Raw genomic sequence first — 133,741 nt, forward strand, 5'->3', positions numbered from 1 at the left:
TTGGTTTTGGTTTTTTTTTTTTTTTTTTGTTTTTTTTGTTTGTGTTTTTTTTTTTTTTTTGTTGTTTTTTTCATTATATAAAACCCCAAACCTAAGCTTCTTTATTCAGGCAGAGCTTGTAATGACATAAAGCTCAAGCAGCCCAATCCTTTTGTCTATACCCCCTGAAGTCGTAATCTGATAATTCAGAATTAATTCAATAGACAATAATGAAATTATTGAAGTAGATAGGACTGATTTGCTGTCTCCTCATTCCTGTCAGCCCAAATACCTTCCAACATCCTCTTCTTATTCATGACTTGCAAGACAATTGCTTTAGTGCAAGCCCTGTTCTGGTCTGCTCTCTATTTTACCATGATTCTGGTATTTGGTTTCTGCTACAATATGCCTCAGTGCTCCCTTCTCATCTCACTACCCTTCAGTGACCAAGCCTGCAAGCAAGGAGAAAGGAAATCTGCCAGCAGCCTACCTGCCTAATTCACTCTGTTTACTCCTCAGCAATTGTTTCTGTAGCCATATCTTGCACTTCCACCCAGTTCTCCAGGAAATCTAAGAGTAGAAATAAGGGCAAAATAACAAGAAAAATGATCCTGTTTCCTGCAGGAAGCAGAATTAAATTCTTCAAGATAAGTTCCTCAAAACAGATTTGCATTTTTCATGGACCATGGTTTACATGATGTTTCACAGATTCCATCTATAATAATGCAGCTTGGTTTTGTTTTGGCTTTGGTTGTGTTTTTGTTTTAAATTCTGCATTCTCAGAACATTCTTGTTCATTTTTCTGTGAGCAGGTGGCTGAAGGTGTGAGAGCTGCTCCAGGGAACTTCCATCCCTGCTCCAGCAGCCACTGATCCAGGCCACATGCAGCAGCCCTGCCCCTTCAGCAGATCCCCAAAAAACCCCACTGCTGCTACAGCCACTTTTTTAACAGATCCTTCCTTAGTCAGCATGAGATGGTTTAATCCCACTCTCCAGCCCTCTGGAAAGCCTTGGGCAGAGTCAGAGCAGGCAGAGTCCAATAGACAGCTCACAGGTTTCAAATCAATGCTTTTATTTCTAATTGTCTCCTCCAGGCTGACCAGTATCTATCTTTATGTAGGCATCTTCACACAGTTTCACTGCCCCTCCCTGCCCATGTTCCACATGTTACAGGGTGTTTTCTTCATAAATCATCTTTAGAACTCAGGTACTGCCCTGTTCTGCTGGGGAAAAGCCTGTGCTGGCCCAGTGGTTGTGTCTGCTGATGTCTTTTCCTAAAGCTACCAGCTGGTGATTCCCCCTGGATTTCTGGCAAGATACAAGCAATGAAAGTACCAGTGTGGAAATTCTGTGGTCATGTTAGTGTGGCACTGAGCCAGCACTAGAATTTCTCAGGCAGGACATAATGTGCTAATTCAGCTTGACAGCTTCCAGCCCCTCCAAGTGCCCATCTACTCCCAAACACACAGACACAGCCTTCAAAGCCTCTCTTTTTTTTGGCTCCTTTGGATATTTTTTTTTTGTCTGCCAAAGCTTGATGGCAGGTTTTATCTGGATTGCACCCAGTGCTGATGTCAATTGCTTATACAATATTCCAGCTGCTCTGTTGGGAAAACAAGCATGTAAAACTAATAAAGGCAACCAAAAACCATGATTATATCAGTCCTCAGAATCCTGCTAGTTGTCAGGAATAAAGGCTAAGTAAATATCAATTTTTAGATAGTCAAATACCATTTAACAACCCATTATTATGTAAATGAGTTATGAATTTTTTTATTCCCCTAAGACAAAGCGATCACTCTGTGGGCAAACAGATTAGTCTTTTCCAACTGTGCAATGATGAATCATAAAAGATATTTTTTATGCAATATACTGGAAAGAAAATAAGTATTTTAATCAGTAAAGGGATACAGTTGTTGGCATCCAGACCTCTGCTCAGCCAGCATCACCTCTTCAGTGAAGGAAAGATGACACTGACATCCACTGACTTCAAAGTGTTTTGCTTTGTCTGGACGTGAGGAGTTAAGAGCACCACTTGTGAAAGTAAAATTTAACTGTCAACTGGGAAATTAGATTATCTCTTCTGAGAGAAGCACCATCACAAGCACATGAAAGCATCTGCAAACTCATACACCTTTACTTCTGTTTGCTTTTGCAGACAAGAACTCATCCTTTTCTATTGCCTCTGGCACGAACACTGCCAGGGCTTAAAAAGCCAAACCACTGCCACACTTTTTACCCAACACAACAATTTCCTGGCCCAAACCCTTCATTTGTGTTTCCTTCTGGAAAGCAACTTGCAAAGCATGATTTCTGTTTGTTTTTTCTGTGAGGCTCTAGATTACACATGTTATTTTAAACCTTGAGGGTGTGTGTGTTCTGTTTTTTTAACCATGCAGATTTCCTTTTATCTCTGCCCGACCTCTGGCCCCTCTGTGAGGTTGTTGTGCAACCAGCAGCACCAGCTCCTGCTGCTGCCTCTCCCTGTATTCCCACTTATTTCATGGCTTCTGGCAATTGTAGCTGCTGGTGACCCAGGCTGGCATAGCAGAGACGGCAGCTGTGCCAAGTGTGGCAGCCAGCAGGTTTCAGTGATGCCAGGGGAATGGATTACAGGAAACATTTATTTGAATGGGAGATGCAGTTTCTACTTCAAGTATGAAAAATATCAGGATTTTCTGGGGCTGTTTGGCTCATGCTTTTTGCAAGCTGCTTGTAACAGAATAGTAAGGTACTCAAGCAAGGTTAAATTCTTTAAGGAATTAAAAAAGGGCCAAGGCAATGAGGATTTCACATCATGATGAATAGTTGTGATAATTTGGGATGGCTAACCATGTATACAGATGCACTGTGATGGGTCTGACCTTTTCTGCTGTAAGAAGACAAATCTTTTTTCTTGTGTCTTATTTTCTTTTTTTGTGTATGTGTGTGTCTGTGCACCAGTCTGAACAGACAGTGCCTGGGTTCTTCTGCTGCTGGTGCAGAATTGCAGCCACATGATTCATGAAAATCATCTCCTCAGAAGGTAAGATTGGTGATAATCAAGAGCAGTGCATTAACTTTCCAAGTAGGACATTTGTAGCATTTGGAGAAACCATCTTTTTTTAAATCTCTGATTCACATGTTAAAAATCTCAGCAAGAAAGATGGAATCAATCTTTGCCACCAACAAGCTTCAAAGCAGCAGATTTTACAGCACCCATGGGTGTTTGCAATGGTTCAGGTAGCACTCTGAGACCCTGATTCTGCAAATGTGAAAATAAGGGTGAAGGGTTCCTTTACTGCCTGGGAGGAGGTGAAGGAAAGGTGCCCTGGGATCATGGAGCAAAGCTGAGCACATGTCTAAGTGTTTGATATTTGGAGCCTAAGGAACATCACACTGGGAGTCAGAGTTTCTTTTCTTGGTATTCCCAGGCAGTGCAAGATGCGAGGAAAAAGAAAACAACATCAGACACTTCAGTGAGGGCCTTAAGGGGGTCATTTGTCAGGGACATGGTGCTCTACAAGGGACAGACTTACAGAGATAAATTTAAACATGCATGAGGTAACTTTAGCAGCTATTCAGTCTTGGATGAAGGAAATAGCACAGGGTTTTTTGCTCTGGTGAGGTGGTCATGATGAAGAAATACACCTGCAGCAGGAAGTGTGTATTTATATAAATAAATTGACCTTTGATATAGGGTTTCTGAAACACTGCAGGATCAGGAAACTGGGAGACAACTAAAGTAAATGCATTCTTTTTGCTTTAATGAAGTCCTGCTGAATGTTTCCCTCAGCTTTCAGATGACCTGTGACTGTTTGGCACCAGGAATACCTTCATGTGTGTCTGACAGTGCTGCACGGAAGCACCTGTGTCAGGACCCAGGACATCCCTCTGGCTGTCCTGAGCAGCCAAGACCCCTGCCAGGGGGCTCAGAGACCCTGGCACGGAGCCCAAGGCGCCTGTGGTTTTGATTATGACCCATGAAGCAAATTACCAACCTTAGATGATATGCAAGCCACGACAAATTAAGTAGAATGATAGTGAATTTATCACAAGGTGAAAAATAGATTTTGGGGTTTTTAGAATGGGGATTCAGGGGCCAAGATGGAGGGATCTGGGCGTGTGCAGCCTTTCTCCTTCTTCTTCTTGGCCTCCATCTTCTGCTGGGATGTTGGCACTTCTAGATTAGAGTAGAAGCTCACTGTCTAATATAGGTGATAGGTATTGGAAAGTAATTGTAAACATTGTACACATAGTTTTTAGTATAAAGACATAACACCGCCCTGGGGGCAGGCAGTGTGCCTGGAACTGTCCTGCTGAGCTGACCTCAGCTGGAATGGAGAAAGAATTTTATAGATAAGATACAATAAACAACCTTGAGACCGAGAACTGAAGAGCCCTGACTCCTTCTTCAAGCGCCGGGCTGGGAAAAGAGACTTTTTAACATTTCTCAGGGTCACTCTAAGCTAGAGACCCCGAGACATCTGTGCACACTGCCCAGGCTGGGGGCTGCCTGCCTGGGGATCCAGGGCTGGGCAGGGCAGTGCAGAGGGGTCCAGCCACCTCTCTGGAGCACCTGGAGTGGAAGAGGCTGCTGAGGTGACAGATGGGGACAGCAGGTACAAGGCAGCATCCTTCCCCTCTCTGGCAGGACAGGGGTGAGCTGGGGCCCTGCCAGAGGCCAGGGGCAGCAGCTCACAATTACAGAATGGTCAGGCTGGAAGGGACCACAGTGAGTCACAGGTCCAACCTGCCTGGTGGACAGGGCACAGGAATGTATCCAGATGGTTCTGGAGTATCTTCAGTAAGGAGATAGATATTCAGATATCCAGATATTCATCCACACCCTCTCTGGACAATCTGTCCCAGTGCTCAGTCACTGTTCAGGTGGAACTTCCTGGGTATCAGTTCCTGCCCATTCCTCTTGTCCTGTTGCTCAGCATCAACAGAGCCGAGATCCATCCTCTTGACACACTTCTTTAGATATTTATATACATTAATGAGGTCCCCTTAGAGTTATCTCCTTAGAGGCTGAACATCCCCAGCTCTCAGAGCCTTTCCTCATCACAGAGATGCTCCAGTCCCTTCATCTTCGGGGCTGAACATCCCCAGTCCCCACAGCCTTTCCTCATCACAGAGATGTTCCAGCCCCTTCATCTTCGAGTCTGAACATCCCCAGTCCCCACAGCCTTTCCTCATCACAGAGATGTTCCAGCCCCTTCATCTTCGAGTCTGAACATCCCCAGTCCCCACAGCCTTTCCTCATCACAGAGATGTTCCAGCCCCTTCATCTTCGAGTCTGAACATCCCCAGTTCCCACAGCCTTTCCTCAACACAGAGATGTTCCAGTCCCTTCATCTTCGTAGCCTCCGCTAGAGCCGCTACAGGAGCTCCACATCTCTCTTGTCTTTCAGAATCCAAACTGGACACAGCACCCCAGAGGCGCCTCACCCGATGCAATCAGAGGGGCAGGATCACCTCTCTGACCTGCGGGCACGGCTCTTCCCACAGCCAAGGCTTCGCTCCGCAGGCTCCTCCTCCGCGGCGGGAGGGGCCGCGGCCGCCGGGTCCCGGCGCGCAGCTCCGGCGGCGGGCGGCGATCCGCAGCCGCGCCCGGCCCGCTCGGCTCGGCAGGCTGGCAGCCAGAGGAGAAGGAAGAAGGGAGGAGGAGGCAGCGGCGGTGCCGGGAGCAGCAGCCCGGGGTAGGCTGTGCGGGCGGCCGCGCACCTGCCGAGCCCGCGGCGGGGGCGGGAGCGGGGCGGCTCCTGGGCCGCGGGGCCGCTCGGGAGCGGCGGCCGGGCCGGGCCGGGCCGGGCCGGGCTGAGCTGAGCTGAGGAGCGGCGGCTGCGGGCTCGGGCGTTCTGTCACTCCGCCGGCGCTCCGCCGCCTTTTGTCTCCTTTTCTCCCGTTTATTTTTCCGCGGAGCCCCCATCCTGCTGGACGGGGAGGCGCTGCTCGGTTTCGGGGGTGGCAGCGCAGGTCGGTGCCGCGGGGCTGCGGTGGGACCGGGACAGAGCCCAGCCCTGCCCTGCCCTGCCCGTGGTCCCGGGGGAAGGCGGTGCCTGTCCCTTCCCCGGCTCCGCTGCCCTTGACCTTTGGGATGGTTGGAGCCGCCCTGGTCTCTCTGCGGGTCCCGTGTGCTCACAGCGGCTGTGCTAAAGCACGGTGAACCCTTTCCCCCCACTCTGCATTAAATAGAAGGACCGCGGCTATTTGAGGCGCCGGAGTGATGGATTTGGCAGCTTCTGGCTCAGGTGCAGAGCTGCCGGGTATTAAGCACAATTTGCATTTGATCCGCGTGTGTGCGAAGGCGTTGTGAGCCCTTGAGGTCACCCCGGGGAGGGTTTGGTAAGCCGGTGTCTGCACATACATTGACAGAATTCATCTCAGCCCTGCCGGGCAGGACCTTCCCGCTGCCTGCCCAGCACAGCTGAGCCCGCCTGTGCCGTGTTCGTAGGGAGAAAAAGCCGCTCCCCGCTGACTGCTTGCCTGAAATAGGGAGGAAGGAATGCTTCAGCCACTGCAGCGAAGGAGCAATAGCAAGTTTGAAAGGTAAATATGGTTTCAGAGTAAATACGGCAATATATGGCTTTGTGCACTGAAGTACAGCAAGGAGGAAGTGGAGGGTTGGTTTCGCTGTCGGCAGAAATAGTTGGTGAAAATGAAAGAATGTAAAACAAGTTTGAGTGATTGAACGGGACATTGTCCTTGGGCTTCATCAGGAAAGCTGAAATATAAAAAATTGTATCGATGAACTACTGGTTGTGTGTTGTAGCCTATTAGTGTGATTTCTGAAGTATAGCTTGGTTTCTAAAATCTGCTTTAATCTCCAATAAAAGGTGAGATTTACAACCTGCTATCACAGGTTTTGTTGCCACAAATTTCTTTGCTTATGTGTGGTGTGATGCCTAGAACAGAGGCTGGGCAGTGTTAAAGGAGTAAAGCAGGGATTTATTAAAAGGCCTTCAGAGGATGCACCTTGGGCAGTACAAGAGCCTGGCCAAGGCTACACCCAAGATGGTCACAACTTTTCACACTTTTATAAGTTTTGGTCCATTTCCATATTGGGGTTAAATGTCCAATTACAGCTTCAGGTTATGAAGTCCCATCCTCCCAGATTGCTCTCCTCAATTTGCTGTTTACACTTTTTGGACCTGAAGCTGCAATGGTTCTTGGGCTGGGAAAGGATTTTTTTGTGTCAAAACACTTGCTAACACTTTATATGAAGTTCAGAGTTCTATACTAATGCAGTACAGAATCTGGAAAATAAAAATGTTAAAACCTAAGGCGTCATCTGGAGGATATTTTTTATGTTTATTAAAATGCACATGAATGTCAGAGGAACTTAGAGATATGTGGAGACAGAAACAAGTTATTGAGGTGTAAATGAGAAGTCAGGTGTTCCTGCCTGCAGTACATAAAATGAAATCAATCCCTGTCAAACAGAGTTAGGCTGCAGTTCTCTCTGTGCTGCTGATAGTCCAGTCATCTTTGCTGGGAATGGCTGGGATCCTTGTGATGGGATTTATCCTGAGGATACACTGCTGGGAGGTGGTGTGAGTACAGTCTGTGCAGCAGGTGCACAGCTGTGCAGCCTGGTGTGACCACTGAGCACTGAAACCTTCTGTAAGATGTGTGAAGTCTTTTCCTGCTTGCACTAGAGCTGTTAAATAGTAACCTGCCAAACAATTGCTTTGCTATAATGATGATTGCCCTGTCCTATTTTCAGAGGACTGTTTAAGGAAGTGGTTTGCCTGGGGTTGTTTTCTTTGCTGGCTTCGGGTTTTTTCCCCTGGTATTTCTGTCAGCTCACCTGGTGTGGTTGATGCAATCATTTTTGTGTTTGGAGAGGACTGTGAGAAAGGAGAAATGGCTTCTCAGGTTTTTTTCCCACTAGGTATTTCTGTCAGCTCACCTGGTGTGGTTGATGCAATCATTTTTGTGTTTGGAGAGGACTGTGAGAAAGGAGAAATGGGGTTTGGGATCACCCTGAAATGAATCTGTTACTGCTGGAGGAAAACTTCACTCCTGCTGTGAGCTGCTTGTGCCGACTTCTTTCTCTCCTTACCTATTTTCTCCCACTTGGAGCTATCTGTGTTTCATTTCAACCAAACACAGATTACTGATGAGAAATAGTTGTTTTGAAATTGGAAATTTTGAAATCTGACCTAACTAGCCAGCTGTGGCTGTAAGGGACAATCCCAGTTTTTAATCCTTGTCTTTATGCCCCTGCTGCCTTGGATTTATTGTGTGGGGCAGTTTTATGGCTATAGAATGAGTTAATATTCTCTATTGGATCAGCTGTATTTCAGAGCAGGATTTCTGATGGATCAGGCACCTGAACCACGGCTGTAGGACTACAAGCTCTGACACAAGGAGGGAGGCAGGGATCTTTGTCTGGAGTTTGGAGAGGGGAGGAAGGGATAGAGTTGCACTTTCTCTAACCTCAGCAACCTCAGAGAGCAGATAGGAAACTCGTGTTGGGCGGGAATGATTATGGGGTTTGATTAATTGCACAATCTGATTCAGGGCCAGGAAGAGGGTGGAACATGCCAAACGAGATTAGCAAGTCAATTCACTTTTAGGGTAGGAAGGTGGCAAAGCTGAACCAGGACACTGTAGAAAAAAATAGAGGTATGACAAGAATGTGTTAGCATCAAGGAGCAGAGCCTTGATCTTTTGGTGGGATACTCAGTTATGTAAAGAGGGGGTTGTGTTCCTCTATTCCTGGGGAGAAAGCTTGGGTGGGTGGTGAAGCTTTCAAGTTGCCAGCTTGGACCTGGCAGATCCTGTTTGTTGTCACTTACCTGACTGAAGACAAGCAGCTTTGATTTCTGTAGTAAGATGGCGCAGTGAAGATGAGAGGAGAGAGTCTCACACCTTCACCTGCCCTGTGGCAGCCCCTAAAATTCCCAGGTGAACACCAGCTGTGCGTTTGGCAGTTGTGCTTTCATGCTTTCACTCACCTCCCATTGTTTACCGGGAGAGCTCATCCTGAATCCCACCAGCTTCCCATCAGGAGCATGGCAGTGGCTTGTGCTGGCATTAAAGAGGGTTGTGGGGTCCTGGAGGGCTGCCATGGGGGTTGTGGGGTCCTGGAGGGCTGTCAGTGGGGATTGTGGGGTCCTGGAGGGCTGCCAGAAGGGTTATGGAGTCCTGGAGTGTCCCTGGATCCTGCTGGGTTTGTGTGCGTGAGTTGCGGTCACGCCTTTTGCCTACAGCTCCTTTGGCCACCTGACTCTGCAGCTGCCAGGTAACAGTGCAGCCAGTTCCTGATGCAGCACCTGGAATAAAATCTAAGTTTTATTGTCAAGGGGCTTCAGCCCATGTTGGAGCAAACAGGAGGAGCTTCGTGAGAGTTCAAACCAAACTGCTGCAGTCTTGCTGTTCTCTGTGTACTGAGGACACACGTGGTCCTGCCTTTTGCTGGTGTAGGGAGCTCAAGGGGTGAAAAAACTTGGTTTTTCCTTTTCCAAGGCTTTCTGATGATGTGGAGCTTTGTGCAGTGCTGATACTGGGTCAGAGAAATGGAAGAGAGGGAATGCTGCTCAAGCCTTGCTGGCAGCGTTGTTTAGCAGCACCCACTCTCAAGCTGGAGGAGTCTCTCATTCCAGGCTGGAAACACTGCAGCCGTTCTTGAGCAAATTGCAAGCTCATAAATGTTCCTGATGTGCTCAAACAGATCTTTGTGAGCTGAGGAGTTGCCTGTTCATAGTCATTCTGGGACAAAAGCTGAGTGTTCTGATACAAGCTGGCTTTGGATCAAGTTCTGAGTGCATCTTTCCTTTGTGTCTCCACTGCTTTGTACCATGCCAAGCTCTCAAATTATAAATTATAAAAATCAGAGAAGGCTGCAATTTATATAGGCTTAAAATTCTCCACTGCATTTTTAATGTGAAGTTTAGTGATGTGAATTACTTATCTCTGAAATGGATAATTGCTGATTCAAATGTTATGATTAGAAAATATCCCAATAACTCAACCAGACTGTTTACTTACCAGCTTCTCTTGTTTGAAGATCAGCAGTAAACAGAGTGAAGAATTTGCCACGTTGTGACTGAAGGTAGAAGGAAAAAAAAAACTGCAAGGAGATCAGCCCAGCAGCGGATATTCCACATTTGTGGGACCCACAGGCTTTGGGGGATCTTTGTCACACTTCCAGAAGAACAAATAACTCTGCCACACATCCATAATTGTGTCACCTGCAATCTGGTAGCAGCTGTGGTGTAGATGGCTCAGCTTCCTCCTGGGATCCGTTTCATCACTTCATTCTCACGGGATCAGTGGTAAGTGTGGAGTGGTGGTGCTGATCCTTGCTGTGCACAGTGTGAGCTTGTGTCTGCTGCCTTGCTCAGGATTTTTGCTTTCTCATTGTTTAATACATCCAGGAAGAACATAGAGTCAGTTGTATGATAGATAAATATTGCTGACCTATAAAAAGTGAGATATTTTGCTGGGAAACCCAGACAAACCCTTGCTGGTCAAGTGTGCTAGAGAATAAAGCCTTTCCTTTACTGTGCAAGGTATGTATTTGAAAGAATAAATTGCATTTTCAAGATCCTAGGTGAGAGGAGTGCTCAGGATTACCTTTTTTTCTCAGCCAGAAGTGTCTTTTCTCCCCATTAATTTGAAGTGTGATACAGACTTGTACAATTACAGTTTTAGTTCTTGCTGCTGCAATATTAAAAAAAAATTAAAAACCAGCAAAGCCCCCCAGCAAAACTAAACAAAAATCCTTCTTGCATTAGGAAAGCTAATCCTGGAAATTTTATGGCACCAGTTCATGTGGTTCCTGAGATAGAATACTGAGTCAATTGTGTGTGACTAACAAAAAAAAAAATTAAAAAAAGAAAGAAAAAGCTCTTTCCGTCTGAGCCATTTTATGACATTTTCACTAGTTGAGCAGCAGGAACTAAGTAATTGCAGTTTTATCCCTTGTGAGGATGTTTTCAGTCATGAGGGTGAATAACTCTGCTTGTGGGATGACTCTTTTTTCCTGTGAATATGCCAGAATTATAAAACAAGACCCTGGTTATGTAAAAGTTCATAAGGCAAAAAATTGTTGAAAAGGGTTAATTAAAAATCAGGGACTGTAGTAGGTAGTGTGATAATCAGATATTTGTATGTACATATGTACTTACATTTACAGAAGTTAATTTTAGGATCAAGGCTAGAAGGAGCCAGGAGACACATTTTGGGTATTTTAAAAAGCACAAATCCACAAAATGCTTTCCTTAAACAACTGAAACCATAGATAGGGAATAGAATAGATCAAATTATTATCTTTGTTTAATTCTTTCAGTGACAGTGAAATTAAGATGCCCTTTTAATTCAGCTGAACTGTAGAGAAAGACCCAAGGATCCCAGTGAGGCATAAGGGAGAACTCCTTCCCAATCCCAGAGCTGCTCAATTCTGTTCATGTGCTCCAGTGTCAGTCCCATTGTCCACCTCTGGAAATGACTGATTTCTATTAGAGGAAGGCGAAAGTAAATCCTAAAAGCAGTAAGAGCAGAAGGAATTCTCCAAACTGACAATTAAGAGAGCCATCACTTATGTCCTAGCAATACCACCAAACCCAAGGAGACACGGAGGTGTGAATCTGACTCTCTGTGTGTTGAGCTGATGTTTAATAATTTTGAGCTGATATTTGACAGCCCCCAGGGGAGGGTTGCACACCAGGCAGGTCAGCTGTGTGAGCTCAGGGCACTACCACATTGTCCTGCCTGTCCCCAAGTGCCACCAGGCTCCTCCCAAGGCCACATCAGAGCAGATGGGAAGCAGCATTACTGGGAGGGTGGTTCTTCAGGCTGCTGGAGAACTCAAAATAGTTATCTTCCACTGTTCCAGTATTATCAACAACTTGTGTAATGGTTTTGTGTGACTTGGTGCTCAAAGGAAATCTAAATAAAATAATTTTCAATTTTTTTTCTTTTCTCTTGTAGGTATAGAGCTTTCATTTTCTCTCTCACCTTCCTGCTGTATGCCAGCTTCCATCTCTCAAGGAAACCTATCAGTATAGTGAAGGTAAGGGAGGTGTTGTCCTTGTTCAAACATCCTCCTGCTCCTGTCAGACAAGGATGTTGTTGTCTTTTTCAGTATTTCCTGTTGTCAAAGGCAGGGTTAACCTTTCACTTGAAATGCCTTCAAGATGAAAAACTGATAAAGCTGGCACACAGTGATATTTGCTTGATAAACTTTAGTGAGACCACACCTAGAATATGGCATGTAAGTCTGGGTTTTGGGCTGGAAGCAGCTGTGCCTGCACTCAATTCATGTGAATGAATCCAATTAGAGATATTTGAGAGGTTTGCATTCTTATGGTTGGCAAAAGTTGCTCATAACTGATGAGTTGAACATTCCACTGGCATTTACAAGAGTGTTCCCAGTACTACTGAGCATCGTGGTCATCATTTTCTGTACCCTTGTGGCTGTTCCCAGTGAAGCTGATGACACAAATTCTCTAATTCTGGGTTTGTTATTTTAATCTTCAGTGTTTATAACTTGCCAGACACCAACCAAATCCCCCAGTACTGCATTGCATAAAACTGAGCAGTAACTTGATGTTACTGCAGAATTTCAGAGATTTTCACTGTCAGAAACACCAGCTTACTGTAGAATGTTTTTTCCTAACCATATAATTGTGGCTTCCCCCAGCAAAATACCAAGCAATTAATAAGGGCCAACAATTTTTCTGATTTTGGTAGATTCGACACAGGTACACATAAATCTAGAATTGTTAAATTTCTTGCTGTAGAAGAGTTATCAGTCCCCAATTTGCAAGTGAATTTTCCATTTTCAAATGTCCTTTCTGTTTCAGGGAGAGCTGCATAAGCATTGTGCAAGCCAAGTTGAACTTGACTCCTACAAGGAATATGCTGCCCAGATCCAGCCTGTCAAAAAGCCATTTAATGCCTCTCAGTGTGGATGGGAGCCATTTGGTAAGGTTTGGCTTTTTTGGTTTTGTGTCTTTCCTAATAATGACCTGATATTCATAATTAGATTATTAATTATTATATATTCATATTTAGCTATTTCTTCACATGTGAGGGATGTGCATGGAAGGGGTGTTTTGTTTTCCATGTTCTCACTGATTACTTCTAATAATGAGCTGATACTCATAATTAGATTATTAATTATTATATATTCATATTTAGCTATTTCTTGACACATGAGGGATGTGCATGGAAGGGGTGTTTTGTTTTCCATGTCCTCACTGATTTCTCCTCAGAAAGTGAAGTTGTGACTTACCTTAGGATTTTCTTCTACTTGAAGTCACTTAAACAAGTGATATTATTTTAATAGTTGTTTCAGTAGATCAGTTTTCAGTCAGAAAATGGGTTTTGTCTTTAGTATGTCTGCTTTGGAAAAAAGGATGAAGAATAAAATCAATCATTATTATTTTCTGCTTGTTTAATTCAAGCAATCTTTTAAGTGAAATTACTTGGTTCTTATCTAAATTGGAACTTTGCAGAGTCCTTATCTGCCTGAAGGAATACATTTCTCTCCATTTTAATGAAGAAAAAGGGGAGACTTCATTGCAGGAGAGACTTGACAACTTACTGGATAGTTTATGAACCTGGCCTTTCACTTGAATAGAAAAAAAATATTTGTCTACTGGATGATTAAATTTTAATTTAATCGTATTTGACTTTAAATGAGACTTTGAATCATTCCTTGACACTTTTATTGCTCTCAGAAACCTCAGTGAAATAGATTAGTCCATTCTGTCAATGTGCCAGTCCACCCCAGTCTGTGTAGCCATACATTCTAATTAGTCTTTAATTAGCAATTAAAAAAAAATGTCCTGCTCTCTTCAAAGATAATTAAAGATCTGATCTCTGGGGTTTCTGGGGACAAAATCCAGTGTATTAACTCCTGCTGCAGGGTCTGCTGGAAAAATTCAATCCCCCAGGTGGGATGCACTTAAATCTGGGCAGTGTTTCTTGTCGCTTAACCAAAGGGGGGATTGAGTTTGTTTGTCTGAAATATTGATTGACTTGTTCTAATGGAGGCTTCTCAGCCCAAATATCCTCCTTTTTCTATGGACCTTTTTGCCAAGCTGCCGCTTTGGATTGGCACTCCCAACTTGTTCTTTCAGGTGTTTTTCTGGCAAAGCTGGGAGTTTTGGCAGAAAAACGCTGGAGGAAGGAATTTGCTTTAATATCTGGGACTTTGTGCTCAAAGCCAATAGCGATTGTGGCAATTTATTGCAAATAAATGCACAAACTGTCTGGGTATGAGCTCAGGGCCCTTGAGAGTTGACTTGGTGTTTCCATCAGGGTGGAGCCCCTTTGCTCCCTCTGTGCTGTCTGCAGTTCCTATTTAGGTGTGATTATGGTTGTTTGCTCTACAGGGCAGAGCTCTGGGTTTTTTTTTTTAAGCAGAACTTCTCTGTGCTTTGTGAATAGCTGGAGAATGAAATACAAAAGGCTTTACACAATAAAAAAAACTTAATATTTTAAATATTTAAATAACTTAATATTTTAAAAAATATTAAGCTGATTGTTTAAAAGCCTTTATGATGATGGATTTCTTTTTTTAGACATTTTTACTGTTAGGACCTCATGCTTTTGCAACTCATCTTACCACTTTTAATCAAGTGTGTTAAATTAGATTTTGGATTTTCTTTTGCCTCAGGCCTTTTAAGAAAAGGGCACCTTGCTAATAACTGTTGTTTCTTGTCTTCCAAAATGCTGTTTAAATAAGGTAGAGTTTAGCATGGGTCTGCCAATATTTTCCTAATATTTTTGAGTCAGAAGAGTATTTTTTTGTTAAATAAAACATTGGCAATATGTTTGCTGAAGTCTGAATGTGCCTATTGGAAATTAAACATTGACATTTTTCTTGTTATATGTGAAAATGGTTGGGAAGTAATTTGTACACTTAAAGTGACAATTTGTTTTGAAAATTATTCTTAGATAAGAGCAACTACAAACAGCTACTGGGAGCTCTGGATTACTCATTTTTGTGTGCATATGCAGTTGGGATGTATTTAAGGTAAAAGCCCACTCTCTTTACTGTTTATTTATGAGGTTATTTGAGTTCTGTGATACTGTGCTTTCCTACTGCAGAGGTTCTGATGGAGAGTGAGGAATTGATTACTGGGAGGAAAAAACCAGCATGATTCTGAGCTCCAGTGGTATCAATCTCTGATACGTAGGAAGCTTTTTAGCTGCACCAATCTTGACTGAATATTTTCCAGATTGAAGTCTAGCCTGTCTTTTTTTCATCTAGAATGTAAATCAGTCAATCTCCAGTCAGTCTCCAAATTGCACTGATTGGGTTTAAATGATTGTCCTGGCTTTCTTTGGTCAAAGAATGGGAGCAAACACCTCCTAAAATAATACCAAACCCATCCTAAAGTGTGCAGTCTTAGCTGCTGTGTGGAGATGATTCTTTTTATTGACTAAACCCAGAACCTTCATGACTTGAATCATTAGCAAAGGAGACAAGTCTCACTTTCAATGGCTGGAGACACATAATTGGGAAATGACTCTGTAAGTAAATGACTCTGAATATGCTCCAGATGAGTATCTCCCTGAAAGATACTTGTGCAGATGTCAGAACTTAGCAATTAATGAACTTTTGTTGGGGCTTTTTTTCCCCTGTCAAGTGCTAAAAATCTCTCTTTTGCTGCTGTGAAGGCAAGCAGCAGTTACCAGCAGAGTTTCTCCTCGACCAGAATTTTAAACAACAAAAAATATCTTTCATTTGTGAAGGCTTTGGGGGTGTGATCTCATTTTTAATGATGGCTTTTCTCTTTATTTCCTCCCCAATTCCAAGTGGCCTCATCGGAGAGCGGCTGCCCATCCGCTACTACCTGACAGGAGGGATGCTGGCCAGTGGACTCTTCACTGCAATGTTTGGATTGGGTTATTTCTATAATGTGCATAATCTCTGGTTTTACATCGTGGCCCAGGTAGGCACAGTGTGAATTTAGGCACTCAGAGTTCCTCCCATGGTGCTGTTTAGGGTAATATTGAGGTTTTTCACTTGCACACAGTGATGGTTGGGTGGGAGGATGTAAGTGCTGGAATGTCTTGTTGATGACAGGCAGAAGTGATAGAGTGGGTACCCCCAGGCTTTATTTCTGAAAAATGGTGGGGTTTTTTTTTTTTTTTAGTTGAAAGTAAATTAATGTGTTTCACTCTGTGTCAAATCAGCAATCAGATCTTTGCAAGCTTAAATGTGTGTGAGTTTTGAAACAAGCATGTTTACTTCTGTCAGTCTGCCAAGACCTGAGTGACACATCCTGGCTTTCTCTGCAGGAAAATTCCATTTACACTGCTAATGATGAGCAGTCTCCCACACTGGTGTGGCTGGGAACAGGCAGCTTATGTAACCAGGTTCACTGTGGGAGATTTTTCAGAGCTCTGATCAGGTGTCACAAGAATTTTTACCTTTGGCCAAGATGGAATTTAGGTCAGGACCAGGCTAGGGTTGGCACTTGGGGCCATTTTGGACAGGTCTGCACCTTGCACTGCTGCTTTCTGTGTGGTTGCAGTAACACTCTCACCTCTGGCACATCTGCATGGCAGTGAGCAAGGTGGCATGGGGAGATACTAACCTGGCACAGCCCTTCTGTAACCTTGTCACCAATTAATCTGTGATTAATTAATAACCCCAGCCCTCTGGCATCAGGGGTTTTCCAGGACAGGAAATGCCTCCTTTAGGGTTGAGCTGACTGTCTCTGCCCTGTGGGATGTGCTCAGTGAGCCCTGTAACTCCAGGGGGGTCTCACACCACCAGCCCCATTGGTTTTTGTTGGGTAGAGTGAGCTTGGTGTTTGTTGCATGTTCAAATGCTTGTTGTGCACTGTGATATTTGTGTTATTGTAGACAGGGAGCTTTTTAGGAGTTGTGATGAGTTAATGTTCTGTGCAATGTGGAGACTAAAATAATTCTTACTTCACCCTGCCTATATTAAATTAAATTCCTCCTCTCAGTTTATTTACAGATGTCTGTTAAGCATTTTGAAGTTATCCAGTCTCCCCTAAAGTTGTCTTTTTTTCTGCTTTATTTGATTGCAAACATGCTTTGCCATATGCTCAAGTTGAAATAAGTGTTATGCTGCTGCTTGACTGTGGGGAATTCACTTCTCTTTGCAGCTCAGAGCAGTGTGATTTTTGGTAAATATGTGACTGAATTACAGTATTCAGTGATTTAAATCATAAACTAATTATAGAGATGGAGGTAGAGGGAAGAATCTCTGCAAAACTTTGTGTCTTGTTTCTTCTTGGAGAGGAAAGAAATGTTTTCAAAACTCCCCACTAAATTCCTAAATTCAATGTATTTATGTAGACTTAATTTTCCCAATGCAGAACTCGGCAGAAATTGTTTAGGAACCTGGTTTATGACAGGAAATGTTTATTTATTACTTTTTATATACTTTCAGATAGCCAATGGGCTGGTGCAAACCACTGGCTGGCCAAGTGTCGTTACATGTATTGGCAACTGGTTTGGAAAAGGAAGGTAAATGGAAATACAGATCAATACATTCTGCCTGTGATATTATAATATCTATTTAAATATCTTTCTTAGGCTTCTGTGGGTTTTTGGTTTTGTTTTTTTTTTTTTTTTTCATAAAACAAAGCAGTTAGAATTTTGAGAGGAGCTTCCTTTGTTGTGCTGCTTAATTTATTTATTGGTTTGGAACTGTCTCCTTCATGTCAAAACAGTGTTCTGTGGTAGCTCTTTTTCAGATGAATTATTTCAAAATTGTATGAGAATAATTCTTGTAGATATAAACAGTCTAAAACTACTCTTATAAAGGCTGTTATTATGCCATTTTAATGTGAAATTTCCTTTGTTTTCCTTTGTGTTGCAAAACAGTTGTCAGGGCATAACTGCAAAAAATACCTTTGTATAATGTCTTTTTTTTCTAACACACTTAAACTTGAAAATTTAATTTAGAAGACAAAATACATGTGGCAGCTGATTTAACCTTTCTTTTGTCACCTTCTTTAAATCATCTGCTTGGTTTGTTGGTTTTTTTTATATTAATCCTGCACAGTGATCACTCACGATGTTTATTTTGTCACGCCATACAGTAATTTTCCATAAATTTTGCAAGAGCTGCATGCCAAACCCACTGCCTTTGATAATGGTTGATGCATGTAGCATATAATAATGCTACTGTGGTACCATCCTTTGTATATGTAGAGCATTGTTGTCAATCAGTTCCAGAGAAGGATGTACTGAAATTCAGTATTTGATTTTTATATAAACCACAGGATAGTTAAAAAGATGTTAGTTAAAAAGATGTAGCCTCAAACTAATTTTCCATTAGGAAATGCACAGAATGGTAACTGTCATATAATATTGAACAAGACTGGGGAGTCTGTGCAAGATAAATACATTTATTCAGGCTTTGCTTTGTGCAAAAGCAACGTCCTTTATTTTTAGGATGTCACACAGTGTGCTGGTTAGTAGGGCTCTGGTTTAAATGTCAGTGACCTGGTCCTTGTTTTCATTCTGCTCTGATTCCATGAAGCATGAGCAGAACTCTTAAATTTTGTCTTCAGGCCATGGAAAAGATTCGTGTTTGTTCAAGTTAGGCTGCTCCAGGTAAAATCCTGCTGAGGGCAAGGCAGTTTTCCCATGACTTAAAAGGGGAAAAAAATCCCTGTTTTCATGACTTCAGTGGGATTTTTGTGCTTTGCCTTAGCTCAGATGGAGCTGATGTACAGCAGCTCTAATCTGGGATTTCCAGGCAGACAGGAACCTGATGTGTGCTTATCCAAACTGGTGCAGGTGTCACCTTCTACCAGAGCCCAGCAAGTCCAGAATGGGATCAGAAAGTACTGAATTTGCTCCCCATATCCTCTACAGTTTGTTTTCTTCTGCATGACAAGTCTGACATGTCCTGCAAGCATCAGGTTATCAGTGCAATGTGTTTGCAGGAGGATTTTTATTCCCAAAAGCATCAGACTTGGTGTCCACATGCTACACGACATCAGCCTGTTTGTTGTAATTAGAGAAACTGTCCAGAAATGTGCCTTAGTTGTGTTTTTAAATGCCAGGAAGTGCAGGATAAATTCTGCCATGCACAGAGTATTTACAACAGTTTTATGAATATTTAGGTGCCTTGAAATTGCCAGGTGGAGATTGTGGCATGAATAAATGATCAGTTGAAGAATCATAAGACATATTGCACTGACACCACAGCTGCACAGCCATTTTGATACACTTCTCAAGAGATTAATGCTTATAATTAATGCTTGTTTGTTTTGTTTGTTTGTTTTCTTTTTTTTAATGCAGGAGAGGTTTGATCATGGGAGTAGCATGTAGCATGAATAAATGATCAGTTAAAGAATCATAAGACATACTGCACTGAAGCCATTTTGATGCACTTTTCTCAAGAGATTAATGCTTATAATGAATGTTTCTGTGTTTTGTTTTTTTTTAATGCAGGAGAGGTCTGATCATGGGAGTCTGGAATTCCCACACTTCAGTGGGCAATATCTTGGGATCCTTGATTGCTGCTTACTGGGTGTCCTCGTGCTGGGGTCTCTCCTTTGTGGTGCCTGGGCTCATCGTGGCTCTCATGGGGGTTCTTTGTTTCCTGTTCCTCATTGAACGTGAGTGCTCCACTGGGACCCAGCTATGGGGGGCTCAGCTGTGCCCCTGCTTAGAGAGCTCCTTCCCAGGACACTTGGTAGGGAAGAAGACACTTGGTGTGTCTTTAAAGAGCTTATCCAGCAGAATCACTGAGGTTGGAAAAGCCCTCCAAGGTCATCCAGTCCAACTTTGATGCCCACCCTGACCCCAGCCCAGAGCACTGAGTGTCCAGGGCACCTCCAGGGATGGGGACTCCAAACCTGCCTGGGCAGCCTCTGCCAGTGTTTAACAACCCTTTCAGTGCAGAAATTCCTGCTGCTCTCCACCCTGAGCCTGCCCTGAGGCCGTTCCCTCTGCTCCTGTCCCTGTTCCCTGGGAACAGAACCCGACCCCCCCGGCTGTCCCCACCTGGCAGGGAATTACAGACAATAATAAATACAGCAATAAAACACCCCCTGAGCCCCCTTTTCTCCAGGTGAGCCCCCTCAGCTGCTCCTCATCTGGTTTGTGTGCCCCAGACCCCTCCCCAGCTCCCCTGACAGAGTCAGTGACACTTCAGAGTTCAGCCCCCTGTCCTGTCACCAGCCCCCTGTGTTGGTAAATGCCTTCAGTGTCCCTGGCTGAAGGTCCCACCTGGCTGCAGTGGATGTTCTGTGCTGCCGTTCAACCCCCCCCATCATCATCCTCTGTGCCATCAATTACAGGAGGCAGCTGAAGGAGCAGCTTTTGACACTTTAAATTAGAAATTAAAGAGGAATGCCCCATGTTGTCCCTGTGCAGGCTCAGAGATGTGAATGTTTGTTTTACTGTAACTGTCCTGTCTCAGGAGATAAATTTTGGCAGATATAACAAGAATTCTGTAACTAGCTGGATTAGCAGAGTAGCATTTCTTATCTCTGCTGTCAGTTTATTATCAGTAAGTTACACTATTTAAAAGTGTTTTAGGAGATCTCTTAGGCTTGTTTTCACTATTAGCTATGTGTGGTATTTTATTTCAGATCCTAAAGATGTCAGTTGCTCCTGCACACCATCTAGTGTAAGTAAATGCATTTTCTTTTTTGATTTCTGCCTCCTAATAGACACATTTAATAAGGTGGTTCTGTGAATCACATTGTGTGTGGGGCTCTTTGTGCCAGGCTGTTGTAACTGATGCTGTGCTTGAGGCAATGATTGGTCTTCTGTGCTTCACTGGTAAACCAGGAGCTTATTTTCTCTCAAAGTAAATGAATCAAGAGGTGAATTCATTTGTTTTGGAATAGTTGGTCTTACAGAAAACCAAGTAAAAACTGTCCATCTCTTCTTTTTTCTTGAGTTTTCTTGCTTTTCTTCAGTCTTCTGAGCATCTTTGTAGGGTGTTTTGGTTAAGTAATTAGTATTAAGGTAGGTAAATAAGTAATAAATATTATTTATTTATTAAGTATTTTAGAATGTTGTGTCAGAGGTGGAAAGATTTCCCTAGGCAGTCCCAAGTTACTGTGTGAGATGATTCCTTTTCTGCCTCATGAACCCAAGAAGAGGAAGCCAATCCAAATGGAATTGGAGAAAAGTAAAAAGCAAGGAAATGCAACAAAAAGAGCATTAGGAAAACCAGCTGTGTGTAACTTCTCATGACAGAAATGTCATTCCTGGCCCAGTTTTGTACAGGACTGTGCTCACAGGTTGATCTTGTTTCATATTCCCTGAGACTTTGCTCTGTGTTTGTCTCTACTGGAGCCAAAATCTGGAGCAGTTCTTGCTCCAGGCTCCCGGAAACCCTTGGGCAATCAGGTCTGCCACATTTCCAGGTATTTCTTTGGAATAGTAGAGGGGATTGGCAGAGCAGGCCATGAGGTTTCCCATGTCTGAGGGCAAATCAGGGCTGTTGGTGACAGTCCCAAGGGAAGCCCACATGGAAATTGTCTGTACATGTGGATTCATGTGAACCATGCATTTTCTTTGCCAGTCTCACAGGTAGATTGTATAGATTGTACATTTTTTAACCCTTATATTTTCAGATCAGTGTAGTTTTACATTTTGATTAGGAACTGAATGCTCTTGATTCGGAACTGAAGGCAACTTTTGTAGTCTGTGTTCTCTCTTCTTTTCCAGTTAATTTTTTTATCTTCATACGAAGCACTTCTGAATGCTTATATATAAAGGTTCTGAATGCTTTTGATGGTCTGTGGAACCCCTATTCTTATTTTATTCCTGTGAGACAAGGTGGGCTCACACTATGCTCTGTATTTTTCCTTTTTTTTCTTTTTCATTTCTTAGAAGTAACTTCTGTAAATTGTGAGAGTATTTGAAGTGACTCTCATTGCCTGCTGTTAAGAGTCCCATTTTCCTTAGATTTTATATAGTTCAGAGCATTGTTTTGCAGAATATCCAGTTAAGCTTTACGGAAATAAATATTTATTTGTTTCAAATACGCTTTAACTGGAAAGCATAACTAAAGAGCTCTGCACAGTATATTGCTCATATGTCTCAGTGAGCTGGTGTGGAAAATTCTGACATGGACTATCTACCTATCATGATACTTTAAAAAAAATTAGTATTTTAGGAGCAAATTTCCCCAGTTGCAGAAAAGGAGGAGCATTTGACTCAGTCTTCACTGGTACAGCAGCAGGGTCGCTGCCTCAGGCTCACTCTCACTGTGTGGGATGCATTTGACCTCCTGTTTCCCTGGAAACCTCTCTCTGCAGAGCAAAAGGCATCACTTCTCCCTTCCCTATTCCCATTTCACATCTGGAAATCTGGGAGGAGTTTATCACTTGCCTTGGACTCTTTTCAGATAAAGGTTTGCCTTGTCCTGGGGAGCTTTATGTCATTGGAATTGCCCAAATACTTCACTCCTGAGTGGTCTGCAAGGATTCTAAACCCTTGTGGAAGGGGCTCACAGCTTCTGTTCCCAACAGACAGGTGGCCTTAGAAATTATGAAATTTAATTAGGTAGGAGTTCAAGATGTCCAGATGTAGATGTGGTAATGACAGCTTCTGACTGTAAAGAAAAGTGAGTGCTAATTGAAGGGAGGTTGATGTAGTAAAATAGGAAAAAAATATTTAATCTCTTGTACAAGGGATATAATTTAGCAGGTGTAAAATACTTGCTTTTGGTTTGTTTGTTTGTTTATTTGTTCAGTCATTCTGTTCAACCTGAACAACCTCCTGTGCTTTTGCAAATAGTTAGAAATCTTTTTTTTTTTAGGTTTTAAACACACACACTTGCTTTTCTCCTAAGGCTGTGGCAGGTAATTTTGGCCAGGTGTCCTGGGTAGGTGCAGGCAGCTCTGCACTAAAAACTAAATCTCCTTATGGAAGAATGAGGCCAGTTAAATTTAAGCAGCACTAAAATAAATGCTCAGCACGAGGGAAGGGTTTATATTAAGATTGAGAGATCACAGTCCTCTCTGTGTGATGCCAGTCTTGGATGAATTTGATCTGATGTTTATTTGCAGCATGGTCCTGAGGCCAATATTTCCACAGAGTTTGTAGTGGTGAGTAATCTGATTTCATTGAGCTGTCCAAAACCACAGATGGAGAGTCAGGCACAGAGCCTTGAGCGTGTGGTTCTTTCCCTTTATTCTCTGGTTTCCTGGGCTCTGCTTCATTTGCCTGAATTCATCTTGGCTCTGATTTACCCATCTGAAATTTATTTCCAGATAAATACTTGAGGACAATAAAGTGCTTCTAAATGCTGGCATTGGAAGCTTAATCTTGACTTTCTGGAGGGCTGTACCTATGACAAATGCAAGTGAGAAGTCAGTGGGTGTTATTCAGAATTGCTGCACTTCCTTTATGAAAGTTAAAGAGGAGATTTAACTTTTTTTTCCCTCCTTTGGGAAATGTGATTTAGAACTGGTTTTATTGCTTCTCATCTTTTCTCCCTGTGCCTTTTTTTCCCCCCACAGTTACATCATGTTCATACAAACTTGTCTTTGTACTCTAAGAACTTCCTTTGTCTCCACTTTGCATTCCCAGAAAACTTCCCTCCCTTGAACTTCTGCTGCAAAGTGCTTGTGCATTTAAAAATTACCAGGCTGCAATTTTTATCTCCTGGAAAGGAGGAATAAGTTTAAGTATTAAATGTACAGCCTCTCAGTCTAGTCCTTTGCCCCAGAGATTTTCTCCTTACTGTAGTAAATCTTATTTTTTGACAGTCAAATGAAAAAGTCATTCATTTTTCCTCTGCTGAGCTGCTGATTAAAAATGTAGATGACTTGTCACTAGGTGATGGATTTTCTTCCCCGTGGATTCTTGTAAATCACATTTTTGACAAGAGCCAGATTTTCTGTAAGATAAAACTTAAAAATCTGTTTTATCAGACCCTGGGGGCTCAAGTATTGTTGGTTTATTTTGAGGAATGCATGTCCAAAACTGCTTATGCCTCAGCTCTGAACTGAGCTGCAGAACTACCACAGTTTATCCTCAGAAGTATTTTTTCTTCTTAGAAGGATTTGATTGATGAAGGGTAATTTGTGTAAAAAACACTGAAATACATACTTTTGATTTTTTTGGCAGGGGGGAAGAATTGCCCAGGAGATGGAGAGTTCTAAATATACACAATTATTCTCAAAAATCAGTGATTGATTTTGAGCTGGATTGTTCAGTGAGGATTTGCATTCCTTTTTGATTTGTGAGCTTGCGGAGAGGGGTTATTTGGGGCAGAGTTTGTAGGGTTTTTTATTGTTCCATCTTGATTTTTTTTTTCACTGTGGCATCCAGTGTGTGATTAGACACTTCAACATCTCATCCCTGAGGAATTCACAGTGCTTCTTTTGGACTTAGCAATAGGTTGTCCATACCTGACTGCAGACCTACTTTAGAGCTGTATATTTAATTCAGCAGACAAATCTGAATGTCCCTGGTAAATCTTTTTAGACTGAAGATCTCAAAATGGTGTTTTCCAGTGAATGCAGTGAATTCCAATGGTGTTTTCCAGTGAATTTTGGTGTGAACTGACACAGGAATGTACTTGTTAATAAGTGAGGATAAAAAGCAAGTCCATCTGGTGCCTAAAATGTAGATTTTTCTGTCATTTTTTTTCTCCTGGAACTTGCTGGAGGTGCCCAGACTCCTCATCAATACTCCTGTCCACAAAAACACAAGAATTTATGGGCTAAAAGAATTTAGTGTTTCTGGTTTTTTTACTGAATATAAGCTAAAGGGATGAACTTTTCTCTTAAGGGGATTAGGAAAGTGAAAAATCAAGGTTTTTATGAAACAAATCAACTTCTCTAGTTGCTGCTGGAATCATCTGCTCAAAGCAAAAACTGAGTTTGCAATGTTAGCAAGTACAGTAGAGGAAAAAGCAGCTAAAGATGTTGAGAGGGGCATGATTGTGCTCTGAATTCAGCTCCTTCTGTATAAAACCAGTGTGAAATAAGCCTTCAGATTAATTTGTGAGTGCATTTTATGTCCATTGCCATAGGTCTGTGTAAGCACTTGAAAATCTCAAAACACATCAAATTAAAGATGCTCCAGTTGGGTTATGTGTATGTTACAATGCAAAAAAACTTGGTCCAGAGAGATGATTGGCAATAATGTAATCCTTAAAAAAAAAAAAAAAAAAAGGCAGAAAAAAAAGAAAATATAGGTTGTTTTGTTTTGTTTTTGTTTTCTTTTTTTTTTTTTTTAGAGTTCCAAAACCTTCCTGAACGGTGCCTCTCGGTGCAGGATCCCGATGCCAACCTTAAATGCGAAGGAAAATGGCAAACCTCAGGTAAAATAGAAAATTTTGCTGTAAAATAGCACAGACGACTCCTTAAGGCTCACATAAAATATTTACTGTTTGTAAAGATTATTCCTCTTTTTATGGTGCTGAAATCTGCTTCCATCTTCACACACAAATGTAACTTCAGAGGAGGGAACTAAGCATTAGCTGCCATAAATAATGCAAACTGAGCTGTGTGAGATTGCAGTGCTTGCTCAATTGGTCTTTTTTGTTTTGTGATCTTGACACAATTCCATCAAAAATAATGCACTGCAAAATGCTTTAAAGGCAGCCCACTTGAAATATTTAAATTATGTATATTGTGTCCCATCCTTGCAGTCTCACTTCTCTCTCTTTTGCTTTCAAAAGCTGTCTGTACTTAACAAGATTATATGTGGAAATGGAAAGTTCTAAATATACACAATTATTCACAAAAATCTTGCTTAAAACTCATAACCATAAGGGCTGCTATTTCTCACTAGAAAATGAATTCTGGACTTGCCCATTTTGTGGGCAAAATAGCATTTTATCTTGTGATGGACATGAACTGAAAATTTCCGTTTGAAATTTTGTGTCTGTATTCAGTACACTTGGCACATTGTATCCTGAGAGGATAACTTTTTTTAAACTTCTTTCACACTTTTCCAGGAAAATAGAAACTTCCTGTTCTCTTTATCCTTTGCCCGTAGAATAGTAATGAGCATTCACAGGGTTGAATAATCGGTGCTGGTAAAAAAGTTTTGAAATTTTTGCTGAGGAAACACTTCAATACAGCTTAAAAACCCTCTGTACTGAGTTTATCATTTTAGTTTTGAGCTGCCCAGCAACAGTCTCCAGCTCAAAAACCATTTGTCAGTGCTATTTCCTAACCAGCTGGAAGGTAAGGGGAGATGTAAGAATATCAGCAGGTGTATTTAGACAGGATGGAATTTACAGAAGAAATTATTTTAAATGTATGGAAGAAAGGGTGGTGAGGCACTGGAATGAGTAGCCCAGAGAAGCTGTGACTGTCCCATCCTTGGAAGTGTCCAAAGCCAGGCTGGATGGGGCTTGGAGCAACCTGGGGTAGTGGAATGGGGTTGGAATTGGATGATCTTCAATTCCTTTCCATCCCCATCCAATCTGTGATTCTAAATTAGGATGACAGAGCTAAAAACCCACAGAAATCAGCAAATCAGTAGACAGAGATTTCCTTTTTAACTCTGCTACTGCCACCCTGTGAAGGGTCTGCCTAGCCAAGGGTGAGGAAATTGCACCCCTGTCCCACTGTCCCTTGGGAGCAGGACAGAGGGACAACACAGACAGTGAAGTGGGGGAGCTGCTGCCAATCCTGGGAATATCCCCCCCTTCTCTCTCCTCCCTGCCAGCTGGGGTATGTTTGTAATACAGAGTCTCAACAAGGTTTAAAAATAATAAAATCATTAAAACCCCTTCTTTGTTGCTCTTTGGGGCTTCCTGATTTTCTGCCAGTGACAGAAGAACAAGTCGTTCTGTCAGAGCCAAGCTGAACATCTTCCCCTTTTCACTGGGGTTATTTGGAGCTGATTTTCACAGGCAGCTTTTGAGCCTCTACAAACAGCAGATGTTTTGCATTCATGCCTTGGTCTCCAAGCACACTGGAATGGCAGCTTTTACTGGGTTTTCATTGACCTCTGCAATTACTGTAAAAAGGAAGCAAATACTCAGGATCTGCAGTGACTGAAAGCAGAATGTGGTTTTGGCTGCGTGACCTGAATAACTCTGTGCCTTCACTGCTGCTTGTGTTAGCTTGGCCTCTTAAAAATGACACAAAATTGGGGGATAATGAATCCTTCCCCAGAGATCAAGAGCGTGCCATATGCCTAATCATGCTCTAGACAAGCTGGCAAGGCTGTACAAGTCATCTCTGCCAAGCACAAACTGCTGGGTTTATTTATCCTTTAGCTCTGTGCAGCATAAAAACCCCCAAATCATTGACAAAAGTTTCCAGCATGAGTTTAAATAAGTTGTTTGGACTTTGGTCACCGCTGCTGCAATATTTACTCACTCTTCTAAAGCAGATTGAGAGCTGCTTGTCTGAGAAATGAGCAGCATTGCCTCAGACAGTCCTGGCTGGGTTTGCTGTGCTGATTGTGCAGGAGATACTCAGACACCATCTAGAATCCAGTGGGGAGCTTCACTGCTTAAACCCTTTTTTTCTCTCTTTTTTTCCTCTCTCTTATTTTAAAAAAATAGCTTATGATTTGAATTCGTTCTTTTAAAATAGTTCAAGTTTTGAAGTTGCTCCAGTAATTCAGAAGAGAAATATTTTTATGATGATGGAGTGACTCCTGGGCCATGACATAGGTCTGCAGGGCCATGTCACAGGTCCCTAGATGGTTTTTTTATGTCTTCTGGTTAATGCTTTATCACCTGAGCCCAGACACTGGACTCCTGTAAGCCCTACATCCCATCTAACAATCAAATTTAAAATTTGGATGCTGCATGGCAGCTTCTAAAACTGTGCTGAGTGTCTGGGCTCAGGTGTCCAGATGGTTCCCTGGTGCCCTCTCCTAAATGATGTTATTTAAAAACTGAATTTGTTTAGAATCACTGAATGTAAAATAGCAGAATTGAATTTTTCCAGCACTTATGGTTTTTTTCTGCCCCCATCAGCTTAGCAAATATTAATCCAAGTTTTCATCTTTGCAATAAGCACTGGAAATGGCACAGCCTGCTGTTATATCCTTTCTAGCCTGCAGTCAAATATATATTTGAGGCTTGATTCTTCACTGAGGCTTTGTTCAGATGCTGAAGAATTAGGAGAAGGAAGACAGTGTGTAGAATGCATAAACAGGAGAAGTGCACAGCTTGGTAAAGCCTCTCAGCAAGCAGGTGAAAGTGAGGATAGCTACATCCCATCCTCTTTCCAAGTTGGAAAAGAAGTTCTGAGGTTATTTATACCTGACTTTTGGTTTTTTTCTGTGTACAGCTGTAAGATGTAAATTTCCAGTTCTATTCTGAGAGTTCACTTCAGTCTGGTAGAGGATTAAAAATAGCATAAACCCTACTGGCTACATTGGGATGGCTTGTTCTTGTGCAGTGGTAACTTGCTCCACAAGTATTCTTGGCAGCCAGTGGAATTCTTGGAATGAAATCCTTCCTAGTACTAGAAAAGATCTCAGAATTCACAACTTGGGCAATGCTGGTGAACCCCAGGCTTTTATATTTTGGGGATTGCAATGCTCAAATGGAACAGGTTTGAAAAAAAAAAGTAATTCCTTAATATAAAGCACTCACTGTCTGTAACTCATGTGGAAAGATGGTCTGTACTTAGATCAGTCAGTAAGATGATGTTACAGAGCCTGGAAAACTGGCTTAGTATTTGTACAGAAAGAAGATAATACATGATTTTGTACAGAAATGTGTCCTTGTAGAAATTTCTTGTACACAGTGTTGTAGGACTCAGTAGCTTGTCAGCTTTAATTAGATCACATTTATGTAGTGGGGTGAGGGAAGATTGGGAACTGTTTTGTTCCATGGAATATGTTCTTAATATGTGGGGGTTTTGCATCTTGAAATTGTTCTTCAATAGAACAGAAACTTGATTCTATTATGGAGTGTTTGCACACAGATACCACCTGATATTCTGAATGTAGTCTCTGCTCGCTCTGTGTACTCTGGCTATCCACACCAAGGCCTTTTTAAAAGCTGCCACTTTTGTGACAAACTAGGTTCTTGTTTCTAAAAATTATTTTGGAGCTGTTTGATTTCTTGATACATACTTTGTTTTTTGTTCTCTTCTCTCTCTTACCTGTTGCTGGGGGATGTTGCAGGATGCAGAGATGCAGCATTTACTCAGTGACAGTGAGAACTGCAGCGTGGCCACTGGGGAAGGAAGGCATGGGACATCAGCCATCAGCTTCCTTGGGGCCCTGAGGATACCTGTGAGTGCCTGTGCTGCTCCTTTTCACAATCAAGTTTTGCCTCAGAATTCATGTTTCCATGAAGTTCTGGGTGGCACAGTGTGGTGGTGTTTGAGGGTCCCCAGGATAAGGGAAGAGATGAGAATCTTGAATCCATATTTCAGAAGGCTGATTTATTATTTTATGATATGTATTATATTAAAAGAAAATTATATACTAAAACTATACTAAAGAAAGAGAAAGGAGATATCAGAAAGCTAGAAAGGAACGAATAATAAAAACCTGTGACTGCTCACAGCCTTGACACAGCTGGCTGTCATTGGTCATTAATTAAAAAGAATTTCACATGCTGGGTAAACAATTCTCCAAATCACATTCCAAAGTAGCAAAACATGGAGAAGCTGAAGCTTCCCAGCTTCTCAGGAGAAAAGATCCTGGCAAAGGAATTTTTCAGAAAATATGTCAGTAATGGGACAGTAGTGGGTATTAACTTCATACCACAGTCTTGAAATGTAAGGGCTTTGGGCTTGATTCATTTGGAGGAAAGGAGGCTGAGAGGGAACCTCACTGCTCCCTGCAGCTTCCTGAGGAGGGGAGGTGGAGGGAGAGCTGCTGATCTCTCTCTGATGATGTTCAATGGGCATTTGGATAATGACTTTATCAGTGTGCTTCAACTTGTGCCAGCCCTGAAGGGGTCCAGCAGTGGGACAGGGTGGTTGCTGTAGGTCCCTTCTGACTAAAATTGTTTATTCTGTCCTAAAGTCTGGTCTAAAAGTTGACTGAACCTAATGACATGTAGCTGTTAAGGGTGGAATAGCAAACTGAGTCCATAAGTACTTCTGTGTGTCAGAACTTCCTTCTATGGCTCCCCTTTTTACATTCCTCAGCAATGTTTTAAAAAGCTTAAATCTTAAAATCTCTTGTCTGAGAAGTTTCAGGCAGCCCAAACATTTGGACTGCTGGTAAAGGAAAGGAAGTTTCCTCATGGTCAGAATCTGTCATTTTTGATTTTCCTCTTGAACTGAAGCCTGAATGCAGAGTTAAGGATTATTTGCAGATTGATTTGGTCCACGTGTAGAGTTAAAAAAGATCCTGCAGTCAACCACTGTATTCCTGCATCTTCTCATGTTCAGTCTGGTCCTCTACTGTTTTTCCTGTAGTAGAGTGGAGTTACTTCCACTGGGTGAAAAATTGCTGCTGCTGCCACCTGGGATCTCTGAAACCCTGTGGGATTTGTCCTGCCTGGTGTTGGGAAGGGTCCCAGCTGCATGTGGAGTGTGTGTGCTGTTCCTCAGGGTAACTGCAGCCCTCCGTACCAGGGATTTAAGAAATCTGCTTTCAAACAAGAAGTTATCAGATGATGAAGGGAATGAAGATGGGATAGTTTAGCAGCAGCTCTGTGCACTAAATGCACTTCTATGTGCTCAGCAGGAAAGAAGATGGAGCAAGTTAGAGCTTTTGCAGTCTGTGATGTGCTCTTACCACATTCTGATCTGAACTGTGTCACACTGGTTTACTGACTTTTTACAGAGCTGAACAATAAGGGAACAATCTTGAACCCATCTGAAGGAAGGAGATAAAGAGCCCATAAATGTGCCAGTTTCTCTGGAACACACTCCAAACCTGCTATAATGCTGTATAACAACTTTACTTAAGGGAAATAAGTGGTGCAGATGTTCCCAAGCAGTGTAAAATCCTTCCTGTTCATTTCTGTGTTCTCTGCTCAGGTTACTCAGTACCATTTTAGTGTTCTCTCTTCAGGCAGTTCAGTACAATTGAAAGGAAACATGTAAGTAAAATACCACAGTCTGCTCAGAGTGCAAGCTTTGTGCTCTCAGGGGAAAAATGCTTCTTTGGAATTCATGAGAGAAAAAGAGAAGCCTAAATGCATGCTAGAAACCATTTTTATAATGGTCTGTGAAAGCAAATAGCTCTAAGATACTAACTCCCTGTTTTCATTATTCTCTCAGGGAGTTGTGGAGTTCTCTCTTTGTCTCCTGTTTGCAAAGCTGGTGAGCTACACTTTCCTCTTCTGGCTTCCCCTCTACATCACAAATGTGGGTGAGTATTACAGGAAAGGGATGCTGAGTTATGGCTGGAGAGTCTCTGCAAATAGGAGCTTGGAATAAATAAGAAAATAAACATTACTGCTTCTGAAAGAGGCTTTCTCTGCTGCAGGAGCAGGGGAGTTGTAAGTCACCAAGCAGGTTTATGAATTCAGTGCTATGAGAGGGCATTTTCAAAACAAACAGAAGTGTCTATAATTCAGTAATTGCGGGCATAAATGCTGTCTCTTGCAAACAAATCAAAAAGTTTTACTTTCTAACAATATTTAAGACTGAAGTGTCCTATTAAAATATACACAAAATAATGTAAATGAGTTTCTTTATCTGTTCAGTAATGCAGTTTTGATTTTTTTATGCTTTTAGAGTGCAAGATGAACCAACTATTTAGCAAGGTCTGTTGTGAAAGAAGAAGGGGTAATGATTTTAGACTGAAAGAGGGTAGATTCAGACTAGATATAAAGAAGAAATCTTTTGAATGAGGGTGGTGAAATGGTACAACAGGCTGCCATAGAACCTGTGGATGCCCCATCCCTGGGACATTCCAGCTCAGGCTGGATGGCACTCTGAGCTCTGATCTCATTGAAGATGTCCCTGCTCATGGCAGAGGGGTTGGACTGGATGACCTTTGAAGATCCCTTTCAACCCAGACAATTCGGTAATTCTGTGATTATAAAAGTGGTAAAATGTCTCTTCCAGTGAGAATAATTGTGTTCAAAAGTCTGTGTTGCTGAATACCTACTTCTGTTCTTACTTCTTTTATACAACATCACCTTATTGTGGATTATCTGAATGAAGAATTCTGCTGTAAGATGCCTTTGTCCTGTCATTACAAGACTGCTGAGATTTCCATGTTTTATAGTCCAGAAATGAGACAAATGTTTTGCTTCTCTCACCAGAGCATCTTGATGCCAAAAGAGCTGGGGACCTTTCTACACTGTTTGATGTGGGTGGGATCTTTGGTAAGTTTTAATTTTATTTCACTCCTGATCACACCAGTTCAGGAAAGGCTCTGGTGTACCCAGCTTACATATTTTATAGTTCACATTCATTGTTTCTACTGTAGAAGAGTAGCAGTAAAGGTACTGAGCTGAGAGTTGAAAAGTGAAAATCTAGTAAAATACCTTCACAGCCAGTGCTGCTGCCCAGTACAGATCAGAATAGACAAATTATGGAATCTTTTATCTCCATCAGCTCTGGCCCATGAGTCTTGGTCATCACCCATCAAAATACTTCTTTTTGTCAGTCTAACTTAAGATTAGTGGTTAATGGCCACAGGTGTTTTGGTTTGTTTTTTTCCTTGATGTCTTATAGAACTGTATGTGATAAAAATGGGAGATCATAATAATAATAATGACTAGGCTCTTCCTGTATCATTTTCAAGGTGACCAGTGAATAAATTTTCATGCCAATGCAGACAGTTTAGTTTGTTTCCCTGGCTGCAGAGAACCAAGTTTTCTATTGCATGTGAGAAATTAAGAGACCAGTGAGTGGACACCAGAGCTTCAGCAGCAGGGCCATGTGACACCTGGTAAAAGGCTTTTTGCCTTGGATATTTGGAATAAATAATGAGGAGGAACAAGTGTCTGCTTCTGTTCTGTTCAGGTCAAAAGTGGTTGGGTTCATGAGGATGTTGCTGTGTGAATTGTGTAACTATGCAGCAAAAAACACTGCATTCTGTTTCATTAAATTAAACTGATGTCTTTTGTGCAAAACACACCCTGAATGTTTTCCTCACACCTGTGTGTTCTTTCAGGTGGCATCTTGGCAGGTCTGATTTCAGACAGGCTGGAGAAGAGAGCATCAACCTGTGGAATGATGTTGCTGCTTGCAGCACCCACAGTAAGAGCCTGCCCCCGTCCCACAGCTGTGACACCATTCCCTGGACAGTTGTGCAGGCACCATCTCCCAGCCTGGATCTAAAGAGTCCAGGCCAGATTAAAAACTGGCATGAAAAGTTGAGCAAGTATAGATACTGGGGTTACACAAGCTGACAAGCCTATTCACTAAACAAGTCTAATGTATTTTTTTTGTTACAGAATATATGGAAAGTTTCACTCTCTTGTAAAATTTGATGTTCAGTTGTTAGCTAGAATTTTAGGCTAAAAGGCTAAAATTTCTGAGCTGTAATTGTTGGAAAACCAGCAGATTGACATGAGAGAGACATTTTTATTTGATTTTTTTCATGCGTTGTATTCTGTGCTGTGTTGAGGCTGCAGTTGGAGAATTTAAAATTGAATGGTCCCATAACACAGCCCTTCCTTCTGAAAGGACATAGAGGAATGGGATCCTACCCCTTATCTCCCTTCTGTGTCCAATCAAACAGTCATTCTACTGTGGCCTAAAGGGGTTTAGTAAAACCCGGAACTGTCATGTAATACCAGCTAAGATATCTTGTAGTTAACATAGGGGACAAATGGGGAACCCAGGATTAGTTCATATGTTGGTATTCTGAGTGCTTATTTATTCTCTTTCCAGCTCTACATGTTCTCTGCAGTCAGTAAAATGGGCCTTGAGGCTACTGTGGGTGAGTATTTTTAAATTGTTCTGCTTAGCTTTCCATGAACTTTGCATTTATGAATTTATGACCTTTGATGCTCTTTCCTTTTTTCCCCTTTGTTTTCTATTTTATCTTTTCCTTGGAGGAGGAAGTATGGAATCAAATTCTTAAATTTGGTCTTGTAGGCTTTTTACAGGTTGAAGTAGGGAGATAGAAAATGAGTAAGAGGTGACAAGAGAACAGATCTAATTAATATCATTACTCTTCCTGGAGCTTGTTTTGTCAGCACAGGTTTTTTTATATCCCTTGTGCCAGATGTCAGAGATGTTTAAATATTGCCTGTAGTACTTTTGACAGCAGCATTAACTTCACTTGAATAGGCAGAATTCACCTGTGGCTTTGTGTGTGTTACCTCAAACCAGAAATGGGAACAGGAGTGAGGCAGTGCTGTCTCACCTGCCTGAAGGGCTCCTTCACTTTCAGGGTTCTCTGTTGCCCTACAAGGAGAGAAGGGATTTGTGGGTGTATCTTGTGAGCAACCCCTGCCCTCGTGGCCAGTTTGGTCAAATATTCCACTTTCTGTGACCTCCCAGGATCAGTAAAGACCCTGGAAAATGCTTTTGTCTCAGCCCCATCTTCTGGTATGTTTGAGAATTCACATCATGGAGTGAGCACTGAAAAGAGAGAGGAATGGATGTTGTTTTTTTTTTCCTTTCCCAGTTCTGTATTGGGTCAGGGGAGCCAGGGAAGGATTAAACCATTTGGGAGCCATGGGCTGTGATGTCTCCTGTTGTTATAGTGAACAGTTTCTCCTGCAACTCTGTGGCATTCACATTCTCTGAAAAATCCCTTTGCCCAGGATTTTTTTCCCTGGGAAGCTGAGAGGCCTCAGAGAAAAGGAAAACAATTCTTATCTCATTTGCTTCTCCTGTGTTGTGCTCATGTGGAATGTGTTTGGAGATTGTTTACCCACAGGTGATTGTTTCATTGCATTCTACTGTGAGTTGTATTCACTCTTTGGCCAATTAGGGCCAAGCTGTGTTGAGACTCTAGAAGGAGTCACCAGTTTTCATTATTATCTTTTTAGCATTGTGTAAGTATCCTTTCTGTACTCTTTAGTATAGTTTAGTACAGTATTCTTTAATACAATGTAGTATCATTAAAATAATAAATTAGGCTTCTGAGAGCATGGAGTCACATTCATCATTCCTGCCTTCATCGGGGCACCCCACAAATACAATACATCTCACATTTTCTTTTTTTTTTTTTTCAATTGGAACAGTGATGCTGCTTATCAGTGGTGCCCTGGTGAATGGCCCTTATGCCCTGATCACCACTGCTGTCTCTGCTGACTTGGTGAGTTTGGCTTTCCCTGTGACATTTGGCCTCCAGAGAGAGCCCTTTGACTTCTGCAGGGTCACCAGGGAAGGGGCTGCCTTGGCCCAAAGCAAAGGAGTAAGGAGCTGGGAAGAGGCAGTGCTGAACTCAGCCACTGAGAATTGTTTCAGAGTTTGTGTTTTAGTATGAGTGCCATGCTTGTGAGCAGCTTCTAAATTATTCTTGACCACTCACAAGACTGTGGGTGACAGCCCAGATTGAATCTGAAGGTAGAATGCAAAGCCAGGCCTCTGTACAGGTGCCTTGGCCCCTTTTATATTTTGCATTTTTAAATGATTTTGGGAGCTGTAGCTGTGTGAGACATGAGCTGGTGATTTAATTCCCATCAGAAAGTTATATCTGGCACAGACCTTAACACAAGTAAAGGTGTGTGAAAATAAAAAGTCCAGGTACTTAAGCTGCCAGCACTTCCAGCAGGATCGGGTCTGCCAAGTCACAAATGCCATGTGAAAACACCAACATTGCTCAGCAGGGAGACCTTGGAAGTTTGTTTTGTAATGTGTTGATCCTTTAGGGCAACACGCAAGAGGCAAAAGTCCTCTTATTGTCTTTAGTGCAGGGATATTTTAAATACAGGACAAGGAGAAGGGCAGAAGTTTCCAAGCATCTGCTGGAGCCCTGTCCTTGGCAAGACCGAGGTGACCCCAGGCAGTGCCCACTTCATCCTTGGCCTTGAGGCATCTCCCCAGCACAGAGCCCATGGGAGGGGTGGGAGATGGGTGCTGTTATCAGGGCTCAGCTCAGGGTGGGTCTGAGCCATCTCTGTCCCTCCAGGGTACCCACAAGAGCCTGAAGGGGAACGCGAGGGCCTTGTCCACGGTGACGGCCATCATCGACGGGACAGGATCTGTGGGTAAGCCAGGGCCTCCTGCCCCAGCTCTGACAGCTTACAACAAAGCATTTCCAAAAACTGGGCTCTTCAGGTCACATTGCCAGGACTCAGTTTTGGAAATGGGGAGTAGCACAAACTTCTCCTGAAACATCCAGTGGTCCCACAGCTGAGGGTGGGAGGAAGGGGGATGTCACCGACATATTTTCTGAAAAATACCTGTGCCAGGAATTTTCTCTTGAGAAGCTGAGATGCCTCAGAAATGAAATGTAAGCAATAATTATCTGATTGCTTGGAATGTGGTTTGGAGGTTGCTTACCAACAGGTGCATCTTTGGTTGGTTCCATGTGGATTGTTTTTACCTGATGACCAACCATGGTCCAGCTGTGTCAGACTCTGACACAATAAAATCAGTCACAAGATTTTATTATCATTCCTTGCTAGCCTTCTGATGTCTCCTTTCTCTTTCTTTAGTGTAGTTTTAGTAGATAATTTTCTTTTAATATAATATAATATCATAAAATAATAAATCAGCCTTCTGAAAAATGGAGTCAAGATTCTCATCTCTTCTGTTGTCCTGGGGACCCTCAAACACCACCACAGTGGGGGATCACTGTGATGCCTTAAGTTTTAGCTTTCATATTTTACAGATCCTGTACTGCATTAGTATAGAACTCTGAACTTCATATAAAGTGATAACAAGTCTTTTGAGACAAAAAAAAAATCCTTTTCCAACCCAAGAACCATTGCAGCTTCAGGTCCAAAAAGTGTAAACAATAGCAAATTGAGGAGAGCAATCTGGGAGGATGGGACTGCATAACCTGAAGCTATAATTGGACAATTAACCCCAATATGGAAATGGACCAAAACTTACAAAAGTGTGAAAACTCCTGTCCATCTTGGGTGTAGCCCTGGCCAGGCTCTTGTACTGCCCAAGGTGCATCCTTTGAAGGCCTTTTTAATAAATCCCTGCTTTATTCCTTTAACACTGCCCAGCCTCTGTTCCAGGCAGCCTCTCAAGGCATCAACTGGCACTGGGCACAGACAGCAAAAGGAGATGGCACTGGGCTGTCCTGCTATCAGGGATGTTTTATTTATGCCCTCCATGTAGGAGGGAAAACACAGTAAAATTCAGCTTAATTACAGGATGAGCATTTTTTGAGCCAAAGGCAGATGTTTATCACACATCTAACTCTTCCAGCTTCCCATCTGTACCAGTAATGTTTTGCACTTATGGGGACTTTTTAATACATCAGGTTAATACTGAGTTAACTAGGTGGAGAAATGGATGCTCTAATTCAGAATAACTACATTTCAGTACAGTGAATCTTAACATTGCACAGCTCTGAGAGTGTGTAATATAAAATGCCAAAATATGATGCCAATATTATATTTCAGGTGCAGCTCTGGGGCCTCTCCTGGCTGGCCTTATTTCCCCTTCTGGTTGGAACAATGTGTTTTACATGCTCATGGTGGCAGACGCATGTGCCTTGCTAGTAAGTCTAAAAATTTAGATGATGTGTATTTCCTCTGTGCTAAACTATCCCAAAATGCAAATTGTCCCTTTGCCATTTCAATATCCTGTGTTGTATTACACTTCCAGTGGTGTAGGAGATTTTCAGTCTAACAGCAAATTTGCTTGTTTTGAAATTCTCATCTAATTTTAATCAAAAGTGCAGATCAGTTCTGATGAACTTCAGTTCCTGAGCAAATAGCCAGCTGTTAATTGCTGGCTGAACAGCTTAGAGAGGCATAATTGCAAGTAAACCTTCACATTCAGACCTAGAAGTTGCCTCAGATTCCACTCACGGAAAAATCACTTCTGTTGTCTTTAGAGCCAGTTTCTCAAAGCCATAAAAAAACATTTCCTACACTGCTGTATCACCAAAATCACCCTGATAATGAAGCTGTTGAAAGTTAATACATCACATTTTCCAGATGGGCCCTGAGACAGCTGCACTAAATTAGGTGAAGAACTGGCAGTCCTGGCTTTTGACAGTAACCAGGAGCAGATATCTGGGGAAAGAAGAGAAGAGCACACAGATGCTGGCTTGGTCCAAAGCATTGAGCTCTGGGCTCCTGCAGAGGAGCTGAGAGCATCAGACCATTCCCTTCCTGACACTAGAAAATCAGGAAGACTTTGAGTTACAACTTGAGGCTTTTTTTTTTTCCTAAATTCAATTTAAACCCCTATTTTAAAACTAATTTTTTTTTCATGTTTAAGAGTAATTCTCTGGAAATTAAATAAATAAATTAGATGAGTTAATAGCTGAAGTGTGTTGCCACTGGTGGTCAGCAGCTTGTTTCAATATTTGGTATTTCATGCTGCAGAGTGAGGCTTGGAAGGTTGTCATATTTTTCCTAGATAAAGTTCACATTGTTTTTCTCTTACAGTTATTGATTAAAATGAAAAAATGCCACATTTCTTTGAGGAATCAATTAAAACACCTTTGCAAAGCTCTGGTTTTGAGGGATTTGGCTCTGCAGTTGCAATAAATCCTTTTTTGCATAGCTGTTCTGCTTTTCCTGGTTTTTGCAGTGCAGCATGAGGATCATTTGACCTGTGTTCAAATGTTATTTCTCCAAGGATACCTGGAGGGGGCTCTGTCCTCTTATGTGGCACTCAGTTCTGTCATTCTTGGCCACTTCTGTGCCTCTGAAAATATTTAACTTCTTAAGACATTCATACTTAACAGCAGTGAGCAAACTTAATTTACAATAGTGAGATTCTGAGGATGACATAACCTGAAATAGTGAGGAACCCTGAAAGCTCCAGTTCTGTCTTTAATGTACATGAGAACCATCAAATTGCATTTGTAAAATCACTTTCCTGCTATTATCTGAATAATCCTTTTAAAGTGCATTGAAATCCCTGATGCTGCACAGACAATTAAATGTGACTGTCTGTACCCACCGTGACTAATTGTGGGAATAAAGCTTTTCACACACAGTTGTTTTTGCAAATAGCAGCTAAAATTTCTTTCTGACCCGTTTTCTTGAAGCCTCGGGGTCCCTCTGCTGGTTTCTTTACAAATTTGCTGGTAAAGTAACCAGAAAACCATTGTGGTTTTTATGAAGAAATTGATCTCTCAGATGCAAAAAGGAAATTATTTTCCTCTTGCCTGCTTGTTGTGAAAGCTCCTTTTGCAAACATTACTGAGCATCTGTAAATTTATTTTTTTTAAATGAGTTCAGCATTGTAGGGTAATGTTTAAAATGAGAAACTCTCCAAATAACAATGAATAATTCTGCTTCTTGTTTATCTAAAGGATGATACTAAAGGAGATTTTGTGATTGCTTTTGCAGCTCTTACTCCGTCTTATCCAGAAGGAACTTCAGTGTCATGCAGATCACACCCTGTAAGTGTTTTTTATGGCTGCTGCTCTTTAATAACACCTTGAAAACACATTTCTAAGCCTTCCATATATAGCCATAAATGATCATTAAGGGTGGAAAAACTCTCCAAGATCAATTCCAGCCTTTGTCCCATAATATCTAAATGTAGACTGGACGCATTAAGGTTTGTGTAGATCAGTTTCTGTCTGGTTTAATTCTGCTTCAAAACTCAGTTTGATGTTTTCAAACCATGGACATTTTCATTTATAACATCTTCTTTCAAAAAATATCTTAAAACACACCTCTGTCACAGTCTCTTGTTTGTGGAGGTTTTTTTTCCCAAATATTTAATCCTCCACGGGTTTCATTGTGCAGGTGGGGAATTGCCTGCCCTGTGTTTCATAATAGTTTAAAATGTAACTTTTGGAAAAAGTTCTCCTTAAAGAAAAGGGTGATTGTGAATTTACAGTATTTTGAATTAAGAAAAAAAATCACTGAATCCATATACAAAATCTAAATTGAGCCCCTTGATTGCAGAATTTTGGAGAAGTAAAATGGAGAGAATAGAAAAATGCACAGCAGGGGCTGGATGCTGCATTCTGGTGCCTGTTCTGCCTCACACCTCAGCTTTTCCTGCCTGGTTGCTTTTCTTCCCCAGGTTCAAAGAGCACTGAGCTAGCAGAGCTGGGATGAGGAGGGTGCCAGTGGATGGAGCTGCTCCCTGAAAACCCAACCCCATGGGACACCTGATTCTGTATTTGAGGGGTCTCTGTGTGGTGAAGAGCCTTGCAGGTTTGCTGGGAGCAGTGTGAGACGTGGTAAATCCCTGGAGCTCTGATTTTTGCACATGAATAAGTACCTCAGGATGGCCACTGCTCATCAGAGAAGAGATGGGGACTTGGGGAAGGCTTCAGCAGCACGCCTCAACTGAGCCAAAGAGAAATACCAAGTGCCTTTTTTATTTCTTTTGATAGGATGTTTTTAATTGAAACTATGAACTGTGTAATTGCCAACAATCGAGGCAAAGCTAGAGGAGGAGGAAGTTGAAATTTTAGCAGTCTGTGAGGGTCAGTGTCCCAGGGTCAGTGAGCAATGTGTCTCTTATGTCATCTGTGTACACTGAGAGCATCACTTTATAGAGGGCAATATCAGCTGGTTATTAAGATGTGCTGCTGTTAGGGTTTGAAGCTGCTCACACAATAATCACCTGGCTGTGTTATTAGTGTTTAGCTCCACTTCTACTTCCCAAGGACAGCATCCAGCCTTTTGGTAGGTTATAAAAAAAGAATTTACCCTTCCTGTGTACTGCAGTTAGCAGTTTTCACAGATCCTCTGGATGGATGTTAGTCCTCCATTAGGATTAGGCAAAAAAAAATTTAAAAGGAAGAAAAAAAAAGAGTCCTAAGCAACAAAAAGCAGTTTATGAGTCAGAATTTCTAGTGGGGGCTCTAATGGTTTTTCAGGGCATTATAAAATGGTTTAAAATTGTGCATTTTAACTTCCCTGCCAGGCTGGGCTGACATGAGAGGGGTTTCTTTGGGGTGGCAGAGAGCTGTGAGCTGTGCTGTGTGAGCAGCACAGGACTGAGCAGATGGAGCTGCTCTGGTGCCCACTGGCACAGGGTCCCTGTTGGTTCCAGTGCTGGGTGTGCACGTGGAAATCATCATCAGATCTGGGCCTTAATACCCAGAAATCTCTCTCAAGTGGCTCTGGGTTTCAGATTTGGAGCCAAAATATCAGAGAAGAACAATTACCTGTGTGGGTGGTAGTTTGTAAGAGAACATTTGAGTACCTAGTGCTACCCAGAAAATAGATGGTGTGATGTCTGCAGAACATATCATTTCTTTGTACAGCTGTCTGCTTTGCAAACAGAATGTTTCTGTGATTTTATTTTGCCTTTTTTTAAGATGTACAAAGTGAAAAGAAATCTTTTTTTGTATGGGGTGTTTATACTTAGATCACAAATATTAGGTAATTTAAACTGTGTGTTACCCTTAATTGTATTTATTAAAGCTCCAGGCCTTTGTCTCACTCTATGCTCTTAAGTTTTGTGAGACAGTGCAAGAGTCTTTACACTTGATTAGCAAAACACTTTAAAAGCCCTGCAGAATATTCAGGAATGTCCCATCAGCTGCTGCTAACACTTAATTTCCAGGGCTGTTTTGTACCTGCTCAGTCTTTGAGTTGCTTCTGCTGGTTTCATCCAGCAGGTGCTTCATGCTTGACGTGGGCAGTGTCAGAATGGGCTCATTTTTATCTGTTTAGCTGAGCAGAGGTGCAGGGATGACCCCACAGGGACTTAGGGAAGGTGCCAGGTCCTTGCAGGGAGCTCTAGGAGGGTCCTGTCCCTGCACTTAATGGATGGGAGGTTGACCTCACACATTTTGAGTAAACCAGGGGAGATTCTCAACAACTGAGTTCAAAAATCTGTTCTGTGCTTGGGCTGTGGTTAAATGTGACAGAATTGTGCAGCAGTGTTACTTGGAAGGGTTTCCATCCTCCTGGAATGGGAAACTGCTCCTGGAATGTCCAACTGCTCCTCACTGAACCAGGCTGAACCTGGGGCACTGCTGAAACAGCCTCTGATGGGGCAAAAATAACATTGCAACCCCAAAACAGCTGTCCTGGCACAACTTCAGTGCCTGTGTGGGGAGGGAGAGATGGATGGAGGACCACTTCAGCTGGGGATTCCAGTCCCCTTCCCCAAAAATGTAGAGCTTTATAATAGTTTACTGGAACAGTTCAAGCTCTGCTGCACTCACATTTTGAGAAGCTGTCCCCTGTGGGCTGAAGTCTGATGTTAAAAAGCTTTTGGTTGTATTTCTGAAGATATTTAAGTGTGTTTTGGGTTTTACTTGTTGGGGCTGCTGCTGCTGTTATTTATTTATTTATTTGAATAGCTTTTGCACTGCAGTGACTCGGGTCTGGGGTAATGACAGATTACATTTCAGTTCCTCCAAACTACAAATTTGTTGGACAAAAATATTTGGTTTTCTATTTTAAAAAACTCTAAAGGTCCCCCAAGATAGTGAATAAACTGTGTGTTTTGTTAGTAACAGGTGTTTATATCTGGAAAGGGGCAAGACTGACAAAATTTTGTATGTCAAAATGTGAGTGACCAGTAGGTACAGCCAAATTTAAATGCAACTGCAGGGTTGATTTGTTGGTTTTTTTAATGCTGATTATTGTGAATTTTATCCATTCACCATTCTGTGTTGAATAAAAATAGATTCTATTCTAAACAGAGAAGTGTTGAGTACTTTATCTTTTACCATCTCCATGAAGAAATGCTCCATTTATTGGTTGGAAGGACAGACATCCCTGCTGGGACATTTGCTTGAGTCAAATTTGTGCTGAGTGTGGCTCCTATAGTGACTTTTAAGGTGACTTTTTTGTTGTCTGCTTTGCTTGCTCTTCAGTGTATATGGAATTGACGTGGAAAAGCTTCATCCTTTCTCTCTAGCATTGATCATCTCCAACTTTTATTGTCTTGATTCTGTTAAAATGTTTGTGGGGATTTTTGTGCCTCTGCCTGACATACAATGTCCAAACCACAGATGCACTGGGGAAAAAATTATTGGAAAGGAAACCAACTTCTGGTTACAGAATTTCTGATCAAAATGTGCCCGAGGTGCCTCCTAGGAATAGGCAAATAATAGCTGGGGTGCCTTATAAAAGGAGGGAGACTCAAATCCCAATTTCTGTTCTGCCTGATGGGGAGCAGGAGCCTCCCTTGTGAAAATCTTTGTGAAAGCCCTGGCTGTTGCTGGACAGGCTGAGGGGGTTTGTATGTAGAAGGGTTATAGGGTGAGAAGAAATTAAAGAAGAAAGGACAGAAGTGTTGTGTTCATAAATTGCTTTGTGACTCCTGTTGCCTCTAAGTTCTACAAACCCACTCTGTGCACCAAGACTTAATCCTGTGTGTTTTGCTAGTAAGGGAAATTCCAGAAGGGATTCTGCCATTCCTTTAAGGAGATTATTGCATGTGCTTCTGGCACAGCATCCTTAGAATGGGATGGGAATCCTCCACGTGTGCTGTGCCAAGGCTGTGCTGCCTCAGACTCTGGCTGAACTCGTGTTTGGGCTCAGCTCTTTGGTTGCTGCTGGAAGGTTTCTGCAGCAACTGATGCCTGGGGTTGTTTGTGCTGCTCAGGATTAGGCAGGTGTAAGAGGGTGTAAATGAAACCAGAGGGTGTTTAGAGCTGTTGGAGGCTGGTGGATTTCATACAGAATGAATTTGGGGTAGGCTGATCACAATTCCATCAAATGATGAGCCCCAGGATGGGGAATGGTGGCAATCTGTGCTCTGAACTACATTTATGGCCTGTGTATTATGTAAATGTTAGATTAGATTATGTCATGGTTTGTCCCAAGCTCTGACAGGATGTTCTGATTGCTGACCTGTGCCCTTTTCACCTTGGAGCAAGGCTGGTTGGGTTTTGTTTTGCTCTCTGCTGAGCCAGCCAGGGGATGTGGTGGTGTTCACAGGGGTCTTAGGATGAGGGAAGAGATGAGGATCTGACTCCATGTTTCAGAAGGCTGATTTATTATTTTATTATATATATGATATTAAAACTATACTAAAAGAATAGAAGAAAGGATTTCATCAGAAGGCTAGCTAAGAATAGAAAAGGAATGATAACAAAGGCTTGTGACTGACCAGACAGTCGAAGATGGCCAGACTGTGATTGGCCATTAATTAGAAACAACCACATGAGACCAATCACAGATGCACCTGTTGCATTCCACAGAAGCAGATAATCATTGTTTACATTTTGTTCCTGAGGCCTCTCAGCTTCTCAGGAGAAAAAATCCTAAGGAAAGGATTTTTCAGAAAATATCATGGCTACAAGGGGATAGTGGGGACGCGTCCTGCCTCGCTGTCACAGCCTGCAGGGGATGGTGGGGACATGGGACATGTCCTGCCCTGCTGTCCTGATGGTGGGGACATTTGCTGCCGGGCTGAGTTAAAAATGTGACAGCCACCCTTATGGCTAGGAGAGGGAAGGGAGGGTTTAGCTGCTGGTAGAATTCAGCCTCGTGTCCAGTGTCCTTAAATGCTGGGTTATGTCTCACTGCCCCGGAGTTTCATAAACTGGGGTGTTATAAAGTGTTACTTGTTTTCTCCTTTGTCTCCCTTCTTTTGGGTAGTTTCCAGTTTGGAATAAGGAGATAATTAGTTGATGCTTGGGGTGGTTTTTTTTTTTTTTGGTTTTTTTTACCTCTGTAATTCCTTTGTCTAGCAGTTCCCCTTTGGCTGCTTGTAAACTGGGAATACAAGAGCCAAACTTTCTCCAGCGTATTTCAGGATCCTGCTCAACCCCTGCATCAGAAGATTAGCTACAAAAATGTGTGCCAAGTCTCTTGATGTTGTACTTAGCATTGAGGATTTTAAGGATGTTTTCTTCCCCTCATGGTGATACTGGGGTAAGATTTCTCTCCCTCCTTCTCTCACAAAGCAGCTGACAAATACCCACATTTGCACAATCTTCCTTTTCGTCCAGTTGTTTGTTTCAGCAGAGGAGGACACTAAACCTACTTCACATGTGCTGCCATGTAGGAATGAACTTTGGAATGCTGTTACAAGGCTGGAGTTATTCTCAGTTTATCTGGTACCTAAACCCTGAGCAGGTGGTCTGAATTTCATGGGTTATTCAGAAACCAGCAGCTGCTTCCAGCCTTGGGGCCAGAACTGGAAGCAGCAGCCTGAGTTCATGTGTTACAACAAAGTGATCAATAATAATGTCTGAGTTCTCAGCTTTCCTCCCTGTGATGTGAAGGGTGGTTGGTGTGGGCAGCCCCTCACAGCTGAATGAAACAAGAAAAACCTTTGGAAGGGGTGAGTTCCCTCTGAATCTTCCACCAAACACGCTGCTGTTGTTTCTGCTGCAAGGACAGAGTATATTATACTCCACTCTGACTCACCCAATTTCACCACAGGCCACATGAGGCTTCAGCTTAGTAAGTACAGCAGGTTCTGAATTTTATTCTTAAATTGCTCAGATCATCTGGTTGGGAGCAGCTGAATGTTATGTCCTTCTGTGGCAGAATCTGCAGGTTTAGTTTTGTACTGAGAGGTAACAATGGGATTCAATTGAGCCATCGCTGTTAAAAGTCTTTATAAAATCTTCCTCCCCCTCTCCCTCTGGCTGCAGCTTTTCAGTTACATGAAAGGAAGACAATATGGTAAAAAAAGAACAAAAGAAGTAAAAAAATATCTCAAAATCATACTCTTTCTTCCAAATTTTGGTCACTTGCTTGGCACCAAGGGAGATCCACTATCACAGCTGGTTTGTGTGTTTGCCTGTAAATCTGTGCAGTTGCTGAAAGCAGAGAAAAATAGAAACCTTTGGGTTTCCTTGCTCTGATTTTCACAGTGGCAGCTCTCAAAATAGATGTCCCAGCCCAAAAAGGCAGAGCCAGGGTGACAAATCTGAAGTGCAGGCAGAGAAGCCCAAGGATGTTTGGTTTAGGACAGATACCTGTGTTACAGCTAAATTAGATGGATTAGATTAAAATCCCATACAAATCCCTATCAGGCATATCATGAAGCTCTAAACTTACCCCAGGTGTCAGCAAATAATCTTCTGAGGAGGGTGAAATCCAGCAAAGCACCTAGAAATTGAGCTGGAATGGATGAAATCCCATGAACATCTGAAGCAGAGCTAACACATGCATTTCTCAGAACAATATTCACTGTCATTTGAAACGAGACCTCCTGGTAGAAAGGTTGCAGATGATGTCATCCTTACAGTAACAGGGAAAACAAAGCTCCCCTGTTTGCCTGCTTTAAATCCTCTGATGAAATAATGCATCTGTCAGAGCAGCATCTAAATGTCATCCCTCTGTGTCACCAAAGGGGAAATGTTATTCCAAAATGCAGACTGGTTCCCATACACAGGGTTTTTTTCAGGCTTCCCAGACCCATAAAAGCAGGCAGAAGGTTTGATTAGCAGCCCTGGTACATTCACCTTATGCATCTCTGTAAACATCAGAGGCTGGCTTCTGCATTGTTTTTGCTGTCTCTGTTTTTCAAGCACAATTGGAATTGTCCACTTAAATGGATTCTGCTTGGAACAACAGCACAAAAACACCCCCATGATAAACTGCCTTGCTGGTCTTATTTTTGAGGGGGAATAAAATAAAAAAGATAAAAAGAAAAAAAAAATGATGTAGTGCTGTGTGCCTTCCATGCAGGTTTAGTATTCTGTGGCATGAGTCTGTTTTCAAGCAAGTTTGCCCAAGCAATTACTTTGTGAATTACAGTTTGATTCACCCAGAGTCAGATCCTGGGCTGTTTGTTGCAGCAGCTCCTGCTTGTGCTGGAGGCTGGGCTGGGCTGCCAAGGGCAGGATGCTCTCACAGAGTGATCCTGAGTGATGGGTTCAGGAGGATTTGATCGAGTTTAAACCTCCTCAGCTTTGGAGTGAGAGGCAGAGCTGGTTTCTGAGGCCAGCAGGCTCCCAAGGGATCACAGAGTGGGTGCCTGAGCAGAGGCAGCACTGGGGAGAAACTGGATCCCAAATACACGAGGAGAGTGTGGGGCTCCTCTTGGGTAGCGCTGGGATATCTTAATCTTGTTGGAGGTTTGTGTATCCTTGCAGAGGACTCAGTGGGAATTCCTAAAATCGACATTCAGCAATGCTAATGGTGATGTTTGTTGCAATGTGATGCTGTAACACGCTGGCAATATTTAATTCATGGAGCCACCAGCAGTCTCAGTGTGTGTGTGTGTGTTTGAGGGGGAAGGAAGCCTGTTCATGGTGCAGGTTATGCCTTGAAGCTTTGCAGAGACTCTCCCAGACACAGCTGTGCTCACAGAATATTGTATTTGCAGGGTCCCCTGACCAAGGCAGGAATGATGAATCTGACTCCATGTTTTCAGAAGGCTAATTTATTGTTTTATAATACTATATTATATTAAAGAATACTATATTAACTATACTAAAGAATACAGACAGGATACTTACTGAATGTTAAAAAGGTAATAATGAAAACTTGTGACTCTCTAGAGTCCTGACATGGCTTGGCACTGATTGACCAATGAGTGAAAATAATTCACACCAGAATCCAATGAAACAATCATCTATGGGTAAACAGTCTCCAAAAACATTCCATGTGAGCACAATACAGGAGAAGCAAATGAGATGAGAATTGTTTTCCTTTTTCTCTGAGGCTTCTCAGTTTCCCAGATGAAAAGTCCTGAGCAAAGGGATTTTCCCAGAAAATGTGAATGCAACAAGAGACCTGCACTGAGCCCAGGCACTCCACTGAGCAGCAGCTCCTGTTCTCCAAACTCAGCCCCAGCCTCAGCCACTCACCCTGGGAATGTGATGTGCTCAGGTGGGAGGAGGGGAGAGCAGTGTGGAGAAATAAAACAGACCAAAAGCACCATTTTAGTAAGAGAAACAAGTGAGGTGTTGCCTTTGGCTTTCTCCCCGGCGTGGCAGGCTCCAAGGGAAGCAGGGCTTGGGTTCCTCTGCAGGAATCCTGCTTGGCTGCTGAGTGATTCTGGGCTTTGCTGCTGCCCCTGGGCCCAGTTCCTGGGGCAGAGGGAGGCAGAGAGCTGGTGGTTCTGCTGGCAGAAGGGCTGGATGGCAAACTGAAGGGAGATTGCCCCCCTGGGATGTTGGGAAGGATGAAAGCTTGACAAGAAAGTCTCACAGATATGGATGCTGGGCAGAAAGATTTTTAAATGTAGAGTCTGATGAAGGAATAGAGATGGAAGCAAGTTTTGATATAGAGGAAAAGAATTCCTGAGCCAGTCTGTCTGGATAACCAAGAAGGCAAAGGGTGTGTTGGTTAGAAGGGGTTTTATGACTCAGAACAAAGGATAAACCCACCTCAAACAAGAAGATGTTTTTACCAAGCAGAAAGAGAGCACAGGCAAACAAGCCTGCTGATGTGGCAAGTAGGAAAAAGGTCTCATAATTTTCCACTGCAAGAAAACTGAAAAACATCTTCTAGCTTAAACTGTAATGTACTAACTTTTAGTGATTGGAGAACAGTAACATGAATATGGTAATTCCAGTAGTTATGATAGGCTATAGATAAAAGTTAAGGTATAGATTGGTTCTACTGTATTGAGATGCTCAGCAAAGAAAAGTGTAGAATGCATTGTAACCAAAACCAAAGGGTCTCCAGGGCTGCCTGCAGCTGGAGCTGACAGCTGTAGGCACAGCTCTGTCACCCACCACCCTGGACTGCTGGAACATCTTGGATGGAATAAACTGCATTTTGGAGAGCCCCCTGGAGTCCCACATCTCTCATTTTGGCTCTTACACTGGGATGAAGAGGGGCAGGGGATGAAGAGGGGCAGGGGAAGAGTGTGGAGCCCCTTGAGCCAGGCAGGGAGTGGGGAGCAGAGCACTGGCCAGAGGGGATTATGGAACAGCAGCAGGGGAAAACAAATGAGTAAAAGTGCAGGAAAAAGGTGTGGGGTTGGTGAAAAGAGCAGGCATAACTTTGTGCCCCATTTTGTGGAGGGCTCCTGGGTTTTCAGTTTATTTCTGTGTGATTATTTCTGTACGTCCTTGTTCTCAGTTCCTTGATCTCAGTTTCTTGTTCCTGATCTCAGTTTCTTGTCAGAAAACCTCCTTCCTGTCTATTGGAATCTTTTAGGCAGGGGCTAAGGTCCAAGCAGAGGAAAGCCTTCACATCCAGCGTCCAGCTTGTGTGGGAGCAGCTGAAGGTGAGAGGATATGGGATTTAGGGGGGAAAAAAAAGAATTTGTGTGAATCCAGTGAAATCCATTCCAAGACGAAGGAAAAGGAGAAAGAGGAGGATGAAGGAGTAAGAAGCAGTCATGGCTTCAGCTGTGTTGTGACTGGAGAGGGTCCAGTCTCTAACAAAGCCCCTCTGGAAGAAGCTTCTCACTAAAAGGTTTGCCTGGGGCAACCTCTAGGAAAAGGAGGGTGCAGGAGGGAAGGGGAGGCATGGGCTGAAACCCAGCACCGGGGTGAAAACCTGGGCTGTGTCCAATCAAATGGAGGCTGGAGAAAGCAGAGTGAAAAGTAATCCAAAAATAAAATAAAATTCAAGTTCTGTATGAGGCACTCCTTCCCCCCATAAGCCACTTCCCTTTCATTTTCTGCATTACTTCAGCACTGCCCTCTCTCCTGACCATACCATTAATCCATGATGTTTGCTGTTTCCTCAGGAAATTGGATTGTCTTATTGCATGAAAATCTCAGTTCAATTTTCCTCAGTAAGAGTTTCTGGCTCTCAAAGTTCCAGAGGGAATCTGATGTACCTGACATGGATGAACAGTCAGGTTCAGTGAAGAGGAGCCAACCAAAAAGAGGAGCCACAAATGTGTTATTTGAAGGTAGACAGTCATGATTTGTCATCCAATCTTTTGAGTTCCTTTGGTGGTGACCTGTGATTTTTGGAGGTGGTAGGAAAGCTCTGGAGGGTTGTGTGACTCCCAGGAAAAGGGACACTCAAGTACTCGTAATTTTGGGAATTAGTTAAAAATGTACCCATTTCATGTTGGCTTCAAATGTTCTGGCAGAGCAGATCAGACAGTTTCAGTGCTGCTGGAGGCTTTTGTCATCTTTTTCACATGGATTCTGTGACGGTTTTTTGGCCTCCCTCCCTAAGAGCTGAGAGACTCTTTCATCTCTTCTATTGAGAAAATGTTCTTCTGCCCCTTAATGGAAACAGCCCTGCACAAAGGAACAAAAATGAGAAAATATCTACATCACAGAAAAAAATCTCATCTATCTGAGAGATTATCTAGCTATTTATGAAGACTGGTACTTTGAAAATGTTAACATGAAAAGTCTAATTTTCAATGTACTGCAAAGAATTGTGCAAAGTTTGCTTGACCCTCCAGGAATTCCACATCACTGGCTCTGAAGTGATGCAGCTGAGGGACAATCTCCCACCCTAAAAAAGCAGCCCAGTCTTGGTTTGGAAAGACAGGAGTCTGCTAAGGAAGGGGGGATTCTCCCCTGAAATGGAGAATGTAAACCCTCCCCACCCCTCTGAATTGCTATGATTTTAAATTAAGGGGCTCTCAGGCAAAAATATGGGAGCAGGAAATAACAGTTCTTTAATAGGGAAAAGAAAAAACATAAAAGGATAAAATAAACAATGCAGTCCACTAGAACAACACTGACAGAGTCAGAACCCAACCTGACACCCTGTCGGCCAGGGTATTGGTGGCAGTCCCATTGGAAATGTGGCTGCAGCCCTCCTGCAGTGTCAGGGCTGGTTCTGTTGGAGCAAGGGGGTCCTGTAGAGAAGGATGTGTTCTTCCTCTGGAGATCCAGTGGAGGAAGAGGCAGCTGCTGTTCCTCTGGGGAATCCCGTGGAGAAAGCTGTGCTGGTGTCTCAAAAACCTCTGGATTATATCTGGGCAGCAGTGCTTGGCTCCTCCCTCTGGGCGGAGCATCTCACAATGGGATGTTACAGTTCTTATCAGCCATGCAGTGACATTCAATAGTCTGTTATCAGTAGAGGTCCCCTCCCGAGGGAGGTGTGAATGTGGTCACTCAGAGAGAGAGATAAGGCAAACTGCCCACTTGACAAAGGTAATCTGCCATACAGATGGTAATGGAAAACATCTTGCATGCAATCTTCAACACAGCCCCAAGCAGTGAAACCCTTTGCAGACATTGCTGCTGCTGTGCTGATGTTGTTGCAGGGGGTGATCAGCAGACCAGGAGGCTCCAGGGATGAGTCAGGAATGATCACCTCGTGCTTTGCCCATGCCAGGTCTGTGGCACTGTCACTGTGACCACCGTCACCCTGTCCCCAGCTCTGTGAACTGAGGGACAGATTGCACCAGGCTGGCAGCAGCATCAGCAGCCCTCAGCCTCTGGGTTAATCTTTACCTTGCCAAGATCTGGGAATGTCTGAGCTCTGCTTGTCAGGGACACGGAGGAGCTGATTTGCAGTGAGTCACTGCACAGCTCCGAGCTGCTCACATGGCAGCCTCCCAAAAGAGGCATCTGAGGGAACTTCACTTTCCTGCACCACAGAAAATGCCAGGCAGCTTCCTTCAAGTGGAGCCATCTATCCCTTCTGTCACAGACATCTTTTATGAAAAATCCTTTCCTTAGGATTTTTCCTCCTGAGAAGCTGAGAGGCCTCAGGAACAAAATGTAAACAATGGTTATCTGCTGCTGTGGAATGCAACAGGTGCATGTGTGATTGGCCCATGTTGGTTGTTTCTTATTAATGGCCAATCACAGTCAGCTGGCTCTGACAGAGAGTCCGAGCCACAAGCCTTTGTTATCATTCTTTCCTATTCTATTCTTAGGTAGCCTTCTGAGAAAATCCTTTCTTCTATTCTTTTAGTATAATTTTAATATAATATATATAATAAAATTATAAATCAGCCTTCTGAAACATGGAGTCAGATCCTCATCTCTTCCCTCAACCTGAGACCCCTGTGAACACCCCCCTCCCTTCCCTCCAGTCTGGGACCATGGGCTGCAGCCCCTGCTCAGACTTTGCTGCCAGGAGCATGAGCCAGCCTTGCCCAGTGGAGGGAATTGATTTTTCCACTTCTTGGCCACCATCCCTCTGAATGATCTACTGGGTGACTCCAGGCACACTTAATTTCATTTATTTTTTTTCTCATCAGCTCTTGAAAATTCCACTTGGGTCTCTTTAATTTCTTCCATAACCTTGTGAAAACACAGCTCTGGGAGCTGGGCTTTCCCAGCAGCTCTGCTCCAGGGATGCAGCAGGGTCATTCCAGCCAGCTCTGTGTGTGTTTGTGTGCTTTGCTCTGCAAACTCCACATCCTGCAGAGGTGTTGGGACAGGATTCTTGGCTCTCTCCTACCTGAAATGAAAGCCCAGGAACAAACAGCTGGATTGAGGCGATGGCAGTGGGACACAGAGGTAAGAAATGGAAAGCAGAGAGGGAAGGGAGGAAATCAAGCAGAGAGGCTGCAATGGAAAGGAGGGCAGCCCAGGCTCTCTGCAGGCACAGCATGGCACAGGGATGGAGATTCCCGGGCTCCTGTGGCTCCTGGAGGTGAAATTGGAATTTGAAATCCACTGGAAATTGGAATCAGGATGGAGGGTGGGCTGTGCCGTATTTCAATGCTTGTGGAGAGTGAGCTCCTTCCACAGCCAGCAGGGAAAGGCAGTGGGTCTGTCCCACTGGGAAACCTTCAGGAAACCAGCCTGGCACCTGCCAGGCACTGCAACTGCTGTAGAAAACAGATCACTGAAAAAAATGCTAACATAGAGGAGGAGAAAAAATGTTTATTCCCTCAATAGACAAAAGAGAAAAGCCAAGAAATGTCAGATGTTATGTTGGACAAGTGCTTTAAAAGTGCTTTATGGCTTGGGTCTGCTCTTCTCCTTGCCAGCTCTGCACACACAGATATTTGTGAGGTACCAGGGATGGCTGCTCTCACTTCCACAAGATTTGAGCCTATTAACTGGCTCTGAGTGTTGAGACACAGCAAGAATTCCTGGTAGGCACCAGAACTTTCCCTACAGCTGTAAAGAGCAAGAAGGCAGCGTTATCACCAGGGTGGCCAGGGCTGCTGGAGTGAGGAGCAGAGCTGGTTCCTGGGTGACTAATCCCACATCTCCCACCCACAGAGCTCTGCTGCTGCACCCCAGTGCCCCAGAGCAGCCACGTCAGATGTCACAGCTCCCCTCCAGCCCATGCTCCGGGGCTTTGCCATGGAAACCAGGCTGGAAGACAGCGAGGGTGGCTGCACTGCATGGGCTGGGCATGGGGCTGGGGTGAGCAACAGCACCCAGAAACGGGGCTGGAGCCAGGAGTGAGGTGCAGAGCTGTGCTGCTGGCTGGGGAGGGGCCAAACATCCCTTTCAGGGTGTTCAGGGCCTGTGTGGACAAATCTATAAAAGTTCTTGTAACAGTGTTCACAGGGGTCTTATGTTGAGGGAAGAGACGAGGATCTGACTCCATGTTTCAGAAGGCTTGATTTATTATTTTATGATATATATTACATTAAAACTATACTAAAAGAATAGAAGAAAAAGTTTCATCAGAAGGCTAGCTAAGCTAAGAATAGAACAGGAAAGAATGATAACGAAGGTTTGTGTCTCAGCTCTCCATCCAAGACAGCTGGACTGTGATTGGCCATTAATTAGAAACCACCAACATGAGACCAATCACAGATGCACCTGTTGCATTCCACAGCAGCAGATAATCAATGTTTACATTTTGTTCCTGAGGCCTCTCAGCTTCCCAGGAGGAAAAATCCTAAGGAAAGGATTTTTCATGAAAAGATGTCTGCGACGGGTTCTAATATTAATAGCCAGTCATTCTCTAATTAACATTCAATATGATCACTTCCAGGACTGGGCCTGTGGAAATCTGGCAGAGTGTAAAAGAAAAGTGCAAAGAAATGAGGTAAAATTTCCATGTGCAGCACATCATGATCTTTCTGTGGGTTTATGGAGAGGAGGGAGAGCTGGGCTGGAAAGGTCAGTGGGGCTCCCACTGCCACAGCCACCATTTGGCTGTTAAATCAGAAAGTTTTTTCCAATCAGAAAGTTAATTCCTGCATCAATCAGAAAGTTAATTCCTGCAGAAAGCCTGCATGACTTCAGGTCTGTGGGGAAGGAAAAAAAAAACACCTAGAAGTAAAAATGGCAAAACACCAAAGAGGCTGAAAAGAGGGAGAGAAGACTGAGTGAAGTAGGGAGAAGAGGAGCTGTGGGAGGGAAAGCAAAACCTCTCCAGCTCCAGGGGCATTCTGGCATTTTGGCAGGATGGAGAGGTAAAGGAACAGGTCAGGGCCCTGTGGGGACATGGAGACAGACAGACAGACACAAGGGACCTGCAGCAGGAGGGATTAATGGGCAAAGAAAGCACTTGAAGATATGGAACTGGTAAGGAAAAAAGTTGATTTCATGTTTTTAATTCTGTTCTCTATTCCCTGTTTTTAATTCTAGGCAAGCTTTTTTTCAAAGTACAAAATCTTTCACTGGAAGTTTTACATTTTCTGGCTCTTTCCCCCCATTTCAGTCCCTCTGAAGACCCTTGATGTGCAGCGCCCAGGTCTGGATGTGCACACAGTGGGTTGCAAGGGACACTGAATTTCTTGACTGCAGCAAGAGAACCAGGTTTGAGAGAGGCTGAGGGCTGTGTCAGTGACCTCAGGGCTGGGGAAAGACACAGATGGGAGGGGACAGGAATGGTGCCACCCCAGGACTCCATGGAGAGTGACTTGAGCATCCCCTTTCACCCTTAAAGCTTCTCCCTCTCCCTCTGAGCAGGGTTTGCAGCAGGGGGAGATCTCAGCCCGTGCAAAGGCAGCCTGGCTGAGCTGTGCCTCGACAGGGCAACGTGGGATCTGAGCATCCTCTGGTTACTCCTTGGGAACCCTAAAAATCTGCCTCTGCACCATCCCCATGGAGCTGACACCAGGGCTGGGAGACAGAATTGCCTTTGTCACCCCTTGGGAGCGTCCCTGGGGTAGGTGACACCTGGCAGGGACACTGCCACATCCCTGGGACTGACCCTGAGCTCTCCAAAAGGAACATTCCAGCCTTGGAGTATACAGAGTTGGCCTCAGTAAAAAACCCAGGGGAGGCAAAGCAGAGCTGTGAAACACCTGATGGGGTCAGGGGCACAGGAGCCTGGCACTGCCCTGAGTTGGCAAAACATTCCTCTGAGGCAAATGATGGAAAATCACTGCCTGGCACTGTACTGCTTGGGCAAAAGATTCCTGGGCAAAACATTAAGGCAAATGATGGAAAATCACTGCCTAGCACTGTACTGCTTGGATTTGGATTTGAAGGATTTGATGAGACAGGATAATGCTTCCCAATAATTTTTGCCCCACATTGCCCAGGGTATACTGAAATAAGGAGACTCTGGAAGGTTAAAGCAGCTGAAGGCAGTGATCTGCTGGAGCTGCACACTCTCTTTTATTAATATTATCTTTTGTCTTCTTTCAGGCTTGGTCTTAAACTGGGCCTTTGATTGCATCAGGCTTTTGTCATAATTTCTGAGTGCTCAGCTTTTGAAGATTCACTTCTCCATGAAGTTCTTGAAAAGAGCAATAGTCAGCAGTTGTACAGCAAAGCAGTTTTTCCAACAAGTATTAATGTAATTAGGGAGAGGGGGATGTGTGTGGAGCTTAAGAAACACAATTTTAAATACCCAGGGAGAGTGGATAGGACAAGGACAGTGCAGAGGCAGACTGGGGTCATCACCTGGATTTCAGAGCTTGTCTTTTTGACTGGAGAAACTGGTCACATTAAAAAAAATTTAAAAAAATTAAAAATAATAAAAAAGTAGATTCTCACCAGTGTGAGACTCTGGTCATTAGATATCTCAGTGATGTGTGATCAGATCCTGAAATGCCCCAGTGATGTCTGACCACTCCTGGAGTGGGTGATGACAGTGGGAGAGCTCAGAATCCTCCTCTACAATCCCAAATGTCCCATGTGCATCCCCCAGAGAGAGTGTCTTGTTGTCTCTTTCCAAGTGGCTGCGTTTTTGTCATCGTGGCCATCTTCCCCAGGAACCTGCTGGGTCAATCAGGTCACTGAGGCCTGAGCCACAGCGAAACAGGATTGAAGCAGTGCTTAGCAGAGCAGGGTGTGGAGTGGTGGGTCACAGAGGTCCTGACTGGTGTGCAGAGGCAGTGAGGTTGGTGTGGAAGGGCTGTTGAAGAGGGAGAAGCTGTAGCCATGGGGATCACCTGTGGGGCAATCTGAGGGATCAGCCTCTGGGAGAGTTTCCAGGATAGCCTGTGGGATGGATAGACTGCAATACAGCCCAGAGGACAGTCAGTGGGTAGTGGGCTATGGGACAGGCTGTGGCACAGCTGAGGGGACAGGAGCCCCCAGGACAACCCCCAGGACACCCCTGCAGTGCCCAGGGCTCCCTCCTGAGAGACTCCCACTGCCTGCTCCAGGCTGCCAGAGGAAGGATGTGAAGCAAATCTTGCACTTCCCAAAAAACCCCTCCCTGCTGCTGCCTCTGAGAGCTTTAGAAGCACCACTGGCTTCAGCCTGGAGGGTCAGCCTGGCTCTGACTGCCAGGCAGCTCTGGGACCCAGGCAGCCCTCCAGCCCCACAAATCCCCTTCGTGGAGCAGCAGAGCCCTGTCTGCCTTCCCTGGGGCAGCAAACCACAGCCCAGGACAAGCCAGAGCCAAGGAGAAGCCAGAGCCAAGGAGAAGCCAGAGCCAAGGCCTTTGGCCTCTGCTGGGGTCAGTTTTGTCTCTCTCTGGCTGCACAGAGGGCTCAGGGTGGGCAGGGTGAGCATCCCCGACCACGCTGCCCCAGCCCGAACAGCACAAAAAAGCCAGAAAATGCTTTTGCAGCCTCTCCATCAAAATCCCCAGAAAACCCGGAGCTCAGGCTGGCAGGACGGGCTGTGTGCTGCCTGTGCAGCCTCTCTGCTGCCTCCCAGCTCCGTGCCTGCCCTGGATGCCGGGCAGCGCAGCCCGGGCACGGCAGAGGGCACCGGGAGCACCGCCGGGGCTGCGCTCCCTCCTGCCCTCCTCGGGGGTGATGCCTCTGCCCGGAGACTCCACATCCCCCTAAATAACAAATCCCTTCGCCCCGGGGGTGGCGCGGATGGCGGTGGGCGAGAGGATGGGGTTTGTGGTTTCTTCGTGCTGCTGGAGCTTACAGGGGGGAAAAGCTTCTTCTGTGACTGTGGTGGTAACGGGAGGGATGTGGAGATGGAGCTGCTGAGTTTCGAGTGAGACAGTCCAAGCCCTGGCTGGCAGTGGGTATCTGAAAGGACACTTCCAGCACAGGGCACTTCCAGACGGGAGCATGTCACTGTGCAAACCGCTCAGGAGAGGCACTTGCTAATAATTACGGTCCTATTTCAGCGTAAAATCAAATTATATCTCTCAGCACCCCGATGAAGGGGGGTTTTTCCTCCTCCGCAGCCCCCCCGGGGGATAAATGCCGCTTGATCTCGTGCATAACAGGAGCCGGTGAGTCCCAGGGTCAGAGCCCGAATGCGGATGCCCAGCGAGTCTCAGCCTCAAAGCCACGAGGGGTTGTTGCTATGGGGATGCAGAGGGGGCTCGCAGGCAGCATCTGGAGCCTGTGCCTTTCCCCGTCCGAGGCAGCTGGATTCGGAGGGAAGCAAAACTAAAAGGAGGTGGCAGAGAGAGACAGAGGCACAGCAAAATGCATGCATGTTAGAGGAGGGACCTTCCCAGAATGAGAGTACAGTGGGATACAGAAGAGCGGGGACACCGAACTGTCAGGCAGCGGTGGCTCGGCCGGCTAGGACAGACCTGATTTTCTGCTCTGATTGACACTGGGAACAAGTCCGGTGAGAGCCCAGCCGCAGCAAGATGGGATCTGCTTCCTCCACTTACCGGCCTAAATGTATTTATTTGGACATTGACGGAAGAATTCAAAAGGTACTTTTGCTGTTTTTCCGGCTGCGCGGCCGATCCCGGACGGGCTCCGCATCCCTTTTCCAGGGGAAGGGGGGGGATCCTGCGTGCCTTCTGCTTTGTACACGGATGTTTATTTAAAGGGGAAGGGGAGGCTGGCACAGGGGAGGGCTGGGCGCTGCCAACACCGAATCGCTGCCAGCTCTCCCTGCCGGCGTGGGGATGCTCGGTTTCGCAGCCGCCTCGGTTTCCCCTCCCGGAGCAGCATCGCGCCGTGTTTACAAAGTTTATCCTGGGGCGAGGTTTCCCCCCCAAGCAGTGGGAGCAGGAATTGAGCTTGCCGAGCTCCTGCGGGCTGGTTCTGCCCGCGGGCACCTCGCTCGGCCCAGGCTCTGTGTGCGATGCCGGGGCTGCGGGACCCCTCTGCCGCCCCTGCCCAAGTCAATGCTCGGTAATGCCGATAATTCAAACTTTCCCCGCCGCTCGCCTGCCTTGTTTGGTTAAGCACGGTTCACAGCGCCGGGAGAAATGTGTCCTGGCTCTCTCTAAATGTGTCCTGGCTAAAAGGGAGAGCTCGCACGCTGTCGGGCTGACAGCCCGCTGCTTTTAAACAGAAACAATGCCGACGCCTTTCTGCAAGCCTTTTTTTTTTCTCCCCTTCTCTTTGTCAGCGGTTCTTTGGCCTCAAACCAAGTGCCTTTTCTTTAACAGAGAGCTCCAGAGCGAGGAAACTCTGATTTGCAAAACTCACATCACTCTCGCCTTCCTGATCTAAATTTTTGAATTGGTTCACCCAATGTCGCCTTTTGTTTTTAATTTTGTAAAGAAACAGCAACGATGCCGTGCCCCTTCCCTCCGCTGTGCCGTGTGAGTGAATGGAGAGCTGGTGCTCACAGTCCCATCCCACCGCACACCTCCGCACTGCCCTGGAAACCCACAGCCACGGCTCAAAGTCACATCCTCAGAACAACCTTGGAGAATCCAGATCTGTGCCGGGTTCCCCAGAGAAAGCTGCTCCCCTTGATCCATCTTAGACGTAGCTTAGTGGTGATGCTGGTCCCTGTGCTGCCGTGAGATTGTCCCTGCCGGCTCTGCTGAGCTGAGGGCTCTGATTCTCTTTTTCCAGCGTTTAATAAATTGGTTGTTTAACAAATTGTGGATCCCCCCGAAGCACGGATTGAATGGAGCCTCCTGGTACCTGTACGGTTCAGTACAAAAATTGTACTGAAATAATTTTTGTACTGATATTTTTATACTGAAATTTCGAAAGGGTGGTGAGTGTTTCCATAGATGTGGGTAATGCACAGTGTTTGTCATCTGTGCTGGTTTAAAAAAAAAAATAATAACAATACAGCATTTCTCCAACCAGCCTCCGGACTTTTAACACGAAAGGCACGGGAGAGGCACAGTCACATGAGCAAGCAAATGCAAACTCAGGCAGCATTAAAGGGGGTTTAATCTCGGTAAATGTTAACGGTTTCTTTTGTCAGATGTAAAATCCCGCCCGTGTAATGTTTGGGAGGATTCCTGAAGGAAAAATGCCGTGTGAATGGGGTTCACCCAGCGGTAAGCAGGGCATAGCTCAGATTCTCCTGCCTTCTCAGTAACATCATTAGAAAGAAGCAGAAGGGAGAGGGGGGCAAGAAAAGCAGCAGCCCTTAATCTTCCAAGGAATGCAGCAGTGGAGGCTTCTGAAGGGAACTCATTAAATCAATGCTAAGCTTCTTGTCGACCAATAACGAGGAACGAGCTTCATTGTAACAGCACTTGTTGAGTTTGAAAGGGCTCAGCTCCAGCCCCAACTGGCCCTGCTGGGCACCGTGCAGCAGAACTGAGCATCCTACCCTAGCCCTGCTTGTGGCTGCAGCTGCCCAGGGCCAATTTTTGTGTTTCCACGGCCTCATCCTGAATTTCCACCGGTGCTGTGTGCTGTTGGCTTTGGGAGGAGGAGTTGTTTCACCTCGGTGCTGGGGTAAAGGAAGGGACAAACCCGACTGCCACCCCTGGGACCCTGCACCCTGCAGGTGAGAGCTGCAAAGCGCTCTGCAGCAGGAGAGTGGAGCTAAACTAAATAGGTTTGTGTGCTGGCAGGTCCAGAGGGGCACAGCAGCGAGGGCAGAGGGACCTGGTGGTTATGAAAGAAGAGCTGGCTGCCTTTGAAATCCTTCCCAGGAGTTATTAAAATAAAGGAGGCACCATCAGCCCGCTGGAAAGCAGGACCGCGCCGGCGCCAGCACGTCCCAGAGGAAGGACTGAAGTCTATATCTGTCTGTCACAATGTCCTTCTGGACAAAATGTCCAGCCCAAAATGTCCAGCCCACAGCTGGATAACTGTGTGGAAATGGTGGATGAGCAGCTGGCTCACAGGTCAGGCATGAAGGGTTGGAGTGAAGGGGGTGGCATCAGTCCGGTCACTGGTGGGGTTCTGGAGGGCTCCTGTGCCTTTCAGCACCCTCACCAACAACCTGGACACAGGGCTCTAATGAATACTGAATAAGTGTGCTGATCACACTGAATTGGGAGGAGCTGTTGGCTCCCTCAAGGCCAGGGAGGCCCTGCAGAGAGACCTTGACAAATCTGAGGGCTGGGCCATCACCAGCTGGATGAAGTTTAACAAGGGAAAATGAAGGATTCTGCACCTGGGATGGGGTAACCCTGGCTCTGTGCATCGACTGGAGAGTGAGATGCTGAAGACCAGCACCCAGGAAAGGGATCTGGGAGTCCTGGTTGAGAGAAACTTGAATGTGAATCAGCAGTGCCCTGGCAGCCAGGAGGGACATCCAAGTCCTGGAGCCACCAGGCCCAGCATAGCCAGGCAAGGGAAGGGATTGTCCTGCTCTGCTCTGGGCTAGGGCAGCCTCACCTCGAGTGATGGGGGCACTCTTGGGCACCACAATATGAAAAAGTCATTGAACTATTAGAGAGTGTCCCAAGGAGGGCCATGAGGATGGTGAAGGCCTTGAGGGGAAGCTGCATGAGGAGCAGCTGAGGTCACTTTGTCTATTCAGACTGCAGAAGAGGGGACTGAGCTAAACTGACCTCCAGAGGCACAGCCAGGCACAGAATTGCCTTCACCAAAGCTGACCCCAGTGTTGGGCTCTCCTCCAGAGTTGGCTGAACACCTCTCCAAGCTGGGGCAGCTTTAGGAGGGACCTGAGATGGCCCAGCCCAGCAGATTCCACCTGTGAGACCCCAAGCTGGCAGAACTATGGTCATACAGGGCTGTGGGATGACAGCCACGCTCCAGATCCAGGGCTCTGCACAAACCAGCTTCAAAGAGGTCACTTGCTCTTGGAGCTGGGTGAAAAATGAAATTCCAGTGTAACCTTCTTCCTATCCAGCACCCATGTCAAGGGATGCACACCTGGGCGAAACAAGGGATGCTTGGTTTATTTATTTGTAAAGGATCTCTCAAGTCTCTAGCTGCTCAGAGTGACCCCAAGATGTGTTAGAAAGTCTCTTTTCCCAGCCTGGTGGTCGAAGAAGGAGTCAGAGCTCTTCAGTTCTCGGTCTCAAGGTTGTTTATTGTATCTTATCTATAAAATTCTTTCTCCTGTCCAGCCGAGGTCCACTCAGCACAACAGTCCGAGGCACTCTGCCTGCCCCTGGGGCAGTGTTACGTCTTTATACTAAAAACTACATGTACAATGTTTACAATTACTTCCCAATACCTATCACCTATGTTAGACAGTGAGCTTCTACTTTAAACCAATCTAAATGTGCCAACATCCCAGCAGAAGATGGAGGCCAAGAAGAACAAGGATAAAGGCTGGACACGCCCAGACTCCTCCATCTTGTCCCCTGAACCCCCACTCTAAAAACCCCAAAAATCTACTTTTCACCCCGTGATAAATTTACTATCATTCTATTTAACTGTTGTGGCTTGCAGGTCTTCATATAAGGCTGCTAATTTTCTCCATGGGTCACAATCAAAACCACAGGTGTGTTGGGCTCTGTGCCAGGGTCTCTGAGCCCCCTGGCAGCGGTCTTGGCTGCTCAGGACAGCCAGAGGGATGTTCCTGAATTCTGACAAGGATCTTCTCAGCCAGCAGTCCATCACCCACTTGCTTGGACACACAGCTCCCTCTGCACTTCTCAGGAGCCGCTGGGGCTGAGCACACAGGGGCTGGATCCCCTCTGTGAGCCAGCCCAGCCTTGCTGTGCTGCCAGGCCCAGGAGAGCACAGCAGGGCAAGGGGAAGAAGCCCTGGCTGTGTTCCATGTAGGATAAAGTGATCTCAACAAACCCCCATGGGCTGGGATTTCTCCTCGTTCCTGGAGGGCCACTAGATGGGGTCAAGCACCCAAACCCCCAATATCAGTGGAGAAGTGCCAAATTTAAGCCAGATATTTAAGCCAGATCTGGAGTCTTATTTTCCTTCATACTGTTATTAACCCTTTGGCTGCGTTTTGAAGAAAAATTCCTATTGAGTCTGTTTTGAATTAAAAAATCCACCAGGAAAAAAAAAAGTTCCCCAGCTCATGCCCAATCTTTTTTTCCATGGAGAAACTACTAGGAACATTTTCTTTTGACCTTTGAGATTTAAATGGTAGCAGAGCAGAACCGGCCAGTGGCCTTATTCCCAGCAGGATGGCTTCATGGCTCTCCTTTTTAAATGTCACAGGCTAGTGGCTTTGCTTGCAGAGTTTTAAGGAGTTCATCTGAGAAAAATGCTTCTTTCAAGAGGATTTCTGTTTCCAGTGTCTTAATCAACATCATATTTGTAGCAAGTATGGAAAATCAGAGAGCTACAGAGCCTAAAGTAACTGGAAAAAAAGAAGATGACTGTTGTCTTTGTCAAGGATTCTATGAAATCACTCAGTAGTATTTTCCTCAGAAAGCAAGTAAAGAATTTTGGAGTAGCTTTGCTGGTTTATTGAGTCATTCTGGATGTTAAGCAGAAAATTTGCCTCTTTTTTTTTTTTTTTTTCCCTCCCTCAAAGAAATGCATTGAGTTCAAGCTTTCTGGGTGTCTATTGACCTGACTTGTGTTGCAGGACACTGAGCCATCCACAGCCATTGTTCCCCTTGGCCTGAGGTCCCCAAAGACCAGGACAAGGCTCAGACTGAGCTTTGGGGCCGTGGTTGTTGCATGGAAGCATCAGCGCGCAGGAATCGCTTCTGTCACATGAGATTTTCCTTTCAATTACAGCAGCAGCATCTGTGGTATGAATGCCCAGATTCTAGCAAAGCCAACAGATTTTTCCAAGGCTCACCAGGCTATTTTTAACCTGCAAAACTGGATTCAGATGAAGAACAAAACACGGCAGAAAAAACAATGGCGTGATGATCTCTTCGAGGCGATGAAGAATTTTTGCATCCCCACCACTCTTTCAACACAGCAAGGCAAGCCCATGGAGTCCATGCTGTGTCTGTTTGCACTGAGGATTTAGGGGAGCACCCTTCCAGCTGCCAAACACCAAAGGGGTGCGCAGGATGGGTGTTGGTGGCAGTCAGGACATGAGCACCTCTGGGGGCTGCTCTGTGCCACATCCTGCCCGTGCACGGTGAGCCATAGGAATGTTTTTGTGGGGTCAAGGCCACTTTCTTAATGCTGGCAGAGCTCTGTGGGTGTGGGAGGGAAAAGGTGGAACAGCCTGAGGCTGGCCAGGTCTTGGCTAGCCTTGGCTTTCTCACTGCAGCTGGCCCTGGTGAACTCCAACTTTACTTGTTGTAAAGCAGCACAAAATGAGCAGCAGGTTCCTTGAACTCTGTCACGCTGCAGCACATAAACATTTTAAGGAGTAAAAATGGCTTCAACCCATGCTTTTAAAACCATAAAGATAGAAAGATAATGTCACACGTGGGCCTCTCTCTTCTCTACTCCCCCTTCTCCTTCCTCCCCAATGGGGGCTCCTCAGATCATTTAGGGGACCAAACCATGTTCCCAGCACAGCTCTGTAATTCCAGCACAGCTCCAAAACTCTTCCACACCTATCACCCAGCAAGGCTTGTTTACTGCTGTGAAGTCACACTCAGGATATTGTATTTATTGCAGTTTATGTTCACACTAGTCCAGACAAAGTGTAAGTTTAACACTCTCAGTCTAACACTTTTCTCATAGGTAACTCTGGTGTTACCTATGGGTTCAGAGCAGCCAAATATATCTTATTCTCCTCATAAGCAACTCTTCTGGCTCCTCACAAACACGACAAAATCATTCTGTTTCTAGAACTGATGCCTTAAGTTTTAACATCCATATTTTCCAGATTCTGTACTGAATTAGTACTGAACTCTGAACTTCATAGAAAGTGTCAGCAAGTTCTCCTCACAGTTCAGTCAGACAAAACAATCCTTTTCCAGCCCCAGAACCAAGGACACCATTGCAGCTTCAGCCCCAAAAAGTGAAAACAACAGGGAACTGAGGAGAGCAGTCTGGGAGGATGGGACTGCATAACCTGAAGCTGTAATTGGACATTTAACCCCAATACAGAAATGAACCAAAACTTATAAAAGTGTGAAAACTCGTGTACATCTTAGGTGTAGCCCTGGCCAGGTTCTTGTACTGCCCAAGGTGTATCTTTTGAAGGCATTTTAATAAATCCCTACTTTATTCCTTTCACTCTGTCCAGCCTCTGTTCCAGGCAGCCTCTCAAGGCATCAGAACCTTCCTCATGAACCTGCTTATATAGATTCCAGTCAGCCTTTTGCTGGTCTCTCCTCAAACCTGCTTTTCCTCACTCCATTAATTAACATTTTCCTTCTAACAGTCCTCTATCACCAAGCCCGTGCCAATGTCAGACTTTAATTGTGTGAGCAGCTTGGAAACAAGCACTTTCACTCACAGCTACTGAGAACATTTGGTGCTAAAGCATCCCTATTATCCAGTTTACAAAACATTTCAAGCCTCATGCCTTCATGTGCTGCAGGGTTAATTGCACTTAGTACTCCATTAGCAGCAAATGTGTGCCCTTCTTGTGTTAAGAAAAGCCAGAATATAGACATTTGTGCTGTTTGTTAAAGGTTGAAATAAATAATTTTAAGAAATGTTTTTATTTCTGCTGCAGAAGATAGGAGACTTTCAGCCTGGCCCCTCACAATCAGCCTTGCTGGTTCCTGCTTGTGTTCTGCCATTAATAATTAGTACTGACAGATGCAATATTCGCAATATGCCCCTCAGTACAGTCAGTAGGTTGCACAAGTCTCTCCTGAATGTAATCCCCCTTTTTCTATGAGCCCTCATGACTCTAAAAATCACTGAGATCCTTCTTTGCTCCCAGTGGAAGAGCCAACCTCTGCCATGCTGCCCCTCTCAGTGAGAACCTGCAGGGCTGTCCTGGGCTCACACACCTGTGGGTGCATCATGGACATCTTTCTTTCCTAAAAAGAGGAAAATCCCTTTTCCCACAGCTCTCTTTTGAGGGATGTTACAGGGGTGGGAATTGTGACTTAGCACATGGTCCTGGTACTTCAGCTCTGTCTGGCAGCTCTTGTTTCTCAATTTAGGGCAATGTATAGGGAAAGGAATGGGATTGACCCCAGTTAACCACAAGGGAGGGATGGCTGCTCCAGGAGAGCCCTGCAGGCTCCCCTGCAGTCACTGGGGGGTGGGTGGCATCTCCAGGGATGGTTCATCCCATCCCAGAGGGGGTTTTGGAGACATGTGGGCTGATTTGGAGACTGTCCTCCTTTTCTGCTGGCAGCAGAGGGCACCTGGCAGAGAGGCACTCGAGAGATGCTGAGCCTGGGGAGGGTTAAAATTACACCAGACAAACCCCACAGGGACATTTCGTGTTGAAATGAACATTCTAAGCCGTGTCCCTGCCCAAAACTGTGTGAATCAGCAGCATTACAGAGCCGTGGCCTTCGGGATAAAATATCTGCCACACTTCTCATCCCCTGTCGGAGTCAGTGTTTGAAGAGCTCGGGGGAGATTTCATTTTTGCTCAGACCCTCAGCCGAGGGCTCTCGTGTTCTCTCCCCCACACATGGCCATGCACACATGCTCTGGTTTTCTGCTCTTCTCTCAGAGCAGCTCCCACTGCATCAAACAGATGGCCAATCTGGCAGCCTATTTTTAATGCTCCTAACATTCGAAGCTCAGATAAATGAGTGGTTTTCTGAATATCAGCTGTTAATTAGTGCCAGAAATAAAAAAAGGAGACTGAGAGTTTGGGTATAGTTGGGCTGATGCTGTGTTTGTATCTGAGTTTAAAGAATGAGAAAGCTGGAATGTTTTTAAATATGGGATTTTAAGTAAAGCTTCTTTTGGATATTGGGGACTACAAGAGGACATTTATGGGTATTTTTTGAGGAAGATTTATTTGCTTACATGTTGAGAAATATGAATTCCTTCCAGTGATTCCTACAGAGGGATACCTGGATTGTTCTGGATTGTTTTTCATTTTATTATGGATGACAAACACTTCTGGAAAGACAGGGAAAATCACAATGAAAAATTTCACTTGAATCTTCTGCCTTAAAAGTTCAGAAATCCTCCTTGAAAGCTGCTCTTGCAGAAACAGCAGCAATTTTCACATTCCATGCAAGATACATAACTGAATTTTACTAGAATCCTTTCTGACACAGTATCCCCCATTCTCATTAGTGAAAGACTGCAATTTAGATGGTTTAAAGCCTGCAATTTCAACCCTGACTCTGAACATTGCTCACTGAGCTGAATGAAAGACATGACCAAGTGCTAAAGCATTGAAGACAGCAGGTTGAAACCAGAAGAAATGAAGTAGAACTGGAAACTGAGGGTACACTGGCTTCAAAAATATTTTTACATTATCTTTTTAGGAATTTTACTAGGGTAAAATAAAAATCAAACAGAAATTTAATTCTTGGAAGAATACCCAATTAAAGACAGCAGATCAGAACATGAGAACATGATAATGTTCTGGACAGAGTTTACTGTTTACAGAGAGGATTAGCTGTTCTGAGGATCAAATATAGAACAGAAATTGGATTTGTAAGCTGTGTTTTTACCTATCCTATCTGAAAGCAAAATATAATGTGATTATTTGTAAACTGGTAGGCTGCAGAGCCTGTGCACAACGGTCCTTTAGTAAAATCTCCATCAGAGTCCTTAATCTGAGCTCCTCTCCAAGTGGGGAAGCCAGCCCAGAGCACCAGGGCTCTTAATCCCTGCTCTTCTCAAGAGGGGTTGTTTAATCCTTGTCCTAGACCAGAGGTGGATACTGTGCATTAAGAGACAATGGCTCCTTATTTCAGAAGAAAATGTTTTTTAAAAAAGCAGAACTGTTTCCAGGAAAGAAACCAGTCCCACAGAATTGATGGCCAGGCCAGGAACCAGGCCTCCCATCAAACTGTGCTGTCCTACTTTGCAGTCCCTGCATGCCTCATCAAAATGTTATTTCCACTCCAAAAAGCCTCAGTCATTATTCATTCTGCTTTTCCCCCAGTTGCATCACGTTGCTTTCCAAGGCACACTGAATATTGCCCTCTTAAATGGAATGGCTGCTCCTTGATCTTGATGGAAACTCCTTGGCACAAACAAGTTAAACATTCAGGCTTTTCCTGCCTTTTTTTTATTTTTCTACACGTGGTAGAATCATAGAATTGGATTGGAAGGGACCCTTGAGGGTCTAGTTCAACCCCCTGCAATGAGCAGGGACATTTTCAAATTGATCAGGCTCCTCAGAGACCCATCCAACCTGGCCTTGAATGTTCCCAGGAATGGGATATCCGCCATTTCAGAGTTCTATCAGAGTTCTATCAAAGAGTTATCTCTTTGATAACAACAGCAAGGACAGAAATATGAAATCATGTTAACTCTCAGGGGGAAAAAAAAAACAAAACAAAACAAACCTGTTTGCAGATGCTGCATGACTTTCCAGGAATTCAGCCTTTTCCTCCTGGCACAAGCCCAAGGGAAATGCAGTTAACAGGGTTTACATGTGGCTGATTCTCTTCTTGGCAATTAGCCATCAATCTGCAAGCTGAAGCAGAGGCCTCTGCTTCCTTTCCCCACGTGGTTTGTCACTGCTCAGACCTGATTTCAGTTCTGCATTTGCTTTCAGCAGCTGAGTGTCTTGTGTGTTGACTTGCAGGAGACTTTCATGCTACCAGGCAATATCAGAGTGCCTATGTCCTCTTTTTCTCCATCCCTGGAGGTCCAACCCTGGATTTTCTGGGCTGACTTGCATGATTATGCACTCTTAAAATGTGTACTATGAGGAAACCTGGAATTTCATTACAGGGAACCCTACACATGCATGATCTTAGCCCACTCCCAGAGCTGGAGGAGCTGCTGTGCTCTCCCAACTCCGGCCTCTGTTAACCAAGATCTCAATCTTCTCCTGAGCAAGGGTATCTTCCAGCACCAGGAATTAATGCAGGGAATGAGGTCCTGTGAGACATCTCAGCAGTGGCTTGTCACCCACAGGGACCTGAGCAAGATGTGGGTCAGAGACAGCTGAGACAGGTCTGAAGGGAGATGAAATTTGGGGCTCAGACCCCCAGTGCCAGAAATGCATGATCATGGAGACTCAGGCTGAGCAGCAAAGGTCTGGGGACACCTGCCCAAGCAGGGACATCTCTGCAGGGTGTTCACAGGGGTCCCAGGATGAGGGAAGAGATGAGAATCTTGACTCCATGTTTCAGAAGGCTGATTTATTATTTTATGATATATTTTATATTAAAAGAAAATGATATATTAAAGCTATACTAAAAGAATAGAAGAAAGGATTTCATCAGAAGGCTTGAAAGGAATGATAATAAAATCTTGTGACTGACCAGAGAGTCTGAGACAGCTGGACTGGGATTGGCCATTAATTAAAAACAACCACATGAGACCAATCAAAGATGCATCCATTGCATTCCACACCAGCAGATAATTATTGTTTACATTTCATTTCTGAGGCCTCTCAGCTTCTCAGGAGAAAAAATCCTAGCAAAAGGATTTTTCATAAAATATGTCCGTGACACATCTGCACAGGGCTGGGTGAGACGTTCTGTCTGTCCCCCAGTGCCAGGGCTGCCTGTCCTCAGAGCTGCAGGTCACAGGACAGCCCACGTGCCACACACGGGTGCCACCAAAGTGTGGCCACCAGCCAAGTGTCCCCACATTGCCTTCCTGCTGCTGATGTGCCCCCAGGGGTAACGGACTGCAGGCACACAGGATTCCTGTTCTGTGCTGGAGCCATCAATAGCACCCAGGGCTGTCCTCCCATCCTCCAAACCACATTATTCCAGTGGTGTTCCATCAGCACAACTGGCATCTGGTGGGAGCACAGACCTGGGGACAGTAACAGGAGCAATTGCACATTCCTACAGAACATCTGAGGCTGGCTGCTGGGCTTCAGAGCACAAGGGAGATGCTCAGAACAGCTCAGCAGGCTGCAAAAGAAGGAAGTTTTAATAGCACGTGCTTTTTGATTAAAAAAAACCAACCAGCTGAGGACAAGCATCCTGAGATGAGTACGAAACTGCAGTGGGTGATTCACAAATCCAGTTTTAGCAAACCTAAGTAAAAACGCCAAGTATGGAAAACTGAAAAGCATGTATGGAGATGGCTCATGATCTAGTATCACAACCTTTGTTTCGCTTCCCACTCTTTCACTATTTCATGGAGTAAGAGGAAACATTAAAATTCATCCTCAGTGTGTTGAAAGCTCCTACTGCTTTCCATGAGTCAGGCCAACTTTCTTACTTTTAATGTTCCCTAATAATTTTTTTATCTTTTCCTCTCTTGTCTGTCCTGGTCAATAATAATTGATTTCCAGAATAAGAAACCTCAATACCTGAAATAGCACTCCTGGCACATCACAAGCCTTTGGCCTCTGTTCAGCCACAATTAACATCATCTGCCCAGTTACTGCCTGTACCAGTTGTACTACAATATTCTGCCAGTCAATTTCAGCAGCTATCACTCTGTCAGTGCTGGCTTCTGCTAGGAGCAGGATTTCAGCCCTCTCTGAACTCCATTGGCTATATTTTATTGCTTTGATTGCTTCTGTGCTTTAATAACCAAGGGTCAGTCTTGACTTTTGAGACAACACCCATTTCCCCAGCAGCAGTTACTCCCTGCCTCAGCAATCAGGTGCCTGAAGGTGTTGTGTGTGCAGGGAATGTCCCAAAGAAGGCAGGAATGATGAATCTGACTCCATGTTCTCAGAAGGCTATTATATTATTATTATATTATATTATATTATATTATATTATATTATATTATATTATATTATATTATATTATATTATATTATATTATATTATATTATATTATATTATATTATATTATATTATATTATATTATATTATATTATATTTACAGAAAGGATACTTACTGAATGCTAAAAAGGTAATAATGAAAACCCGTGACTCTCTCCAGAGTCCTGACACAGCTTGGCCCTGGTTGGCCAAAGAGTCAAAACAATTCACACCAGAATCCAATGAAACAATCACCTGTGGGTAAACAATCTCCAAACACATTCCACATGAGCAAAACAGAGGAGAAGCAAACGAGATAAGAATTGTTTTCCTTTTCTCTGAGCCTTCTCAGTTTCCCAGGAGAAAAATCCTGGGTGAAGGGATTTTTTCAGAGAATATGAATGCCACATGATGGTTTTGTGAAGATATTGCCTGGAGTAATTTCACCTGGGGCAGAGCACAGGGAAGGTGGGTGTGAGTGTGGGTCACACCCACCTCCAGAAGTGACCACCATCATCCTCCTCTGTGTCACAGAAGCCCTGATGCTTTGCTCAGCAGTGAGAAGGCTCCTCACCACCAGTGAAAACTGAGGGCTGGAGCTTTGCTGAAGTGTCTGTGCACCCCCAGGGCAAGCCAGGCCTTGCTGTGCTGTCCCGACTGTCCTGGTACTTCAGGCTGGTGTGCCCTGAGTTCTGAGCAGGCATTAGCAGCAGAGCACACCCTGAGGTCTCCCAAAACTTCCCCATTCCCAGTGGCAGAGCTCTGGTTGGCACTGTGTGACACCTTCAGGTGAGGGATTTCCCCTGCAGCCTGAAGGGCACCTTGGAGGAGCAGGGGAACAGTGTCACACCAGTGCTGTGACAATTTAAGAATTAAAACACTTCAAAGTCAAGGCTGACAGAGTGAAGCTGCAGGCTTAATTACCTCCTGGCACCTACACCTTTCAGAGGAGGCTTTAATTAGATGATGATTGTTGTTTTTCCAGTGTGGTCCTCACTGAACATACAGGGCCTGCTCAATCTAGCAGGCTGGCTGCAGCCCCCCTGTCTCTTTCCAGCTGTCATCCCAGGTGACAAATTCCTTATTCCCTGGGTCACCAGCCTCCAGGCTGCTCTGTAGACATGCACACCCCTCATGCCTGTGGTGGGTGGCAACAGAAGCTGTGCCTGAGGATATGGGGTGGTTGTGGGAGGTGGAAAATCACATTTCCAACACTCACAAGGAGAGGAGAACTTTGACCTTGATGTCCCTGTTCATCTGCAAAATGCAAATTTCTTGTTCCTCCTGAGTTTTCCATTAGGTCAATCTCCACAAGTGCCTTGGAGCTGCTGCACCCTGAGCCCAGAGGCTCTGGGGCTCTCTCCTGTGGGATGTGAGAGGAGAGGGCTGCAGTGCTGGGCAGGGAAGCTGCCCCTCTCCACACCCCTGCAAGCCCCTGCGAGCCCCTGCAGCCATCCCATCAACACCAGCAGCCTCTGGATAAACCATCCCCACTGGATAAACCATTCCCACTGGATAAACCACCCCCACTGGATAAACCATCTCCATTGGATAAACCATTCTCACTGGACAAACCATCCCCACTGGATAAACAATCCCCACTCAATAAACCATCCCCACTGGACAAATGACTCCCACTAGATAAACCATTCCCACCGGGTAAACCATTCCCACTGGACAAACCACCCCCACTAGATAAACCATTCCCACTGAACAAACCACCCCCACTAGATAAACCACCCCCACTGGATAAACCATTTCCATTGGATAAACCATTCTCACTGGATAAACCATTGCCACCGGATAAACCATCCCCACTGGATAAACCACCCCCAGTGGATAAACCACTCCCATTTCTTGTTGCTGTTCCTGGCTTTAAGGAGAGTCTGGCTGCAATGAGGCGTTTAATTTCTGCCTCCAGCAGTCACTCAGAGAAACTCAGAGTTGCACTGAGGAAAGGGGCACAACACTGGCAGAAGCATTCAAGCCCCATCCTCCATTCTCATGTCTGCAATTTCTTTTTATTCCGCCCACACTTGATTTTTTCACTGGCAGCAGAGATCCTTTTCAATGGCTGTTTTCCCCAATAAGTCCACTAGGAACAAGATTTTGATTTAGAGCACTGGAAGATTCAATAGTGCAGCATTCACCCAATAGAGGAGATGTGGATTTGGATTGGAAGAAACCTCAGGGACCTCAGTCACAAGGACAGACATCCTACAAACACACATTTATTGAAATGGGACACTCCTCATGCAGAGTGCTGCTGTTGAATTCCTGAGTGTTTTTCTTTCAGAGGCAGTGTGCTGTCTCTTAATCCAACAAGACATCAAATTAGGAGTCCTGGGTTCTGTTTCTGGCCTGCCACTCACCCATGATAAGATACAGGGCAAGTAATTTAACAAGCTTTAGATTGCAGAGTTTAAATATTGCACTGGGGCGTAGTGAGACTGATGGGAAGTGCTGTAATGGTATCATTAAAGTGTTTTCTGACTGCAGAAAAAGCTGTGAGGACCATGACCTGCAAGTCCTGATGGACACAGGAGTCTTGGGGGAAATTGTGGCTGGGATTGTGTCACTGAAGGCACAGGAATAGCAGGAATGGAAAAATGGGATCAGGGATGTGCTGCTCAGTCTTCTCTGCACTGGGGCTGCCTGGTGTGTGTGGAAGGCTGGGGGGTGAAGAGGTGTTTGGGTTGATGGGAAGGTAACAGTGGCAAATTTTGTAATTCCAGGTCTGGCTTCTGACCTAACAACAGGAACATCTGGCAGTCAGTAGGAATTTCGGCACAAGCTCTGCTAACTTTCAACCTATTATAAGCTGGTGTGGTCCAAAAAGCAGTGCCCTTTTATACCATCCCAGGATCTGCTCAAATCTGGGCAGTTTTCTTCCTAAATCCAGGCTCTTACACTCTTTAATTTGCAGTTGTTTTCATCCCACAGCAGCACTGCATTTTGAGGAGCCCCCTGCTCTCAGCTCACACAGGTTATTGCTCCACTTCTGAACAGCACTTAGGTCTCCAGAGCTTGCTTGCTTTATTGACAAAGACACAGGTATTACACAGGAGCAGAGAAATATTCCAGCTCACAAATCAAACCAGATAATTGAAATCACAGACTGTGCCTTAAAATTAGCCCAGTGCATGCCTGAACAGAATTCATATCTCTGTGGGAACTAACCATCCTTTCTCTTTTTCTTCATTTTTTTTTTCCATCTGCTGCTGTTTCCTCTGGAAGGTGATCTTCAGTAAATACTGCAATTCCAAAGATATTATGGACCTTTGCTGCATTGCAACAGGGCTGCCGAGGTGGGTCTGTCATTTGTGACATTCATTTCACTTTTGTTTCTTTCCTTTGGGAGCAATTTAAAGACAGGCCCCGAGTGATTTATTTAGCTGCTGTTCAGGCTTGTCTCTTGTTGCAGTCTGCTGGAAGAAGAAACTGGGGCAATCAAGAGCTGGAAAATGTGGAGGCAGGGAATTGAGCCACCTCAGTGTTGGCTGCACATGAGGAACAGAGCAGAATGGAGTAGAACAGAGGAGAAATAATCTAAAATAAAAGCAAGTGAAGAAGCCCAGCTCTGAGTACACACAGGTTGGGCACACCTACCACTTATATCTCAGTGCTACATTTTTGTCCATACTGAGTGAAATGCAGGCACTTGTTTACAACTTGTTTTTTAGGGGAAAAAAATGGGTTAATAAGAAGTATTGCCACCAGGTCATAAGCTTTCTCTTTAGGTGTTTTAAAATCTAATCCCAGGTATGGGATAGTCAAACACAAAGCACCCCAGCTGAACCATTTTATAGAGCATAAATATCTCCAAATCCATTGCCCAGGCCATGTATTTCCTAATTTATGTTGTCTCACAAAGTCCCTGTATCCCTCCTGCTGTGATTTTCTATTTGGCGAAAATCCAAATGGGATTTGTTCCCTTCAACCTCAAGAGCAGTGTGCAGCTGAAACCTCAGTCCTGAGAGGGGTCTGGGGTCATGGGAGGGTGTGTGGGAAAGTCTCGGATGTGGTGGATGGTGTAACATCCATCCATCCATCCATCCATCCATCCATCCATCCATCCATCCATCCATCCATCCATCCATCCATCCATCCATCCATCCATCCATCACCCATCCAGGGCAGCACTGACTCTGACCCTCATTCATGGAGAAAGTTTCCCAGACTTCAAGATAGACTGGAATCCACAAAAGTGTGAAATAGATGATAGAGAGCAGTGTAGGTGTATCACTGGGTGAGAAATTGAGGTTTTGGGGATTTTTAGTATGTTGTGGATAGAAGCAAGATGGAGGGCACAGGGTGTTGTCCTGGGTTTCTTCTTCATGCTTCTTCTTCCTTCTTCTCCATGGGTTTGGGTGGCATTTTGTAATTGGGCAGGAAAGTCCCCATTGCAGCTCTGTGGGATCAGTTATTGGGTTAAAAGGGAAAATAATCCAGGTGTCAGTTCTTCATTGGATAGTTTAGTCTTAAAAGTCCTTGTACCAAGAGATTGTTGGCCATTTTGTGCCTTCTCATGAAAAGCTGCCCAACTCACAGTAGTGAGACTGTTTTACTGATAAGAAATAATAAACACCTGAGTCTGAACATGAATTACTGTCTCAAGTGCCTTCAATCCAGACCCAGAGAAACCAACAACTAGTACCCCCACAATCATCCATCCATCCATCCATCCATCCATCCATCCATCCATCCATCCATCCATCCATCCATCCATCCATCCATCCATCCATCCATCCCCTCCAGGCAGTGGAGCAGGGGAGGGAAGCTCCTCAATCATCTCTAAATCCCTTAATCACCTCGGGAAGGGGGAATCTGCTGTCTCAATAAGGACCTGGACCAGCACAGGCTGGATGCAACAAGGTAAAGTCCTTATCTCTGGACACACAACTTTACAGTACAGGAAAAGTGCAGGAGAAAAATAAGCCAGTCTTCTAATCATGGTTTTATTGCATGACTCCAGCTCTGAGGATTGAAAGATAAAATTGAATTTGCATAAGCTGCTAGACAGAATTAATGCCCTTTACTGTTTGTTCTATTTCCTCCTATTTGACATTAGAGAGGTTAATAACTCTCATTTTCCTGTGATGTCAAAGACTTCCACTCCATCACCCAGGAAACTTTGTTCAGCAGTTTTAATCATTCACAGTCAGGGTGTTCACTGCATATTTGGCATTTTATTTTCATCAGAAGATTTTCAAAGGAAAATTGCATTTCAACCAGGATCCTGGAGCCAAAGTAAACCTCCAAGGTTTACATCTGAGCCTATGAGATCACCCTTAGCACAGTAATTAAAAAAGAGAAAGACCCCATATTCAGCAAGATATTTGTTTTGTTTGTTTTGGTAAATGAGTAACTAAATAACTTCAAGACATTCATAGCACCAAAAGTCATTTGTATGGCATGAGTCAATACAGAGCTGCTGAGTAAATCTATCACAAAATACAGCTTTTTAACAGAAATTATTATTCAGCGAGTCAAAAGAATAAATGAATTAGCAGGGAGCAAGGTCTGCTCTGAGATCAAAAATTATCACACTTCACATTTTACATGAGTGAAGCATCCAGCCTACCCTGCCCTGGGCTTTGACTCTTTCTGCTCTAAGGTAACAGAGGTGCCAGGCCAGGAGCAAAGAGAAAAGATGGATCTGGGGGAGGGAAGATGGCTCTGCATCCCATGCAGCAGCACAGAATTCCAGCTGGCATTTCCAGGTCACATAACCCTCTTTGGAACTTGCTTTTCAGGAACACCACCATCTCCCTTCTGACAGCAGACAACTGCATGGTGTCCATTGACCCCACGATGCCTGCAAACACAGAGAGGTGAGCCCTGCTGCCACCTGCTCCTCCAGGACAGGCTCAGCCCCAAGGCAAGGCAGGGGCTGCCTGCAGAAGGTTTTTGTGTGCAGTGGGAGGTGGGCAGAGGGAGGGAGATGGCAGAAGAAGTGTGTGCTGGTTTGGAAGATTTTTACTTGTAGCACGAGTGCTGATGTGGAAGATTTTTACTTGTTAAAGCAGGAGTAATTAGAGAAAAAAATACTGTTTTTAGATGTTTAGTGTAGAACATGTGTTCCCATCCCTCTCTGTTTGCTGTCACAGTTCTGTTGTCCCCCCACTCCTGATTGCTCTGCTAGGGCAGAACCAGCAGATTACTGGAAAAGCAAACTCAAAGCCTGTGATGAGTAATGAGTTCAGGTGTCTTCATTGATGGCTTTGGCCCATATTCCATGATGCCTTTCCAGTGCCTTTATTGACAGTGTGTGGTGCAGCCCCAGCAGCTGGGAGGGAGCTCCTGCACAGGACAGTGCCCAAACACAGGGCAAAAAGAGGTTGTGGCTGCCCCATCCCTGGGAGTGTCCAAGGCCAGGCTGGACAGGGCTCTGAGCAGCCTGGGATGCTGGAAGGTGTCCCTGGCCATGGCAAGGGGCTGGGACTGGATGATTTTTAAAGTCCCTTCCAACCCAAGCCATTCTATGGTTCTATGATTCTGTTTCTACATCAGAGAATCCAATCATTCTGTTTCTAAATTCTCTGTAAATCAGAGGGTTGTGTGTTCAGAAAAAGTGCCCATTGCTTACTCAAATTCACAGGTTTTCAGAGAGCTTGGGATATCTTCAGATACTTCTTTGTGCTTCTCAGGGAGCACAGATGTGCAATACAAACTGCATTTTGAGTGTTGCTAACATTAACCCTCTGTGGCTCTTCCAGGTCTCCATACAAAGTGATACCAGTTATGACTGAGCAGCTCTCAGGTAAAATGACCCTTTTGAGCTGAATCTACTAAAGCTGAATTAAGAAAAGCTGAATTTGCAAACATTTGCATGTGGAAATTATGGGGCCATGAGGCAAAAACCCTGAAGATGTCAGTGTCATGGCTGTAGCTGCAGCAGAATAAGAAGTGTTTGATCACAGTGTTCTGCAGGAAAGCTTGAAAAATGTGCCTGAATTTCAATGAATTTGAGGATCAGGTGAGTGGCTGAGTCCAGGGAGCTTTCCCTGTGCCTTGCTCTGGTCTGACTCAGCACTCCTGATGCCCTGGGGAAAGACTTGCATGGAGCAGTGGGGATTTTTCAGGCAAGAAAAATGAAAGCCTGTCCTGCAGCGTTTTGTTAAACCTGCCCATTCCTCTGCTGGAAAGCTGAGCACAACATTTGAGCCTCGTGTTATTACCAAATGGCTGAGGAGAGAACATAATTTCTGCTGTGGGCATGGTAGCTGTAAGTGTGATAAATATTTAAATTCACCTGACAAGATTAAAGAGAGCCTGGGTGAAAGAAAACATCTGGAGCACATTCCCCAGCCCCAGGCAGGGCTGGAGTGCCTCTCCTCCCACTTCTCTTTGCTGTCAGTACCATGCTCTCAGACACTGGAGCAGAACTTTGGCTTGGGGCAATCCCTGTGAGCGTCTGGCTCGTGGTTCCTCTCATCTGTGCAGCTGCAGAGTCTCCTGCCACACACATCAGGACACTCTGGAGCCACAGGGAGAGGCTGGCAGGGCTGCAGCAGGAGAGGGGACATCAGCTGGGGACACTCCTTGGAGCAGCCAAGTGGGAAGATAGGAGAGACAAAGGGCAGGAGGTTGTGATTGTCCTGGAAACACAGAACAGCAGTGAGACAGAAAATCTGGGGCTGGAAAAAGTGGTGTGCAGGAGCAGGTGAGTTTGTTGGGACAGGAGAGATGATGTTTTGGTGGTCCTACCTCATCTTCTGGCTTAGGGACCTGAATTATGGATGGAAACAGAGTGTCTGACAGCCCTGTGTGTCCCAGACATCTATTTGTGAGAAATCTTTTCTTTAGGATTTTTCCTTCTGAGAAGCTGTGGCCTCAGAAACAGAGGTAAACAATGGTTATCTGCTGCTGTGGAATGCAACAGGTGTGTCTGTGATTGGCCCAGCTTGGATGTTTATAATTAATGGCCAATCCAGGACTGAGCTCTCTCAGACAGAGAGCAGCTTTTGTTATAATTCTTTCTTTTCTATTCTTAGCTTAGCTAGCTTCTGGAAATCTTTCCTTCCTTTTCTTTTTAGTATAGTTATAGTATATGTATATATCATAAAATAATAAATCAAGCCTTCTGATCATGGAGTCAACGTTCTCATCTCTTCCCCAACTCAAGAACCCTTGTGACCACCATCACACCCTGTGCCTTCTAGAAGGGGAGGCACAGGGAACAGAGGCTGTTCCCTGAGGCATCTGCCTTGGCAGAAACATCTGGAAAGGAGGATGTGGGGAGGACACAGAGGCAACAGCAGGGAGATTGTGCAGGGAGCAAAGGTGAACAGAGAGCACAGAGGGTAGGGAACAGGGAAGAACCACAGTGAGATTTGTGAGAAGCCATAAACAAATCCCATGTCAGTGATTGCCAGGAGGAGGGAGGCACAGCCAGGGGACACGTGTGACTGCAAAGGGGAAGGAGCTGTCTGCCAAAGAGTTTCCTTGTTGTGACAAACCCTGCAGCAGCAGCAGCATCACTCTCCTGGCCTGGGAGCACACAGTTTGCATTATCACAGGAGAAAAGGTGGGGTGGAGCACGTGGCTCTGTGTCCCAGCTGCGGTGACTAACCAACTGCCCCATGGCAGAGAAATGGGGCCAGCATGGCTCCAGCAGGGAATGCCACTGAGTTACACCAGCTGGGAAGTTGATTGAGGGGATTTCTAGAAAATACACTCCTTTTTGGATGTATTTTTGTTATTCCCCTAACATGAAGCTAGCAGTATATTTTTACAGGACCGTGGATGACTTTTCACACTCTCCCAAGGCCCTCATTTTTCATCCCCAGCTGACAGCACATGGCTCTGCTTTGTGCAGAGCACAGCTCACTGTGTCAGCAAGATCTCTCTTCACTCCCTGCATTTCATAAAACAAGGATTTCCAAAGATCTGAGCTGAAAAGGGCAAGAAAAATTCTGGCCATAGATTGTCAAAACATAAGACAGAGTCTGCTGTGGAAAGAGGAAGAAAGTTGAGCTGAGTGTGATGGAGCTAATGTTCCTTGGTATCTTTTTCCCTTTCACATGGCTTGTCATTAATCTTAAGCATTCCTGACATTTTGCTGACAGTAGGAAGAATAAACAGAGTGGGAAATTGTTCCTTTTCATTAAAAGAAAAGAAAAAAAAAAACACAAAACAACCAACCCAGCTCTGTTCTGTTCTTCACTTCTCACACAACTCTGCTTGCATCATTCTGCTTCCCAAAGCAGCTCATCCAAATAGGTGCCAAAAAGGGGGTCACCCCAATTTTCCCAGTGCTGGGAGGTAATGCACCTCTCCCAGCAGTGTCCCAGGCAGCTGCAGGAGAATGACACAGGGAACAGAGGGTATAAAAGGTGGGACTGGGAAATTCAATCCTTAGGGAGGGAAAAACATAAGCAGTGGCTGCTCTCCAGCAGAGGAGATATCCACTGGAGTCCTGCTAAGAAACAGTTCTCCATTTCCTGGCCATAGTCATGGGAGAGGGTTGGAAATTAAAACATTTTTATTCCAGAGAGTGTGGGATGCAGCAGCCATGGACGTGTCAGGGGTCAGCTGTCTGCAAGTGGTGGGATTAGGGTGAGGGTCAGGATCAGGGTCAGGGTCAGGGTCAGGGTCAGCATCAGGATCAGGGTCAGGATCAGGATCAGAGTCAGGATCAGGGTTAGGGTTAGGGTTGAGGTTAGGATCAGGGTTAGGGTTAGAGGAAGCCTGAGCTGGCTGGCTCTGAGCCTGTGAAGCTGCTGGATCACACCCTGTCCCTCCTCCTATGGCCTTGGAGCAGAAGATTCATGGCTATCCAAGCAGAGCATCAAAACCCCTGTGGCAAACCCTTTTCTCTGTGGTATTTTAATTTCCAAGCCCGTTAAATGAGCATCCTCTGCCTCCCCCCAGCAGAAGGGCTCTGGTCTGTGTCCTCCTGGTGGAACTGGCTCACAACTCACAAACTGATGGCTGTGTTGTTGCTCTAATTAGTAGGGTTCAGGCACTTCTAGATTTGACAGGGGTGACAATTAAATGAACAAACCCTATTAGCAGCACCCTCTTGAGGGATAACGTTGAAATCTGTTTAATCTCTGATAGTGCAGAGAAAGGAGCTGTTGTGGAGTCAAAAGTGGTCCTGACAGGACAGGAAAACAATCTCAGGGACTTTCCTATTGCTCCAAAGTTAGGGCAGCAAAGCCCAGCAGTGGCTGCACTGGGATGATTTTCCCCCTGGATGATTCAATACCTGAGACCTTGTGTGGTTTGGTATTGGTAAAACGACAGAAACTTGTCACTGTGTCTAAATCTTCTCGTTCTGGCATCTCTCTCTTCTCCTTTTGGAGTCTTGTTCATGCTCTCAGCTCGGGCAAGAGTGAGGAGGCAGAGACTGGGAGAGAAAAATCCTCCTCCCACTGCTTCTCCCTGCATTGGGATGTGGCCAAGTCCTTTGGGATCGCTCACCTGATGGGGAATTTGCATGCAACAGCCCGAATTAACCTGAGCTGTGAATTACATGGATCTGGGGCTCCATCTGACAGATTCATGGATGTGGGCTTGGGCTTGAAATTCACCCTTTCCTGAGGCTTTTGTCCACCTGGCTGCTCATGGGTGTTTTTTAATTACCCTGCCTGATCCAAGCAAACCACAGAAAGTGAAATGCAGACAGAATCCTGAGCCAGAGGATTTGTGAGAAACAGGGCAGGAATTCACCAGCCTGATGCTGGCAAGGAAAGGGAGATGCCCGTGCCCTCCCAGCCTTGCTTGGCCAAAGCAGAACAACCAGGGGGAATCCAAGTCATCCCTCCAGCCCCAGGGACTCCCTGCCCACAGCCTGCTGAGGCTGGCAGGGTGGCAGGGGCTGGCAGGGTGGCAGGGGCTGGCAGGGTGGCAGGGGCTGGCAGGGTGGCAAAGGGGGCCGCGAGAGTGGGAGGATGGAGGCGGCTCCCTGGCCGTAATCCCAGAGGGTGGGAGGGTGCAGGAAGAGGCTCTGTGAGCGGGCAGAGGGTGCCTGCCAGTGGGTAATAACCCATCTGTGCCAGGGCAGCTCACCTGAGCTGCTCAGCGTGCCCCTGGCGCCGGGCTGGCAGGGAATTTGGGCTCTCCCTGCCAGCCTCCCACCCGGCCGTGGTGGGGGCACAGGAAAAAACGCTGCTGCCAAATCCCCCCACACCTGCTTCCCTCCCAGAACCTGCTGGGGACGAGGCAGAACAGCTCCTCTCTCCACGGTGTCCTGGCCAAGCTCCCTGCTGAGCTTGGCAGAGGCCATAGGGCAAAGAGCAGGAGTGGCACAGAGCCCTGGGCAGCCTGGGGAAGCCTGAGCTGGGCTGGCCCTGCCCAGCATTAACCATTGCATCATCCTCTGGGGGGTTCTGCTTGTCTTTTGTCAGCTGCAAAACACCCAGGGTGTTGTGCAAAAACCTGACCTGCTGAACACCTGCATCTGTAAATATTGCTCGTTTGAAGCGAGGGGAGAAGGAAGGGGAATTTTTTTGGGGATGCTGCAACAGCACCCTCAGCAAAGCACCCAGAGCTGCTGCCAGTGCTGCTTGCAGCAGGATTTCCTTTTCAGAGAGCGAATTGCAGCAAAACAAAGGAAGCAATCCGAGGGAAAAGGTGTCTGTGTGAACCTGGGGCTTCAGCCCTGCCCAGAGGTATAAAAAAATGAGGCAGAGGGTAATGAAGGGAGCAAAACCACACCTAGCCCTCCTGTTTTACAAAGGAGGCGACAAACAAGACTAAATTATGTCAGAGCAATGTTGTCATTTTCTTCAGAACCCGGGGTTACCAGAGGTCTTCCCCTCGGAAAGGAGCAGGACAAAGAAATGGATCTTTGTCTCTTTAAGATGAGGCGAGCTGCCACTCTTAGTCATATATCTTTACTGCACCCTAGGGTTATAAAAACATACATCTTCATTTTGAAAGTCTTTTATTACATCCATAAACATCAGATTGCAGCTGACTGTTCCCTGGATGGGAATTTCTTAGTCCTCTGAGTGAGTTTTGACAGGGGGAGGGAGTGAAAGTAAGATTGTTGGGGTTTGGTTTGGTTTTTTTTTTTTTTTGCTGGAACAGTGTTTATAGGGAACTTGTCAGTCTCTGGCACGCTCCAGCCACTGTCAGAGGGCTGAGCAGCATCGAAGGGAGAGGACAGGGGTTTCTCTGCTTTCCCTGCTTGTTTTCCCTGTTGCTGGACTCTGTGCCATCCCAGGTGCTGCCCACGGTAAGTTTTCCCCCTCTCTTAAATAGGACGCGGCGTTTGCTTTGTTTCAGCGCTTGGGTTTTGTGAGAAAAAATAGAAAATGGGTCTCTGTGGGAAGAGGCAATTTCTGTTTTCTCTGCTAGCCACTCTGCTGGGAGCTGGGGGGGAAAAAAAGAGAAAAAAAAAAAAAAGAGAGAGAATTAGATCTGAGACTTTCAGAGCACAGAATGCTTGCTCCAGTTTTGAGGCACAGGGGGTAACAGGCAAATTGCTTTGACCGGTGGTGTGAATGCTCTTGACAAGTATCACTGCTGTCTCTAATACCCAAGGAATTGCAAATCCTCTCAACAGGTACAAGAAAGAGCTATTATTTAGAAATAAATGGTAAATGCTGGGCTGTATTTCTATCTGATGCGTTTTGCCTGGGTGATTGCACTTGTGAGGTGGTGTGTTCCCTCGGGGAACGACAAGAAGTATCTGCAGAAATGCCATGGGGTGTTCCTGCGTGGGGTATAAAGAGGTGTTCTGAGATCTGCAGTGTGTTTCTGAGTGCACTCAGTGCTTCCTTTCTGAACATACCCTCAGTGCAGGAATCACTGCAGCACTTTGGGGCAGCTGGCATTAGCTGCTGGGGGAAAGAGGGAACAGTCCCAAAACAGCATCTCAGAGCTCAGCAAAGGTGATTTGGGCTTCTCCTTTCTGTGTGACCATGCTAAAAGATGGGAAAACATTGCTGTCATACTTCTTCCTTCCTAAAGTGTGCTGTCCCTTGAAATCTAGGGTCCTGCTTTGAGGGACTGTTTGCTTTTCCTTGTGCTGGGAATTGCAGTCCTGTGATTATCTTGGGAAGAGGCTGGGGCTCCATCAGGCTGACTTTCCTGAGGCAGCAGAAGATCCTGAGAGCCCACGAGGGCTCCCAGTGTGGAGGAATTCAGGGAACAATGGGATCTTGACAGGATCCCTGTGGCAGCTCCGTCCAGGCTGTGTTCTCAAGGGAAAAGGGGCTGGGAAAGTTGTACCCTGCTGTGTCCATCCCACAAACCAGGAAGGGCAGAGCTCATTCTGCAGGGACAGCACTTTGTCATCTCGTGTTTGCCTGGAGTTTATGCAAGGCAGCACAATCCTCAGGCATTTACACCAGGAAAAAAATTGGTCTCCAAGACTGAAAGGCAAGCTGGGTTTTATTTAGTGTTCGTGGGCTGGGGGATTGTTCATGGGCTGTGGGGTTGTTCATGAGCTGTGGGGTTGTTCATGGGCTGTGGGGTTGTTCATGCTCTGTGGGGCTGTTCATGGGCTGTGGGGTTGTTCATGGGCTGTGGGGTTGTTCATGAGCTGTGGGGCTGTTCATGGGCTGAGGGGTTGTTCATGGGCTGTGGGTTGTTCATGGGCTGTGGGGTTGTTCATGGGCTGTGGGTTGTTCATGAGCTGTGGGGTTGTTCATGCTGTGGGGTGTTCTGGCTGTGGGGTTTCTGTTCTGTGTGGTTTGTGTGGGTGTTCATGGGCTGTGGGTTGTTCATGCTCTGTGGGGTTGTCCATGAGCTGTGGGGTTGTTCATGGGCTGTGGGGTTGTTCATGCTCTGTGGGGTTGTCCATGAGCTGTGGGGTTGTTCATGGGCTGTGATGTTGTCCATGAGCTGTGAGGCTGTTCAGGAGCTGTGGGATTGTTCATGGGCTGTGGGGTTGTTCATGGGCTGTGGGGTTGTTCATGGGCTGTGATGTTGTCCATGAGCTGTGGGGCTGTTCATGCTCTGTGGGGTTGTTCATGAGCTGTGGGGTTGTCCATGAGCTGTGGGGCTGTTCATGGGCTGTGGGGTTGTCCATGAGCTGTGATGTTGTCCATGAGCTGTGGGGCTGTTCATGCTCTGTGGGGTTGTTCATGCTCTGTGGGGTTGTTCATGAGCTGTGGGGTTGTTCATGGGCTGTGATGTTGTCCATGAGCTGTGGGGCTGTTCATGCTCTGTGGGGTTGTTCATGGGCTGTGGGGTTGTTCATGGGCTGTGGGGTTGTTCATGAGCTGAGGGGTTGTTCATGGGCTGTGGGGTTGTTCATGGGCTGTGGGGTTGTTCATAGGCTGTGGGGTTGTTCATGGGCTGTGATGTTGTCCATGAGCTGTGGGGTTGTTCATGGGCTGTGCTGGTCGTGCAGAGACACCAGCTGTGAGCAGGAAATTTCAAAAGCCAGGTGGGATTCTTGGTGTCCCACCCAAGGTCTGTGAAGGGGTGTCTTCTCCAGAAAGTGATGCCTTAAAACAAGCCACCTCTCAGAGACCCAGCCTCCCAAAAATAAAACTTCTGGGAAACCCTGGCTGTAATCTGCGGGGAGAGGAAAGCAGATGAGACAAGGAGTCATTCCCAAACCTTGTCACTCTTCAAAAGACCTAAACAATATTTTGGCCTCCCCATCAGAACTGGAAACCTGGGGACACCACTTTGCAGAAGGGCTGAGGGTGCCTGTGTCTTCTTTCCTTTCTTGTTTTTTTTTCTATCATGTCTTCCTACTATTTTTTTCAGAGAAAGAAGAATTGTTCCAGAATTTATTGGGACAGATTGCTGAGCAGTTCTCGAGGTAAGAAACTGAACATCATTATTAATTTAAAATGCTATTTCTTTTATCAGCCTGAAGTGAAATTTTCACAGGAGGCAGAGGGGCATTTAAGACATCTTTCAAATCCCACTCTGCCTGCCAAATTTAGGTCTGGGACACATTATTTCCTGCTGACAGCAATACAGTAGCTCAAACCAAAAGCAATTTCAGTGATTATCTTTGATCTAAAAAGGAGATCAAGTAGTAAATGCTCCTTCCCTCTTAGGAAGCAAAAGAAACGCTGCTTCATTGAGCAATCAAATAATCAGATTTGTTTCATTTTCCCCTTTATCACCCAAAAATGTCTCTCCTCAGAGAGGATTTCTCAACATCTGTGTAGCTGCTTATTTAATCCCAGCTGGTTTCAATAAGACAGATCAGTCCCACCACAGCCCAGAAAGCAGCAGCGTAACTCGGCAGGACAGGAGGAGGTTTCAGAGGGTGCAGACACCAAGACGCTGCTCTTGGACAATTATGAATTACCAATTGAACAATTACCAATTTAACTTTGCTTCCCTGGGGGGGGGTACAGTAGCAAGTCATTGCTGAGAGAGGGGGAGATTCCCAGGGCCATAAAAAAAATTTCCTGTTAATTTTTCTGAAAATTAAACCCAGGTGTATTTTCTGCCCCAGTGTTAGCATTTCCATGGAAATTTTGCTTTTCCTTATGACAAACGTGGGCTGGGCAGATCAGTCACAGGGACACAAATATGGATATTTCTAGCAGAAGTTCTTAGCACCTAGGGTAGGTAGAGCATTAAATGTATGACATTAATACATGAGGGTTTTCTTTCCAGGGTTTTTAAAATCAATGAACTGAAAACGGAAGTAGCTAATCACTTGGCAATGCTGGAGAAAAAGGTTGAATGTGAGTGTCCCTTTATTCCTATCACAGTGGGAACTGGTGCCTTGTGACCTCTGACCTGTCCTGCTCCTCCACTTTCTCTAATCCCTTGTAATTTGGCCAACTTTGAGCTCCAAAGGCCACAGGTCAGCACTGTGGGGACCAGGGTGGGCTGGCTGGTGCTGCCAGCACCCAGAGCTCCTCCTGTCCTCCCTCTGCGGGGCTGCTGAGGCCTCCACTGAGCTTTGGGGCTGGGGCCACGTCCTGCTGTTCCCATGCCCCTGCGGCACAGGGTCTCCACACCCCCCTGCCCATGTCCCCCTCCCATGGCCCAGGGGTCTGTCACCTCCTGCACCCAGCCCTGACCTCCCCATCCCTCTGCATTCCCTGATCCCCTGACTCTGGGGAACCTGGTGCCACCCTCGCTGGGGCTGTTTGGTCTGTAATTCCAGGGGGTAACAGCTTCCTTCTGCTCTCAGTCCCATCCCCCAGAGAATTCACAGAATGAATTCAGAGAACCACTGGGTTGGAAGAGACCTTCAAGACCATGGAGTCCAGCCCAGCCCCAACAGCTCAACTGAACCCTGGCCCCCAGTGCCACATCCAGGCTTTGTTAAACACACCCAGGGATGGGGACTCCACCACCTCCCCAGGCAGCCATTCCAGAACTTTCTCACCCTTGCTGGAAAAACCTTTTCCCTGCTATCCAACCTGTATTTCCCTTGGTGCAGCTGGAGGCTGTGAGCTCTGGTTGTGTCAGTGCTGCTGGAGAAAGAGCCCAGCCCCAGGTGAGCACAGGCACCTTTCAGGAGCTGTGCAGAGTGATGGGGGCAGCCCTGAGTCTCCTTTTCTCCAGGCTGAGCAGCCCCAGCTCCCTCAATCATTCCTTGCACTGTAACACAACCATATTGTTACAGTGCAACAGCCAAATTCAGTTCACCAGGTCAATGAGCTCCTTTTCTGGTTTTTTTTGGTTTTTTTGTTTCCCCCTGTGCAGTTTCTGAGTTGTTTCAGTACATTAGGCAGGGAAGGGATATGAATAAGGTGCTGCCATCCAATTTTGACTTCAAACCCTCTGTCCTTGAGGATGCTCAGGGGCATGGGAGAGCCTTTCCCAGCACTACAGCTGCAGAAAGAACTTTCCTATTAGAGCTGTCTGGGAAAAAAAAGAGTTTCTGGTTCCTGAAACTTCCCCTGACCAGAAGCTACCTTGACCCTGCAGCTGCTCAGGGAGACTGATCCCTCTGTCAGCAGAGGGAGGAAGAAATGCCCTTTGTGAGGAGCAGCTGCAGGGAAACCTCTCACTGTGGCTGCCCCAGCCTCAGGCTCCTGGGGCTGAGGGATGTCCATGGAGGGGCAACCTGCAGCTTTCCTACCCCCAGAGAGGAACCCAGCTATGAATTCCTCCCTGTCTGTTTTGCTGCTGCTTCTCCCAAGGCTCTGCTGGTTTATTCTTTGACCCTCCCACCAAAAAAAAAAAAAAAAAAAAAAAAATGAGCTCAGTCACTCTGCATTTTCAGTGAAACTTCTGCCCAGCTCCATTCCTCAGGGCTAAATGCCATGGATTAGAGCAAATGAGGTAAGCTGTGGGTCTTTGCATCCCCTTGGCAGCCCAAGAAAGGAACAATCCCAGCCAGGGGCTGCTTTGGGGATCCCTGGCACAACCCTGCCTCTCAACACTGGCACAGGAGGGAGATAACCAAGGCATTCATGCCATTCCTGGCAGGAAAGAACTGAGCTCCTGCCCACTGCAGCACTTTATTTAGTGCTGGTTTAGGGAAGGCAGCATGCCCAGAGCTGCTGGGCCATGCAGGTGGACTGAATTCCCCAAAGGAGGGCTCTCTCCCTGGGTGGGTCCCACTGCTGATGGAACCAGCAGCTGATGGAGCAATCCTTGGGAAAGAGCTGCCTGGGCTGCCCCTCTGCTCCAAATCACACTTCCAGAGTTTGCAACAGAGCCCATTCTGCAGCATTCTGAAATAATTCCCTGGGCTGTCATGTTTAAGAAGCAAAACCGTGGGAGAGAGGGAGTGTCCAACCTCCCTGCCTGAGCTGGGCTCCCAGAGGTTGCTCTGAGCCGTGTTTCACTGCTGGATTCAGCCCAAGGATTTCTTTAGACAGCACAGGGTCTTTTCAGAAGGTATTTCTCCCTGCAGAATAATGTAATGGGCCCTCAATCACTGCACATGACATGGCCATTTATCATTTGCAAGCCAAATGTGGAAAGAATTGTGCTTTTTATTTTGCCTTTTCTCCTGCCTCCTTCAGAGATCCCTTTTCCACCACTTCCACGTGTTCTCTCCAGGATTTCTTCCCCAGAGGGGACATGTGTGTGTGGGGTGGGGATAAGTGCTCATGACAGCACCACATCTGCACCTCACATGAAATGTTCTCAGCTTCCATCCCATTCCTGCCTGGAGACCTCACCAGAGATGTGTTTTCAAGGAGCCAAATCTTTTGGCTGATTTTTAAATCCCAGCTAAAGCTTGTTAGCTCCCCTTGGAAAATGAGCCCATGCAGAGCAAGCGCTGGGAATGCTTTGTCCCATGGCTTGACTTACTCTGCACAGCAGCCCACACAAGAACAAGGAAGCTGGCAAAAAACCCTTTGCAATTTGTAAGCACTTCACATCTACCTTAAGAAAATAATTATGTAAATTCTCTGCTCCCCCAGAGAGATTTGGGATGAAAACCAAAGAGATGCAACACGAAAAAATGCTCAGGGCTGCCCATTTTGCACCAGAGCTCCTCTTCTCCCTGCAGTTGCCTGCCCCACTTCCCCGTCTCTGATAATTCTGCTTGGCTCCCACTGCTTCAAATAGGCACTGGCCACCAATTAGACACCTTGGCAAATGGAATTTCTCCCAGGGGAATGCACCAGTGGAGTACAGAGCTGCACAAGGCCTCCAGGTCAGCTACAGCTGTTGAACAAAGCACCCAAAAAGGTGCAGGCAGGTATCCAGAACTAAGATATCCAATGAGCAGGCCAGCAGCTTGCCTGCATCACCACGCTGTGATCACCCAAAGGAATTGTCTGTAACAATGACAGATGAAAAAATATAAATGCCTAAATGGGATTTTTAAGAGAGCATCCCTGTAAACAAAAATAAACTAACCCCCTTTCCCTTTCCTCTCCTAATTTGTGGCTTAGTTCAGACACATCTCTTTCCCTTTTCCCAGTTCCAGCTGCAATCTTTGTTGTTCCTCTCATAAAGGTAAACAAAACTGAGGTCTCTGCTTATCTCCAGAGCTGTGCCCTTCAAGGCAGGGTTTTATCACTTGCTCTCCAGATAAGTGTGATCCAGACTGTGATTTTCTAAGAAAGTTGCTGAATACTGATTTTGCTCCGTGCAAGCAAGGAGTTCAGTAAACAAATGAGCTGTGAAATGATTGCATGTGAATGACATGCAGTAATAAATGGGGCTGTGTCCTTGATCACACTGACAGTGCAACGAGGGGGAAAGAAAAGGGAGAATTATTCTCACACTCTCACTGTGTTGGGCTCTCTCAGCTATGGGGAATAAAGTGCCCTGCTGCATAAAAAGGCCATCAAACTTTTTGCCTCGTGGCTCTCACAATTACATGCAGAAGGGAAATATAGGATTTTCTGTGCTGCATGTAGAAATAACCTTTGATTACAGAATTGATTGGCAAAAAGAAGTGACAGGATTTCAATAGTTAAAAAAAAAATAAAAGAAAAAAATCTATCAGATTTCTTTCTTTTTTTTTAGCTGAATTTTCACCATTTTTCTCTCCCTCCTGCACTCTCACTTTGGTTTTTCTGTATCCAGCAATGCCTCTCAGAGCTCCTTAATGCTCTGCATGAACTTCCGAATTAAAACCTTTTATCTTAATGGGAATTCTAATCCTAATGGGACGTGTTTGCATAGCCCTGCTTATCATCCCATCAGGGGAGTGGGGCTTTTTCCTGCTCAGGATTTCCTCTGATTCCTGCTCTGCAGCCCAGGAGTGAAGGCACCAGAGGAGCTGCCTGCTGCTGTGCAGAAGCTGAGATGTTTTAGCCATCGAGTGAATTAAAGCTCTGTGGATGTTATCTGCATTGGCAGCAGAGAATCCCTGTGGGTTTCCAAGATCTCCTCTTGCTTTGGCAGCACCTCTCACCTGTGGGAGCTGGATAACCCCACTGGCAGAGCTCCCTGAAGTTGTGCACCATTGTGAAACCAGACCCTGCGACTTCTGGCCATGGTGACAGCCCTGTTGTTTCCCTTTGTTGACAGTGGAAGGCCTGAAGGTGGTGGAGATTGAGAAATGCAAGCGTGACATCAAAAAGATGAGGGAGGAAATGGCAGCAAGGAGCAGCAGGTAAGTTCTGCTCGGCGCCCAACCACAGGAGTGTCTGGTTTCAAACCCTCATGCAACATTTCCACAGAATTATCTCCTGGGTTTAGAAGTAAAAGAGCAAGGAGACCAATAACCATCAATGACAGAGGCTTTATTTTACCATTTGAAGATTTATAGCCATTCACCAGTTAAATTAGCTTGGGCCATGGGAATAGAGAAAAAGGTCCTGGGAGTTATTTGTCACCATACAGAATGGGAATTCTTCATCCAGATTTACTGGGAGAGAGAGAGAGAATGGGAAAAGAACTTCTGCACATTGCAGCCTTTGGTTGGGAACCAGTCAGCACTCGAATCAGCTCCAATATATTCTGGGAGATTACCAAATAAGTATGTAGCAGCTCCTCTAATTATGATCTCAGGCTATTGTAAATCACCCGTTTCAAATTCAACGAGAAATTGGGAATTTGCATTCTAATGCAAGGGCTCATTGTGATGGTGGAGCTGGGTTTTGCTGTAATTGAAACAGCAGCAGAAAAAATAGCATTTGCTACGGTGCGTGGTCTCAGCTGGAAAACACCCCCTGTGTCACTGAAGTGCCCCACTAGGACAAACAAATCACTCTGAGATTGGGAATAGTCCTGAGAAGGATGCTGGAGAGGAATATACCCTGCTGCTCAAAATATGGGTGAAGGGGATTTTTCTGGAGAGGAATATACCCTGCTGCTCAAAATGGGGGTAAAGGGGATTTTTCTGGAGAGGAATATACCCTGCTGCTCAAAATGTGGGTGAAGGGGATTTTTCTGGAGAGGAATATACCCTGCTGCTCAAAATGTGGGTGAAGGGGATTTTTCTCAGCAAATGTAACTTTGCTGTCTTGACAGCCTCAGGGTCAAATTGTCTGACCCTTAATCAAAACTGTTTCCTGCTGAGGGCAGTGGGAAATGTGCTAAAAGATTCAGGCTTTATAATCACTCATTTTTATAAATGTTGCCATGCAGATATGTCAGGAGGCAAAATGATAATTCATTGCCATGAAGACCAAGGCCAAATTCAGCTGTCATATTAGCATAAAAGCAGAGTAACATTATTAACCTCAGATTTGTGTGCCTCAGATTTATCCCAGCCGCGTGGAATGCAGTCTGCCCTGTGACTTGCATCATTTCTTTTTGGGGTGTGTGGAGAAATCTCATTAGAAAAATCCAAGCCCGGGCTGGCAGCCAATGCAGGAGCATGTGTGCTGGTTTGTGCTGGGTGTGATGTGAGAAACGTGTGTGCCCATGTGTCTGTGCCTCAGCTGTGGCAGGGAGCTGGCAGAGCTGAACTGCGATGCACAGTGATGATGATGGGCAGTGAGGCACAGGTGGACAGGGAGTTAGGTCCAGAAAAAGAAGTTGTGGCAAGTCCATGTTCACTCAGTCACCACCACAGCACATCAGGGAGTACGAGGCTGTCCCAGCAGCCATGACTAATTCCCATCCCAGATCCTGTCACCTTCCAATCTATATTCTGTGGTCTAAACAAGCTGTTAACAAGAAAAGCTGGAATGGGGGGTGTTCCATCTGCTCAGTGCAGCCAGCTCCAGCTGGGGTGTCACCCTCACTGAGGGCTGGTGGTGAGACGTGACAGGCTCCAAAAGGAGGGACCAGCACGGGGTGTGAGGCTGGGGAGCTGTGCTAAAGATGGGAGTGGGCTCAGCTGGGCACACACACCCACCCTGGCTTGCTCTGGGCTCACACCCACAGCTGCTCTCTCTGGAGAAGGAGCAGGGCTCAGTCTGCTCAGCATCGCCTTGGTGCTGTGTCCACGCAGCTCCGTCACAGCTCCTCCTGGTTACCCTGAGCTGCCTTTCCATCCTCCCAGCTGCTCAAAGGCTCCTCCTGCTCATGCAGAATTCCTCACCCTGTGGCTGTGGGAGCCAAAGCAGCAGCTGGATGTGGGTACAAGTCTGAGGAGATATGCTGCTCCTTGGTGGCTCCCATCAGGAGCTGCTGAGGAATGAGCTGAGGTTCCTTATTCCCAAGGCACCAGAGCCCCCAGGTCACCAGCCTGTGGTGAGCCCAGCCCAGGGATGCTCCACCCCAGGGTGGCTGAGCAAACCCTCTCCTGCTGGCACGGGATGTGTGTGGGAGCAGAGGCATCCCAGGGAAGTGGAAATGTTATTTGCTCTCGTTTGGACCTGTCACCCCTTGTGCAGTGTCATTTGCTAGATAATGCATTGTGGTTGCAATTAGGGATCCCATCTAAATTTAATTGATGTGCATAAATATTTGTGAGTGCCTGTATTCCTTCAATAAGATCTCAGTGTACGCAGCTGTATGGGTGTTTACCTTTTCTTATATTTGATGTTACATTACCAAATGAGAGAGTAAGGCTGGGCAGCCAGGTTTGTAAAAGCACAGTGAATTGTGCAGCTCTCTGCTCAGAAGACCAAAGCAGCTCCATTTGCATCCTCCTCAAATTGCTTTTTTTTTGCTTGTCTGCTTTTTGCACTCACCACTGGCAGATGCTAATAGCATTATGGTGTCATTTAAAATCATGATCATTTGCAGATCCAGGTTTGCATTTGTGAAGGTCTGATGCATCCTGGCTCTGGTGTGCTCCCCAGTGTGCTGGGATGAAGGCTTCAATATCCTACTACAGCTGGGAATGAGAGATAGCTGGCTGACCCTCAGCTAACCCTGGCAGTCAGCTCCAATTAGGGCAAGGAATGCCCCAATCTCACTATTTTTATCCTACTAATACCCCACACGGCGGAGTTTTGAGGAAAGGGCTTTAGAAACAATTAAGACAGCTTTTCATCAAGTGAGAATCTCCTTAAACAGGGCAGGAAAAGGCACCTGGTTGATGTCAGCTGACCACCATGAGCTGTGAAATGACATAACTTTCACAGGATTCTGACACTGCCACCAGGAATGACAGCAGACATCAATGTTAAGAGGAGAAAAGAGACCTGGACTAATTCCCAACAGAGGAGAGAATCACTCAAAAGAGATACAATGCAAAATGTAATAATCAAAAATGCACAAGCCGAGTTAATGGAATGCTTTGCTCGGCTTCTTTGGGGAGGTTTATTTCTGCTTCCTTTGGCAGGGAGCTTGAAAACTGAGAGAGGATAATCCAAATGTTAGGACTCCAGGGATAAATCCCTGGAAGTGCTGAAGGCCAGACTGGATGGGGCCCTGAGCAGCCTGACTCAGTGAGCAGCATCCACAGCAGCGTGGGTGGAGCTGGATGATTTTTAAGGTCCCTTCCAACCCAAACCATTCCACGACTCTATAAATGCAAAATGCAGGAAGATCAGCCTCACACAAGAGTTAATAAAGTCCATGTGGACAACTAGCTGGGAAAAGCCCTGCAAGGCCACCAAGTCCAAGCTGTGCCTGATCCCCACCTTGTTCCCAGAGCTCTGAGTGCCACATCCAGTCCTTCCTTGGACACCTCCAGGGATGGGGACTCCAAACCTACCTGGAAACCCCTTCCAATGACTGCTCACCTTTTCAATGAAGGAATTCTCCCTGATGTGCAGCCTGTCCCTCTCCTGGCACAGTTTGAGGCCATTTGGGAGAAGAGCCCAACCCTCCCCTGGCTGCAGCCTCCTCAGGGAATTGCAGAGTGATGAGGTCCCCTCCTGGGCCTCTGCTCAGATGGGAAAGCGTCAGCTTGGCCTTTCTATATGCAGAGGAAAGAAGAGTAGATAACTGGCAGTGTTAATAACCAGGCAAGTGTTAATTACGTGCAATTGCTGGCAGTGGCTCCCTTTCTCCAGGAGCAGGGTGCCAGGCAGAGGTGTCTGCCAAGTCCGTGCCTCTCTGCTGTTGTCCCACATGAGGGGCGGCAACCAGGGAGGTCACAGCATCAAAGTGGAAGTTCTCATGGGCTGCAGCAAGGCTCAGTGGGTGCCCTCAGCAGTGAAGCAGCGCAGGTGTGCCCATAGCCAGTGTGGTCCCTGGCAGCCCTGGAGGAGGATGCCTGCCATGGACAGAAAGCTGCTCACTGGAAGTTTAAGGAGGAGTGGTTGGGTGTTGTCTTGGTTTGGAAAGACAGGAGTCTGCTAAGGAAGGCAGGAGCCTCCCAGAAATGGAAAATGTAAACCCCCTCCCTCAGAATTGCTATAAAATTTAAATTAAGGGGCTCTCAGGCAACAAATTTGGGAGCAGGAATAACAGTTCTTTACTAGGGAAGAAAATAAAAGGATAAAATAAACAATGCAGTAAACTAGAGCAAGACTGACAGAGTCAGAACCCAACCTGACACCCTGTGGGTCAGGGTGCTGGCAGCAGTCCCATTGGAACTGTGGCTGAGCCCTCCTGCAGTGTCAGGGGTGGCTCTGCTGGAGCAGGGATCCTGCAGAAAGGTGCAGTCTCTTCCTCTGAAGATCCAGTGGAAGAGGCAGCTGCTGTTCCTCTGGGGAATCCAGTGGAGACGCTGGGTATTATTTCCAGAATCTCCAGATTATATCCAGGCAGGAATGCTTGGCTCCTCCCTCTGGGCTCACATCTCCCAGTGGGATGCTGTAGTTCTTATCAGCCATGCAGTGACATTCAATGGCTGTTATCAGCAGATGTCTCCCCAGAGGGAGGAGTGGGTGTGGAAAAGAGAAGGAAAACTGCCCACTGAACAGAAAACTGCCATCCAGATGGCAAATAAAATACTTGCTTTGCAATCTGGAACAGGTATCCATGGATACATGCCTGAACTCAGATGCTTCTCTCTTGAATGCAAATAGACCAAGAAAGGGCAACAGGGGCATTGCACAAGGGGCGAAAATCCTGAGGAGGATCACACTTCCAAAGCATTTTGAGCAGCACTGCATTAGAAAGGGCGAGGCTGTGGAGCAGGGTGGTTCTCTGAGGGGTGGCCACTGGGAGACCAGAGCACTTCTGGCACTTTTTGAGGCACTGTGCCAGTGTTCCCTCAATGTTAAGAGATGAATATTTCATTTCAGGACTAACTGTCCCTGCAAGTACAGCTTTTTGGATGAAAACAAGAGGCCAGCTCCCCGGAGGGATGTACCATCCTACCCAAAGGTACCACACAATCCTTGCTTTTCCCATATTCCTGCTGCAGGGCTGCCATCCTGACAAGTGCTGCTTTACAATGTGTGACTCCTTAGCCATTAATTCCCTGTTATTCTAAATCCAGGGTCTGATCCAAAATGCCAATGGAAAAAGCCATCAGTTGCCCATGGTGACTTAAAGTTTAATTCTCGGTAGTCTTTAATACTTGAAAGCTCATTAGTGTTTGAAATGTTAATGAACATTGTGCATTCATCAACATTTAACACTCTTTTGTCTAGTTATATTTGTTTATTCTCCACACTCATAGCAACAATCAAAAACACCCTGTAATGCTGTGTTCTGATTGAAAGTAGTGCTGCTGCCTGTTTTCTCCTAATAGATTTTTTTTTAATTTAAAAAGTAATTTATGGGGATGCTTCACCTAGGGAAACAAAGAGAAAATGCGACATTGGATTCTCTCCAAAATGATTCATTGTCCCTGTGAAAATGAGTTAGTGTATTTGCTAGAGAAAACAGTAATGCTGGAAGAAAAATGTCTCCTGGGCAAGCACAACTACAAATCCACAGTGATGAATGAGGCTGAAACCATGAAGAGCACAGGGTCTTGAATCCCAGAACCTGCAGTCTTTGCCCACAAGAATTACTAAAAGCTGCTTGGTTATGTCTGCCCAGTGCCCAGCTCAGATCTTGACAAAACACCAGCTCACACAATTTGCAAATGATGGTTTAACCATGAGCATCTCCTCACACACACCAAAGCTGGCTCAGCCACCCTGAACCCTCACAGTCCTGTGTGATGCAGATCTACCACATGGACGTGGCTCTGTGCACATTTGTCCTCAGAGCCCAGCAGAGCAATAAATTCTGCTCTTTGTTCTGCTCTGCCTCACTAAAGTGACCTCCACTGAAGCACAGACTCTGGCACTTCTATTTCTTTTAGTTAACTTTTGCCCAGGAGGCTTGTGCTCCTGACACTAACACATGATTTCACAGAACACATCAGTTCTAAGCCAGTTTTTTTCCCTTGATAAGTATATATGTCAGATTGAACTTTGATCGACTGCTGCATTAGGATCTTGAATTAAGAATAAAGAGTTGCACTGAACCACTGCAGAGTAAACTTTTGTATTTCTGCATTATTCCTAGACCAAAACTCATGGGAGTTTGGGGTTTTGGAGATTTGCAAAATTTGTCATCAGTTGTCAGGTGCTGGATTTGTCCAATGTCAGCGAGGCCGAAGGACGATGTCATTGCAACTCCAAATCTGTACGGCTAATTTGCAGTTTTCTTGCAGAAAGTCAAGCTAAACGTGCATTGTGTGTGCAAATGCAAAACTCCTTGCCTTTTGAAGAAGAAAAATTATTCTTCTGTGTTGTTCCTCCTTGGATTAAGTGTCAATTTGATGGCTCAGAAATTGTCACTCACCTGCTCGGGAGAGTAAACCCAGACTAGGGATAGCCATGGTAAATGGGCCAATCGAAGCCACAAGGGTTTTGAATCCCAAAACCACTGATAAATAGGATCCTGAAAAGATGAATCTGTAGAGTCCTGATATCCCCATGTCTTTTAACCCTGCACATTCCTTTTCTTTTCATTTTCTATACAACCATAACCGGTGAATGAGCTTGATTTTGTTTAAGGCTTTGAGCGTAATGATAAAAAATCACTTGAATCTTGCAGGCTGACAACCAATTTGAAACTGTGGGCACTCTTGAAAAAACACTCGAAATGAGAGCATAAATCATCTGAAAATAAACATATCATCCCCACCAGCTAATTTAGCACTGTAAGCAGGGACACTTCACACCACCCTCCCTAACTGGCAGCTTCGAGTGCTGCTGATGCTCTGCAGGCAGCAGAACCAGTGCAGGGATGGGTCTGTGCCCTGTGCCTTTGATTTTCTGTGCTGGATTTAGCCATGACCCTCTCCTTAACACCTCCACTCTCCCTTTGCTCCCAAGTTCTGCTCCACAAGGATCTGCCCCAATGAGCAGCTGCCAGCTGGCAGGAAGGGTGAGGAAGGTTGGGTGGCCAGAGGGAGAGATCATTTGCTCTCTCCTTGGGAAATGTGGCTAAATCCCTCATGAATGGACCCCTGGGAGCCCCAGGATGTGCCAGCAGCATTCCCATGGCAGGAACACCCTTGTTTACCCTCCTGCCTTTCTCTCTGCAGTACATGCTGTCCCAGGAGACCATCGAGGCTCTGCGGAAACCGACTTTTGACGTGTGGCTGTGGGAGCCCAACGAGGTGAGGATGCCAGATTGGCTGGGTTGGCACTTTCTGAGAGCCAAAAAGGCCAGAAGAGCTCTTTGAGACAGTCTGCAGGGTTTCCCCCCCTTTCCTGCCCCTTATTCTCTATATTTTTCTCATTTCCATACCACACCAGAAATGCAGTGCTTCTTCCTCGCAGATGCCAGGTAGATGATGCTGCTTATCATAGCCTGGCTCCTCTTTATTTGCTCTTTAATCTCTTCCAAGTAAAGTCCCTCAACTGGTGCGCTGTCATTACTGCCACATGAGTTCTCCCATGCCATTTTATCGGAACAAATCAATCCCCAGTGAAGTGTGTGCTTAAGCACATCATCAATAACTCCACTCAGATCAATAAAGCAGCAGGCAGAGGTGCAGGCATTGATTCACAGCCCTTCAGCTGAGGGTTTTTTCTGCAGCTTGTTCTGAAGAGGTTGCAAGGCTGCATTCAAAGCCAATTAGTATCTCCTTATTGCTTTATTTTCTTCTAACTTCTATTAGTGTTATTCATGGTTCATCACTTGTACTGCAGAAGGTTCTGGAAGGTTCTATGTGTAAACCTCCAAAAGCATGAAGGAGAAGGATGTTAAGAGTGGACAGCTTATGTAAAACCAGATAGATATAATATAATGTATAAAAACAGCTTATAGTATAATGTAAAACCAGATATATATAATATAATGTAAAACCAGATAGATATAATGTATAAAACCAGCTTATAGTATAATGTAAAACCAGATATATATAATATAATATAATGTATAAAAACAGCTTATAATATAATGTAAAACCAGATTTAGCAAGTAGTAAATCTCACTCAATAAAAACGTAATGGAGGCCAGGACTAAATGAGGGGTTTAGTGATGGTTTTTTAAATCAGGGAAAAGCTTGGGTAGATCTGGCAGCACCCCCAGCAGCAATCACCCAAATTACTTAATTTTCTTCCCTTTTTAACTGCTATTAGTGTTATTCATGGTTCACCACCTGTACTGCAGAAGGTTCTGGAAGGTTCTATGTGTAAACTTCCAGAAGCCTGAAGGAGAAGGATGTTAAGAGTGAACAGCTTATAATATAATGTAAAACCAGATATATACAATATAATGTATAAAACCAGCTTATAATATAATGTATAAAACCAGTTTATAATATAATGTACAAAACTAGTTTATAATATAATGTAAAACCAGATGTAGCAAGTACTAGCAAATCTCATTCAATAAAATCATAATGGAGGACAGGACTAAACCAGGGGTTTAGTGTTGGTTTTTTAAACCAGGGGAAAGCTTGGGTAGATCTGACAAAATCCCCAGCAGCAATCACCCAAATTACTTAATTTTCTTCCTTTTTTTAACTACTAATTTTCTTCTTTTTTTTAATCTGCTATTAGTGTTATTCATGGTTCATCACTTGTACTGCAGAAGCGTTTGCAGCAAGCCTGGCTCCTCCTCCTCAAATGCCCTCTCCCTTTTCAAGCCTTACAAGGGTCCCATTTTCAGCCTTTTGCTGCTGACCAAGAAAGCTGAACATGAAAACTGAGATTCCCTTGTGTTCAGGGGCAGGGGTTTTGGGACTGAGAGTCTCCTCCTCACTCACCCAAAGCTCTCTTGGCAACAGCTGCATTTCTAATTCAGCACTTCTGGATAAAGTTTCTTGTCTTGGAAAAGTCTTTTATTGCAAAACATATATTCTACCAGGACAAGGGGATTTTCAGCAAAATGCTGTCCATGTGATCTGAGCTCATGGCATTGTCCCTCAGGTCTTGCAGGAAAGTCTCTCCCTGCTTGGATTACTCAAAATCAGCCCAGTTGTTACTCCATGACTTATATTTATATTTCCCTGGATAAATATAAAGTTTCATTAGATTAAATTATTTTTTCTGGTGAGCTTCTAAGAGCCTAAATAACATAAAACTGACTAGAAATGCCTTCAGGACTGCATTTGTGATATTGTACCCCTCATGTTGAAACCCCTGGATTGCTTTACAGTCTAAAAACTGCATTTTCTCACACAATGGCCACATTCCATCACCTGCAGATTGAGCCTTCAGAAATGGGGATGCATTTACACATAAACTCCTGAACTCCAGGAAACTTGTTCATTTCTGACTGGTGGAAGCTGTTAGATTGAGATTATCAAGATATTTTGTTTTCAATTCTTCCAGATTATCAATCTCTTTTGTTTCAATTCTTTGACATTATCAGTATCTTTTGTTTTCAATTCTTTCAGATTATCAATATCTAGAGATTATCAGTATCTTTTGTTTTCAATTCTTTGAGATTATAAATATCCTTTGTTTTCAATTCTTTGAGATTATCAATATCTTTTTCTTTCAATTCTTAGAGGTTATCAATATCTTTTTCTTTCAATTCTTTGAGATTATCAATATCTTTTGTTTTCAATTCTTTGAGATTATCAATATATTTTGGTTTTAATTCTTTGAGATTATCGATTTTTTTGTTTTCAATTCTTTGAGATTATCAACATCTTCTGTTTTCAATTTTTTGAGATTTGAGATGTTGTCTCAAAAGAGCTGCCTGTGCCTGCATTTCAGCTGTAGGAATTCATAGTTGCAGTCTCCAAGAGGGGATAATCACAAAACTGCTGCAATTTCGTGGGGTTATAATGGGAAATCTTTTAAACAGGAAATATGAGGTAAGATAGTGGAGTTAGGAGCTCACAAGAAGTCATAAAGAATGAAGGTATTGACAAATGTGTGAAATAAATGTTTCTTCAGGGATCTCTTGTTTTCTGCTGTCATTTACTATTCTGCTGGAGCCTGATCCATTTCTGTGCAGCCAGGGAGAAGCTCCCACTGGTTTCACTGAGCAATAGTTCACGTCCCAGCTGACCTGGGAAAATGGCAATGCTTTATTTGTGAGCAGAAATTGCTGTGATACACACAAATCACCGTCACTGAAGAGGGCTGGTGTGATATTCAAAGCCCTGCACAAAACCTGTGAAGTCAACAGCAGCGTGTCTGCTTCAAAAAGCTTTCAGCCCTCTCTGCCTCCCCTCTTGCACTTTAATCATGCAGTCTTTGAACATCTTTCTTTCATCTAAAGAGGGCCCTGCAATTATTTGATGCTTGCAAGGGGGAAATTCACTTCACAGGGTGTCCTCCAGGGGTATTTACAGAGCCAACCATAACCTGCCTGTTCCTGGCTGCAGATGCTGAGCTGCTTGGAGCACATGTACCACGACCTTGGGCTGGTAAAAGACTTCAACATCAATCCTATCACCTTGAAGAGGTGGCTGGTGAGTATTTCAAGTTACTGGTGTTTGCAGTTTTTCACGTTCAAGAATCAATAAACAAGGCATTTAGTCGTGGAATTAACATGACTGGCATGAGTAATCCCAATGAAAGCAGTCAGTCTATAAAAATTCTTAAAATTTAAGCACTTCAGAAAATGTTTGCATGCTTGTGGTCACAAATGACTTTATTTTAACTGTTTTGCATGCATTTGCTGAGGTTGCCATTACTGAAAGCAGTTCATTTCTGCTGAATGCTCTTGATACCTACTGTAAATGGAGGCAAGACAAGTGCCTTCAGATATAGCTAGAAAGTGCAATAATCATTCAAAGTGCTAAATCACAGGGAGCAGAGGAAAGAGCAAGTCAGGAAGGAAAAGGAATTGCTGAGAAGGTAACTTTCTGTGCTTCAGTCTTTGATGTGAGAATGTTGCAGAGATGCAAAATGTGAGAAAGATGAGATCATACCAAAAGTGAGATGGCTGAGGCAGAAACACTGGAATATTTAAAAAGCAATGAGTTTTCAGGTCCAAGGGAGAGCAAAAGAAAGTGTTTGCTAAAAAGCTGACAAATATATTGGCTTTCTTAGAAAAAACCCCATCATGTTCCTAGAGAACTCTAAACCAGTAAATATTTTAACAATTATTTAAAAAGCATCCAGGGATAGCCTGAGGAATTATAACTCGTAAAAAGTTACCTCTGTGTCTCACAAATGCATTGAGACAATAATTAAAAACATCATGGTGTCAATTCATCATGAAGATGTTTTATAAAATAAAGACTTACACCTCATTAATCTCTTCTAATTCCCTGAGGGCACTGTTTCAGATGGATGTAGACTCCTAAAAAATTCACAAAATTAAGAGGTGGCTGGAAGGACAAAGAAAAGACTGGGTCCATCACATGTTACAGCACAGCAGGAGGCACAAGGGGCTGTCACTGCTGGGTGTCCTGCTGCAGGAGGGACACAACGAGGCACAAGCAGAGCCTGGAATAATGGATAAAATGTCACCACACAAGGCAGGAGGCTCACCTGAAATTTATTCCCAGCACTGGTGAAGCCTTTCTAGAAAAATAATATTGATTGCATTAAAGGAGACACCAAAAATTATCAAAATCTAGTAAATCTCTCCTCTGAAGAAGGCAAATGAAAAGCTGGGTGGTGTTGACCCTATAAAGCAGCAGAAGACAAGGGGTGGGATGAATCCCAACACAAACAAGGGTAACACAGAGTAGTAGATAAACCAGAAGATCTCCTCCTCCTCCTGTTTCACAGCCCAAAAACATGGGAAGCAAGGTGATATGTCAACACACACCAACAGCCCGCCCACACTCTGCTGCAGGCAGCTTCCCCAAGCTGTGTCTCCAAGCAATTTGTCACCACTAACATCTAAGGCAGCCCCACTCTGAGCAACAAAAGGGGAGTTTGTTGTGTATTTTCTACAATGGTAAGGCAGGCTGAGGTCTCCCATCATCTTGAAGAAAGAAAAATGATTTTTAAAAGCCTCAAGGGCTCTGCTCCAAAGTGGCCCAGTGTGGGCATCACTTTGTGCTGCCACATTTCTCTTCACAGAAAAAAGCAAAGCACGACTTCCCAAAAAATTTCTATAATTCATATTCTCTAAACCTCAAAAAAACCCCAAACAAACAATTCTTACCTCATTTGCTGCACCTGTGTTTGTTCACAAGTAAAATACATTATAAAAAATTATTTACCTAAAAAAACTAATAAGTGTATTTTATTTAATAAATGTATTTATTCTAGTGTATTTTAATTCGCTAACCAATTATACATACATATGTATGTATATATAATTGGTTTTTGAATGACATATACATATATATATATCAAAATTGTCAACAAAAAATCACAAAATACTATACAATAAAATACAATGAAAAACTTAACAAATTCAATATATTACATAATATTACATAATATTACGTAATATTATGTAATATTATGTTATATTCTATTCTATATATTATATTATATTATATTATATTATATTATATTATATTATATTATATTATATTATATTATATTATATTATATTATATTATATTATATTATATTATATTATATTATATTATATTATATTATATTATATTTATTATATTATATTTAATTAACCTTCTAATAAAATCCTCCTCATTATTCCTCCCAAACATCAAACAAAAAATATCACAAATAACTTTGAGCTCAAGTGGGAGAGAAAAAGCCACCTCATGCTTATCCCACATGCACTGGCTACAGAAGTCTTCCAGAAAGAGGAGGAAAAAGTGATTAATGCAACCCAGTCACTCCATCCCTCCTGAGTCAGGAGTTCCCCTGGGATGCTCTGGGCTCCAGAGCTGGATGTGCACATTGCACCCATGGAGTTTTGTGCAGTGCCATGTGTAGGCTGTGAGATCCCACCTGACAGCCATATCAGGCCATTCCTAAGCCACTTTATAAAAATGAAATGTGTTTCTAAAATCCTTGCTGCAGAATGATCTGTGCAGCTTCTGCACTGAAGCCCACAAATACTGAATAAGCACTGAAATATCACACTTCTCTTGACCTCATCCAGAGCTTTGAGGTCTCCTGGAAGTCAGGTGATGGGTTGAAGCATTTGATCCTGATGGGGTGTGAGGACTCCTGAGGTAAATTCCTGATTTAGCTGGAATTCTGTCCATGTCCTTAATTCAGGCTCAGTTACTGAGGCATGAGGGCTCTCCAGGCTTTGGAGGAGGATTCAGCAATGCTGCTGACTCTTGGCTGCTCTGTGAGGGGCAGGAAACCAGAGCAGCACTGGAATAATGACCATGGCACGTGTCAGCTGTGCCAGCCTCCCTCTGCCAGCCTGGCTGGCCCCAGCCAGGACACAGGGACACAGACAGGCTTTATCCTGCTGTGGAACGAGGGCAACCAAGCCAGCATCTGTAGAAAGTTAAACCACACAACAATGGCTCCTGTGAGCCCATGACAGCTCAGTCTCTGCCAGGCTGACAGGCAGAGAAAACCCACCCAGGTGTGCTCCAGCCTGCTGTGCATTCACATCCTCCCTGTGCCAAGCAACACGTCCCAAAGTGCCACCTCTGAGCGCTGGGAAATGATGTGACAGCCCCATTTCAGCCCTCAAGGGATCAGAGCTGCAGTTTGGATTCAGCAGGAGAGAGGACCAAGGGTGGGCTCTGAGCCCTTGACAGTCCCCCTTTAGCCACTGCAATGTTTGAAATAATACAAATTCAGGATGAGAGGACAGAGATGCAGCTGTGCTGGGATGTTTGCCCATTGCTGGCTGGCATGAGAGGGGATTTTCTGTGAGCTTTACCTGCTGGGGAATTCTTGGAACACACAAATGTGAAAAACACCTTCACTCTCCTGTGCAAATTTTAAAAGTTTAATAAAGGGCAATAGGAGACAAGGACCATAGAGGAAAGGTTGTTATGAGTGCATCTTGGCACTCAGCTAAGAGCACACTGTTATCTTCAGGGAAACCCCTTAAATACCTTTTAATTACATCAGCCCTTTGCATATTCATAGACCCTCATGCATAGTAAATTTTTTCCCCAAACTAGTTTACATGTTCCAAGAATTGTTTAGCACATCTCCTCCTTGGGATCCACCTTTTTTGAGCATGCACATTCCTTGGGTGTGGTTTTTGTCCTTTTTTACACCTCCAGTTTTGGGCCTTGGTCCACACTGTCTTCAGACAGTGAGTGCTGATAATTGGAATATCTGTACAGGTGTCCTCATCCTGTGTGCATTGGGTTTCATCCCATCCAAGCAGGAATTTTAACACAAGCATACTTACATCACTATTTCACTATTTCATCACTATTTCATACTTACATCAGCTATTTCACTACGTCTAAGCTTAATTAACAACAGAAATACAAACTGTATCTTTAAAACTAAGTTATAACACCACACATATAGAATCCAATTTCATATTTGCAAAAAGCCAATATAATAATATGTATTATAACACAAATCACACCCAGGAAGGCAGAAAGTGTCAGAGGCCCTGTGCTGTCACTCTGTCTTAGCAGAGAATAATCCTGGCCCCATAGTATAGGAATGTGCCCCTTCTTGATGGAGTGACAAAATATCCTTTGTCTCTTCAAAAAGGAAAAGAGCCCAGAAGTTTCTTTCCTCAATTAGGTAAAAAGACACCTCACAGGACTTGGGGGACTTCACCTCAAACTTAAGGATAGCTAATTGGACAAGAGCCAAAAATTCTGGCCTGAGCAATTTACTAGAAAAAGAAGAGAGCAAAGAAACTAATGGCTTTTGTGAGGTGTTTTACCAGGAGCAAGAGCTTCTTTCACCTGGCTCGGTTTTTCTCTGTTGAGTTTTGTTATTGTGCCTTTTATTAAGACTTTTCTGTTTCCAACACTACCACAGCAGGCATCCTGCTGATTTCATGCCATCTGAGGTAGCTGAGGTCTGTCGGGTGTGATACAGATCTCCAAGAGCTCATGAGACCTAGCTTGAGGAGACTCCTATTTCACAATAGGACTCCTTTAAGGATTTCCAGTGCTTGGCAAAGAGCTCTGCCACCTCTGACAGCTCCATTCCCTCTCTCTGCAGCTGTGCATCCACGACAATTACAGGAACAACCCCTTCCACAATTTCCGGCACTGCTTCTGCGTCACCCAGATGATGTACAGCATGATCTCGCTCTGCAGCCTCCAGGTACTGCCCCTCCATAGCTTTATGAGGTGTTAGAAAGTCTCTTTTCCCAGCCCTGAGATTGAAGAAGAAGGCAGAATTCCTTGGCTCTGGTTCTCAAGGTTGTTTATTTTTAGTTATCTATCACATTATTTCTCCGACCCGCTGAGGTCTGTCCAGCAGGTTCATGGCACACTGACTGCCCTTGGGGTGGTGTTATCTTTTTCTAAATTACAAACTACGTGTACATTATTTACAATAATTTTCCCATACCTATCACCTATGTTAGACAGTCTGTCTCTACTCTAAACCAATCCAAAAGTGCCACCATCACAGCAGAAGACAGAGGACAAGAAGGAGAAGGAGAAAGAACACACCCAGATTCCTCCATCTTGCCTCTTGAACCCCCATTCTAAAACCCCCAAAAATCCATTTTTCACCCTGTGACGAACTAACTATTATTCTACTTAGACTTTCACGGCTTGCAGATCCTCATGTAAGGTTGGTAATTTTTTCCATGGGTCATAATCAAAGTCACAGGTGTCTTGGGCACTGTGCCAAGGTCTCTGAGCCCCCTGGCAGGGGTTTGAGCCATCCAGGACAGCCAGAGGGATGTCCTGAATTCTGACATCTTTTTATACTAAAAACTACGTGTATTTTATTTACAATAATTTTCCAATACCTATCACCTATGTTAGACAGCCTGTCTCTACTCTAAACCAATCCAAAAGTGTCACCATCCCAAAAGAAGATGGAGGACAAGAAAGACAGGACACGCCCAGATTCCTCCATCTTGCCTTTGAACCCCCATTCTCAAAACCAAAAAATTCTACTTTTTCACCCTGTGATAAATTCACTATCACTCTATTCAAACTCTTGTGGTTTGTAACTCCTCACACAAAGCTGTTTCCACGGGTTAAAATCAAAGGCACAGGTGTCTTTGACTCCATGCCAAGGTCTCTGAGCCCCCTGCCAGGGTCTCGAGTCCTCCAGGGCAGCCAGAGGAATGTCCTGGATTTTGACACATGGCACCCACTCCATTCCCATCCTGAAACCTGAGCCACTTCTCCTGCAGAATGGGCCACCAGCCTGCTGGCAAGTGGTGGCCTTTGGGGAGGCTGCCCTTGCTCAGTCCCCAGGTGTGGGAAATGGATTTGTAGGGAATTCTCCAATCCTGACAGGAGGCTCGCACAGTGTGCATCGCTGTGCAAACCCTGAGACAAGGAATGCTGACTTAGAAATGCCGTGGAATAGGACAGACATGGTGGAGAGAGAAATGGAGCTAGAAACAAGTTGGAAAGGATGGCCTTACAAAGGATGGCCTCTGGATACCTCAGGGAAATAGAACTATGAAAGGTCCATTGTATTAAGACCCACAAAGAGTGATTTTAAATGATTGACTTTAAGGAATTTACAGTATTAATTATGGTATTAATTGCAGTATTATTTAAAGTATAGCATGGCAAAAACTGATAGGCCAAGAAACACTTACAGTGTATTACAATTAAGAAATAGCTGACTTCTGATTGTGCTGGTGTGAATTATAACATCTGTATTGTCTCACCCTTCATATGAAACTGAAAATAGAATAGAAGTTTTTTAAATGCCTCTCAGTTACCACATGTCTAGATCAGAAAAAAACTGAATCTGACACCCAGGCACACAAGGAGAGGTGTTGCATTTCCATTCCTGGCCCCCAGCACCTGCACAGCTTTCTGAGGCTGCTGGGGAGGTAACTTCACCTCCTGGATGTCCACAGTTTGTACTCTGATGGAGTGAAACATTTAGGAATGACAGACAAACCCTTACTGAGTTATGGTCTGTGGGTGTGTTCTTTGTTTGGGGCACAAAATGTTCCCACAAGAGGTTTTCTCCAAATGTGTGCTTGTCCTGTAGCCTGGCATGTATTGTATGCAGGACACACATTTCACCTTTATTTTGTCCAAAACAGCAGGCATCAATTAATTTCACTGTCTGGATAATCTGCACTCATGTATTCATTTCATTTCTTTACAAAACTGCTTTTTTCACTTAAAAAAAACCTCCTTTTTTCTCTATAGTTACACATATCAGTTACTGGCCTAATTCTGTTTTCTTGCCATTAGCAGTATGAAGAAAAATTTGCTTTAATGTAAGTCCATGCTGTTCAAAAGCTGTGGGAACACAACATTTAATTTTTCTTGCTCTTTTCCTAACTTTATTTAATGCAGAACGCAGTGGCAGCAGAGCCATCTTCCAGCCCTCCCTTTACCTAATCAGGGTGCTCAAATGACTTCTAAGAGACTGTACTGATGTCTCAGAGCTTTTATATCATCTCTGCAGTAATAGCAAGCTTCAAGGAAATTGCCTCCTCTGAGCTGCTGTTATTTCATGCAACAAAGGCAAATCTGAGTCATTTTTACTGGAAGGGAAGGCAGATTTCTCTCTCTTGACTGAAGTAAAGTAATCTAAGGAAAAATGCTTCATTTTGGTCAGATTTGCATTTCTCTAAAAAGTAAATATGTCTGGTTTCCTTATTTCTTTTGATTTACAGGGATAGGGGAAGTAGAAATCACAATACTACATTCATGTTTTGTATTTTACAGGAGAAATTTTCCCAAATTGACATTTTGATTCTCATGACTGCAGCAGTGTGCCATGACTTGGACCATCCGGGCTACAACAACACGTGAGTCTGTTCTCTTGCTTTCTCTTCCCTTAAAATCTCTTGGGAAGGTAACAATTGGAAAGTTGGCCATTTTTGCTAGATCAGGTTTTCCTTCTCACAGCTTGACCTTTTTCCTAAGGCCCTGCTGGTCACTCTCGTGGGCCAAAGCAGAACTCAGGTCTGGGTTGGGGTTTGCCAGCTGTCCTTGGCTCTGTAAGGAAAATGGGGTTTTTTTCAGATTTCTATTCAAACACTCTCCCTCCTAACTCCTGAGAAAACAAAGTGAAATACTTCACAGCTGGTAACAGAGCTATAAATTATTATAATGGAATAATTACACTAAAATTCAAAGGGGGATTTAGCTTACACTTTATTTCATAATTATAAATCATGAAGTGTACTTTACTCTGTTTATTTTCATGTGAGGAAATTATTGCTGTTGACCCACAGACACTTCTGTGTGCATGTGAAAGAGAGAGAATCTGATTTATTTGTAACCACTCATTAAATAAGGGCAGAACCCAGTTCTGATTGGGTTCAGTGAGAATCTCTGCATCTGCCATTAGTAGGGGTTGAATGAAACAGTTCCATTCTGGTTTTGTTCTACATAAAAAAACCAACCAAACAAACAAAAAAAAACTATTTAGATGGTTTTTTTAGAGGTGGGAAAACATCAAAACAGTTTTTTATTGTTCAAAACCAAAAAAACCAAAACCAGTTCCTTCTGGTTTTGTTCTACGTCATTTGAAACCAGAAACTTGGCAAAATATTAAACTAGAAATTTAGACGAGACATTTTAAATTAGAATTGTGGTGAAATTTAAAGAAGGAATAAAAAGCTTTTGGGTTTTTGGTGTTTTTTTTTGTATTGGTGTTTTAGTATTTTATATATTATATATTATATTTTGATATTTTATAATATCTTTTATATATTATAATCTTTATTGTTATACACCCACTGAGGGGAATCAACGCCTGAGATGATATTAAATATCTATTTTCTGTGAAAATCTGACTTAATACCATCAACCCAAAAAAACCCAAAGCTGCAGCTCATTGAATAAGCATAGGAAAGAATGCAAGCAGGTGGTTTGGAGCAGCTGGGGGGTGTCTGGGGAGCTTTTTGCTCAGGGTGTCCCTGCCCTCAGGTACCAGATCAACGCGCGGACGGAGCTGGCCGTGCGCTACAACGACATCTCCCCGCTGGAGAACCACCACTGCGCCGTGGCCTTCCAGATCATCTCCCAGCCCGAGTTCAACATCTTCTCCAACGTGGACCAGGACCAGTTCAAGCAGATAAGACAGGTAGGAGTGCTGGACACGCCGTTCCTGAGGTGATAAACACGCACAGAGTTCCCTGCTCCATGATGGGAGGGATTCGTCCTCCCTGGAGGGCAGGGCTGAAAAAGCCCCTCAGACTCGGGAGGATCTTGTTGAGGTGTTGTGAGAGTCCTCAGGATGAGGTGAGCGATGAGAATCTCTCCAAGTTCTTAGAATGTTGATATATTATATTATATTATATTATATTATATTACATTACATTACATTACATTATATCATATTAATGTTGTATTATTATAGTAAATAAATACTTTTTATAATATTATATATTTATTATTTATTTATATTATCTATATATTATTTATTTATATTTATTTATAGAATACTATTTATTTATATTATGTATTATATAATTTCTTATATAATTATACTATTTATTATATACTTATACTATTTTTATATTATTTTATATTATATTTATATATTTATATTATATTTATATTATATAATAATTTATTAATATTATGCATCATATAATATATAATATAATTATAGTAATTTTATATAATTTTATATTGTATTTATATATTTATTTTATATAATTATTTATTTATATTTATTTATATAGTTATATTATATTATATTATATTATATTATATTATATTATATTATATTATATTATATTATATTATATTATATTATATTATATTATATTATATTATATTATATTATATGAAAATGATATACTAAAACTATACCAAAGAAAGAGAAAGGAGACATCAGAAGGCTAGAAAAGAATTAATAATAAAAACTCGTGACAGAGAGTCCGACACAGCTGGCTGTGATTGGCCATTAATTAAAAACAATTCACATGCTGGGTAAACAATTCTCCAAATCACATTCCAGAGGAACAAAACACGGAGAAGCTGAGGCTTCTTATCTTGTCAAGAGAAGAAATCCTGGTGAAGGGATTTTTCAGAAAACATCACAGTGACAGATCTGAGAGGGATTCTTGGAAAACTTCCACAGCAGCACTCCCTGGAATGCGTTGCTGAGGAATAATGAGTGCGTCCTGATGATTAAAGCCTATGACATTTTGGGGGTAGATGTTTAGATTGTTGGAGGAGCCAATTAGCTCTGACTGGAGAAGGATTAAGCTCTCAGGGCAGAAGTTTGTGCTTTACGGGAACACTGTATTAATTTTAAGAGGGGCTTCAAAAGGGGAAAAGATTTGCAGCAGCAGAGCATTTGCACTCTTGGAAGAGGCCCTGGTACACTGGGAATCATCACAGTTATGTCTGAGGCACTGAACAATGTTACAATTCCCATCAGGGCTCTAAGGGCCAAAATTCAGTCTTAATTTCCACATTACACCTTCCTCACATACCGAGTGAAGAAGCAGTATAAGGGCTGGTTGGAGTTCCTGATTTTGCCAATGTGTGGGAAACTGGCATGGGCCCAAAATGGACTGTTCTGTATGAAAACCCACAACTTTAAATTAACCACGTTTTCCCTTCATAAACTCTGCACAGAAGGAGGATACAGAGCTCCCTGTCCTCATCCAAGTGTTTCAAATCCCTTAATCCAAAGAGGATGGGCACAGCTGGCATCCACATCAGGATTTTTGTCTCAGGGCTCTAAGAGTCAGCAGCAAAACCCACAGTGCCTTCCAAGGAGAGGAAAGTGGATCTTGGCAGCCAGAGTGTGGCTTTCAACATCCTGTTGTATGGTTTGCTTTTCTACAATTAGTCAATGAGAAAGGAAAAACCTCAGTGTCTCTGGAATATCACAGAAAACCATGATCCTCATGTACCACGAACTCTTTATAACCCTCTTCCCATTTCCTTGGCAGCTCCAAGTCAGAAACTTCCCCTTCCAGCATGAGCAATTCAGTGCATTTGAGGCATTTTGTGTGCAAGACAGACCCTGCTTTGGCTTTAGCAGACCTTGTGAGGAATGTCAAGTTAATATGTGAACATGTTTTCTTTGCTAGGGGATAATTACGTTAATCCTGGCTACAGACATGGCGAGACATGCAGAAATACTGGACTCTTTCAAGGAAAAAATGGAAAACTTTGATTACACAAATGAAGAACATATGACCTGTGTAAGGAGGTTTTGTGGATTGTTATTTTTCTGTGCATGGAGTGAAAGCTTGTAGATTAACTTTTGTCTGTTGAAAAACTGAGATTCAATATATATTATCAAAAACTAATCCATCCTAGACCAAAAAATAATTACAATTTGGAAGTGCTCTTTATTAAATAGATTTTTCCAGCTTTAGAAATCCTGGAATCCCATCAGGAAAATTAAAAAAATTTACTCTATTAGGCCACAAATTCTTACCATTCTTTACTGTGGGGCAAAAAAATTCCATAAGAGTAAAACCACTGGTCTCCTCTATTCCCCAGTGCAGCTGTGTTTGATTTCCAGGGAAATCTTTTCCCAGCTGCCTCTGAGTGTTCCACAAAAACCTTAATGGTCACTTGTGACTGAATCTCTTCCTGCAGCAGATAAATGCACATCCCACTGTGACACATCCCAGAGAGGGGATAAATGATTTATACAGAGCAGCTGAGAGAGGGATAAAGGATCCAGACCATTTAAGATCTCTGGTTAAATCCTGAAATTGTCCTTTCTGGTTGAAAGCATTGCAAGGACAGGGGTTGTGGAAAAGGGGGAAAGGGCTGGCTTTAGGAGTGCAGCATTGAATTGAAGTGTCATCCTCTTTCAGCTGAAGATGGTGCTGATAAAATGCTGTGACATCTCCAACGAAGTCCGCCCGATGGAGGTGGCAGAGCCCTGGGTAGATTGCTTGCTGGAGGAGTATTTTATGCAGGTAAGAGAGAGGGAGAGATGCAATTGCACAATTTCACAATTTTCTGCTATTTCCAAATCCCACGGGTGCTTCACTGTTTGACAGCCCAGTCTGGTTCTAGCTCTGAACTACCTGGTTTAGTGGAAGTTTCCCTGCCCATGGCAGGGGGTTGGAACTGGATGATCTTTGAGGTCCTTTCCAACCCAAACCATTCTGTGATTCTATGGAAAGCTTCTATCACAGAAAGTCAGAGAAAAATGCCAGCAAAAGAACCTGCTCAGTAAGCAAGTGGATGCAACTGATTTTCTCTTTTAATCATTAGTAAAGAATGAGATACAATTTCTGTTTGAATACCTGAAAATAATCACTCTCTGGAGAACAACGAGGAAATCACAGAACTATTCCATCTCTCTCAGAGCAGCAAGAGCCATTACCAGCTTTCTGAATGCTCTGAAATATTTTACCTCACAAGTCCAGTGGGCTTGCAAAGGGAGCCAGCCGCCCTGCAAGCCTGGAGGTGAACACTTTGATGCTGGTGCTGAGCAGAAATAACTGAACAGAATTCTCTTTATTCAGATGCTTCTCTCCACAAAGAAGAGACATTGCCCTGAGGGCAGCACATCCTTGTTCTGTGCTACCTCCAGACACCTCTGTGATCTGCATCTGAGGGCTGCTCATCTGCTTGCTGCATCGCTCTCCTCGCAGCCTGCTAGACAGGATTAATATTTGTTATCCCTGGCTTTGTCATCTCTGGGTTGTTTCTCTGGGTTTGTTCCAGAGCGACCGAGAAAAATCCGAGGGGCTCCCGGTGGCGCCGTTCATGGACCGCGACAAAGTGACCAAACCCACGGCACAGATCGGCTTCCTCAAGTTCGTCCTCATCCCCATGTTCGAGACAGTGACCAAGGTAAAGTCACCCAGGGCCAGAAACCAGGCAGGGGGAGAGCAGAGCTGCAGTGTTTGCCCCACCAGGGGTTTGGTTACCCAGGGAAATGGGGATGTACCTTCCACGCCCCATTTTCAGCATGTACGGTTAAACGATGCAGCAGCAAGTTGAGGAATGCAAAAGGAAATGCTGATACAAGTCTTTCTCTTGTTCCCACCTAGCTGTTCCCAGAAGTGGAGGAGGTGATGCTCCAGCCTCTGTGGGAATCCAGGGACCACTATGAGGGGTTAAAACAGATAGATGATGCTATGAAAGAGGTAAACTCCAATTATCTCCTTGATACTGCAAACATTATAATTGAATAAGCCAAACATTATAATTAAGCAGCAGCCTAATTCTGAAAAAGTGGGAATGCTCATGGCATAATCATTATCCTGATAAACACATGCATTACACCTGCCTGGAGAGAGGTGTGTGCCACAAGCAGTAAAAACAAGTCCTTGCAGAGTCCACCAGGAACCACACAAGTATGGGCACGGGACAGGAGCTGCTTGCAAGGCACAGACTCCAGGGATAACCCCTGAAGGGTGCACAGCTCTCCCTGGAGGGATCTGCCCTCCCTTGAGAAGGAATTTGCCTGGGTTAAGCTGCAGCAAAATGCTCTGGGGCTGGGCAGTTCAAGTTTTGCAGCACCAGTGCATGAGTTTGTTTTCTGGGAAGGAACTTCCAGTCACCTGTGCGTCATCAAGGATGCTCTTGGCATTTTATGAGGAATCACTGTGTCGTGCAAAGCACCCAGGAGGATTAAACACGAGTGAAGCCCTTTAATTGCCCACTGGGGACTTTAATGTACAGAGCATCTCTCATTTTGTAAGGCTCAGGGGAGGTGGGAATTCCAGGTAACCACATCTGCTGCCTCTCAGCAGGTCTGCATTGCCTCGGGAGCCTGGCAGGGTGGAGAGCAGTGCCCAGGGCAGCACTCAGAGTGCTGGTCCAGCTCCCTGTGGTTCTGCACATCTCTTCCAGTGCCTCTTTTCCCTGCCAAGATCCACTACAAAATGTGCCCTAATGGCATCACAGAGTAGGGAGCTTCTGACATGAAAAAATTCACCATGTAGGCAGGCTACTATCAGCCACTCCATCATTAAAATAAGGTGGGAAGTGCCCTGGAGCAGCAGTTGTGCTGATACTGTTTGATATGTGGGTAATGAAGGTCCCTCCACTTGATCATCCATGAGTGGAACTGAGGCTTTGCTGTAGCTCCCATCTCCTCCCAAGTGCTTTGGAGAAAAAGCCCCTCAGCACTTCAAGTACTGAGGCTGGTTGATCAAAGAGCACAGGCTCTGAGGGCACTAAATTTTAAAGGAGAACAAAGCCTTTTGGGCATTTTTTCCTTTTAGACAGGAGCATTTGTCAAACAAGGGCAAAAGGACTCAAATACGACTACCAGACTTTCTGAGTTTTATTCACCTTTCAAGTTGAGCTGAGATTTTACTCCTGGTTTACAGAAGCTGCCAAAACAGCATTTTTATACAAACTGATGGAGCTTTAATTGCAGTGTATTGGCACAAGAGGCCTTAAAAAATAGGAGCTGCTTGAATTCAGAAATATTCTAAAACAAGAGGACCTAATTAATAATCTGAGAGCCTGGTACAATAGCCAATGAGAAAGACTGAGCTCTGTTTGCCCAGGACGTTCATCCAGAACTGTTTGGATGAAACAATGCCTGTGATATTCCAAGCTGCTGCCTATTATTTCCCAGGAAATGTTGCAGATGCCTTGTGGGGAGCACAGCAGCACTGTGAGTGTGAGTCAGGGGGATTAATCCTGCTCTGCTCTTCGTTCCAGCTGCAGAAACAGAAAAGTGAAGGTTTGACCACCGGCAGTACCGAAAAGTGAGAGGAAACGGCCTTTGAACAAATAAACCGCGAGCCTTGAGGCTACCCTGCTTTGAGAAATGCTCCATTGGCCAAGCAGAGGTGGTGGCTACATCAAAATCCAAGTGGGACCATGCAGTGAGAGATGGATCCACAGCCTGCAGCCTCCTCACAGAGCTGCTGCTGCCGTCGGACACCGCGGGCAGCACAGACTCCTGAATTCCCACCACAGCCTCCTGGCAGGATTCTCCAGACTCTGAATCCTCACCACAGCCTCCTGGCAGGATTCCCCAGGCTCTGAATTCCCACCACAGCCTCCTGGCAGGATTCCCCAGGCTCTGAATCCTCACCACAGCCTCCTGGCAGGATTCTCCCTGTGGACGCTGCTCAGGCTGCAGCACAGCTCCATCCTTCAGCAGATCTGCCTTCCTGGTGACCCAGCTGCCCACAGTGTGTACAGACAAATCAGAGTTTAGCTAAGGAGCCTTTCCTGGGACATGATCCCCTGGCACCAGGGGTTGTTTTAGTCAAGACACTCTCTGTATGTGTACAGCAGGATGCTAATTACAGCATAGCTCACCCGATGCTTATACACTGACAAGGGTCCAGGCATGCATTTTTGTTTGCCTGGTAACCCCTAATGACACATTTCTCCTCATTATTCTCTGAATTTTATAGTTCACAGTACATTCAGAAGCCCAACGTAGTGGATGCAATTTTCTTTTCTTTTTTTTTTTCTACATTAGAAGAAATCAGAAGAAACCTTCATGAGTTTGCAGGGTGGCTTTGTGACCTGGTACAGCTGGACACCATGGGATCCTTCAGCACGAGCAAAGAAGGGAGCACAAAGCTGAAAAAACCACAGTGCAAACACATTTTTATCCTTGTTGATGCAAAAAAAAAAAAAACCAACAAGAGACACCTTCAAAGATGTACAGATTTTTTTTTTTTTAACTTTTAAACCGATCTGCTAAATAATATATTCTTCTACAGAAATGGGTGTTATTGCTTCATTTTGTGTATGTGTTCACACGAGAACAGTCCATGTTCCTAAAGCCCAATAATGAATACAAGGGAAGGGGCTGTACAGGAGAGGGGAGGGATGGCTTTCCTTGGAGGAGAAGCCTTGGGATTATTCCTATGGTATACCATGGAAAGCTGCAGTTCCATTGATGGTTGGGTGTCGGGATCTCTAGCTGCTCACAGTGACCCCGAGAAGAGTTAGTTAGTTAGTTAGTTAGTTAGTTAGTTAGTTAGTTAATATTCCCAGCCAGGCGGTCGAAGGAGGAGTCAGGGCTCTTCAGTTCTCGGTCTCAAGGTTGTTTATTGTTCCTTATCTATAAAATATTTCCTCCTGTACAGCTGAGGTCCACTCAGCAAGACAGTCAGAGGCACTCTGCCTGCCCCCAGGGCAGTGTTATGTCTTTATACTAAAAACTACGTGTACAATGTTTACAATTACTTTCCAATCCCTATCACCTATGTTAGACAGTGAGCTTCTACTCTAAACCAATCTAAATGTGCCAACATCCCAGCAGAAGATGGAGGCTAAGAAGAAGAAGGAGAAAGGCTGGACACACCCAGTTCCCTCCATCTTGCCCCCTGAACCCCCATACCAAAAACCCCAAAATCTACTTTTTCACCTTGTGATAAATTCACTATTATTCTACCTAAACTGTTGTGGCTTGCAGATCTTCATCTAAGGCTGGTAACTTGCTCCATGGGTCATAATCAAACCCACAGGCACCTTGTGCTCTGTGTCAGGGTCTCTGAGCCCCTGGCAGGGGTCTTGGCAATGCAGGACAGCCAGAGGGGTGTCCTGGGTCCTGACAGTTGGGAGCCAAGCTGTGCCCAGGTATTGCAGCAGTGAGAACAGACAGTGCTGGGATTGATTCCTGTGCACCACCACACCAAAGGGAAGGCTGGAATAAATCCCCCACAGGAATCAAGCCACAGCCATGATGCTCACCTGGTTTCTCCCAGCTGGGAAGGGTTGTTTTTGCTGAGGGTTTCAGGCCCTACCATGGCGTGGGAGCAGGGATTCCATGCACACAGTGCTGGCATCTCCCACACTGGCAGTCACAGGCAAGGACATTGCTGAGCTTCCCCTTGTTCCCCCAGCTCTGTAAATCCCACAGCTGCAGCTGGTTTGTCAGAGGGATGAGCAGAAAGGGGAAAATCCTTCACCCCATGGCCCTGGAAACACTTCAGGCAGCTCAGCCTCTCTGGCAGGTCTCTGGTACCAGCCCTGAACTGCCAATCCTGCCTCCTGCTCTGGAAATTCAGATTGTTCTCCTCTTGTTTCTGCACATTAATCCTGAGTTTATCTCTCATTTCTCCCTCAGTGCAATTTCCCGTGTTTGGTCTCTTCCATTAGCACACAATTGTGTTATTTCAGTTACTCTCCAATCTCTCAGGGAGATTCAAATTACCCCAAAACTTCCATCCCTCTACTCTGTTCCTACCTGGAGGTTTCCAGAGACCCAGGACAGACTCACAGCTGGTTCTGTCTGCTGCTGCCTCCTCCTTTAAACAGCTTTTTGTGTGTGCTTTTGGGCTTTCTGCTGCAAACTGGGAAGAGCTCTGATCCCTGGATTTGAACAGATCCCAAGGGAAATGGAAAGATCCAAGCCCAGGGTCAGCTCCAACTCACACAGAATCTTCATGAATGGATGAACCACACCCTAGGTTTGATTAACCTCAAACCGATGCTTGAAGGTCGAACCTGAATTACATGGTGTGAGAAACAACTGCTCACTTTGAAAATCTAAAAAGGTTTATTAAAGCTTAACATAAATACAACAAAGGATTGCATAAGGAAAAAGCTGCAGTGCTGGGAACTGCCCCTCATGGATACCACATGGCCAGTGCATCTTCAGGCTGGATGCTCAGTCTGTTATACCCCTGGGGGCTGCATCAGCCAGCCCTGGCCCCTCCCAAAGTCTGTCAGTCAGCTCTTCTGTGCCATTTATCAGTGCAAACTGCTTTCTTGTCACTGCATTGGAGCTCAGGGGTTGCCATGCCTCACCCCCTAAGCACCCCCAAGCTTTTCCATTCCCAGCTGCCCCATGCAAGGGACACCTGTGCAGCTCCTTTGTACCTGTGCTGGACAGCCCAGGCTGTGTGATGGCAACAATACAGGGGGAAAGGGAACTGTGGGGAGAACAGAGGACATCTAAACCACAATAACATAACCATACATCACTAAAGCTTTTATTAATATTCACACAATCGTTATCCCTTGATTGTGAGAGCCAATCATCTCATTATCCATCTATAACATGTTGTTTGTGCCCTTTTTCTTTCCTCAGTCTTACAATCCAAAGTACATTCCCAGATTGTTCCTCTGTGGAACTCTTCACCACTTTTGCACGAGTAGATGGAATTTGCCATCTCCATTCAGGCAGATTTCTGTCCCAAACCAGCTCCCAGGGCAGATGAGCTGTGCAGGAGCCATCAGCAATTGCTCAGGCCTTGCCAGCACTGCTCACACCAGATGAGAAAAGCTGCTGTGCAAACTTCACTGTCCCCTCCTCCCACTAAAACTTCCTAAGAGTTAGATCCTTACAGGAAGTTTTGTTTCGGCTGGAAGGGTTTTCTCTAACCACAAACCTTAATCCAGCAATTATTTATCCATCTGCTTAGCTCCCACCAGCCCTGGCACTGAAGGAGCTTCTTCCTTGGCTTTCTCTGACTGAAGGATTTTTGGGAATTGATTGCTTGTTTTGGCCTGCAACATTTTTAGGAGCAACCAAAAAACAAAAAAAACCTGTTTACTGGAGAGAGATGAACAAAGGATGTTGATGAAATCCTGCTGAATGTTTTGGAGCTGCATCAGAAATGTGGAAAAAGGGAATGCAACCCATCCTCAGGGCTGCAGCAGTGACTGTGGTGATGGTGTCATGGGCTGTGAGGGTTATTGAAAGAACAGGCAACACCCAGGCTGCTTTCACAGGCAGCTGTAAAATTAAAAAAAAAACCCATGTAATCACAACCAGCTGATGGTATAAATGGGAATACCACAGTATTTTTTTTAAATCTCATTTGTCTTTGTAATATTAGATTTCTATGAGACAGTCCTCCCAAGATATGTTTAACCAAGGGAAATGCAAGGCATTCTCTCATAACTCTAGTTTCTTATGCTTTTCCCACAATATTTAACATTGTGATTCATATGCTAATTAAAGGATTTGAGAATCTCAGGCAATCAGCCCATTAAAATGTCACTCATTTTCAAGGTGGCATTTTAAAACCAGACTCAGCATGAGAATGAGGTTTTTTTGAGGCAGGGAGACAGATGTCTGAGCGTGATTTAATCTTTTCTCCCCCTGTTCCAAAGCCTAAGGGTGGGTATTGTGTCTCAGTGTTGTTTCTGCTTACAGTAGGTGTCTTACAGAGAATTTTCTATGACCTGTTGCAGCTTTCAGCATCACGACAGTGCCAGGTGCACCCCAGCCTTGCACTGCTCTCCCAGACTTGTGATCAAAGCTGAGCATGAAATGGGTTATAACAATCCCACACCATTTAGCCTGGGAAACTAATGATGAGCTCTGGGATTTTACTTCTTTTTTTTTTTCTTTAAGCTGTGAGATCCCACAGCCCATTACTCCGTGTTTTAGTGTGGTTTGATAATTGGATCAAACTGAGGCTGCATGTCTTGGGAGGGAAACAGCTTTTTAAAAATGGGAGTGCCCTCACAGCAGCCAATTTACAGGGGAAGTTTAGTGTCTGTTAATACAGGAGCCATGTAATGCCACAGGAGTGTCTGTACATGGAATTGTTCATCTCAGAGCTGCCTCTGAGCAGCAATAACAGCATCTGCCCCATGTGGGAGTTTGAGCCCATCAGGAGAAGCACTGCCATGCCCTGTTCAATTTTCCCATTTTAACAGCAGGTTTTTGCTGCAAACTTCTCTGTAAAAACATCTGAAGAGCAAGTTTACCTGCATGCCTGGTTGTCAGGGTCTCCAGCTGGTCAGAGTGACCCCAAGATGTGTTAGAAAGTCTCTTTTCCCAGCCTGGTGCTTGAAGAAGGAGTCAGAGCTCTTAATTTCTCGGTCTCAAGGTTGTTTATTGTATCTTATCTATAAATTCTTTCTCCTGTCCAGCTGAGGTCCATCCAGCAGCACAGACAGAGGCACTCTCCCTGGCCCTGGGGCAGTGTTTGCTTTTATACTAAAAACTACGTGTACAATGTTTACAATTACTTCCCAATACCCATCACCTATGTTAGACAGTGAGCTTGTACTCTAAACCAATCTAGAAGTGCCAACATCCCAGCAGAAGATGGAGGCCAAGAAGAATAAGGAGAAAGGCTGGACACACCCAGATTCCTCCATCTTGCCCCCTGAACCCCCATTCTAAAAACCCCAAAATCTACTTTTTCACCTTGTGATAAATTCACTATCATTCTACTTAATTTGTCATGGCTTGCAGATCTTCATCTAAGGTTGGTAACTTGCTCCATGGGTCATAATCAAAACCACAGGGGCACCTTGGGCTCCGTGCCAGGGTCTCTGAGCCCCTGGCAGGGGTCTTGGCCATCCTGGACAGCCAGAGGGATGTTCTGGGTTCTGACACCTGGTCTGTGGGATTAAGAGCCACACTCTGCTTTTATTCTCCTGTCATGCTGTAAAAATTTCTGTGAGAGAGCAAACAGAGAGGGCAAATCCTCTACCCCACTGACACAAAACCTCCCCTATTTGCCTGTTTCCCATCTCCTTGGCTTACCTGTGGCTATAAAACAAAGGATCAAGCCTGTCAGGGATGAGGAGCACTCACCTCCAGCCCACAGGAGGAGTTTATAGGACTCTTTCACTTACTTCATAATCATTCTAGTTTTATTCCCCCTTGCAGCCACCGTAGAAAATAAACTACTCAAACTCTAAAGGAGCCTCATACAGAACCATCCAGCTGCTGCTCTGACTCCCAGCTCAAAGAAATTACTGCCCAAGAGGTGATTCTGGGGCCTCCTGAGCCCCCCTTCTGTATGCACCCCCTCTTCCACACAGCACCTTTGTCAATAGGATTGTTCAGTACCAGAAAAATACAGCAAGAACTTTCTGAAGTGTGTTTAAAATAAAAGAGCTTGGATGTTCCTTTTCTAGGCAAGACGGGAGAGCAGCAGGTGATCTCTCCTTTCTCTCAGCTCTCCAGGGCAGTGCCTAGGCAGAGATACAGTTTGGACTCTGAAAAAATGGGACCTTGGAGGTCCGTGTGTGTGAATGCTGTGACGGCACAAAAACCCCAGTGTCAGGAAAATTAATCCACAAACACCAGAGGTTTATATCCAAAAAGGAGACAGAGGAGTTCTTTTACTTTATTGGAATAAAGGGAGAGGCCATGGGGCATTCCCCTGGGATCTCTCCAATTTTTGGAGGACTCAGACTCCTTTTTATCCCAATTTCCCAGCCCCTTTTCCCTTCTCTCTTTCCCCATTGGCTGAGGTACTTGAGAGGTACAGACTGCCCGGAATCCCTCTAATGTATAACCCTCCTTTTTCATTTTTAATTCTTATGGAATTTAGGGGTTTTTCTTCCCCGTTGTTTCTTTCATCTTTCAATGTCTAATTTCATTTATCAGCAAACTTACAAAAGTTTATTTGTAAAAGCAAAGGTCTTTTCCCATTCATCAATCAGTGAAATCCTTCCCATTGTTTATCTCCCAGTGCTGGTTTTTCTACCAGCAGACCCACAGCTTGTTTGTAAAGACAAATCTGCTATTCCTCTCACCAGTAAATCATAATAATAAATTTAATAATCTGCCACTGGCTTCAAATCCCTTCTAGAGCGAGTCAGCAAGCCAGGGCTTCCCTCTCCTTTCAAACAATCCACATTTGTAAGGCACCTTGTGGTTTTTTGGATGCAAAACCCAACATTCCCGTTACCAGAAAATAAAAACTTGTGGCCAGTTTTTGGATGTCCCCATAAAGGAAGGAGCTGTAACCAACAGGTCAGACACTGAGGTGTAGCAAATCTGGCTCTTGGCTAGTGAGAAATCAAACTCACAGACACAAAAAAAGCTTTCTGGCTATTTTGGCAGGTAGTCAGGAATCACAGGTGTACTCAGGCACAAGCACACACATAAAGCAGCTATCTGCAGACAATTTTGTAACACCACTCTTGGCTCTGTTGCAAGACAAACAGAACCAGGAGGGTTTGGGAAGTGCAGACCGGTGTTGTCGCAGCCAACGTTTGCTGTAAAGGCTCTGAGGAAAAATCTGCTTTCCAAACTGTGTGGAAGCACAGTTACAGCCTGGCTGGCAGACCCAGCATATCCTCTGCCCTAAAGCTCCAAACTGACAGGGACTTGGAGCAGCTCTGTCATTTTATAAAAAAAAAAACCAAAAAAAAACCAAAAACCCCCACTTGTTCTCTTGTTCTCAGCCCACTGATGGTGTTCTGGGCTCAGGATAGCTGGGACACACTCCAGGCTGGAAAATGGCATGAGAAAATCAACACAAAACCACATAAATCCTCCTCAGATTCGTGTGCCCAAGCCATGCCTTCTGGAATGCCCAGCTAGCAGCTGCCCTGGGTAAGCCCTGGGAGCCAATTTGTCCCTCAGTGCTGCTGCTGCCGCTTCAGGGCTGGCAAAATTACATCTTGTAATTCAGGGCATTGCCAAAACACACCTGAAGCACCAGCAGGCTTGGGGCACTAACCACCTCTCTGGGAAGGTGCAAAGATTTCCCTTTTGATGGGCAAATTCCCCACCAAACAATCCCAAAAGCCCAACAACCAACACAAACTTGAGAGCTCGAAATTTCATTTTCTTTACTGAGCAAGCCCCAGCTAAATGAAATGAGCATTCAGAGCAGTGCTTATGTGTTTGAGTTATTATTTCCCTTTCAAAAAAAATAATTAATTCATTTCAGGCAGAGTTATATTAACAAACAAACCCCTAACATGCCTAGTAGAAGTGTTTTCTACCACTTTTCCTTGCCAGGCTTTGAAGCAGCCATGGAAATTCATGGTTGGGGCTGGGATCTCTGGAGAGTGCTGGGCAGCAAAGACATGGCTAAGGCACAGGGAGCAGGTTAAACACCACCAAACCCCGCTCACACTGGGAATTTGGTGTTTCCCCAGTGGCAGCTGCCCTCCCACCACTCCCCAGAGCTGCCCAGGGCAACTGGACCCACCGGTGCCTCCAGGACTGGCTGCTGGGAGGTGAGTTCTTATTGTAGGAGAGAGCTGAAGAAATGTGTTCCTAAAGGTTATGGGGTCAAAGGTCTAAAAAAATATGTTCCTAAAGGTTATGGGGTCACAGGTGTAAAATATATATTCCTAAATGTTATGGGGTCACAGGTCTAAAAAATAAAATGTTCCTAAATGTTATGGGGTCTAAACCACCATGTCCTCCTGACAGCTCACCGGGGCGGCGTGTGTGTCGTAAAGGACAATTTCATTTCTTCATTTCTTTTCTTCTTCATTTTTCCTCCCCCTCACCCAAGATTTGATCCTCCTCCTCTGTCGTGGACATTTCTTTTATGAAAAATCCATTTTAGGATTTTTCCTGCTGAAACAGAGAAGTTTCAGCAACAAGATGTAAACAATGGTTATCTGCTGCTGTGGAATGCAACAGGTCTGTCTGTGATTGGCCCATCTTGGATGTTTACAGTTAATGGCCAATCAAGGACCGAGCAATCTCGGACAGAGTCCGAGAGAGCTGCTTTGTTATCATTCTTTACTTTCTATTCTTAGCTTAGCTAGCTTCTGGAAACTTTTCCTTCTTTTTATTTGTAGTATAGTTATAATGTAATATATATATATATATATATCATAAAATAATAAATCAAGCCTTCTGATCATGGAGTCAACATTCTCGTCTCTCACCTCACCTGAAAACCCTTGTGACCACTGTCACACTCCTCCTCCTGCCTGCTGTGTGTGTTGCCAAGGGCAGATCTCCAGGGCAGTGACTCTTCCCAGCTCCTCTGCCTGCAGAGGACACATCACCCATTTTAGGGTTGTTGAGCCAAGGCTGTGTCATCCAGAGGCAGGGAGATCCTGGCTTGCAATGGACAAAAAGTACAGGAATGTCCCCTTTATTTACAGTCTTTCATTTTATCCTCCCAGCTGTGTCATTTCTCCACCCTGCAGGGTGATTTACTCCTTGACCTGTGCTTCAGGCTGCCTTTTCCACCCATGCAGGAAGCATCAGGTGCTGCCTGATGGCTGCAATTCCACAGAACAGAGCTAGGACAGCTCATCCAGCTTCATCCATTGGCATCTGCATGCAAAAGGCAGAAAAAAATTGCATTTCTAAGCCTACATTTTTATTTATGTATTTATCTAACTGTTTCTACTGAGGAGAAAATTGTGAGCACTCAGCAGCTCCCACAGCTTTGAACTGCACTGAATTACAGACATTCACATGGCTTCACGTAGGTGTTCCACAAATCCAGGCATCTTTTGCATGAAAATACCTAAAATTAAATTGAAAAGGTTACAAGCTGATTAGTATTAAAAGCTTGCACCAGTTAGCATGGTACAGCTCTTTCTTTCAAATATGAACTGAGCAGGCTAACTCAGGGTGTTTACAACTCCCAGTGCTGAGATTAAGTCCATTATTTCCAGTTCAACAACCTTGTGACACCTCTGAATTTATCTCCAGGACAAAGGGCTTTTCTCATCCCAGTCGTTAACATTTAACCAGGGAGACAATAATCCCTCTGCAAGACACATTGTACATGGAGAGGGCTTCCATGGCGTGACTTGCAGGAGGAACTCCGAGTTTGCAGAGTGAGAATGGTGTTTGCAGACTGTAAAAGTGAATAACAACCTTTATTCACATTGACATTCTTTCAAAAAAAGAACCAAGTCCTGTGCTTTGCTTCATGATGGATTTATTACTCCATACCGTGGGGTCAAAATCAAAGCCTCTTTGCCAGATGGGGTTTGCCTGAGGTTTTTAAATTTTATTTTTGAGCCCAGTCTTTTTCAGAGCTCAGCAAAAAGTTCATTTCAGCACCCTGAGTCATATCAAAATGTGCTCTCTGAATGTGCATGTACCCAGGGCAGTCTTCCTGAAGCTGCAGGCTGGTGCCTGCAAGAAGAGCCTGGAAAATGAGCTTGTCTGAGAGCACAGCAGGGCAGATGGAAGTGCCTGGATGAGCTCAGGGTGTGGGGCACATGCTGCCCTTGCTGCCCTGTGCCAGCTGCTGCCTGTGGATGCTCTGTGCTCTGGGGCTCCTTCCTTCCTCCCTTGCCCAGAGGAGGAGGAGGAGGAATCACTGTCTTGGGGTCTCTAGCTGCTCAGAGTGACCCCGAGATATGTTAGAAAGTCTCTTTTCCCAGCCCAGCTCTTGAAGAAGGAGTCAGAGCTCTTCATTTCTCAGTCTCAAGGTTGTTTATTGTATCTTATCTATAAAATTCTTTCTCCTGTCCAGCCAAGGTCCTCACAGCAAGACAGTCCAAGGCACTCTGCCTGTCCCTAGGGAGGTGTTATCTCTTTATACTAAAATCTACATGTACAATATTTACAATTACTTCCCAATACCTATCACCTATGTTAGACAGTGAGCTTCTACTCTAAACCAATCTAAAAGTGCCAACATCACCCAGAAGATGGAGGCCAAGAAGAAGGAGAAAGGCTGGACATGCTCAGATCCCTCCATCTTGTCCCCTGAACCCCCATTCTAAAAACCCCAAAAAATCTATTTCACACCCTGTGATAAATTCACTATCATTCTACTTAAACTGTCATGGCTTGCAATTCTTCATATAAGGTTGGTAATTGTTTGTTCCAAGGGCTAAATGAAAGGCACAGGGGTCTTGGGCTCTGTGCCAAGGTCTCTGAGCCCCCTGGGCAGGGGCTGGAGTTCTCCAGGGCAGCCAGAGGAATTTCCTGGGTTCCCACATCACTGCAGGCATTAAAGGAGATCTGCAGCCAAACCCTTTTGCCATTTCCCTCAGTGCACAGCATGAGGATTTTGATCTGCAGGACAGGGAGCTGATGCTCCAATCTGCATTCCAGCAAGGGCAGTGCCTTTAAAGAGTGACAGGACAAGGGGAAGTGGCTTCAAACCATAAGAGTTAGATTAGAAATTAGAAATAAATCCATCCCTGTGAGGGTGGGCAGGCCCTGGCACAGGTGCCCAGAGCAGCTGTGGCTGCCCCTGGATCCCTGGCAGTGCCCAAGGCCAGGTTGGACACTGGGGCTTGGAGCAGCCTGGGACAGTGGGAGGTGTCCCTGCCATGGCAGGGGGTGGGACAAGATGATCTTGAAGGTCCCCTCCAACCCAAACCATTCTGGGGTTCTGTTTTAGGCTCAGGAAGGGCATTGGGGTCCCTCCTGCTGCAGCCCCCAGGGCAGCTGAGCCAGGGGGACACAGGACACTGACACCCTCACCTGCACCTCTGTGTAAAGGATGAAACTGAGGGCTGGGCTGGCTTTAGCCAGGAGCAAAGTGCCAGGCACTGCTGTCAAACACCAGAACCAGGTCACCTGCACTCCAGTTAAATGTCTCCATGCTGCTGGTGTGTCTCTCAAGGTGCAGCACAACCTTTAACAAAAGTTTGGCAGTTCCATTTGCACACTGATTTGCAGACCAGGCTCATTGGACAAAATTCCAGCCAGAGATTCATGGGTGCAGAAGGCCCAACAGGTGGATTCCTGCCAGGTGATGGCTGCAGGAAAGACATCAGGCATGATTTTACCTCCTCCTGCCCAAACTCAGGTTTATCAGCTGGCATCAGCCCCAGCCATGTCCCACACTGCCCAAAGATGAAACCTTTTATCTTCTCCACCGTCTCATTTTTTCAGCATTATAGTATCAGCTACTCCAGTCCATTAAGAGCCTCTTTTTAGCCCATCTAAACGTATTCTCATGTAAGGAAAAGCAGCATAATAACACGGACATGTATAAGAGCCTGACATTTCTTTTCATGCTGGTACATACTGTTCACAAAGTCCCAGAAGAATATTAATGTCTGTCTTTACACAGGTGAAGGGGACTAATCATTTGAAAGGACTCCCCATCTCTGAGAGCTGTTTCATTATCCCTTCACAGAACACATTGAAATCCTTCACATGACACCCACATCAGTCTCCCCACTCCCAGCTGCACAACCACTGCTCTAAAGAATTGCCAAGGGAGGATCAAAGAAGAAAATTGCACAAAATTTTTAGATTATTTTTATCCTCGAGGAGTTAGCGGGGTGGAGAGGATAATAACCACTTTTCTCTGTGATTACATGGTGCTGGCAGTAAATTCTGCAACTATCAAAAGCTACTGATCACTTCCAACACCTCTGCCAGGAATATGAATCCATAAGAAATGTACATCAGCCACCCAGCCCTGAGTGGTTCCACAGGCAGAGCCACCAGAAAGACAAAAAATCCCCTAAAACCACAGCAGCTGAAATGGAGCCACAGCTCACCCTCTCAATGTGACCGTGTTCACAGGGGTTTTTGAATGAGGGAAGAGACGAGGATCTGACTCCATGTTTCAGAAGGCTTGATTTATTATTTTATGATATATATTACATTAAAACTATACTAAAAGAATAGAAGAAAGGATTTCATCAGAAGACTAGCTAAGAATAGAAAAAGAAGGAATGATAACAAAGGTTTATGTCTCAGACAGAGAGTCCAAGCCAGCCGGACTGTGATTGGCCATTAATTAGAAACAACCACATGAGACCAATCACAGATACACCTGTTGCATTCCACAGCAGCAGATAACATTGTTTACATATCATTCCTGAGGCCTCTCAGCTTCTCAGGAGGAAAAATCCTAAGGAAAGGATTTTTCATAAAAGATGTCTGCAACACCCTCAATACCAAGTCCACCATAAAGTTTTTCCAGTATTTTCTTCCTCCATATCAAGCAGAGATTTACCAGTTGGCAATTTTACAACAATCACAGATGTGATTATTATTGATAGTAATGGTCTCTGCTGTGAATCATCCCAAATGGGTTTGGCTCAAGCTGCAACTTTGACCTCAAATCTGAGACTAAATCCCTCAAATCTAAACCCTGCTCCTTCAGTCTGGCTCTAGCAGCACTTGCACAGTGCTGATCCCCATGGCTCCACAAAACTGTCACATTGCTCTGGGAGTCTCTCAGTTTAAAATTCATCCACCTTTCTCCAGGGACAGCCACATCCCAGCAGGAGACAGATCCCTGCCAGGATAAGATGGGAATGGCTGTCTCCTTTTCCTAGGAGAAGCAGATGACATTAATTTTATTTCCATTTCTAATCCTGCATATTACTTCTTCTGCAAGAAAGCCTCAAACCATGGAAGCCACAAAGTGCTGGGCAGGCTGCAGGTGGGAAGTTGTCCTGGTTTGAAAAGGAAGTGAGTTTTTTGGGAGTTTGGTGGTCAGAAGTGAAGCACAGTTCCTGCCTCAAGGAGCTGAGCACATAACCCAAAAAAGGGACATTCATGAACTCCAGAGGTGCAAGCACATTACCCAAAAAGGGACATTCATGAATCCCAGGGGTGCCACTGCATGCCCCAGGGCAGGGCAGCAGATGATGGCAGTGCTGGAGTTCTGCAGGGACAGCAAACTCCTCCTCCCACCTCAGTCCTTGTGCAGGTCCTGCTCTGAACCTCTGGGTGAACACAGTGCTGATCATCTGAGAGTCAGGAAAGTCACCAGCGTGCAGAACCCAATCAGTAAAACACTAATTACATTCCTCCAGAGAGAAGTTGACAGTGCAAAGCCATTTGCACTTTTTGTTTGTTTGTTTGTTTTGGGGGGGGTGGGGTTTTTTGGTTTGTTTTTTGGGGTTTTGTTTGCTTGGGGTTTTTTGGCTGAAGTTTCTTGCTTGGTTTTTTAGGGGGTTTTTTGGTTTCTTGTTTTTGGGGGTTTTTTTGTTTTGGTTTTTGTTTTTTTAGCTTGGTTTTTTGTTTTGTTTTGTTTTTGGTTGGTTGGTGGGGTTTTTTTTTGGCTGAAGTTTCTTGCTTGCTTGGCCTGTGGCAGGGGCAGTGATGGCTACAGTTTGTTTCTCCTGTTGTAGCTCAGAAATGATTTGCTGGTTGCTCAACTCCTCCCCATGGCAGGGTGTGTGAGGACTGATGCAGCTCCTCGACAGGCAGACAGACAGACAGACAGAATCCTGCTTAGACACTCTACAGAAGGGATCTGCTCACTTCCAAGAGGCTGAAACCCCAGCTCCAGGAAGACTTTCCTTTCCTGCCCTAGATCCCTGTGTTCCCCTGAGCATTCAGCTCCTCTGATGAGTTTAAACCAGCATAATTTAGATATGGTTTCCTCATGAATTAGTCATTTTATTGTAAGTGGATGAGCTGGGCTGGGAACACCATGCTCAGCCCAGCTGAGTGCCAGGAGCCCATTGAACTCACAAAGCAAAGAACCCTGGGGTGAGACCAGGCAGCCTCTGCCACCCCAGGAAAGGCTTTTCCTCTACATGGGGTGTGCTTTACTCACCACACGTGATTTCCCTGGAAATCAATGCCCAGTGCTGCCTGGGGAGCAGGGCAGAGTGTCACCACAGGTCACTCTCACTCCCAGGTGAGTCAGGGCTGGGTAATTCAGTGCCCATCACAGGGGTGGTGCAGCCCTGTCTGCCCCAAGAGGAGCTGGCTTTGCTCTGTCAAGGCTAAAAACGAGCAGTTGGTGCTCACTAGGGCTGAATTCCCTTTGTTTGGAGGTTTAGAAGGATCTGACTCAAGCAGGGCAGAAGGGCTGTGCGTGTGTGTTTGGGTGGGTGCATTGTCATCTTATTGCAAAAGTTACATACCTTCTGTGATTTCTCATGAGCAGCTCCTCACAGCACAGCCAACAAACTCCAACTCTCTCCTCACCCAGCTCACCCACTCTTTTATAGCACTCATCCTCACTGGACACAGCTGCGGCCTGTTAAGGGCAGGCCTGTTCCTAATATTTGGTGATTAGCACAGCTGCAACTCCTCAGGGGGGAGATTGCCTTCTGCACTATCTTTATTTTCTTACATTCTATCCCCCCACATGTGTGGTGTGCTGCAGGTGGACAGGAGCTCTCTCTGGGCAGGGGCTGGGCAGGGTTTGGCAGCTCAGGGCTGCAAACTGGGCGTTCCCCAGCTCTGGAGCAAAGCCTGAGGGCAGCTGGGCTTCTCTGGCATCTGCTTCTGCAAATGTCCCCGTGGCTTAGAGCTGGCCAGGGTGGGATCAGCTCCCAGGGACAGTCCCTGACGCCCTGCCTCTTGTCCAGGGGCAGGAGAACACCACAGAACACTTTGAGAGGAATAGTGGGTTTGTCTTTACAAACCAGCTGTGGGTCTGCTGGTGGATAAAACCAGCGCTGGGAGATAAAAGAAACAATGGGAAGGATTCCACTGATTGATGAATGGAAAAAGATCTTTGCTTTTACAAATAAACTTCAGGTTTGCTGATAAATGCAATTAGACATTGAAAGATGAAAGAAACAACGGGGAAAAAAAAACCCTGAATTCCATAAGAATTAAAAATGAAAAGGGAGGGTTATACATTAGAGGGAAATCTCTGGTATCAGGCGTTCTGGGCAGTCTGTGTGTGTGTGTGTGTCAGGACTGTCATGTGACAGGCACGAGATTCTGGGCAGTGGAGTGCTTGGCAGATTCAGTTTAGATGGAAAGTAATATAATGAAATATAGTATAGAATAATATAGTATAATAAAGTAATTAATTAGCCTTCTGATAATGGAGGATGGAGTCCTCCTCATCATTCCTCCTCCATCGGGGGCGAAAATATCCACTGTAGCTGTGATTAATTCACACGTGGATTTATTTCCCTTCTGTTACCTCCACAACGCTGCTGGGTTTCCCAGCAAGCACAACAGAATCTGAGAGTGAAAAAAACCTCTTGCTTTTTGATTTAATCAACTTGTTTCCAGTGCCTTCCTGAATATACCCACTGCTTATTTACAGGAAATGAAAATGTAGCAGCTTTTCCATGCCTGACACATCCAAACAGAGCTGCTACACCTGAGTGCTCTGAGTGTTCAGGGGTCTCTGCAGCTGCTAAGGTGAAACAGGAGGATTTCCCTCTTTTTATTTTTTCTTTTTATTGTAGATTGTGCCTGTGCTGAAACTTCCTCCTGGCTGCACCATGGAGAGGAGAGAAGGGACAGAGTTTGATTTGATATGACTACTTTTGACCAAAAATCTTTGAAATCTTATTTAGGTGGCTTTACACTGAGCAGAGGGATCACTGGGGTCTTTTGTTCTAATTGGCCATGGGTTGGGTTTTTTTGTCACCTTGGGGTTTTGGAGATCTTTTTTGTTTTTAATGAAGGTGGTGGCAATAGAGGGAAAAGGCTTAAATCCAATTTTAAGGCTTAAATTCTATTTTATGATGTAATGGCCAAAATCCCTGTGCCTCTCTATTAAAACAAGCGGGTAAAAGCTGCTCTTCCCCCTAAAGAAACTGTCACAGATTCCAGGGAAGCTGAGAAGTACCTGCTGATTTATATTGCTCTTGCTAGAAGTTGCATGACACAGAACAGTTCTGCCTTGTTTACAAAACAGAATTTCCCAGTACAGCATTCCAGAAGTTGCAGTACATGCAAATCTTAGAGACAGTGACTAAATACTACAATCATTATTTCCTTGAAGATAGGAAGTTTTCACTTTTAAATTGCTGGTTTATTTCCTGAATACTGTTGGCTTTAGAGGCAATGATGAGTTATTACTTCAGGTAAAACTAAATGCACATAGATAATAATATGAATTCTTCCACAGGCCAGGAAACGGAAAAAAATCAGAGTAATATTGCTTTTAATTTGATATAGCTGGTGTGTCACATTCTGCCCTTCTTGAGCTTTGAAATATTAGAAAGCAAATGAAGCACTGCTATGTGAAATATTGCAGTGATAAAGGGGAAATGTCAACAGAGACATCCAAGACATCCAGCACTGTAAAAAACTAACCAGAATTTACATGGGATGCTGCCATCTTGAATGCTGATGAGAAAATGCAGTAACACAGCTCTTATTTTAAAGCACAAAATGCTGGTGGGTTGCAGCACAGCTGCAAAGGCAGTGGATCAAGCTGCAAGCCTGAAAACCTGCACAGATGGAATGCCAAAAATGGATGCTTTAATTGTGTTTTCACGTTGAATATTGTGTTTCATAACTGCCTACCTCCTGTAGTCACTTCAGAAAGGATTAACAGCACATACTGTGTTTTCTTTATACTGTGTTTTCTTTAACACAAGGCATGGGAAACTCTAAAGTGCCAACCTGTGCTGCTCCCTGGACATTTCACAGGAGTGAGATTGTCCCTTTCTCCCACAGAGGGTGAGGAAGTGAAGGCCATGTGCAGTATGCAGAATAATTCCTTTCCCAAGTACAAATGAAGCTTAAGCCAAAGGGTGATATAACAGCAAGATACAACACATGGTGAGAATTTTGTGTTAGAAAGAAGTGTGGGTCCATGAATAGTTGGGTTTTTTTGTTTCATGGCGAGTTTCTTACACTCACACACACACATATATATATACACACATAATATTATATAGTTATATATTTATAGTTATATTTATATATGTTAATATATTTATATATTGTTATATTTTATATATTTATATATTGTAATATTTATTTTTTTATTTCTACATATATCCATATATATCCATATGTTTTATCCTTAGATCCATATAGATATGCATATCTATCCATATATATGTATATTTATCCATATATATTATACATATTTATTTTTATATATGTATGTATATACACATATATATATAGATGTATTATATATATTTATATATACACATGTGTGTGTGTATATATATATATATACATATATATACATATATATACATATATATATATATATATATATATAGATATATATATAGATAGATATGACTAGGTCTGGCAGTCCAAAATCAGAATTTCTATGCCAGATAAGACTATTAAATTCTTATTATCCCTATGGCAACATGCAGAAACACTACATCCTGCCTGCAGGTGTAAGTGTCATAAATCTCAGAGAGGTGAGGAGCTGTACAAAGCTTTCCATGGGGATCTGGAGCCCGGCTGTTGACAGAAGCTGGGGAGGCTCCATGGCTGAGTTCAATTTGCTTCTACCTGTATTTGCTTCATGCTGATTCTCTGGAGTTAACTGCCTCCACCCAGCTATAAAGAGTTGTTTGAACTCAATGTTGAATTAAGCAACAACAGCACCCAACTCCCATGCCCAGTGCCCTGACTCTAATAAATTTTCCAGAAGCTGTTCACAGTCAGGGCTATAAGTGCTGGTTAGGAAATGAGGGGCAGCCACTCCTCTGGATGTTCAGGTCATGCCCATGGGCATATCTACCTGTGCAAACACACCCATTACTTCTATTAATTGAAAAGGAGAGGGAAAATAGAATATTGAAAGAAGTATTGTGTGCAGTAGTGGGGGATAACCTGTGCAAATACATTTAAAATCAATATTTAATTCTCTTTCCAGCCTCTGCATCCACAGCTATTGACAAATCACGTTGTGCTTTCCCCTCACCACACTCCAAGTCACCCTGGTCTGCTTTCACACCAATGACAGTAAAAGGTTTTAAAATCATAAAATTCGGGGAATTAGAAAGAAGCTAGACTTAGTGGGGCCCTGGAAAAATGTTAAAAATAGACTCTGAAAATGTTAGGCTTTGTGTTTGCCAGATCATGTGAAATTGCACCTGCGTAAGCAGTATATGATAATTGATATAATTGTTAGATGTGATGATTGTTTAGTAATTAAATATAATTATTGTTTAATCATAAGAAGAATCATGAGAAACTATGTTAGAAGTTTGAGGGGGACCACAAGGAGCCCATGCTTGGATGAAGTCTATGTATACAACAGAACAATATAAGTTTAATAATTAACATGAAAGTTATATAACGATAGAATATAAAAATATGTTCATCCTGAACCCATGTTGGAGTCAGATTTGGGTTTGTACCCCTGACAACAGAGCTCTTCAATAAAAGCACCTCCATATGATCATTCTTGTGATTATGTGTTTCTGAATGCTAACACCAGGACTGATGGCAGCAGGGACAGGCAGTAAGAGTTAAACCCACAGGGTGGTTCCTCCTCAGATCAAAGCACTCCACACAAAATAGTTCAGCAAAGAAAGCTGAGGCAGATTTTGGAGTGCACTGAAATTGGCAACAACTTTTTATTAGCCTGGAGATAAAGCAACTGCATTGTATTGGGGTTTTTCTTTTTAAAAAAGCAGTATCTTTGTTTACAGGCATTTTTGTTTATAGAACAAGCTTGTTTTCAAAGTTTTCTTAAAAATGTAAGGACTGTTCCAAAGCATAGTTCCGGGCTGCATTTGATTAGGGTTCCTTCCTGCTATGACAGATAAAATGTCACTCTGCTCAACTATGTGCTGGTCAAGGGGGTTTTGGTGAAATCCCAGCAACAGGAGTGGGAAGGATCGGTTTTGGTTTGAAGTAATGAGGAAAACAAACACCTTTTCCCCTACATGCATTTTTAAAAGCTCCTTGGACTGTCAGTGCTCTGGAGAGAGGCAAGGGAGTTGCTCAATCACCACAAAAAGCTCCAGTGCAGTGTGGGG

General features: G+C 44.5%; 2 protein-coding genes across 9 annotated transcripts; both read left to right on the forward strand.

Annotated features, from left to right (window-relative positions):
- Nucleotides 1–5,534: 5,534 nt before the first annotated feature.
- Nucleotides 5,535–42,396, forward strand: SLC37A1 (solute carrier family 37 member 1). Of its 7 annotated transcripts, none has more exons than XM_030957807.1 (21): nt 5,535–5,663; nt 6,419–6,513; nt 9,964–10,247; nt 11,905–11,986; nt 12,780–12,900; nt 14,881–14,959; nt 15,746–15,881; nt 17,357–17,433; nt 19,375–19,541; nt 20,520–20,557; nt 25,136–25,219; nt 29,005–29,115; nt 31,065–31,155; nt 32,057–32,119; nt 32,914–32,999; nt 33,636–33,684; nt 34,940–35,013; nt 35,830–35,908; nt 37,283–37,380; nt 39,191–39,243; nt 39,879–42,396. In XM_030957807.1, exons 3-21 carry the CDS (start codon nt 10,192–10,194, stop codon nt 39,892–39,894), a joined length of 1,560 nt encoding a protein of 519 aa, XP_030813667.1. In that variant the 5' UTR covers nt 5,535–5,663; nt 6,419–6,513; nt 9,964–10,191; the 3' UTR covers nt 39,895–42,396. The 7 variants fall into 7 exon arrangements, with proteins under 7 accessions (XP_030813667.1, XP_030813652.1, XP_030813657.1 ...); XM_030957792.1 differs by having other exon boundaries at nt 9,980–10,247; XM_030957797.1 differs by having other exon boundaries at nt 9,985–10,247.
- Nucleotides 42,397–57,496: 15,100 nt separating this feature from the next.
- Nucleotides 57,497–115,230, forward strand: PDE9A (phosphodiesterase 9A). Of its 2 annotated transcripts, XM_030953483.1 has the most exons (18): nt 57,497–57,565; nt 72,892–72,962; nt 75,411–75,488; nt 76,374–76,417; nt 84,331–84,385; nt 85,201–85,271; nt 89,485–89,569; nt 94,494–94,575; nt 96,740–96,814; nt 99,986–100,072; nt 104,646–104,750; nt 107,312–107,394; nt 108,521–108,677; nt 110,647–110,760; nt 111,388–111,492; nt 112,250–112,378; nt 112,579–112,674; nt 114,206–115,230. In XM_030953483.1, exons 1-18 carry the CDS (start codon nt 57,497–57,499, stop codon nt 114,254–114,256), a joined length of 1,557 nt encoding a protein of 518 aa, XP_030809343.1. In that variant the 3' UTR covers nt 114,257–115,230. The 2 variants fall into 2 exon arrangements, with proteins under 2 accessions (XP_030809343.1, XP_030809352.1); XM_030953492.1 differs by lacking the exons at nt 57,497–57,565; nt 72,892–72,962; nt 75,411–75,488; nt 76,374–76,417 and adding an exon at nt 81,513–81,841 and having other exon boundaries at nt 114,206–114,256.
- Nucleotides 115,231–133,741: the final 18,511 nt, after the last annotated feature.

This window comes from Camarhynchus parvulus, chromosome 1 (genome assembly GCF_901933205.1).
Source record: "Camarhynchus parvulus chromosome 1, STF_HiC, whole genome shotgun sequence".
NCBI classification, from domain to species: domain Eukaryota; kingdom Metazoa; phylum Chordata; class Aves; order Passeriformes; family Thraupidae; genus Camarhynchus; species Camarhynchus parvulus.

Excerpts from the sequence above, each read along its gene's own strand:
- SLC37A1 (XM_030957807.1), top strand. The coding sequence starts at position 10,192 with ATGGCTCAGCTTCCTCCTGGGATCCGTTTCATCACTTCATTCTCACGG. Across the intron at positions 33,000-33,635 it reads TGCTGCTTGCAGCACCCACA|CTCTACATGTTCTCTGCAGT; the intron begins GTAAGAGCCTGC and ends TTCTCTTTCCAG. Across the intron at positions 35,909-37,282 it reads CGACGGGACAGGATCTGTGG|GTGCAGCTCTGGGGCCTCTC; the intron begins GTAAGCCAGGGC and ends ATTATATTTCAG.
- PDE9A (XM_030953483.1), top strand. The coding sequence starts at position 57,497 with ATGGGATCTGCTTCCTCCACTTACCGGCCTAAATGTATTTATTTGGAC. Across the intron at positions 72,963-75,410 it reads ATTGCAACAGGGCTGCCGAG|GAACACCACCATCTCCCTTC; the intron begins GTGGGTCTGTCA and ends CTTGCTTTTCAG. Across the intron at positions 104,751-107,311 it reads TCTCGCTCTGCAGCCTCCAG|GAGAAATTTTCCCAAATTGA; the intron begins GTACTGCCCCTC and ends TGTATTTTACAG.